Source organism: Xyrauchen texanus, chromosome 1, assembly GCF_025860055.1.
Source record: "Xyrauchen texanus isolate HMW12.3.18 chromosome 1, RBS_HiC_50CHRs, whole genome shotgun sequence".
NCBI classification, from domain to species: domain Eukaryota; kingdom Metazoa; phylum Chordata; class Actinopteri; order Cypriniformes; family Catostomidae; genus Xyrauchen; species Xyrauchen texanus.
This window is the reverse complement of record NC_068276.1, coordinates 11,202,803-11,346,981: the sequence shown is the minus strand read 5'-3', so window position 1 is coordinate 11,346,981 and position 144,179 is coordinate 11,202,803. Positions and strand designations below refer to the sequence as shown.

The following is a 144,179-nucleotide window of genomic DNA, read 5'->3' as shown; positions in this document are numbered from 1 at the left end:
TACAAGCACTTCCCCCCTTTGCTTGCACCTCTAGTGACCACCATGGGCATGTCAGCAGAAGTCCCATTAGTTCAGTCAGCTTTTGGAGCTGTCCAGGCAGGGAGTGTGCTGTCATTTCAGCTAAAACCACCAGAAATGCGGGACATCATCAACATCCCAGGCGCCTCTGCCCAACCTTCTATTCCCATCCAAAGCTATAGGCTTGAGCCAACCACATGCGCTTATGTGTTATCAGAGGAGGAACATGTATATATGAAATCGCTACAGGTGTCATTCGACATGGCCCACAGGGTTGAAGCTGCAACACGGGAGCAGAGCTCATGCCAGGAATGGCATCGACTGAGAAAGATGCGAGTCACATCTACACGCTTTCACGAGGCATGCCATGTTCGCTGTCATACATCTTCTGAAAATCTGACACACAGAATTTTGAGAGGGACTGTCATGACGAAGGACATGAGGAGAGGAATCGATATGGAGCAAGTTGCCGTGACAGATTATTGCAGTTTAAAAATGTGAATTATTCACCCTGCGGGTTCATTATACACCCTGAAGCTCCATGGCTGGGATGCTCTCCCGATGGAGTCCTTTTCGATCCTTCTGACAACCCACCATTTGGCCTGCTGGAAATAAAATGCCCCAACATCCAGAGTTATGTTGACTGTCCCTACCTCAAAATGTCAGATGGTTCTTTGCAGCTTAGGAGGCAGCACAAGTATTACTGGCAAGTGCAAGGTCAGATCCTCCTAACAGGTTTCGAGTGGTGTGATTTTGTTGTATGTGCGCAGGAGGACATGCTTGTTGAGCGTATATACAAAAATATTGATGTAATGCGCACCATTAGAGACCGAGCAGATCTGTTTTTTTTTACCACTACCTAATGAAGTGTTTGCGTGTTTAGGTCATTTTTAGATAACCAGTGAAGTATTTCTCAATTTCTACAATTGTACAAATGTTGCTTTATTTAATGACTGTGTGTTACAGTGTGGCCACATACCACTGGCGGTCCATTCAATTATAATATACAGCATTATATTTATTGTATTCTTATTTATTTACACTATAAACAATATTTACATATATACACAGAATACTCATATATATATATATATATATATTTTGTATTCCGTGTTATACAATATATATTGTATAAATATAGTATGTGTGTGTGTATATATATATATATATATATATATATATATATATATATATATATATATATATATATATACACACACACACATACTATATTTATACAATATAATATATATACACCTATCTATTATATTACATTAGACATGTATATGCACATATATATTTAGATTTGTATAGGCTAGTTAATAAATACATATGTTATGCATTATGAAATTATAATAAAAAATGCATAAGGAAACACTGTCTTAGTTTTGTCTGTTGATCAGAGTTATGAACAGAGTGTGAAATCCATAGTTTTTACAAAAGTATGTACAATATTTACATTTACCTTAGCACATTAACAAGGATGAGGGTTTTTAGACTCAGTGGCAAGGAAGAACTCGTCTATTGCAGAAAGTGCCCGAGTGTTTCCAGCCTCCTTGGTGACTTTGGAGTTGGTGACACGAATCATTCTGTGCGTTGCCGGTTCAATCAGTTCCAAGAAGGCCATCAGGTGGTTATAGGTTGCAAATCTGTCAAGAAATAAACGTACATTGGTTCTCACATGGCATAAAAGACTTACTTAGCTTTATAGTATAGTAATTTCCAGTTTAGGAAATAAGAATGCTGAACTAAAAGTAACTGTTACAACAATCTTGTAATACATCACGAGTCATGAAAATTATGGAATTCGGTTTGTATGATTAAACTAACTCTGATTGCTGTTGAAGACAACAGATGTTATTCATACTTATAATTATGTTAGCCTATGTTGTTGATATTATTTTGGTCGGTGTAGCCTACTTTTATGTGCAGCTAGCTTACACAGCTCAAATAATATTTAATAACAATGTGGACTAGTGTTTTCAAGACAAAGGCAATATAATTTTACCTTGTATAAAAGCGTATGTCCTCATCGGACCCAGCAAATCTCTGGAGACCAAACCGAAGTATGATCTTGGTCTGGTCCAACTGCTTCCGTAGATCTTATATCTCCCTCGTCAACTCCTCATTTTCATGTAATACCATGTCCACAACTGCAGCTTCGGGAACTGAACAATAATCGTGTCCAGTCCTCTCCACGTCAAAGTCCATATCTTGCTCTACGTCCGAGTCAGGATCAGGGGGCAGCGGTCTCTCTCGCCGTTCCCAAACACTCGACCGGAAACTGTTTGCCCAGTAGGGAGTGTAGTCGGAAACACGTCACAATCCCCGCTGCATAGAGCCTATTGTAGAGGGTGCCGATCGCTGACACAGATTTGACTGAAGTGGCCAATGCAGACCCTTTTAAAACACAGCATTTTGCAGTTTAGTGATCATTCAAGGCCATAATGTGATCTCAATCTTAATTCAAACCTTCAAGACCTTATTTAACTCTAAATTACACCCGTCATTTTCATACACAATAAGCACATTTTCTGTTTTCTTCACTTCAGTAAAAATATTCAATTCAGTAAATCGAAAGTGTCAAAAGATTACAATTTGTCATGCATTGGGGGTCTCTGCTGGAAAATAAAACAATTACATGAAATAACAACTATGTCCAGTAGATGGCTTCAGTGGTCTATGCATTGGCTGATCTCTATATGCCAACATTATAACAAAATTAATTTCTAGATATTATCACAAGTTACATTTTGGATTATTTGGATATTTAAACATTATGAAAAAAAAACTAGTATTTGTCAAATTGTAGCATTTTTTTCAAAAACCACATGTTGAAGTGTCAGATTTTGGAATGATGCTCCAATATGCTGTCAAATATGAAAATGCTGCCATAGTGAAATCTGATTGTATAACAACAAAAAAAAAGACAATGTTGTTCTTTTGTTCAAAACATCAAAATTCTAGCATAAACTTTGTCACACAGGGTTCAGACTTGAGTGGTATGTCTGGTCATCTACACCTGTGATGGCCAAATGTCTTCATCAGTCAAATAAAGCAATAAAATAAAAGCTTGTTGTGCACTTATTTGTGTGATTGTTAGGTTTATGGGTAGAGTTTCATTATTAGCCTGATTTGAAATTAATGGAAGCCAATGAGAGATCACTGTTATAATCAAACATACCTGTGTGTGTGTGTGTGTGTGTGTGTGTGTGTGTGTGTGTGTGTGTGTGTGTGTGTGTGTGTGTGTGTGTGTGTGTGTGTGTGTGTGTGAGCGTGTATTTATCACTTTGTGGGGACCAAATGTCCCCATAAGGATAGTAAAACCCGAAATTTTTGATCTTGTGGGGACATTTTGTCGGTCCCCATGAGGAAAACAGCTTATAAATCATACTAAATTATGTTTTTTGAAAATGTAAAAATGCAGAATGTTTTCTGTGAGGGTTAGGTTTAGGGGTAGGGTTAGGTTTAGGGGATAGAATATAAAGTTTGTACAGTATAAAAACCATTATGTCTATGGAAAGTCCCCATAAAACATGGAAACACAACGTGTGTGTGTGTGTGTGTGTGTGTGTGTGTGTGTGTGTGTGTGTGTGTGTGTGTGTGTGTGTGTGTGTGTGTGTGAGCATGTATTTATCACTTTGTGGGGACCACATGTCCCCATAAGGATAGTAAAACCCGAAATTTTTGACCTTGTGGGGACATTTTGTCAGTCCCCATGAGGAAAACAGCTTATAAATCATACTAAATTATGTTTTTTGAAAATGTAAAAATGCAGAAAGTTTTCTGTGAGGGTTAGGTTTAGGGGTAGGGTTAGGTTTAGGGGATAGAATATAAAGTTTGTACAGTATAAAAACCATTATGTCTATGGAAAGTCCCCATAAAACATGGAAACACAACTGTGTGTGTGTGTGTGTGTGTGTGTGTGTGTGTGTACGTGTGATTTTTGCATTGTGGATGTTTTCTAGTCTTACAACTTAATTTATGTGTGGTCGTCTTCTGCATTGTGTCTGATTTATTTATTTTTATTTGACAAATAAAAATAAAAGAAATCTCTGTATTTTAGTATTTCACATTCATTTCCTATGTCGCCTTTTTATGACCACTTGAATCAAGTCCAGATTTTTTTTTGTGTGTGTGTGTGTGTTTAGATGGCTAGTGGAGGATAAGTCACTAAGTCTTTTACCACTCAAATTAAGGATAACATTTTTAATAAAGAAACGTGTCAAAAATTACCCGAATACTACATGAGGGTTAACATGAATGGCAAGAAGCACCAGTGATGCATCCAAGGGAAGGTTGAATGATGCTTGTTTCTGTGAAAAGTGCTTCTCAAGAATGCATAGAACAGGTCATTGACTTTAAGATATTAACCCCTAATGAGATTTTAACACTATCCTCCCTCTTTTTATTTTTTTATGGATTTACATTGTGGCACATGGGTCACATTTTTAGGTCAGAAAAAAACTGAATTCTGTGTCATTCTTTATTATTATTATTTTCACATTTATGGATAATAGAAATCATCAAAACTATAGAAGAACAGAAATGGAACTATATGAATTGTCTTTTGACAAAAAAAAAATCCATGCTATATATTAGAATTTGCAGAAATGTACTTTTGACATTTTCTCAACCAGCTTCTAGAGGTATCAGCCTGGGATGCTTTTTAAACAGTATTGAAGGAGTTCCCATCAATGCTGGGCACTTATTAGCTGCTTTTCTTTATTATTCAGTCCAAGTTATCAATTTCAAAAACTTTAATTTTTTTTATAAAATTTTTGTTTTGTAATGAAATAAATTAATATGTTGGCACAATTTTTGTCTACAAAACTAATTTCAAACATTTAAGCATAAACCTTAACTCAAAAGGTTTTTAAGATCATGAGAAACATTTCAGTCAAGTGACTCCAAACTTTTGTATGACATTTAACAGTAGTGAGTTATATATCTCACTCAAGGAAATGCAGAATGCTCCATTGTTCAATATAACATGATTTAAATTTCTGCACACTGTTTTGTGCACCCTGGTAAATTCATGTTTTAGGGCATTATTGGACACAGAAAATTTAGCTCAGACAGACCAGCATTTCTTAACTCATGAATCCCTTAAACATTTGTGATCACGATTTGAAGCTCGATTACACTTCCTCGCACTTGACACATAGGTAGTCCTGTCTAGTTTATGGATATAAGCAGATATCTTAATCAAAATGTATTTTTCTGTTCTGCAGAAAAAGAAAGTTATATGAGTTTGAGATGGCATAAGGGTGAGTAAATTATGAGAGAATTATAATTTTTGGGTGAACTATTCCTTTAAGAGATTTCAATTGCTGTAAGAGAGGAAAAAACAGGATTATTTGGGAGTAAATAGTTTTACACAAGCTGCATTGAATTAATTAAACTGAATTAATGTTCATTTTTAGACTAATCAAATGTATAAAATCCTTTTACTTATTCTGGTTGAAATGTATTGCTGTGTTTGATGTTAACTCAATGTTCAACTCTCCTTAACTTGGCATACTGCATGCTCCTCAATGTAACCCATTCTACAGGATATTTATGAATCTGCAGACGGTCTCGTTATAGCACAGACTTGGCAAGGTGAGAGGAACCATCATCAATAATGCTCTTTGATCTCTGACAAGGCCGCACCAGCCATACTGCTCCATCACAGACAGCTAGACTAACTCTAGAGTTGGCCTGCAGAACTCAATGACCAGACTTTAGTGGGCCAAAAAATGTCCTAAAGTCCAAACTCAGCTAGTCTTTCAATGCTCAGTTAATGTGCCATTATTACAAAGCAATCACAGGAAGCTTACTCAGGGTCAGCCTAGTTCTCCAGGATTTCAGCCAGCATCAAGTAGTGAGGACTGTTTCAAATATGAAACCTAACTAACAGGAATTTAATATTAACATGAGAAAGGGACCTGCTGTTATTTGGAATTACAGGAGAGCTTGCTATTTTTGGAGCATATTATTCATAACATGGTCATGCAACCCTTTTTCGTGAATCAGACGTGAACCATGTAGGCTGAATCTTTACAATAAATAACCTACCAAAATTGTGGGCACACACAGAAATGTGAAATATTTTTTTTACATATTCGTGACTCCTCACTATGTGTTACCATTCAGCTCTCACTTCATTTGAATGTCTCTCAGAATGGATGTGTAAGTGGGTGCTGTTGGAAATGTGGAGATGACAAGATGAAAATGTAGTATCAAAGTACAAGGCAAAAGGCACTTTTTTTAGTTCGTTTAGACTGCCTCCTAGTGGTAGAACAGTGCATTAAATAAATGATACTTGCAATTAAACACAATATTGTCAGAACAATCTTTAGAAAACCTCTAGATCAGAGGATGAAAAAAGGTAAAAGGTTTGATAAGAATACAAGCCAAATCTTTGCTTGCTCCTTTAAAAGCATATGGATTTTTTTATTTTTTAAAGAGAATAAAAGATGATGAAAATAGACAAATAAATGAAAATATTGTTTATTTTGCTAGCTTTTAAAATGTGGTACACAATTATCCTTTTAGATAAATTCCACTGATTGCACTTAACTCTATCTTCAAAGGAGTATTTTGCTATTTAATTGTTTGCTTAAAACAGCAATCATACATTCCACTAAAGTCTACATTCTTCTAGTTTACAAAGATTCTTTGTGTCTGTCAAATATCAGACAGCTGCCTTTAGTTTCCCAATCATTCCCAAGACAACATAAACCATAATGAAGTTATACTACAAACTAGCAAATTCCCCGAAGTAAGAGGCTAAAACAATACTTCCTCAGAGTTAAACTTGAGTAAGGAGGCTAGACTTAGGGTAAACTACTGCCTTTTATGGACAGGCTGATGTTTAGAAACGTGCTATAATTTGAGGTCCTGGTAAGCGGAGTTTGGAAACCTGGTACTCTGATATAAAGGCCTCTTGTTTTGGGGGGTCTTAAGGTCTGACAGTCCCAGCCCCAAAGTAACTGGTGATGGGAGAGGCCATTTTGGAGGGTCAGAGGAAGGGGGTCAAAAGGAAGTCTATGGTTTAAATCCCCAGAGGCTTGCAGATCATGGAGACACAATCCAGAGGCTGCTGCAAACCAGCAATAAAGCTTTTATTATGAACCATGGGAGACGAGGTGAGGGAGGCTGGGAAAAGCCTTGCAGATTTTGTGGCTGGATGAACACCTTCAATCAAGAAAACAAATAAACAGATTGTAACAATCTTTGCATTTATCCTACTCTTTTCTTTTGCTAACATACATAACAAATCATTCATTTTGTCCATAGATTAAGAGTAAAAGTGTAGTCAAATTTAAAAACCCCATAAAAAACATGCTTACCTTATTTTGCATTTTAGGTCCAGTTATACAATTTATGAGCCCTGCAACTTCAAGAAATATACTATAGGATTACAATAAAAGGGTTTAACTGACTATCTGAAATATGCCTGTCTAACTTTGTTAATTATAACTTAACTATTCACACAATGGCAAGAAAATTAACAGAATGGAAATAAAGAAATTAACCGGCTGCCCAACAGGGTGGAAATAAAGACCTTAAATTTGCCTTTGTTAACTGTTAGTTTGCATCAGGGTGTCAACTTAAAGTTAATACTGATTAATGTTTTTGTTACCATCTTTTGAAATGTTGGTAAAATCAAACTCATTTAACGTGATTGAATGTTTTTAGAATGAGACATACAGTACAAAAAAAAAGATTTCACTTCTTGAGGATGACGAAAACAAAGTAATACTGTAAATTGACATTTTTTTTTCATGTTAGAAGTCAGTGCTACAGCCTTGGGGAAAAAATGACATTATATCGCCTGTGCCATTGAAGTGATGGTAAGTCTATCCCTCACAGCCACATTGTCATTCCCATTAAAAATCAAAGAAGGTGCTAGCGTGAATAATGTCTGTTAGGAACACCCGTACACCTACTTATTCATGCTATTATTTTATCCAATTGTGTAGCAGCAGTCCAATGCATAAAATCATACAGATATGGGTAAGGAACTTCAGTTAATATACACATCAACCATCAGAATGGGGAAAAATGTGATCTCTGTTATGTCGACCATCGCATGATTGTTGGTGCCAGACTGGCTGGTTTGAGTATTTCTGTTACTGCTAATCTCCTAGGATTTTCACGCACAACAGTCTTTAGAGTTTACTCAGAATGGTGCCAAAAACAACCAGTGAGTGGCAGTTCTGCAGATGGAAACGGCTTGTTAATTAGAGAGGTTAATGGAGAATGGCCAGACTGGTTCAAGTTGACAGAAAGGCTACGGTAACTCAAATAATCACTCTTTAAACTTTACATCAGTAGAGCAGCGGGCTGTGCAACATCCAATACCTTTGCCAGATTTTACAATCTCAGGGTTGAGTCGGTCTCGTCCCGTGTTTTGTCAGGTCCGAGCCGGTAGAACTCGGTAACGTGGCACAACCAACCAGGTGTTCCGCTTGCACACAGCGCCCTTCACCAAGTTGATCCAGTGTGCCTTCTATCCCAGGTTAGCCACTAAGCATCGCTCCCTGGATGTTCTTAGCCTTCTGGCCGGCGAATTCAGCAGAGCAAATTCCCCTGTCGGCGGACCATCGTTTCGCTTGGGCAGTCCCGCTGCCCCAGTCGCCATGCTTGTAGAGCCCCCCCTCATTAGGCTGGACCTACCACCGTGCCATTTCCCATGTACGGCTTCACAACCCTCATGGTGTATATGCCACATGTAACCTCCCACTTGACTGGGCAGGATGTGGCCTCCGCAGGGTCTTTTCCCCCTGAAAAAATAGGACCGGGAAAGACCGCCTTCCCCAACGCATTTCATAGCGTTATGATAGCCCCAGCTTAACGTCCTATGTGAGGGACATAGTGAGAGAGAAGGCCGCGGCTGCCGGGCTTGCTCCCATGCTAGTCATGTAGCACCTGTTCCCCCCCTCAGGGGTGTGGGGAACCTAAGATCTGTATTTGACATCTCTTTGTGGGCTTCGTGCAGCCGACACAGTTGCCTCTAGCACGCAGTAGCCTGCGTGCACCTGTCTCGACAGTTCACGTAACACGGTCAGTGCGTGCCGTTTTTATATGGGATACCTTGTGTCACTTCATTCGACACAATGTCTAGTCAGTGACAGAAGGGGAACGTCATAGTTACTGTTGTAACCTCCATTCCCCGAGGGAAGGAACGAGACATTGTGTCCCTCCTGCCACAGCACTAGACCTACCACTGTAAACGGCCGTACCTTATTTCCGGCTCATCAGTGCAAAATCCTGACTGGCACTCGCTTCCCCGCTTCCCTTTATACCCATATGTCCGGGGCGGGGCATGCAAATTCTGTCTTCCAACTTGACATTGGACTTTTCTCAGGTTCAGAAGTACGTTTGGCATCTCAGGAAGACCCCTTGTGTCACTTAATTCGACACAACGTCTCGTTCCTTCCCTCGGGGAACGGAGGTTACAACAGTAACCATGACATTTTAAATCCATTCCCCAATACCCATGTTAATACATAACATAGTCGATTATACAGTTAATGGAAAAAATATATATATATTGTATTAAATTATGTCTTAATTCGTATCATCAATGACTTTAAAACAAAAACATTCAAAAACATTGCTTTGTTAAAATAATCTTAACTGTGCCTTTCATTTTCTGTACAGTTTCTACTGTTTTGGGTTGGGGCACTCACATCAGGCATCACAGAACCCAGATTTTATATTTATATTGGGTACAGTATTTAAATTCCAGATTAGTGCTAATCCCCAGAAATTTTGAAGCATGTGAAAGAGCCTTGCCAGCTAGGAAAATAAGCCCCTATTTCAGAGTTACTAAATGTGCTCTCAGGGCACAGTCGGTTCCCTTTATCAAAGAATCCCTCAATCAAGAATCACATTCTATATGAACATCTGTAAGAAATTGATTAAATTAATTTTGCTGGTTAGGTGGCCAATGTGATTAACACACGTAAATTAACTATTTGCTGCTGTTTTATAAAACCCTATTTATTTTTAAGGCCCCTTCAAAAGGATGAACCTTCTGCTGAAGTAGATACAGAACTGACTCAAGGCTTGATATGAAAACAAAAGGGCTGAGGTTACTCATACACACGTGCTAGTCAAGCTTAATTTGCATATATCTGCTTGCACTTCATGGAAACATTTTATTTGCGTACAGATACTTGTACCTTCTGATTTTGTGGACAGGATTAGCATGTCAAGAGCAATGCAAATATTTGGGCAAAAATCTAAATTACATATTTGATGTAAAGCTGTGTTATCAATAAGAAGCAGATCAAAAGAGCCCAATATAATTTGCCTATTACACTTCCATCACAGCTCAAATGGATGTATCAAGGAATATAAAAAAAAAAAAATCCAATTCAAAGACATAGTGCAAAACACAATTTTGGGCCTTTGCGAATTCCAAGGTTAAAAAATTCTAAATTGCAGTCAGACAGTATGGCATGATTATGGCATGGTAAAGATTTTTCCTAACTGTGGAAAAGAATATGTAGCAATGTGGGAAATAATAAAAAAAATGGTTGTGGAACTGAATCAACAAATTATCTCTCAGCTTACTCCAATGTACACACACACACGCACATATAAAAATGAGTTCACGGGATGTTCACTTCTGCTTTCCTTTCATATGACAACCCTTTCATGTCTGTCTCCCAGCCTCCAGCTGCCTGCAGTCTCAGAACAGCAAAATGGGACAGATCTACACTTCATACTGAATGTGTACATGCAATATACAGGGCCGTAGCTAGTGGGGTGAAAGGTGATAATGATTCTAGGAGCGGCTCAGAACATCTCAAGTGGTCCAAAAATGTTAAAGTTGGTTGCCTGACCATTTTTAATTTTCCTATTTTATTTTTTTTTTTTGTGATTACCTCTGTGTATTTACATTTATTTTCATTTATGCATTTGGCAGACGCTTTTATCCAAAGCGACTTACAGTGCACTTATTACAGGGACAATCCCCCAGAGCAACCTGGAGTTGAGTGCCTTGCTCAAGGACACAATGGTGGTGGCTGTGGGGATCGAACCAGTGACCTTCTGATTAACAGTTGTGTGCATTAGCCCACTACGCCACCACCACTAATACGAGACGTATTTGTATTGCAAAACCACCACTTTTATTTTTATTTTAACTCTTGTTGTGCTATTTCACCTATGTTCATTATATGAGCATTTGTTGGGATGATCCACTACACTTCTCTGGGAAGCGAGAAATAGGGATCTGGGTGTTACCACGCTGTAGCAAGGCAACAAACACCATTGACTATCTTCACTTTACACTCATACTGGATTATATCATTGCGTCGCTCTCAAATAACCTTGTGGATTTATACTCATCTCATCACCATCATCAGTGAAACTCATCTAAAGACTGGACATTGACGATAAGTTTCATTCATTATATTGTCACATTCACACAGAGACAAAGACTTGTTTACGTATATTGTTTTTGTTACAAGGTTACGGATGTAACCTCCGTTCCCTGATGGAGGGAACGAGACGTTGTGTCGAAGAAGCGACACTAGGAGTCTCTCTTGAGAGCCTTTCGCCTCTCTGATCTATGAGAAAAGGCCATTGAGAAATTGGCAGACAGAATTTGCATCGTGCGGGAGAGAGAGATCGTTTACGGACATGTCCGTCATGTGTGTAAAGTGATCAATGGAAAGGAGTAGGCGAGAACCGGCTTGACGATATAAATAATGGTTTAATGATAAACTTAAAAGACAACATAAACACACACATGACGGACATGTCCGTACACAATCTCTCTCTCCCGCATGATTCCCCGCAGTCGACCTTTATCCCTCATGGTGGCTTAATTAGCCTAATACGGGACCAGGTGTGTAGGATCACGACACCAGCTTTTTACCAGCTCCGGAGCAAAGTCTTGGTCCCTGGGTCGTCCGTCTCAGGAACACTTGGGAGCCTTCCAGGTCCTCGAAGGGGTTCGTGAGACGGGGAGCGTGTGCCTCCTGCGGGTGCTCGACGATGGTGCTGAGAGCTGGGCCTGGGTTGAGGCGGAGCTGCACGTGTCTTGGGCACCGCAGGAGGATGCCCTCGGCGGGCAGACAGGAAATGGCCCGCGCTGGAGGTGCGACGGGGCTTGATGTAAGCTATTGCCTCCGTCTGCTTTTTCACCGCTGAGAACTGCTGGGAGAAGTCCTTGACAGTGTTGCCGAAAAGGCTGGGTGCGTTGAGGAAGCGTGCTTTGTCTGCTTTGCACATTTCGACCAGGTTCAGCCACAGATGTCGTTCCTGAACCACCAGATTGGCCAACGCCTGCCCGAGTGACTGCACAACCTTCGTGGCCCTGAGGGCGAGGTCGGTCGCTGAGCGCAGTTCCTGCAGCACGTCAGGATCAGGAATATCCAAGTGCAGATCTTTAAGTGCCTTGGCCTGGTGGACTTGCAGGAGGATAAGAGACGATAGGCAGGCTGGCCGTGAGACGAGCCGCTATTGCCTCGAGCCTGGACAGAAGTCAACGAGCGTGTCGGGGGGCAGGTGGTTCGTGGGGACATACTTGGCGAAACCGAGCCCGCTGCCAACCCAAAACGCCTCCATCGCCAGCCGGGTCGTCCTCAATCCTGTTGGAAGAGGGAGCGATGCGGGGGGGCAGCTGGAGTGGCGTTCCTTCTTAGGAAGGAAAGCCGCGACCGCAACGTTGCCATAATAAGATTCTCGCAGTGAGAACACGAACCATCCACAAACGCTGCCTCGGTGTGATCGCGGCCCAGACACACGAGGCAGCGCTTGTGACCGTCAGGAGCGGAGAGCACTCGACGGCATACAAGAACTACACAGGGGCGGAAAGGCATCTTTATAAAGACGCGTCCTGAAAAGGACATTCAACACCGCTGTGTATTGCTCTTTTAGCTCTTTTTCTCTTTTACTAGCGCTGTCGAAGCACCCAGGGACAAAGCTGCACTGCTGTGCAGAGAAGGAGAAAGCCGCTGATATGCGCCATAGATCCAAAAGCAATCGCTCAGAGATGGGAGGAAACAGACTGTGACTCTCAGCTCTCTGCATACACAACCGATCGGATCCAAAGAAAATTTCAGACGCATTTCCCTCCCTTTAAACCTGTATGTCTGGGGGGGGGATATGCAAATTCTGTCTGCCAATTTCTCATTGGCCTTTTCTCATAGATCAGAGATCCAAAAGGCTCTCAAGAGAGACCCCTAGTGTCGCTTCTTCAACACAACGTCGAAGTGAGCGACAGATGGGGAACTGAACTCTAGAGCACATTACAAGGTACATGTGCACATGCGGTTTGCGCATTCTTTTGAGACTTCTCTTAATTTTCTTTTTTTTTTTTATGGCGGTGAGAAAGTGCTTTTTTTTTTATTCCCCTCACTTTCAGGTTGCCTAGGGAGAACGACAGTGATCAAATCTGCTCTGTCAGTCATAACCCACTGCTTAAAGGTGACGTTATCAGAAAGTGAGTCATCTTTGTCTGCATTTTCAAGCATCTGCAGTAAGGCCTCTATACCTGGACACTGGTCACACTTGCGGTCATAACTGTTTATGTCACAGTCTAGAAGTTCCTGTAGGTCCCTGTAGTCCACTTTTAGCTTTATTTTCTGATGTTGTGTGCAGACACAGACAGTGTGAGTTCATGATGTTCCTTCCAGCACACACCATTTTGGCCTCAGTTCACAAAATTGTGATCTCCCTGTCTTTAACTCTGGGTGCTTATTTTAAACTCCACCTACAGTTCATTAACGTTACTTAGAACTAAACGCTTTAGTTAATGAACTTTTTGAAGATCTATCCCTTTGATAGATCATGCTTCACTGTTGCCAATATCAAAAGTAGTATAATTTTAGACCTAATTGACAAGCATAAACTATTGTATGTCAATCATAATCAAAATGACTGTAAAATACTGTTTGTAACAGGTTCAAGGAGGCCCTCACCTCCACACTGATCATTTTTATTATTTGTTATACTTATATTACATCTGTTAATTTCTCAAAATGCATTAATAAAGTAGGCTTTCCCCCCTGATTTCTACTAGCCCTAGCTCTGTAACTCAACAATTTTACAGCAGAATACTACTATATTTCTGTGAAAACTTCAGGTTCCTATCTGGTCCCCCACCAGAGATATTTAACCTGAAAGTGAGGGGAATTTTTTAAAATTGCACATTCTCACCCCCATAAAATAAAAATAGAGTAGTCTCAAACCTGAAATGTTCTGCATGCACACTATATTTAAGACTGAGACTCAAACTCTTCCCATTATAAATTTACCCTATATGTGGAACTCAGTGTGGCAATCTTGAGCATTACAAGAATGTGCAAAATGTTTATATGTGTACATGTACCTTGTAATGTGCTCTAGAGATCAGTTTTTCTTCTAAGGAGCTTGGACCATCCTGAGCCGAGACGTTTCCTTAACAGTTGTATAACCACAATTTGTCGTGTGCCATGACAAAAAGATGACCGTCGTGGTTAAACCAAGTAAATTACATAAAAAACTGGTGGTCTTGCAATACCAATACATAGAGGTTATCAAAAAAAAAAAAATGGGAAAATTCAAAATGATCAAGCAACCTGTATTGGACCACTTGGACCCGGGTCCAATGAGGCCCCACAACAACTGTATTTTTAATAGGAAAGGGACAACTTATACCTGGCTGATACCTCAATAACTACTACCTCAATAACTGCTATGTCCATAGAACACTATTTTGTTGTATGTTATGTTTACATTTGGCATTTTTAGAAAGTGTCATCTTTTTGCACTACTCAGATTACAAATGGGTACTGGTCTGCGCTGCACTGTCTCTTACTGTCTCTTACTTTGCCTATTGTCCTGTTCCTTTTAGTAATGTATTGTATTGTACTGTCCTGTACTTTTTTGCACACGTTTGCACGTACACTTTATGTAGAAATGTTATTTAGTCTGTGTAGTCTCATGTGGATCTGTGTTTGTCCTATGTTGTTTTTAAGTAGCACCATAGTCCTGGAGGAACGTTGTCTCATTTCGCTGTGTACTGCACTATCTGTGTATGGTTGAACGACAATAAAAACCACTTGACTTGACCCGGAGCAACATACAGTCAGGGGGCCCAGATTACCTCTGCATGTATACTGTTTATAACATTTATTAATGTTACAAAATAATCCTCATTTACCTCATCATCTGGCATTTCTGAAGATTAGTCCAATTTTATCTCCAATCTCATTAACTGGAAATAGAAATACACATAATGTTGTCTACACAGTTCAGTTAACCTGATTGCTAAAGTATTTCACTTATGTTATGTTAGTTTTCACTTTGCGGGAAATTAACCTATCAATGGCTTGCTATTACTGGCTCTGCTTATTAAGATGGAACAGGAGAAAATTACTAAAGTATATGAAAAACCATAAGAGTCACAAAGACATTATTTCCTAATTTTCTCTTAAAGTGCAGACATTGTTCACTTAATTTAATATGAATGTCTGTGAATAATTTAAGTATCAAATGTAACTAAGATAATATAACTGAAAAAATGCTTCCCCGTCTACTTTTCTGTCTTTATTGCTGCCCACTAGGTGTCAGCAAAGGTCTATGCAAACTCTGGTTGCGTTTTTCCAAGAGCAGTTGCACTCCATCTACAGGACATCTGGATGGCTAAATATACATTTTATAACCTCCCTTACACTGCTGAGTCAGATAAACTATTTATAGATCTTTACCTTTATTTCTCAAGCTCATAATGTGACCACTCATGCACTTAACTGGGTACCATGCATGAAGAACAGCATTGCTATGTTATGACATGACATGCAGCATTTAGCACCAACAGAAGAACTTTGGTAGAAAAAGAATTAGCCTACATTTCCATACTTAAGTAAAATTACAGATACCACACCAATTTATTAAATAAGTAAAAAGTCATCCATTAAGATACAAAAGTAAAATTAAAAAGTACCTGGTTTTAAAAATACTTAAAAGTAAAAGTAAATACTTCAAATTCAAATCCATTCATCTTATAAAATGCGACCCATTCATGTTGTTATTTTTAGTCATCAAATGGAACTAATCTAATATAAATGAAAAATGCTTTCCAGTTTACCTTTCTGTCTTTATTCCTGCCCACTAGATGTCAGCAAAGGTCTATGCAAACTGCACTTGCTGTCGAGGCGCACACATTCCCATGTTACTCATCCCTGCCGGGAAAGCAGGAATGGTAGACAAATGTGTTCTTTGAGTTTTTTTACACAATGTTATCACACAGTAGATAAAGCGCTGGCTGCATCTGCTTGCACTGCATGCTCGACACGCACGCACATTTACACACTGGTAACTTCCTCTCCTCACTGGGGTTTGCTGGGAGATCACATGTGTGTTGTTTCTGTGTGATGATTTTCTTACACAATAGAAAAAGCATTGGTTGCGTCTGCTCGCGCTGCATGTTCGACATGCATGCACATTTACATGCTGTTCACTTCCTCTCCTCGCTGGGGTTTGCTGGGAGATTGCATGTGTGTTGTTTCTGTGTGATGATTTTCTTACACAATGGAGAAAGCATTGGTTGTGTCTGCTCGCACTGCACATACTCGACATGCTCGCATTTCCATGCTGTTTACTTCCCCTCCTCGCCAGACTTCACCGGGAGATTGCATGTGTGATATTTCTGTGTGATGATTTTCACATAAACAATTTTGTCATACAATAGAGAAAGTGCTTGTTGCGTTTACTTGCGTTACACATGCAGAACACTCACACGTACATCTACATTATGTGTAAACGTACATCTATAGCTAAAACAAGTCACTTCTTTTTGCCATTTTCCTTTGCTGTAAACAACGCGTGCTTCTGCGTTCGTCACTTCTCACCGGAGCTTACGCTACGCCTACTTAATACGGTGGAACTCGACTCTCTTGTGAACGGATTGGATTAGCATCTCTGTATCTGAATAGTTATGCTGATTGGATTAGGACTGGTAACAATCTAGAGTCTAGGGTGGGTTTCCTATGCCTGTATACATCATTTGCATGCTTTAAAGTTATCACCTGGGTGCTTTGTGTCTATCTCTAAGCACTGCCCTCTAAATGCATGTATAAATTACAATGTAAAGTTCCCTTAGTTAGATGTTGGTCCCTGCAGCTGCTGACAGCACGAATTTCTCAATAAAGAATCCTGCTTGAAGATACAACCGAGTCTCCTGGTCTTACCTTCTGAGTTTCCCACTCTCTAGAAGGATAAAAAGTTTACAACAGTTTTGGTGCCGAGACCCGGATAGAGCTACTCACCTGAATCCAGATTGAAACTTCAAGCTCAACAAAGATCTGACTGCATTCCAGCCTGAATCTTTCTTACAACCAAAGTTTGATTAGTGCTACTCTATCCAAAAGAACCTTTAAGACCAGTACAAATCCTCTGCGCCGTCAGAGAAGGGTTAACAGACAGCTGTAGGTTTGGTTAACTAAGTTATCCTCTAAAATTGTCTTTTTAGAGAAGATTAGCATTACGTGTTAATATTGGTTACCCTCTGTTGTTTTCAGGCAGGGAAGATTAGAATAAAAGGCTAATATTTTGTTTATCCTCTGTATCTGCAGAGAAGAATATTTGTTACCCTCTGTTTTTAGACAGAGAAGATTAGCATAAAGTGCTAGTAATTTGTGTTATCCTTTGCTTGGGTCAAAGAAGGTTAACAATAGTTGAACTGTGTTAACAAGTGTACCCTCTGTTGATCAGAGACGTTTTAGTGTTTGTTTGTGTGATAACAGAACAAAGAAAATCCACAAAATGTTTAAGAAAAGTGCTAGACTAATCCCCACAACTGAAAAAGGTGGTCTTGCGACTCCTTTGTGGTCAGATAGTGAATTCAAAACACTGTTAGGAGAACAACTGAACCTAATTGTCACTGAGAATGTTAGACAAGAACTAACTAAGAAATATGAGATTCATCCAGACAAGACTTGGTCAGTAGATGAGTGTAAAAAGGTACTAGGAGCAAGTATTCGCAAGAACAATGTGAAAGGCATTATCTGCTGCCACAGAGAATTTTGTTTAGCACTTGCTACACAACATTCTAAGCATAACTAAGAGCTAGAGAAAGATAACAAAGAGCTCCGTGCTAGAGTATCCTCTTTAACCAAGAAATTGAACCACAACAAAGCTGCAGAAAAAAACTGTTGTAGAAGAAGTTAATCAGCCAGATAACATTTTCCCTGACTTACAAAATTTCTTTGAAACAGATGTAGCTCTCCAATCCGTAACTGCTGTGCCTGTAAATTCGGTCAATGCGTGTGGTGCTAGGAGACGATCTCAGGGAATTGAGGGAACTGAAAGTGTTTCTACCAACTCTTCTGTTGTCCAAATACAAACTGTTGCAAAAGCGCTTGGAACTAAAGATATAGAGAGACTATCCCAGAGCTTACCATCTGCACGCACACAGTTCTCTGAATTTAGAAGAGCATTGATCAGCAAAATGCGTCTATATGACATGTCGTTTACAGAAGTCACACAGTTAATGTCACAAATTTTGACTGAATCTGAATTCAACAGTTTTGAATCTGCAGTGACTTCTGAACTACAACATGCCAGTAGAAGCGATGTGAGAGACGGTGTTTTGAAAATCCTAAAGAATATCCTAGGACCCAAAATAGATTGGTCTAGAATTACTAGCTGTGTACAAAAGAAAGAAGAAACTGTGAGTGAATATACTGAGAGGTTTTGTCAGTCAGCCGTAACTTACAGTGGAATAGTGGATGATTCTGAAAGTGTGCTCGATGACAAAGGACCACTAATTCGTATCTGGTCAGATAGCCTTGTAGCCGAATAGAAAAGAGCTTTGCCATTCCTAGATCTAACTTGGTCTAACAGAACTATCAGAAGTAATTTAGACAGGTTGGCTGCATGGGAAAGAGATGCTGATGTTAAAGCCAAAGTGAGAGTAGCAGCAGCAGCTACATTTAGCACAGCAAAACAAGAAAACAGGTGGTCTAAAAAAGAAGGCAAATGCCACTACTGTGGAAAATTAGGACATTGGGAGAAAGAGTGTAGGAAGAAGTTGCAAGATACAAAAAGAAATGCTATGCATAATTCTGCTCCTCCTCAGCCTGTTTACAACCCTGAAGCAGTTCCGCAAGTGTCCACTGAAACTTTAGGACAGCTCGTTCAGGCTCTTCTAAGAGCACAAAAAGACCAGGAAAAAAACTAATTGTTGGGGCTGTGAGTAGCTACCTTTCCCCTGTGATCCACCATAATGACAAAATAATTGTTGTGAAGGGTGGCATACAAGAGAAAGAGATTGATTTTTTGCTTGATACAGGTGCAGAAATTACAGTAATTCCTACAAAATTGGCTAAAGGAATGGTGTTAGGACATACTGTAAAAGTAAGTTGCCCTCACGCAGTGTCCGCATTAATAAGTCAAGCAAAAGTCACTTCTGTCACTTCCTCTCGTTGGGGAAATTGGTTAGCAACTCTCACAGCCCCGAACATTGTTTTCAGCGTGCACCAGTCACGAACCCATCCTCATGTATGATGTCTGCAATGACTGAAGTTTTGTTAGAGGATGAAGGAGAAATGACACACGATTGTGTTAAGTGGCACGGACCACATCAAGTGATGTTGATTACAGCAGCTGCAGTATTGTGTCATGGAAAGAAAACCTGGACTCATGTGTCACACTGCAAAGTTGTTCCCCCACCTACAGGGATAGGATAGGACACAGACCAGTGAGGAGCCCAGGGAAGAACCGAATGCAATATGCATCGGGGGACAAACCCTGTGGTGAAGACTCCCTCATAGGCCTTCCCCATCCACTAGTCCATCCTTACCTCACTGTTCTTTAGGTGTCAAAGGAATTATGAAATAGGGAAAGAAGGAACAACATTAGCAGACTCAGAAAAGGACACAACCCGGGTGTTTGAACAAATACTGCTCTACTGTCTTTTGTTTTAGGACACAACCCTGGTGTTTGAACAAATACTGCTCTACTGTCTTTTGTTTTTCTTTCTACCCTCTTTGCAGATACCACTTGATGGCTGTCCCGAGACCCATGGGCATCGACCTCCTCACCTGTGTATGAGGCCACAACTTCCAGAAAACAACTAGACCCACTGCCAAGCCCAGTATCACAAGAAGAAAAAAAAAATGAAAAAAAAAAAATACACAACACAGAGACTCACATACGGAATCTTCAGTCATCCATCAACATGATCAAGATTGTCACATTTCGAACCATCATGGACATCGCACAAAGTGTGGACTCCAGAAACAACATATTCTTAGAGCTGATGAATATGTCAAGAAGTGCCTTGTTTGCAGGAAAGGACGTTTGCATGCCACACGCACCCTCAGTAGGAGCAGGAATCCCATGGGTGGCACACCCTATCTCCAAATGTGACACGTGTACCTTCTTTGATCATCATACCAGTGGATTATACAACAAGGATACATGTCACAATGTAACAATTCCTCCACCCTCTCCATGTTGCATTCCTGGATTACCATCCTGCAACCTAACTTCAGCTCCTCCCATTATGACAGATCTACTTTTGCCAATGACTTTTCCTTGGTGTATGGAAAATTATGCTCCAGCCTCGACTCCCTTGGGTGAAATTCCTCGTGAACTTTGCAGCTTTGTGGTCAAAGTGAGAACAAAATCCCATGTAGACATTACTCCATCAGCAGGAAAAGAGGACAAAGACTTAGAAGAGTGTCTCCACAGGACACCATCCCTTCCAAAACTCTTGGCAATAAATCAGTGGTGTATGATTCCTCCACTGACTGGCATTTTTTGGTTATGTGGAACTTCTGTCTACAATATTCTACCCAGTCGATTCAATGGCAGGTGCACCCTGGTTTATGTTTTACTGGCTATCAGAGAAAATACACACTCCACCCCAAGCTCTACACATTTACAAAATTCACCACCTTCCACAAACAAAGAAGATGACTGCATTCCAGGACTCACTTGTGCACAAACATGGTGGTTGAGAACTCTTGGAGCAATAATCCCGTCTTATGGTGTCATGCAGGCCCTTGATCAAGTCAGAAGCTTATCAAATTCTGTACAGAAATTGGCCAATGATACGGCTTTGGCCCTTGGTAACATCAAGGACATTCTCGCTTCGCACAAGATAATGATCTTACAGAACAGAGTGGCCTTGGATTACATTCTAGCAACGCAAGGGGGAGCCTGCACCATTATCGGCCCCGAGTGCTGCACCGGTTTAATGGATCCAACAGAGAACTTGAACAAAATCCAACAAGACATTCTTGATCTTGCAGCAAATTTACATCAGATGACTGAAAATAATTCTTCATGGTTTGGAAACTTGCTAGGTAAACCCTGGCTGTGGATAAAGGAAATAGCAATTCTGCTGTTCTTTTTCCTACTGGTGTACTATTTATGCGTCCACAGTATCAAGTGTTTCATTCAACAAATGACTCAAGCACCTCACAAGAAAATAACAGTTCCAACCAGAAAAGATTATTACCCATAAGAAATTCACGGACCCTAATTGCATGTTTGTTCTGTGTCAGCATGCAATCACAGAAAAAACAACACAGAGCAAGTGCTATGTGCCTGTAACGATCACAAGTTACAAGAATGAACTTTTAAGTGTCTAAATTTTTATTTTGTGAGAGTTATTAGAACTCTCAAAGGGGAATTGTTGTATTACAAATTTATAAAATGTTAAACACAATCATATATATAAACTGGGAAAGTAGAGTAGACTGCATTTAGCATTTAAGGTATAAATGATAAATATATCAGCTGTTAGAAAGAGTATTCCAGCAAGAGATTTCCTTCCAGTTCTGTTCTCTATTGTAAATTAAATTAGTCAGACTACTGACAATCTCATCCTCTGTCTTTTAATGGCTATTGGAGCCCCAGCCCCACTCTCTAGAAGGATAAAAGTTTACAACAGCATGGACGGCTTTTACCGGAAGCCAGTGATTATAGTTAATAAAGTTAATAATATGGATATTTGTCTTACAAAAATGCATCGCTTCGAATTCAGAAGGCCTTTATTAACCCCCTGGAGCCGTATGGATTACTTTTTTGATGGATGGATGAAATCTAAGGGACCATTCACTCCCATTATAAAGCTTTGAAGAGCCAGGATATTTTTTTTATATAACTCTGATTGTGTTAGGCTGAAAGAAGAATATACACCTAGGATGGCTTGAGGGTGAGTTTTTTTTTCTTCACATTTTTAGGTGAACTAACCCTTTAATAAAACGTACTCGCATATTAAGAAGTCATAGGAACAATTTATTAATTTGTGGCCACGATATAAATTTAATTTCCCCCACAAGTCATGTGTGGGGCTCCGTACTTCGAAACCTTTACGAATCATTTGTTTTCAACCAATGATTCGGAGTGCTATCAAACTAGCCAAGCCACATGATTTCAGCAAACCAGGCTTCGTTACATCATAATGTTTCAAAACAGTTTTGAAACGTTTCGAAATATTTCGTGGTTACGCTAGGGGGCGTTGATCCCACAGTGAATCCATGAATCAGTGTTAAATGTAGGCTGTAGCTGATCTCCAGTCAGTTCAGCAATAACTTACGTAGGTGTATAAAATCAGACAGATTCAAGAATTTGACACAGAATTATCCTGTCGATCACATTGAGTTGTGTTCCCAATATAAAAAAAAAATTAAAATGTTTGTGAGACAGAAGTTTAAGAAAAGAAGATATTTTGTAACATTTAAAGAGATTTGTTTGTTTTACAAAAGGTGAATCTGGAATTTCAAATTTTTTACATGATAACGAGTCCATAAAGTAAACATCTTTTTTTTTTTATTATTTAGTCTCCTTATTTAAATTCATCAGGTATGCTGCTTAGAATAATGGTTAATGCATTTGTCATATTATTTTAAGGACTTGATGTATGAATTCTAGTCTCATACTGACCGAGAAATGTAAGGTGTTTTTCTCAAATGTTTATTTCATCTGTGAAAGTATAAATATTTTAGGGAAAAAAAGAAAACAATATGTGTTGTTTTATAATATATATATATATATATATATATATATATATATATATATATATATATATATATATATATATATATATATATATATGTTGATATTTGAAATAATTTTAAAACAGTAATCATAAAAAGGACAACTTATTTAAGAGGGTATCTGCTTATTACAGGATATTGTAGACAACCAGGAAAAATATATGACAAGCAGAGGGCGTATGTATTATTTATTACTCTGCTTTTGACTCGAGTCCTCTCATTGCGTTTACACACCTGTGACCAGCAGATGTCCTCAGCGTACAGTGTGTCGAACTCTTCGACACTTCAACAGTGAATAATTTCCCGAAGCAATTGGTTCAATTATTTCGACAAGCTTTGTTTCTGCCATCAGCTGGCACTTCTATCCATTTCACAGTCAAGGCCATTATAAAATGCCATATACAATGAGGGGCACATTAACATTACTTGATGACTAATTCAATCACTCTAATAAATATTGCATAGATTCTATTCCGCCCTAATCTAACTTTTAAATTTAATAATTTGAGAAAATAAAGGTAAATAGGATTAATCTTTCCCACTTCCTGCTCATGGTTAATGCAACAGTTTTATATTTTTAATTGAAAACAAACAATTTTGAAACAAACAATGTTTAAGTCTGTACAGTCACAGCTTCAACATGTCAACTCCATCATTCCCATTATGAATTTCTGTTAGAATTGTGGGACAAATCTTGGCATTTTAGTCATTTCATCAACTCATCAACAGAATTTTAAGAATAGTATGAAAATGAAAAGGAAAAAAAATGCATAGAATGTACAGTATTTTGTCACTAAACTCCCATTAATGAACACCATTATTAGATAATTAAAGACTTTACACTCTTGTTGGATGGATCAAATTGAAATAGCATGCATTTAGTGTGTCTGACGGAGTTGACACTAATGAGAGTATGATGTAAGTTGTGAAGTGAATAAATGTAAATTTTCAGATTTTTTTTTTATAAAAACCTGTTCCCTTATATTGCTCTTTAGCTGAGAGCTTTGTCTACAGGTATATCCATTTCAAATGAATTTAGTAAAAAAAAACTCAGATTTTTATCTCCACACACACACACACACACACAACACATTCAGATACTTGGACACATGAACATACAGCCTTGGCCAAAAGCAATTGGCAGTGACATACATTTAGTGTTTTGCAAAGTTTGCTGCTTCAGTATTTGTAGAAACTTTTTTTACATGTTTCTATTGTATACTGGTAAACAATTTCATAAGTTTTAAAGGCTTTTACTGGTAAAAACATTCAATATATGCAAAGATTCAATGTTTACAGTGTTGACCCTTGTTCTTCATAACCTCTGCAAATCGCTCTGGCATGCATTTTTTTAAATAAAAACCTGTAAACTCAGATTTTTATCTCCACACACACACACACACACACACAACACATTCAGATACTTGGACACATGAACAAACAGCCTTGGCCAAAAGTATTGGCAGTGACATAAATTTAGTGTTTTGCAAAGTTTGCTGCTTCAGTATTTGTAGATTTTCATGTTTACAGTGTTGACCCTTGTTCTTCATAACCTCTGCAAATCGCTCTGGCATGCTGGATAACAGCTTCTGGGCCAAATCCTGACAGATGGTGATCCATTCTTGCCTTATTAGTGCTCGTAGCTGATCACACTTTGTGGGCTTCTGCTTGTCCACTTGCCTTTTGAGGATTGACCACAGGTTCTCTATGGGATTTGGTTCCGGGGAGTTGCGGGGAGAAATATCAATGTAATGATCTTTGAGCCACTTCATTATCACTCTTGCCTTGTGACATGGTGATCCACCATGCTGGATAATGCACGGATCATCACCAAATTGCTCCTGGATCATTGGGAGAAGTTGCTCTTGCAGAACGTTTTGATACCATTCTTTAGTCATGGCAGTGATTTTGGGCAGAATTGTGAGAGAGCCCACTCCCTTAGATAAAAAGCAACCCCACACACTACACTCACTTGTCACTACAATCAACACAATGTCGAGTGAGTGACAGAAGGGGAACTAAATCTACTTATCAGCTAACATAGCATACTGATACACACATACAGCTACATACTGCTGAACTATACCAGACAGTTTACTGTTGCACTGCAGTTATGTTGCACTATTGTATGTTTTGTATGTCATATGTTGAACTATGAATAAGAAACCAGCGTATTTGCTAATAATTATCCTGTATACCTGACTTTAAGTATAAAGAGAAGATCGTTGAAATTATTTGAAAGTTACGAAGCAAGGTAACTTGCAATTCATCAGCATTAGCAGGCAAGATCAGGTTAACTAAAATTACACAGAACAATCCTTATGGCACTATATTTCACATGCTTTGCAATTATGTAAGTTCACCTGTCCAATAAGAAGAACGCCAATTCATGGTAAGTTTTGATCCCCAAAACCGAACGAAGGTACCTCCAGGAATCAAATGCCCTGCTGATATTCACTCTAGTTTTCACTCTATCAATTTCCCGCTTAGCCAGACTGGATTCAATAGATACATTTTAAAAAAATTTGCACATTGATAATAAATAAGAAAAAGATAAAAGAACAAATCTCATCCCAGGGCCTAAAGATGGCCAAAGTCATACTACAAGACTCACAGACTCAGGAGACTACAGCCCCTTTTTCCCTAATCCTCACCCCATGGTCAAATGATGGTTGTTTGCTCTGAGGGCTTCCATTGTCGTCAGCAGCTCTGACATATACTGGGTCCACTGTTGGTGGAAGCAGAGAAACTTTGTTTTTTGAAATCTTTGCAAATTTAAAAAAAATAAAAAACGACAAAATCACATGTACGTATGTATTCATAGCCTTTGCTCAATACTTTGTTGAAGTACCTCTGGCACCAATTACAGCCTCAAGTCTTTTTGTATAGGATACTACAAGCTTGGCACACCTATTTTTGGGCAGTTTCTCCCATTCTTCTTTGCAGGACCTCTCAAGCTCCTTCAGGTTGGATGGGCAGTGTCAGTGCACAGCCATTTTCAGATCTCTCTAGAGATGTTCAATCGGGTTCAAGTCTGGGCTCTGGCGGGCCACTCAAGGACATTCACAGAGTTGTCCTGTAGCCACTCCTTTATTATCTTGGCTGTGTGCTTAGTGTCGTTGTCCTGTTGGAAGATGAACCTTCACCCCAGTCTGAGGTCCAGAGCGCTCTGGACCAGGTTTTCATCAAGGATGTCTCTGAACATTGCTGCATTCATCTTTTCCTCGATCCTGACTAGTCTCTGAGTTCCTGCCGCTGAAAAACATCCCCACAGCATGATGCTGCCACTACCATGCTTCACTGTAGGGATGGTATTGTCAAGGTGATGAGCAGTGCCTGGTTTCCTCCAGACATGATGCTTGCCATTCAGGCCAAAGAGTTCAATATTTGTTTCATCAGACCAGAGAATTTTGTTTCTCATGGTCTGAGAGTCCTTCAGGTGCCTTTTGGCAAATTCCAGGCATGCTGTCATGTGCCTTTTACTGAGGAGTGGCTTCCGTCTGGCCACTCTACCACACAGGCCTTATTGGTGGAGTGCTGCAGAGATGGTTGTTCTTCTGGAAGGTTCTCCTCTCTCCACAGAGAAACACTGGAGCTCTGTCAGAGTGACCATCGGGTTCTTGGTCACCTCGCTGACTAAAACCCTTCTCCCCCGATTGCTCAGTTTGGCCGGGTGGCCAGCTCTAGGAAGAGTCCTGGTTATTCCAAACTTCTTCCATTTGCGGATGATGGCCACTGTGCTCATTCACATGCTGCTTCAATGCTGCATACATTTTTCTGTACCCTTCCCCAGATCTGTGCCTCGATATAATCCTGTCTCGGAGGTCCACAGACAATTACTTGGACCTCATAGCTTGGTTTGTGCTCTGACATGCACTGTTAACTGTGGGACCTTATATAGACAGGTGTGTGCCTTTCCAAATCATATTTTTAATACATATGCAAAGATTTCAAACAAACTTTTTTCACGTTGTCATTATCGGGTATTGTTTGTAGAATTGTGAGAAAAATTATTAATTTAATCCATTTTGGAATAAGGCTGTAACATAACAAATTGTTCTCCAACAAAATACTTTCTGGATGCACTGTATGTCACGCCCCCATCAGTCTCCCAGTTCTCCACTATCATCCGGTCTCATTCATCAGCACTAATCCCATCATTGGCATCACATGTCACACACTAATCAAGGACTCTATTTATACTCACCACTTTCCTTCACAAGAGTCTCTGGAGGAGCGGCGTGCACTGCTGGAGGAAGAGTCTCTGGGGGAGCAGGTGGAGCTGTGGAAGACACTGTGGGCAGAGCCGTGGAAGACTCTGTGGGCGGAGACGGAGAGGCTCGAAAAAGGTCAGGCATAACCATGGAAGGCCATGGAAGGCAGAGCTATGGAAGGCGGAGCCATAGGAGGCTCGAGGGGTGAAGCCATGGAAGGTTTAGCCATGGGAGGCTCGAGGGGCGAAGCAATGGAAGGCTGAGACTTTAGAGGCTCGGGAGTAAGAGTCCTGGATGACTCTATTGGAAACAACCTTGTGGTCGTTAGCAAGGGCAGAGATTGGGAACGACCTCCTTGGTAGTGAACTCGAGGCTCGAAAAAAGTCAGGCACAGCCATGGAAGGCCATGGCAGGCGTGAGCATTGGCTCGTTGGCCGTGGCAGGCATGGGCGCTGGCTTGTTGGCTGTGGCAGGCGTGGGCATTGGCTCGTTGGCTGTAGCAGGCGTGGGCATTGGCTCGTTGGCAGTGGCAGGCGTGGGCGCTGGCTCGTTGACTGTGGAATGCTTGGACGAGGGAGGAGGAGATGCAGGTTTTGGCCCGAGGTTCCCACCATAATCCACTGTGTAAAGGGATTCCAGTTCCACAGCCATCTCCACATATGCAGAGCATCCAGTGAGGATCAGCCAGAGGCATCAGTTCCTTCAGTGCACTATTCAAACTGGTCCGAAAGAAAACCACCAGACAGCCATATGAATAGTGCACTAAATATGCTAGCTCTAAAACATCACAGACAAAATTCTGACAGCTGCTAGATACATTTTTGGTCAGTCATTCTGTGACAAGGAAGGCGAGGAATGGGGATCTAAATGCAGCTTTTAATGAAACAAAAGATAAACAAAGAACTCAGAATAGAATAAAACAAAACACAGGGAACCAGGCACAGTTTCTTTATGTTAGTAAAAAAGAATTGAATACATTTTCTTCCTCTTTGTTCTTTTATGGTAAAACTATCCTACTCAAATGCATGTGACATAAAATAAATAGAATTATGTTGAAAGTAAACAAAAAATTATCAGATTAGATCACCCCAAAAATTTAATCTACAAGATTGCGTTACTGATTAAATTTTTTGTCATGTAATTTGTAATCAGTACCGAATTACAATTCACAAGTAATCCGCACAGCACTCTTGTGTTGAATAAACTGCTTTTTGTGAGGACACAGTGTGCATACATGTGAAATTTACTATGATAAAATAGCTGTTTTATAAGAGAGGACATTGACAGTTTTGCAACAGGAAGTTTACAGTTTAGTACTCTACGATAAGCTTAATCAAATTATTGACAACAATGAATTGATTATCAATTATTCATTAACATCTCTAATTCCACAAAATAATACATATTTTATTTTAGTCTTATAGGGTTACCTTATTAACAGCTAATGTCTACTTTTAACATATCCCCTTGTCTGTCTCCTATACAAAGGCCTTGACTAAAATCTGAAACATTTCTGAAAAACTTTCCAACATGCTGCTTTTAAGGTGGAGTAATTTTATTACATCTTCCCTCTTGACATTTGATTGGGCTCTTGACACCTGCTGTGACCTTCTTCATCTTTGATTGGTTTAATTGTTACTCCATTGTTTATAAAGTTAAAAGTATTTACATAAAATTATCATATATGTAATTTCAATAATCTGTTTTATTGTTGTTTTATTTCTCTTCTTCCAGATTACTGGATTGTAAACCTTGGCTATGGAGGACCAAAACATTAACCACCCCTATAATCAAAGAGGGACGAAGAAATACAGAAATGAATTAAATATAAAATTTCAGTAAATAGAAGAATAAAAGAGAGAATTTTATAAATTGTATTTTTTTTTTTTTTAAATACACTAATAAATTATTGTAGATATGGAGAAATAAAGCATTACAAAAATATTTTTTTAATTGACTATTGTGAAAATTGAAAAATGAATATTGTTTCATTTTATTTTTCATATGTGATTGGGACATTCTCCTTTGGTTCATGTAGGCTCTGATCCCAGCATTCACCACAATCTTGAAGATTTTTGACCATGTATTGTATTGGCATTGTTTAATCCTCACCTTCACTTTGTAATCATCTCTTTTTGACAAGCGTTCTCTTTAACCTCTCATGGAACATTAAAATGCATAGACAGACCTTATCATATCTCTAATTTATTGTGCTTGTTCTAGCTGTGCACTACCAGATACAGTTGGACCTTGAGAACCTTGTACAGGATTTACAGAGGGACATGCAATTTCTGTTTTGCACTGACATTGGTTTTACAGTATTACAACTCCATAATAGAGTATGGGCAGGTTTAATAGTCTCTCAGACATATAATAATGGCTGAACCCACTCTTGTGGATAGCTAACCACTCTCACTCTCATCTACAATGGCATTTTCTGTGGGTCAATACAGTAATAGGTATGATGATACAGTAAAAGATTAGTATGAATATGACCTTGGACTTACCCTAAGGATGATTACTTATTCCTTCTACATAATTTACCTTTACGTTTTTGTTTTACATAATAGTGATCACAATTGCCAAACTTCATATACAGTTTAGAGTAATACAAGAAAACAGTAAAACTGTGAATGGTATTGCTATATTTGTCATATATTGTCATCAGAATGTATACAATTTTATTATTTCAGAAAAATATATTGTTTACTTTTTGGTGTGGTAACTGATATTATAATAAGACTGGAGTGATGACCGATGTTATGTTTTGGACGGAATCATTTTACATTTCTTTTTCACCAAAGCTCTAATGCAGTCAATAAGCCTCATTGATTTGTTTTTATTGGGTTAAATGTTAAATTGAAACAAAACCTCTGGGACAGTAGTCCGTTGTGTTTGAGGGCTCAAAATAGACACTCTATTGTGAAAATAAAACAAAACTCAAACTCATGTAGGCTCAATAAACATATGTAGTGCTAATGTTAGGCTTTAATAAAGCAATAAGCCGTAAGAGGCCATACATTTCATTGATTTTAGTCAAAGTGCCATACTTGCAGGTGTTAAAATCCTACAAGGTCTTTAGGACAGGATTTTATTCTGCTTCCTACTGTCAGAATTTAAGTGATGCAGGGAAATTGTTGAACCCAAATGCAGGGATATTTATTAACTGAAGATAAAAAAAATTAAATAAAAAAAAAAAACAGGAACAGAAGAAAACCAAAGAAGAGGTTTTTAGATTTTCAACGATAAGATTAGACAATGAAGAGGAGGAGTATATACAGCCTCCTGGTGATAAGATGACTGAGAACACGTGTTGCTAATGAGTGATGAGGCTCAGAAGACCGGAGAGTTCATGTGACAGCAGAGGAAGAAGAGACATTTGGGGGCATGACACCCCCCACCCCCCATTATCCAGATGTCCAGATCCTCTGACGCCGAGGTCAGACGCCGAGGTCAACCCCGTCCACGAGGAGCAGGATGGTCCGGGTGGTTCCGATAGAAGTCTTTGAGCAGACTTGGGTCATGGATGTCATCTCGAGGGACCCATGATTGCTCCTCTAGGTTGGACCCCTCCCAATCAACGAGGTACTCCAGCTTTCTTAGTAGACGGCGGAAATCGTAGCGGCAGAGGTGGAGCACGATCCTCATCAGTCTCTGAGGAAGAAAGAGAGGGCAGAAAAGCTTGAGTAAGGAAACATGATTTGTAGGTGTAATTCAGTACAGTGGGGGAAGTGACTTGCAGTAAGTGACTGGTTACTTTGTTGTGTAATGGTGAAGGGCCCAATATATTGTGGAAGATGAGTGTCCCTGGTGGAGAGCCACACCTTCTGGCCAGGTTTTTAAGCAGGTTGATCAGAACATCGAGTGTTAGCCTGCTGCTTTTGGCGACGAACTGCTCGCTGAAGATGTTTGTGAACAGCATTCTACATCCGCTCGCTAGTTCTGAACCAATGGTTGACCACGATGACTTCTGAGGTCTCTCCATACCAAGGAAGCAAAGAGGGTTGAAAACCAAGAATACACTAAAAGGAGTCCAGTAGAAGGATGGTGCAGAGTATTCTGTAAGTATTTCGCCCAGGGGAGAAAGCGACTCCACTCATCCTGGTTCTTACTACAGTAGGTTCTGAGGAACTAACCTATCGCCAGGATCTTAATCTCCATCAGACCATATGTCTGAGGGTGGTAACCTGGTGAGAGGCTGGTGGAGATTCCCAGGAGGCAGAAGAAAGCCTTCCATACTTGTGATGTAAACTCTGACCTCTGTCTGACCCTGTGTCCTCCGGGAGACCATATTTATGGAAGACATGTTAGAAAAGTGTCTCTACAGTGTCTAGTGCAGTGGCAGAGGAACCAGATGACAGGCCTTGGAGAATCGACCCACTTCCACTAGTATGGCCCTTGGACAGGAGACGGTCTGTGATAAAATCTACCCCCATGTGGTACCACGGTCTTCGGTGCACATGTAAGGGCTGAAGTTTCCAGGCTGGGAGATGGCAAGGCACCTTAGAATTTGCACAGTCTGGGAAAGCATGCACGTAGGCATTGACAACACGAATGAGATGGGGCCACCAATAATGGTACGGACTAGGGCAATAATGTGTGTTATGCCTGGGTGCCCTGACCTAGGTCAAGCCAGTCGAGAAGTTTGTGGTGTAGGGAGGCAGGAATATAGGTGCATCCTGGTGGGCAGGTGGCTGGAGAAGGCTCAGTGGCAGTAGCTTGGGCAATTTGCTGGCCAGATCCCATTGTATGGGACCAGGATTGAGGGAGGGAGGATGGATTCAGGTGATGAGGAGCTGTGATCTTGTGCATGGAGTCAGGAAAGGATGTCGGGTTTAAGGTTTTTGGTGCCAGGTCGATAGGTGACAGTGAACTGGAAATAGGGGAAGAACAGAGACCAACATGCTTGACAGGGGTTCAGACATTTAGCAGAATGTAGATATTCCAAGTTTTGATGGTCAGTAATAACCTGGAATGGGTATAGGTCTCCCTGTAGAGAGGCTCTGAATCAGGGAGCCCTATACCCAGGGAGCCCCATTAGGGAGCCCTATCTCATTCTTGTAGAAGACTGGAAGATGGAGGGGCCATCACCAGACCATACGGCATGACACAGTACTCATAGTGACCACTGGAGGAGATAAAGGCAGCCTTCCATTCATCACACTCACGAATGTGATTGTACCAGACCAGGTAGGTCCAGTTTCTAGAAGATGGTGGCACCACTCTGAAGTTCAAGTACAGATGGTACAAGGGGTAGAGGATATTTAAATTTCATAGCAATCTCGTTCAAAGACCAGTAGTCAATACATGTCGAAGTCCCCCATCCTTCTTATCTATGAAGAAGCAGGAGGCCACTGGTGAAGTGTACGGATGGATGTAACCCTGATTCAGAGCCTCTCTGATGTAATCCTTCATAGCTCGTTGTTCGGGAAGTGATAGAGGATACACTCGTCCATGAGGAAGTGGGGCACCAGGCAGCAACTCAATAATACAGTCCCAGTGCCTATGTGGTGGTAATTGGGATGCACTCTGGGGACTGAAAATGTTCATAAAATCCTTGTATTCAGGCAATATGGAGATGGACTGAACAATGTCAGGGCTCTCAATGGAGGTGGTATTACATGACAACTCACTGACCGGTTTATCAAGAGATACAGTACTGCGAGGACGGGAGAGACAGTCAGTAAAGCATCGTTCGCTCCAGGCACATACCTCTCCGCTAGACCAAGAGATGATGGGGTTGTGATGCACCAGCCAGGGTAATCCCAGGACAATGTCCACAGTAGAGTATTCAAGGATGTGTAGAGCCATTAATTTGGAGTGAAGGGTGTCAACTTGAAGAGAAATGGTTTCAGTCTGCTGGATGATGAATCCAGAGCCAGTGGGTTTTCCAACTATGGAGCCGATCAGGAGAGGTGCGGGGCATGGTTTTCCCTGGAGGTGGAGTTCTGGGAGGAGCAAACTAGCGACGAAGTTCTTGGCTTTATGACTTTAAGCAGGAGAGATTTATTGTATACAGTAGTACAAGCTTACAGATATATGAGGTGGGCAGGAGGATAGAAGGCGTTCCGCCACTCAACAATATAGACAGATTTGCTGTTCCTGTCTCTGCTTCCGTTCTACCGGTGACAGTCGAGTGGAGCTGAGCTGCACGGGTTCTTCATTAGTCAGAGCGGAGAGGGAAATAAATGAGCTGGAGGATGGCAACTCTCCTCGAGAGAATTGTTCGATCCGCATGAAATCATCTCTCTCTGCAAGCTGTAACTGGAGCGATCCATTCATCCCCTGGTGGTAAGATGTGATGAGTACTGGTTCGTTTTAGTTACTAATGTGTGGAATCTGAGTGCATAATCCACTACAGATAGATTGCCTTGTCGGAGATGAGTTGCTCGCTGGCGTGGGAGCCTCCTGCTGGATGTTCAAATACCTCTCTGAAATGTGACATGAAGTTGCTGAAGGATTGAATAACAGGTCCTCCATGATTCCAAATGGTAGATTCTTCCCAGACAGGAGAGAAATTATGTAAGCAACTTTAGATTTCTATGTGGGGAAACGATCTTGTTGCAACTCGAAGGCAAGCAAGTCCGGGGAGCCAGATTAGCTAGCTGGAGTAGCAAATGACCTGGATTGTAACAGAACAGGCGATGAGAGGGGCGGGGGAGCTGGAGTGGAAGCTGTTTGTGGTGTGGTGGCGGCACTTTCTCCATCGGACGAAGAGGCTATTGAAGCAGACAGTGCACATAACAGAGTATTCAATTATGTTTCAATCTGACGTAGTACATCTTTGTGTCGTTGACTAATTTGCCCCTGAGCCATGAGGGTGTGCTTGATGGAATAGGTTCATGTTATGGTCTAATCTAAATTGAAAAAGCACACAGAAGATCTATGAACCCAAATGCAGTGACATTTATTAACTAAAGTTTTAAAAAAATCACAGGAATGAAAAAACAATGGTAAATAGAACAGACAAAACTAGCACGTATGAAACTAAAGTCACGCAAAAAGGCTGGTGAGGTCTTTAGCTTGTCAACAATGAGACTAGACAATGAAGTGAGGAGTGGAGTAGTATATTTCGAGTCCTGGTAATGAGATGACCAGGTGTTGCTAATAAGTGATGAGGCTCAAAAGAACGGGAAGTAAGATCGTGTGACAGCAAAAGATAGAGAGACTGATGGGGCGGGACACCTGCTTTTTCCTTTACTGAATAAATGTGACTTCATGATTAACATTCATGGATGTGTTTAGATATGAAATGCCAGAGTGGAATCAATGTTAATACAGTGAATAAATATTAAGAACTATTTTGAAGTTACAAAAAACTCTTTCTTCAATCTGTTTGTATATTTCATTATCATTTATTGCAGTTAAAACACTTTTGATAAAACTCTTTGGTGTTCTATATGTGCAGAGTCCTTTTACCTGAAACAGATATTTTTCCTTAGATGTCCTATAAAAGAATATAAATTAGGGCAGGACAGTCAACATAACTTTAATGATGTAACTGAACTTAAAACAACATAAAACAATCATAAACACACACAGTGCAGCCATGTGTGTGTCTCTTTCCCAAACTGGCGTCTGATGCCTCTTTATCTCTCTCTCCCACTGATTAATTTAGTCTGTGCACCCTAACGGTGCTAATTCAACATCCTGAGGGGCGTGGCAAATTCAATTAAAATTCACAATCATAAATTTAAAGGAACCAATTCTTAAATTCTGTATTTTGATTCCTCTTGGTACAGAAGCCGTTATGTTGTTTCAGAGTGTTCCAGTACCCTACAATCCACCATATTATGCTGACTCAACATCAAGTGGCATTTCCGCATCGCTCCAGCGTATTTACCTTCAACTGTAGCATGACCGGAAGTGTGCTGCATCAGCAGCATGGAAGAATTGGTTTTGAATCCTGAGTTGAAACCAGGTAGTAATCATGATCGCATAAACGATAACAAGCACAATTGGGCGGTTGCATTTTTCCTTCTAAAATAACATTTTTACTCCACTGATGTTTGGTTTAGGTTTGGGGGGTACAGTTTATAAAATATGCATTCCATTTTAACTGTATTACAGCCTGTAGAGCTGAAAACAACTCGCTTCACAACTTGCATTTGGCGCTCCTCTATGGACATTAAACCCAGAAAATAGAGTTGCCCAACATTTTTGTTAAAGAAAAGTCAACCTACTATTTCAGACTCCACTGTGAGATCAGTCTGAATTTGTATTAGCCTCTTATTCTAACACGTTGCAGCTCTTGCTCTGTCCCTTTAAGAGGTCCGTTCAGCTGTCATTGGAGTGATAGTATGGGCTTAAACTCCCGTGGTGGAGGGGCTTAGCGCAGCACTCCAGTAAAGCATCCAATCAGGCAGGTAGCACTCCTCAGTCTTGGTCCACCCAGTGTCCCTTCAGCAACACTACCACAGATGAGATGTGCTCATTAAACTCTGCTGAAAGTTTTGCAGTTGAGATATGAGTATAATGGCAGAACCAGCAACAATAACCAGACCTCTGATATCTTCTAAGCGACACAAAAGCACAAGGAAGAATTCAAGAAGGATTTATTCCCCATACCAGGAGGATAATGGGTGAGTGTGCTCTTTTACCAACCCTGATAGCCTTTTGAACTAACTACTCTTAAGTTATATTGACTGATTTCACACCTGACACCCACAGACTATTGTATTCAGTCTCTTAGGTCATATTTTTGATATTTTTTATTATTTACATTTTTATTTGTAATATTTATGCTGTGCAGCATCCAGGTATTTGGGCTGCGAAACAGAATATTATTTGCCTGTTACTCTGTTTAAAGTAAAATAATCTTCCAAATTTAATTAAGATTAGGACCTTTTTTTTAATATATAAATTCTTCTGCATTCTTGTTATTTTAAGTCAGGATTCCATTAAGGAATTTGAAATATGCACACATACATGCTGTACATGCAATGGTCTTTTTTTGTATGTACTGTATGTTGATCAGTTGCTTTGCTTATGTAGTAATCATTACTCTTTTCTAATTATGCCTTAGGATTATTACCCATGTAGCTTATAACAAATTTGCAATCATTTATCATTTTTGTAGATTCATATAAATACATTATCAAATAAAGCTAAATGGTTGTAAAGCTATTTCATTATTTTCCACAGTGTGTCTGTATTTACATATTTAGAAACATCAAATGTTGTAATAGTTGATTGCAAGTAATAATATTTTTTCTACATCCTCTTGAATTTTGCCTTTTCTTATTTTCTTTTGATACCCTATGAAGTTGCATGATGGTTTGAGAAGTACTGTATAAATGAAAAGCCAACTAAGTTACTATAAAATAAAGCGATCATTGATCTCTTTGGTTGTGTTTCAGACTGTCTGATGATGAGGATAAGGATGGAGAGAGAGTAGACAGTACTGATCCAGAGGAGATGTTCCAGAACATTCAGCTACAGAAGGAAATAATTGCCAACATTCGAACCAAACCTTGGCCAATACGACGCAAGCTAAAAGTGCTTAAGTAAGACACCACCAATTATAATTCATAGCAATATCAACAGAATTCCTGAAATTATTAAGAAGGGAGTTGAATTGTTCTCTAGTGGGCCAGTGTGAATGGCGTATATAAAAAATAAGGATAAAGGATAAATACATTTTATAAAATATATACATTGTTTAAAATATCTGTAAGTTGAATGGTAAAAGAATGTAAAATTGCTACAGTAAAATTTTTTTTTTACCTTAACATATACAGTAAAAAATTATAATATATTTAACAAGACAATATATGACAATACATGTAATTTTACGGTATAATATTGTTTTAGAAAAAGTATTTTTAGAACTTAAATGTGGGATTTTATTGCATAATTAACAGTAAAAATTTATTTTTTGTTTAACAAGAGAATACGCTTTAAGGTAATCTATTGTTAAATTAAGGGGGAAAAACATACCAGTATGCCAGTACTTGACCCATCACATTTCATTATGTTTTATGGGAATAATTGTGTTTCTTCTTTTAGTGTTTTTAGTTTTGTACACTGGGGTGTTCAGGAAAACACACACACACACACACACACACACACACACACACACACACACACACAGACACACATAAATATATATATACTGTATATATGTATGTATATTCTGTCTATCTGTCTGTGTGTGTGTGTGTGTGTGTGTGTGTGTGTGTGTGTGTGTGTGTAGTGTGTGTGTGTGTGTGTGTAATATATGCAGATAATATAATTCATAAGGCCTATCACTGACATGTTATGCACCGTTTTCTTGAGCTTAAGCCAATTGGGATAGCAGCTATTTCATGATGCTACAAAGTATGTGATGTTTGTGAGAAAGATTTATTGTGTAAATAAGAAGAATTAAAAGATGCGGATGGCAATTTCATTCCATTATGGCCATTAGCCTACTTAAAAACAATATTACAATTTTTTGAAACTGATGATAATGGTGTAAAAAAAAACATCCATGCATTAAACCCACAAGGTAAATAACAATTAACTTTCAGTGCTTGAAAGCAGACACCATAGTTACTACACAATGCATCAACAAATTAAATTGGCTGAGTAATTGTTTAATTAGCCCGACCAGGACTTTCTCATTTTACTGGGTTATCATTTGTTGCAGCTTCGGGTCAGGGATGCACAAAATGATTAGGGTTATACGAAGAGCAGGTGTGGTTATTTTAGTGTGTAAACAAACATTGACTATTCATGCAAAGCACTGAGTGAACGCTGCACTTACACTACAATTAATGTCTGACTTAAATATTACATGTTGATTCATAATTGTTTGAATGCTTATTCATGAGAGAAAAGCACATAAGCTATCAGTATTATTTTATATCAAGGTTTCTTAATGTTTGCATTGACCCTAATATCCAAAGATGATAATGATCCAACTGATGCTTTTATTATCACATTTATCTATGCGATTAGTTACAATAACTGGCAGGTTTATGTCTTATGGTGCATGGAAGTAATGCATGCTAAATTTAATGAGTCTTCTAATCTTTGGGTGAGTGCCCATGCATAAGCCAATCTTCAAAAAAAGATACAAAATAACTAAATAATAATAATAATAACCCTGTATTTGAATTTTTGTTTGCTTTCCCTATTATCAAGTCAATTAATTTTATTAGTTTATATAAATTATGCCAAAAGCCTTATTTTTTTGCCTTTGATTAAATGTTTTATTATTTTAGAAACCTGGGAAGTGCCTGTTTAAATGGGTAAAGCATCTATTAAGAGCAAACGTTAATAAAAGTGTGCTAAGGCAGGGCCAGTCCTAGCATTTTTGGGGCCCTAAGCAGATTCTCAAAATAGGGCCCCCCTACCTTCAAGTACATCTATAAATTGTGCAAATAAAAGTTGATTTATTTAAAAGCGTAAAGCTTAAAAATGTAAAACTGTCGAGGCCTGGGTAGCTCAGCAATTATTGACGCTGACTACCACACCTGGAGTCACAAGTTCAAATCCAGGTCTTGCTGAGTGACTCCAGCCAGGATTCCTAAGCAACCAATTGGCCCAGTTGCTAGAGTGGGTAGAGTCACGTTGGGTTAACCTTCTCGTGGTCGCTATAATGTGGTTCTCACTCTGGGTGGGGCACGTGGTGAGTTGTGCATGGACGCCGTGGAGAATAGCATGAAGCCTCCACACGCTAGGTCTCCACGGTAATGCGCTCAACAATCTTGCTGTGAATAGTGGCCTTTGCCACTATGGTCTTTGCACCCTGGTGTATAATAAAACAGTATATCATCTGATAAGTAGGCAATTGTGACTGAACTTAACTATATTGCTGGTAGCGGGAAGAAACACCTGATGTATCAGTGTCACATAATGGTACCTCGTCACTGTTTTCTTCAAACGCCGAGAGCGTATTTAGAGAGAGCGGTTTCTTCAGTTTCAGGAAACGTGTTACCGTGACCCTCGTTCCGCTGGCCCATGAGATGCCGAGCCACTAAAATCCACACGTTTCATACCGTGTGTGCGTGTGCCTGTCCACCCCCTTCTCAGCACTGCCTAACCTTTAGCAATCACGACAAAAATGCAGGGTTTATTTTCAGTGATATCACAGTCCCCTCAGACACTTTATTTAGACCTTTTTTTTTTATTTCTGATGGCGTGTAGTGTATGTCTTTGCTAGCATAGATTGATACAAGGAAACTACTGAACTTGGCAAAAGGTGGTCTCAAACCCAGATCACCTACACAAATAACCAACTGTCTTACTAATGTTGCCACATCATATCTTAGGCTGAGAGAGGTCAAATTCACATACTTATCTCTCCATGTCTTCAAAGCGTATGCAATATTTTTAATAGTTTTGACTGGTTCCATTGGACTATTGGCATGCAAATAGCAAGTCTGTGTGCCCAGTGCTATTTCCACTTATTGAAAATAATTATATGGCTATACTAAACCAGTGGTAAGGGGGTCCCTGGGGGATGCGGGGTCCCTATGCAGTGGCATATGTCACTTATAAGGCAAGGCCGACTCTGAGATAAGGTTCACAGAACAGAAAAGCCTTCTATTAATGGCTTTATTATCTCCTACCTCTGCTGTATATTCTAAATAAATAAATAATAAATTGTGTGAATTATCCGAATTGCTAAAGCTCACAGTTTTTGTGTGTGTGTGTGTGTGTGTGTGTGTGTGTGTGTGTGTGTGTGTGTGTGTGTGTGTGTGTGTGTGTGTGTGTGTGTGTGTGTTTAGGCAGGCCAGAGAGATTGTTCTGCAGTATGAAGGCAGACTGACCAGGACACGTGGTTACCAGGCAGCTGGGGCAGATGTAAGTTTTATGCAACCTTATAGCAATTAACTTTTATTGGGTACTTTTTTGTTATATAAGTTCACCTTTTCAGCCTCAGACAAAATGTTTTTTACTTTGCAGCTCTCACGCAAACACGTTTTGCATGCATGTAGCTTGGAGCATTATTTATTGTGTTTGTTTAGGCAAGCACATACAGGAGTTTTTAAATGTTGTAACTTGCCCTGCATAATTTGTGCTATACATTAATGTAATTTCAAATCATTCCGCTTGTTGAGGGGTATGTAAGTAATTGGAGTTACAGTTTTTGCCTGCTAAATGATAAAATAGTTGGAAAAAATGTCATAGACTCACACTGAAGGAGGCACCCGAACCATATCAAAGGACCAGATTTCCATTGAGACTTGAGGGTGGTCTCTTTTGACTTGGGCCAATAAGCAACCACCCAGAACACCTTCGCAACCACCTAGAAATGAAAAATCAAGTTATTTTCAATATCATTCAAATTTAGCATTTAAATATGAACCCTCTCGAGACAAACTTCTTTCAACCACCTTTAAGAATTTTAATTTAAGGAAGTCTGTTATCTATGTAATGAGGCAATCTCTGATGTTACTCTACATTTGTTTTGTTTTTATTCAGTATATATATATTTAGCTTCTCTCCATTTCTCTTGAATTTTTCTGTCAGCACTGTGTTTATGAGATCTTCAGGTTCTGCATCTCTCTGCCTCAGCAGCAATCCTCATCTGCTCACAGACGCTGCACTAAAATTGATGGCCTGTTGTTATAGCCTGCTTTAATTAAAATGTCCAATGGCATTCGCCCAAGGCTGCCCAAGCTCCATAAAAATTAATTGACTTTTTAGCAAGTGGATTTGATGAATTATTAATTCTGATTATGGCTTTCATGGAAGATTAAAATCAAATACCCATGCATATTGATTTAACTAATGTATGCATTTATATTTTCTCGCTATCATCTTATAAATGCACAGGTCTAACAGATTCTTGAATTTTTGTATTTATTCATTCATTTAATTGTGAATCCTTCTAGTTGCATTTAAATGTCCTAATCAAACTTTTGCCTAGGTGAAAATGTTAGCTTCAGTTGTTGTCTTTAGCATGATGGTTTTGTTCTCTTGTGATCACACATTTTGTGTTACATTTACAGTTTCTAAAGAAGATTTCAAGAATCCTCTACAACATTGTTGTTCTGTTCATTCCGTGGGAAATGAGGATTAAAAAAATTGAAAGTTAGTAACACAACATACTATTATTTATTGCTATGTAAAAAAAACAACAAAAAAAGAAAATACGAAAAATGTAAATTTCATGTTGATAGGGTAAAGGAACATGAATGATTGTTTGTTTACAAATGTAAATAATGTAGACATACAGTGCTGTTCACAGCATATTATTATAATGATGCATTTCCAATTAAAAACAGGAAATGTAATAAGAAATCTTGTAAGGTGGAATTTGATAATTTGGGAATTTGTGAAAAGTGGTCATTACATACAAAAATGAGTGGCGAGTTATTACATTTTAACGAAATATTACAAATACAAAGTTATATACATATAGAGTTATTTGTTAGAACACATATAATAACATGATATGCTAAATCTGTTATTCATCTTACTGTATTAAATGCATATGTTATTTTTGAAGGTCACTTTGGTTCAGGAGTTGCCTCTTATTTCATATTTCTGCGATGGCTGTTTGGCATCAATATTGTCCTCACTCTTTTGACTGGAGCATTTATTGTATTGCCTGAGGTTAGTTTGCACTGCATTCTTTCTCAAAAGTAGTTAGTGTACTCTATATTCAAATCTGAATCTAATTAAAAATAGCTGAATCAAAGTCTCATGACATTTCTAACTATTTGAATGTACATTATCTAACGATTATACATAGCATTATGCTCCTTTAACAGAAGTTTTAATTATCTCTGTAAGAATGTACAGTTATGCACACATTTTTCCTAGCATCATTAGTTTATGACAGCATCTTTCATTAAACACATTTCTTAGTAAGGCCATTTCTTTCAGTAAGGCCATTTCTTAGACAGGTATTTTATCTGTAAAACACAAAGCAATTTCTGTGTTCAGGTATAATGTGTTGCCCTATATAATTCCCACTCTCTCTCCAATCGGTGTTGTCCAATCAGCTCCTGGCCGGCCCTCCATTTGGTACTACCCGCAGCAAAACCATTCCCAAGGAGCACCTTGCTTCCGCACAAGACTTGGACACCATCTGGTCGTTAGGGGCAAGGCTATTTCTCTCTTTTTATATTGCTTTTGCCAAAATTATGCAATTATGATATGTTTAACTTTGCTATTTTGCCACTTAGGGATTTGTCACTAATTTATTTTTGATATTCATCTGCCACTTTGTAGTCGAGTTTTGATTTTATGTCTGTTTTTCAGGGTTATCTACAATACTCTGTGTTGTTTTATGGCTACTACGGCAATGTGCGTAAAATCGGCAGCGCTGGTTACAGACTACCCTTGGCCTATTTTCTGGTTGGGATGGCTGTTTTTGCCTACAGTTTCATCACTTTGTTAAGAAAGTAATCACATATACAATATATATACTTTTATTGAAATCACTTATTTGTCTGCTGAAAAGAACAGCTTAGACAGTATGATTTGTATAAAAAAAAAATTAGGGTGGTTTTTGCTGGTTTGGTGCTGGTCCAGCTAGTAGACCTATTATTTGCTCACCTTCATGTAGTTCAAAATCCATATACTATTATACAAAATGAGAACTTTTGAAGAATCTTTATGCAGCTTTATGCAACTTTCAAAAATGATCCTTTTGTGTTTGGAATAAAAAACTATTAATGGGTTTGGAACATAACGGTGAGTAAAAAATGACAGATTTCATTAATTGGTGAACTATTTCTTTAATTGCTTCCCAGTGTTATCTTTATAATCATTCTTGCTCTTTCAATTGCTTATTTTGATCCACATGCACTTGACAGAGCTCCTTCCAGCATTTGATATTTTCTCTAGCATGCATTGTTAATTGTGCTTTATAAATTATTTTTATTAGAATGGCTAAAAACTCCCGCATGAGTTTAGCTGGCGCTTCTGATGAGAATTACACCTTCTGCTGGCGTATCTTCTGTGCATGGGACTACCTGATTGGGAACCCAGAGGCGGCCGAGAGTAAAGGGGCAGCCATCATCAATAGCATCAGAGTGAGCATCTGCAACATCCCATATTAAACCACCTATCCCTGACTCAATTCCCAACGATCGTCCAGTTTTAATTCAGTATGACATTGCCTACAAGGGAGGCTTATGTTCTACTATTAGTGCTAATTTCCCCAAGGAAAACATGCGATTTGAGTCTCATCAGTGTCATTCAATTAAAACACTGCCATTTGTACTTTTGGAATTTCGCTCAGAGTAAGACTAGTGGCCAACCTGCTCTCTTGATATATCAACTGCTAAAAATCCAAATGTCAGTTGACCACTAGTTTGAAGGCCATTTCATGGTAGTTTTGTTGTAGTAACAATATCTGTATTACCTATTTGTATCCCAGAAAGTGTTTTGGGAATTTGGATGTTAATAGTTTCTCTTTTTTGTGTGTGTTTTTAAGGAGGCCATTGTTGAAGAGCAAGAGAAGAAGAAAGACACCAGCCTGCAAGTTCCTCTTTATTTGTCTCCGATTAACACCTCAACATAACCCAAAAGTGCTGACACAGTCGTTTTTTATGAGCTCTTCCCTCACTTTCTCAGAAGTGCATGTTGAACAAAACTGAGGCCATTGCAGGCTTTTGAGGGAATAAATGCACAGTATCAGTAAGTGAATTACAGCGGTGTGTTGTTCCTATTTCTGGGGCTGTCACACGACCTGTAATGCTGGCCCAGAGTGCTCTGATTTATATATCCCCTCCCCATCCAATGCAATTGCAGCAGAACATGCTAAATGGAAAACAACCTGCTGTATATTATAAAAACTGCCTTTTACTAATGGTGGATGACTGCGCCTATATTGCATCAGACCTGCTCACACATTAAAGCAGATTAACATGTTTTGGGAAAATAATTTCATGAAAATAATGTCAAATAGGCTTAATTTTCTTTAAGAAAAATATAATTTATTATTATTATTATGATTATAGTGAGGTTGATTTATGACATGAACATGTTCATGACAGGTTTCATGAGACTCGCCAATATGTTGTAAATATATGCGTCTATGAGTCAAGGAGGAGGGCGTGGTCGGGCCGTGAGGATGCACACCTGGCGCTGAGATGCCTAATCAGTGGGAGAAAGAGATAAAGGAAGAGCTGGGGATGCCAAGGAGAGAGACCCATCCAGCCGCTCTGTGTGTGTTATGTTTCAGTTCCTTTGTACCATTAAAGTTTACGTTGACTGCTCAGCCGGTTCCCGCCCCCTCCTTGCCATCTTGCGAATGTGCGCATCAGTGGTGCGCTGGCCCCTGGATACGGCGCCAGATGTCCTTCCGGTGGCACTGGACACACTGGGCCATCCCCTTTGGCAGTACCACCAAGTTGATGACATCGTCGGCCCACTGCTGGCATGTGTCACGCAGCTGCTAAGCAAAGGCAAACAGGTGGCTGACCTCGCTCAGCATCAAGGAGCGGAAGAGCTGGCGGTGTTCTTCTGGAGTGTGGCAGACCTGATGCAGGGTGGACTTCAGCGTAACCTTTAATGGTACAAAGGAACTGAAATATAACAAAACACACAGAGTGGGTGCGTGCGTCTATCTCTCTTTCTCTATCCCTGGCTTTTCTTTTATCTCTCTCCCGCTGATTAGGCAACTCAGTGCCGGGTGTGCATCCTTGATGCTCGGCCCCGCCCTGCTCGCCACATTCACATTAGTCTAAAAGTAAAGCAGCTCATAATACAATATTGTTGTTTTATTGGTATTGATGTTAATTGAATACCCAAAAAACCCACAAGAGGTTCAGTGTATATGTATGTATATATATATATATATATATATATATATATATATATATATATATATATATATACACTCACCTAAAGGATTATTAGGAACACATACTAATACTGTGTTTGACCCCCTTTCGCCTACAGAACTGCCTTAATTCTATGTGGCATTGATTCAACAAGTTGCTGAAAGCATTCTTTAGAAATGTTGGCCCATATTGATAGGATAGCATCTTGCAGTTGATGGAGATTTGTGGGATGCTCATCCAGGGCACGAAGCTCCCGTTCCACCACATCCCAAAGATGCTCTATTGGGTTGAGATCTGGTGACTGTGGGGGCCATTTTAGTACAGTGAACTCATTGTCATGTTCAAGAAACCAATTTGAAATGATTCGAGCTTTGTGACATGGTGCATTATCCTGCTGGAAGTAGCCATCAGAGGATGGGTACATGGTGGCCATAAAGGGATGGACATGGTCAGAAACAATGCTCAGGTAGGCCGTGGCATTTAAACGATGCCCAATTGGCACTAAGGGGCCTAAAGTGTGCCAAGAAAACATCCCCCACAATATTACACCACCACCACCAGCCTGCACAGTGGTAACAAGGCATGATGGATCCATGTTCTCATTCTGTTTACACCAAATTCTGACTCTACCATCTGAATGTCTCAACAGAAATCGAGACTCATCAGACCAGGCAACATTTTTCCAGTCTTCAACTGTCCAATTTTGGTGAGCTCTTGCAAATTGTAGCCTCTTTTTCCTATTTGTAGTGGAGATGAGTGGTACCCGGTGGGGTCTTCTGCTGTTGTAGCCCATCCGCCTCAAGGTTGTGCGTGTTGTGGCTTCACAAATGCTTTGCTGCATACCTCGGTTGTAACGAGTGGTTATTTCAGGCAAAGTTGCTCTTCTATCAGCTTGAATCAGTCGGCCCATTCTCCTCTGACCTCTAGCATCAACAAGGCATTTTCAGCCCACAGGACTGCCGCATACTGGATGTTTTTCCCTTTTCACACCATTCTTTGTAAACCCTAGAAATGGTTGTGCGTGAAAATCCCAGTAACTGAGCAGATTGTGAAATACTCAGACCGGCCCGTCTGGCACCAACAACATGCCACGCTCAAAATTGCTTAAATCACCTTTCTTTCCCATTCTGACATTCAGTTTGGAGTTCAGGAGATTGTCTTGACCAGGACCACACCCCTAAATGCATTGAAGCAACTGCCATGTGATTGGTTGATTAGATAATTGTATTAATGAGAAATTGAACAGGTGTTCCTAATAATCCTTTAGGTGAGTGTATAATAGCAATGGCACTTGTTTAAAGGATTAATGATACTCCTAAATAAAAGCTACTATTAAAAATACTACTGTACAAAATCAGGTTTATCTAACCGTAATTTCATAAATTTCGGCTTCTGTCCCAATAGAGCCGTACTGATCAGTTTGCGAATTTTGGCCAACATTCTGGTCCTGCTGTCTCTAGCTGGCAGCATTTACATCATCTACTTTGTGGTGGATCGGTCTCAGAAACTGGAGCAAGAGAAACCAGAGCTAACACTCTGGGAGAAGAACGAGGTTTGGTCACAGTATTTTTTATTTTTTATGTATACTTTGTCTTGAACATCAGTACATCACAAAAAAATTTTCTTTAATTGTGTTTATCCATATTATGCATTGGGTTACCTCTTTAGGTGAGTGTGGTGGTGTCGCTCATCACGATGATTGCGCCTTCAGCTTTTGAGCTAGTGGCCCAGTTGGAGATGTACCACCCCAGGACAAGTCTCCGCTTCCAGCTTGCTAGGTCAGAAAATAACTGTTTTAAGTTACTGCTATTTGTATATTTGATTTGTTTTTGTTTATATTTAGTTTTTTTTAGACAAATATGCCTCTTTTTGTTCATTTGCATATTTAGAGTACTGGTGTTGTACCTTGGAAACCTCTACAGTTTGATTATTGCTCTCCTGGACAAGGTCGATAGTATGAGCTCTGCTGTAAGTGACCATTCTCTTCTTCCCCAAATTGTTATCCCACTAGTATATATAATGTAAGATTAAAAGCATCAAGAATTTTAAACCTAAGGGAAAATGTTTTGATCTGAGGTTCCCCTTTAATAGCTCTATATTAGAACTATATTTGGCACTACAGAGCACTCAGCACCAGCACAACCAGGCACAAGAACAGTTTTTACCCTCTGGCCATTTACCACATGAACAATTAAACTGCCTTCAGGACTCCCATTGTGCAATAATGCATAAATATGTCATATACATATGTAAATTCACTCATATTTAATTCAATAACTGTACATACCGCTACCACATGTACAGTATTACCACTTGCACAAGTACATACATCATTCTTTGTTATATGTCCTATGCTGTATGTCTATTTATCCTCTTACCTTGTTTTATAATCTGTGTCTCATTGTAATGTTCTTTGTGCACATGCTTGTTTCTTCTATCACCAAATAAATGTCCTTGTGTACTTGAGCACACTTGGCAATAATGCTCATTCTGATTCTGATTACAGATTATGACTTTATGGAGTCCTGATAGAGTAATGTTTCTTTAGTTATCAACTAAATGTTAATCTTAAAATTCCTTAAGAGAAATACAAATGAAAAACAAAATTGTAAACATACAGTAACACTGTAAAGCCACAAATTAATGTTGGAATTCATATTGAAATCTCTTACATTTGTTTGCAAATTTTTGTATCTTGGCAAATCTGAGCAGTTTTAGACATACTGATATATTCTGAATCTCTTAAGGAGATTACTGTGGTCTTTTCCTCAGAAGAAAAATCTGAGAAACAGGAGACTTCAGCAAAACTCCCCATTTGCTCTCCATTTTATCTTATTTCAGTCATGACAGCTCTATTGACAGGAAAGATTTAGCATGTTAATGTATGACATATTGATTGGATATTGGTCTTGGCAGACTAGATCTGCAACGCTGCTGCTGCTGCTCCGCAAGTATGGAGACTTGCTAATGCTAGAACATACACAGATATACTGAGCACAATTAGAAAAACACAAGACATGCTGCAGCACAATTAGACATAAATACAATCCCCATGTAGCAGATCTAAACCAGTGGAGCTGGCATGGAGGATGGTTTCAGTGAAAACTCGCGCAGCGCACTGCAGTGAAACTGGCTTACTTGCAAACTGAGCAAATTTAAACTATGCAAGTTGATTGGCTACCCAATTACATGTTAACAGACCTATCAGCTTACACCACGTAAGTCGATTAACTTGACATATCGCATGAGAGCTAGCTGATTAGCTAACAGATAAGTTCAAAAAGGCTATCAGCTTGCACCCTTCAGGGTTTAATGCATGAAATTAGTCTTGTTGTTTATGAAACACAACTAAAAACCTAACTGAATCAATGAAAACACTGCTCAGATATTCGCAACTCTTTATGTACACAAATACTGAATCTTTTCAAAACATATTGCATGTTTTTAATAATTCTCATTCATAATTTGCAAAAAACACTAGATTCCTGTTGGTCCAGGAAACCTATCAGATTCAACATCATACCTAGCAACGATCTCTCAACCCACTGAGGACAACCTATCCACCATCGTACCAGATATTCAGGAGAGACAGAACAGCACTCTGACCATGACTCTTCTGGACCTAAACAACAGTATGACCACTATCAAGAGCACCATATCATCTGGGCTACCAATGAGAATGCAAGCTATGCTAAACCAGACAGTCCTCTATGAGTACAATACCAGATCACAGCAAGACCCCTGCTGGGAAACATATGTCGGTCAGGTACTCATCATTGCTATCTGCTCCTACTTTCCTGGCACATGAGGCTGGTTGGAGGATATGAAAAAACCCTAGTAGCTTGATTTTAGGTTGCCATCTTTATTACTTAAGGCGTTGTCAACAGGGGCTTAGGAAAAGTGTTGGGGTGCCCTATAAATTTGTCATTCATAATGTACATAAGAAATTCACGAGGAGGAGGGCATCCACTGCTCTTCCCTTATCTCTCTCTTGCTGATTAGGCAACTCAGCTTTGGGCGTGCACCCTCACAGCCCGGCCATGCCCTCCTCTTTGTCACATGCATGCCTGGCGCTGAGGTGCCTAATCAGCGGAAGGGAGAAAAGGGAAGAACTTGGGACAACCTCCTACTCATCACAATTGGTAAAAAAAGGTGGAAGATTACTGCTTACTGCTTGTACCTTTGTTTAGTCTACTGTCCACTGACACTACCTGTTGACTGAGGCTTCTGCTTGTTCTCAAAGTGAACATGAAAACTACATTTACCCTTCTTACTTTCGTGATGCATGTCCTTGGATTTATTGTTCACAATTCATTGGTGCACATTATTGTGTCTCCAAGAATGATGTCTTCCTAATCTTTTACCAAAATTACCAATAACCTGCTCTGCCTCTGAAATGGATATTGTCATACTATACTGAGATATTATTCAGAAATAACAAAACAATTTTAGCAAGCAAACATCCTTACCAACTTTTAACAACTATAGCACATCATTACCTTTATGTTAGCTGATGGACCTCCAATTTCTATTGCAGGCTACATAGTTATGTATTTATCGAAGCTATTATTGTAACAAGCAAAATGAAAATGGGCTGTTATGACAGAAATGATTTTCATGGGGCAGTGGAGTATGGATTGGATACATAGATTTAAGTATGCAGCCCAGCATTTATCTAATGAAACTGCTGTCAGGGTAAGATGGGGCGTGCATGAGCTCTAAGATGGCTCTCTGAATTAATGGCCTGCTTGGAGATACTGATGGTCTGTATAGGGGCACAAGGTAACTAAATACGACTAATTTATTTTGTTTATGTAATTCACAGGAGATGTTAAAGCTCTCCATCATTGATATGATCTTTACGGTGGCAAGTATCCTGCTTATTGATTTCATCCGGGGATTGGTGGTTCGATACTTGAGTGACTGTTGCTGCTGGGACTTGGAGAGCAAGTTTGTAAGTGTGCTACTTTTGGTCCAAATTACACTTTCAGAGATTGTTTTCAAGCTACTTTATGACAGATAAGCCTGCATGGAACCTGTTTACACAGAATTTGCAGAAAACTCCCAAAGAATTCGATGTTCATTAAGTTCTACCAGACTGATCTCACAGTGAATTTGGCTAGAGTAGGTCGAAAGTTCTCAGCAAAACTCTGTCTGTCCTTACCAAAATTCATACACTGCCCCGGACGGTGGAAGTGGGAAGTGTTTTTGAACGTAAGCTCCACAGCCACCTGTTTGCTCCAGTTCCTGGGTAAAAATGTCCACAGAGATGTGCCAAAAGCCTGTTGAAAAGTATGTAAAACAGTGAAGAGGAATTCATTTGTATCAACTATACTATTTAAAGGAATGTCCAGGTTTAAAACAAGTTAACCTTTATCAACAGCATCCGTGAGGTAAATAATTTAGAGATGTACCTCTGTTTGTAAATGAGTAATTAAGAAATAAGGATGACAAAGATTTGAAAAGTAAGAAATCTTTCAAAAATCTTGTTTAAAACACTTTTAATCACTTTTTTGTCATGTTTTTATAAATGTAATATTTGTGTCCAATTTGGTTTCATAAATATTTTATAAACCTTTATAACATTTACTTCAAAATATATAAATATAATAATAATAATGTATTTAAAATGTAATTTAGTGTAACCATAAATTAAAAAATATTAAAATACTTTTGTTAATACATGATAGTATAAGCTTAACTTAAACAAACTTAAACATTCATTTCAAAAAAGTTTTCAAAAATTTTCAAGTAATATATATATATATATATATATATATATATATATATATATATATATATATATATATATATATATATATATCATAAATTTTTGAGAAAAAAATAAAAATCCAGGTACAACATATGACTTCAACAATATGTGCCTACATTTTGGTTATACCACATGACTTTGATTTGGTGGACAAAAGTATTTTTAAATATTAATTGTATTTCCCCTTCTGTCGCTCTCTCCATGTTGTGTCGGAGAAGCGACACTAGGGATCTCTCTTGAGCGCCGATATATGCCTCTGATCTATGAAAAAAGGCCAATGAGAAGTTGGCAGACGGTATTTGCATACCCCGCCCCCGGACATACGGGTATTTAAGCGGGCAAATACGGGAGTTCATTCAGAGAATTTCTTCGGAGCCGATGGTCGTGCATGCAGTCTGCTGCGAGTCACACAACAGTTCCTGTTTAATCCTCTGATGCTCTGCATGGTGTTGGATTCGACGGCGCATAACAGCGGCTTTCTCCTTCCTTGCACGGTTGTGCATTGTTGCCCCTGGGTGCTTCGACAGTGCAGACAACTCGAAAGAGTTATTCTAATTGCGTAATTTCCTCTAAAAAAGAGCAAAACACAGCTGCGTTGAACATCCTCTTCAGGACGCGTCTTTTTAAAGACATTTTGTCCGCCCCTGTGTAGTTTCTGGATGCGGTTGATTTCTCCCCACCTCTGACGGTCATAAAACCTGCCTCGTGTACCTGGGTTGCGATCACACACAGGCAGCGTTTTTATGAATGGTCTATGTTTTCAGTACGAGAACATAGCCATGACAGCATTGCGGTCGCAGCTTTCTCTTGTAGTGAGAGAAAGCCACTTCGGCCGCCCCCCGCGCCTCGCCTCCTTCCTACGGGATTGGGGCAGGTGCCGCGGGCGATGAAGACGATCTGGGGATAATGACGGGCTCCGTTTTGCCGGGTAAAATCCCCTCGAAACCCCCCGCCTCCCCTGCACGCTTGCTTGTTTCCGTCCAAGCTCGGGATGAGCATTCTCTCCAATGGGTTATGTTTCACGTCTCGATTCTGCCACGACACCAACCCTTCCTACGGTTCGCATTCGACGGCCAGAGGTATCAGTACAGGAGTTACACTCAGTCTCAATGTCAGCACGTCTCACCAACGAGCGTTAAAAGTCGGTGATGAAATCCCTTGCTTCTTTCAAGCCAGGCACTATAGTCCCTTTATAACTTTTCCAAAGGCTCGTGGGGTATATGACATCCTCCGCAGTGGTCGCGCCGCTGGGGTTGATGCATATGAGACCACTTCAGAACTGGCTTCAGACTCGAGTCCCGAGATGAGCATGGCGCACTGTATGATGATCACCACCGCCTGCCGCCAGACACTCAAACCCTGGACAGACCTCTGCTTCCTGCGGGCAGGAGTACCCTTGCAGCAGGTGTCCCGACACGTCCTGGTTACGACCGACACCTCCAGATCGGGTTGGGGCACTGTGTGCAATGGGTACACAGCCGCTGCGCTGGCATATCAACTGCCTAGAGTTGCTGACTGTTTTCTTTGCCCTGAGGAAGTTTCTTCCCCTAGTTCGGGACAAACATGTCCTGGTCAGGTCAGACAGCACCGCAGTGGTGGCGTACATAAATTGCCAAGGCGGAGTACACTTCCCAGGTTGGCAAGCATCACCGTGTTCCCCTCACTAGGATAACCAGAAGGATTCTGATGACTTTAATGGGGCATTGGGGAAGGGTACGTGCAGCCTGATACAGCTGGTCGCGTTTGCATGTAAGAATACCTGCCCGCTGATGTTTCAGCAGTTCACGTACACGGCCCAGTGCATGGCATGATTTAAGTGGGACCCCTAGTGTCGCTTCTCCGACACACCGTGGAGAGAGCGACAGAAGGGGAACGTCTAGGTTACGTATGTAACCTCTGTTCCCCGATGGAGGGAACGAGACGTTGTGTCTTCCTTGCCATGTCGCTGAGCCGAGCCACTGTTGTGTCTTCCCCGCCATGTCGCTGTCCGAGCCGGACCATTTCCGGCTCCTCAGAAAAATCCTGAATGAACTCCCGTATTTGCCCGCTTAAATACTCGTATGTCCGGGTGTCTGCCAACTTCTCATTGGCCTTTTTTCATAGATCAGAGGCATATATCGGCGCTCAAGAGAGACCCCTAGTTTCGCTTCTCCGACACAACGTCTCGTTCCCTCCATCGGGGAATGGAGGTTACATACGTAACCTAGACGTTTAAACACGAATGTTTCACTGATTCTTTTTTTTTATAAATAATAATAAAAGATTATTCTGTACTACTCATACCAACATAATTTTTTTCAAGAATTGCAGCTTTTGATGAGACTTAGACTTTTTTTTTATGTCTCTGGACGGTTACTCTGCATTACATTTTTCACAAAAAAAAAAAAATAGGTGTAAGTAATTGTTTGTGTGAATTGCATTTTTTTTTGTGTATTTTCAATCAGGAAGAATTGCAGACTTGAGTGAAATTGAAGATGACATTTATTTGATGAATATAAAACAGAAAAGTAATGTCTCTCTTTGGCGTAGGCCCCGTCTGGCGGTCCGAAGTTGTAGTAATTGGAACCATCATATCCTGCCGGAGATAGGAGGCAGGGGCGAGGAGCCTACCCCCGTGCAGGACGGGACTAGTGATATATAAAGCAATGGCTTACATGTGATTGGCTGGGAATTACCCAGCTAATGGTGCGATGGTGTACAGCTGTAGTCTTCCCACTAGAACTACGCTGCGCTTACATAGATCTGGACAAAACAAATTGCGTCACGTTATTGACCCAAAAACAAGCAACAATAACTTGCAGTAATGCATATACAATGGACAGAATTCTGCAGATTTCCCAGACAATCAGCACAAAATATAGATTCCTAGCGATGAGCTAAAAGGTCTCATGTTACAAGAAGTAAACCTTATCACATGATTGCATTTTTGAGTTCAGAGTTTTCTGTTTGTACTACATTTTTAAAGTAGCATATGGCTAAAAACTGCAGCTATTACGTTTGTATATTAATCAGTATATTCCCTTTCCAGCCTGAATATGGTGAATTTAAAATAGCTGAAAATGTTCTTCATCTGATATACAACCAGGGAATGATATGGTAAGTAGTAATTTATACATTTATCAATACTTTGTATAAGATATGATAATCATTATGAGAATAAATTGTATCATAATGATTAGTTTTATATTACTGTGACTGCTGTTAATCTGTAAAACACAATCATAATAAAAATATATTATTTTTCACTGTATATCATTAGGCTATACTGTATTTTACCAAACCTATCTTTATCTTCAATAAACTGTCCTATTCCCCTGGTGCTCTTTACATTAGAACTCAATGCTCCATTGCTCTACAGCTTTATAATCCCATAATAATGACTTGTCTGAAGCTAGGGGCACAAGACGAACTCCATTTAAGATGAGAAATCAATCTTTCACTGTGTCTTTTCTTACTCCCTGTAGGATGGGAGCGTTCTTTTCACCATGCCTGCCCGCCTTTAATGTCCTGAAGCTCATTGGTTTGATGTATTTGCGGAGCTGGGCCGTGCTGACCTGTAATGTTCCCCATCAGCAGGTCTTCAGAGCCTCGAGGTCAGTGAGGCAAAATGAGGTCATTAGAGGTTAGTCATTTACCACTGATCTCAGACCAGTGCTGCGCTGTTACAGAAGTGGTTGGTGTTTTGATTTGACTCTGAAAAGGTCACCACAGACTAGGCAATTTAGTCCAAAAGAGTAGCTGACCTTAATTGCAATATCACTGAAGCATGAGGACAAGATCTTTGTTTCATAATAGGTGCTGGGGCCAATTGAGCTAGTTGAAAAGTAATGCTTTTCATTTAAATTCATTTGAAATGTTATTGAAACATGTAAAATGCAACTGTAAAATGCAACAAAAAGACCTGTAATTCAATGTTTCTGTCAGTTACAAGAGGCCCTTAGTTTGGAAATATTTCCAGCCCATTTCAACATGTTTCCTTTGCCGAAGAACCACATTTGTGAAGATCTAAATGGATGTGTAAAATCTTCTGACAAGGACTGTGATGTGAAATACAAAGGATTTTATATGAGCTGTGAGATTAATTTAAAATCAGTGAGCATTCCGTGTGCGGATCAGAGACCCTCCACTTCACTGAATTCAAATCCCTTTCATTTTCCAGTGTGTTGAGTACTGAGATAACAATGAATGCTTCAATGTGACAAGCAACTGCATTGGTCAGTCTCTCTTTCAGATGTATTTAATTGCAGCTTTATTGTTCCCCTACTTGGGCTTTATCTGTAACTTGCAGATGTGAGGCGAAGCATTACTATGCAGTCTACACATTTTTCATCTTCAACAACACTGCAGTATTTCATACAATAAAAATAAATTGTCCCAATGCTGGAAGTTGATAACGTATCATCCGATAATATGGAAAAGCCAAATCAATGTAGTTACATCTTGTTACACAAAGTCAAATTCCACTTACATATTTGATAGGCTCAGTCTTGTACTGGGACTGTTTTAATTTTATTTTATTTTATTCCCCAGATCAAATAATTTCTATCTGGCGATGCTTCTCTTCATGCTATTTCTGTGTATGCTACCAACCATTTTTGCCATTGTGAGATACAGGCCATCTCGGTACTGTGGACCTTTCAGGTAAATAAAATTGTCCTCAACATATATGAATGGCTGACTCTTTAAATTGAAACTGTTTAGAGGTATAGTTCACCCAAAATTGAAAATGTTGTCCTTTACTCACCTTTCCCTATCTGTCACTCACTCGACGTTGTGTCGATGAGTTGACACTAGGGGTCGCTCCTGCGGAGCATAGACATCTCTGATCTTGAGAAAAGGCCAATGGAAATTGGTGTGTGGAATTTGCATGCCACTCCCCTGGACATAAGGGTATAAAAGGATTGACGCTGCAAACACACATCAGATATCTTCTTCGGAGCCGAGCGAGCAAGCTTACAGAGCTGAATTCCTCTGCCACCTCCATTCATCTCTCTACACTGTTGGATCTACGGCGCATTCCAGGGGTCCTCCCCCTCGCACACCACGGTTGTACTGAGCAAATACCCCTGGGTGCTTCAGGAGCAGAAATCTACGTAGTGAACAACTTCGTTTATATATATCTCTATTTATACCTACGTATACATACATATATACACATATATATATATATATATATATATATATATATATATATATATATATGAAAAAGTTTAATTTCCTCTAAAAGCGTGGCGCTAATGAAAAACGTCTTTTTCAAGATGCCTGGTTGCGATCGTTACCTCTCCACTTCCCACGGCAACTATCGCTGCCTCTCGTGTTGGGCACTGCCCACGCAGGGACAGCACTTGTGGATGGATCATGTTGTCACTGCGATTCTGGGCATGATTCTGGCAACATTGCAGTCGCGGCTTTCTCTCGTAACAGGGAAAGCCACCCCAGCAGCTCCCAGACTCTGTCCTTATACCCATGAGTATGAGGCAGGGTTGGTTAGCACTGGGGGTGATTTGGGGATTTCAATTGGAGCTTCTCTGCCGGTAAACCCCTCACGGATCTCCCATTCCCCAGCACGCTCATTTGCCCCAGCGAATCTGCGATGTGACCGTCTCAGGGCAAGTTCGCAGTCGTGGCTCGCGAAATGAATGAGCTTTCGATTATAGCATCAGAGAATGGGTTGGTTCAGTCTGTCGCCATGCGTAGCTGACGGCCATGCTTGCCCGGGCGGCTGCGAGCTGAACCCTCGCGGCCCACTGATTGGTCCCCGCACCCCGCCCCCATACCATTCTTCCCGTAAGTGCATGATGAGCTCACGCGATCACGGTGGACACCTTTTACTGCCCGGATGTGGTTCACGGGCTCATCCTCTCTCACTATCCTCGATGGTGGGGCTGCCAGGGGCTGCTCGGTGACTCCCCAGGTTGGTAAGGCGATCACGGTGCACTTGTGACCACAGAGCGCAGCCACCTGGCGGAGCCATCCGAGTCTCCCGTCCAGGGCCCGTGAGTTTACATCGTCACTCACGACTGAGCCTACAGTGCCACTGGACAGGCCGCCTCCGCCCTGCACGCCACGGCTCACCTGCGAGTGCACCAAGCCGTGGCGATCAAAGAACTGCACGAGGGTAGTTCTGACCTGAGATTTATGCAGGAGCTGCACTTAGTGACTGGTCTCACCCTCCAAGCGATGATGGTCACGCCGTGGTCTCTCGGGCAGGTGATGTCCACCTTAGTGGTCCAGGAGCGCCATCTTTGGCCCAACTTGGCGAACCAGTTTGGCCTATTCGGCGGCACCGTAGAGGATTTTGCCCAGCAATCCTCAGTGGTTAAAAGGCAGACGGGAACCAGTCAACACATCCTGCCCCGGCGCGACACAATGTCTTGCACCCCCGTCTGATGTTGCCAAGGGCGTCTCCCTGCGGCAGCAACACTGGCTCCGCCACAGCCCACCCCAGTAGGCTGGCCCCGGCGTCGAGCCACCCGCAGAAAGCAGACGCCACCCATCTCATGGCCGGTCGCCAAGAACCCAAGGCTTCAAAGCGTTCCCCGAGATGGGCAGTCCAGGAAGTAGGAGACCCACTGAACAGGAGCTAGTAAGAGCACCACTCCTTCCCCCGGTGGAGAGCCGGTTGGAGGTTCTTTATTTCCTTTTCTTACCTCACCGCATGCCCCAAGGGCCGCGGAACCCACATTCTAAGAAAAAAGCAGTCTTCTCATTTCCTGGGCCTTACAGTCGGTGTCCCCAGCCATCATTATCACGACTTCTGGGCACCGTTTCTCTCTCTGGCAGGTATGGTTCCTCGGAGGCGCGCCCAGCTGTGGCAAAAATCCGCCACTGATGTGATGGTCTCCATGGGCTACGAGGACAAAAATCTTCCTCCCCCGTCTCAGGCTGTTCCGGGAGCGGTCACAAGGAGCTAGGTAAGTACTTTGATGTGTCTGGACTCAGCACCTCGGGCTCCGCCCCGTTGGTTGATCTGGACCGTCTGATTAATCGCTCTGCGATTGAGTTCGCCTGGCCCCTGCCTAGGTTCAAAGGCGTCCACTCCACTGCGCCTTGCGCGCAGAGATCGCCCCATTCTACGAAAGGACGCGATAGAGCCTGAAAGTGTATGTAGCCGCTATATCGGCACATCACGATGCAGTGCATTAGGTTCCTGAGAGGCGCAAGGAGGTCAAACCCCCCCAAGCCATGCCTTGTTCCCTTGTGGGACCTCTCTGTGCTCCTTTCGGATCAGGTGGTGAACCTGCAAGCGCTGCCTCAGGAGGAGGCAGACCCAGCCTTGGCATTGCTGTGTCCGGTGTGCGTGCTTCGGATCTACTTGGATCGCATGCAGAGCTTTAGAAGCTCCGAGCAGCTCTTTGTCTGATTCAGTGGACAGCAGAAGGGAAGCGCTGACTCCAAACAGAGGATTGCCCACTGGGTCGTCGATGCCATCACTATGGCATACCACGGCCATCTCGTGCCACTCCCTGCTGGCCTACGAGCCCATTCTACCAGGGGTGCCAGTATGTTGGGGGTAGTTATGTGACGGCTTGCTGCGCTGACCAAGAGGCACACAGAGGTCTGCCCGTCTCGCACCGCCAGTCCGCGTAACTGTTCAGCTCTTGTTGCGTTTTACATTGGGAACCCTAGTGTCAACTCATCAACACAACGTCGAGTGAGTGACAGATAGGGAACGTCTCGGTTAATAACGTAACCTCCGTTCCCTGATGGAACCTACTTTCTCCGATTTCACTCCGAGATCAATCTGAAGGAAATGTTAGGCAGAATGTCCAAATTACTACTCCATATAAAGAAAGTGAACAGTGCCCATTGGCTTCCAAGCTCCAAAAAGAACAAAAAAGTACCATAAAATTGACTCCAGATGACTATTATCAAGTCCTCTGAAGCCATACAATAGCCTTGTGTGAGGAAGAGATCAAAAATGTGTACTTAATCAAAATTAGTTGTTAATTGCAGAAAATCTTGACCTTCACTGTACTCTTAAATCTAATTAATGCATGTGGCTCAGGTGGTAGAGCGGGTTGTCCACTAACCGCAGGGTTCGTGGATCGATTCCCGACCTACACTACTCCACATGCCGAAGTGTCCTTGGGCAAGATAATGAACCCCATGTTGCTCCCAATGGCAGGCTAACGCCTTGCATGGCAGCTCTGCCGTCATTGGTGTGTTAATGTGTGGACGTGTGTGAATGGGTGAATGAGACGAAGTGTAAAGCGATTTGAATACCGCTAAGGTTAAAAAGGCGCTATATAAGTGCACACCATTTACCATTTAATTTACCATGTGTACATTCAATCCTAGCATGTCGTGAGACAAAAGAGAAGCATGTCATTGGGGTGAGTAATTTATTTTCAGTATTTGGCTTAAATATCCCTTCAAGCATACAGTACTTCCACAATATGTATCACTCCCCTACATGGCAGCATACTATTCAAGGTGCCATTCTATGGTGACATCAAGTCTCAACAACAAAAATAATAAAAACAATTCCCCTTGTCGCGTGGAAATAAATGAAAGATTCCATTAAGAAAGATTCAGAAGGCTGCAAATTAATGAAGGCCAACCTATGAAACAACCTGTAATCATATATTGTGCAATAATAATAGCATAATACAAAAATAAGGGATAATGTACAGTCAGTTGCATTACATGAAGAGGAGTGGTCTTATATAGTTTTGAAGGTGTTTACTTTAAGAAAATAAAAATAAAAAGTTTGGCTGACTCTAGATTGTTCCAATTATATGATTAATTATTTGATGGCTACCTACAAACAATAAATAAATACAAGGACATTTAATATTGATTTACATTAGAAGAAAGAGACCGCAGAGTGATACAGGTGTTATGAAATAAGCACAGCTATGTTGGAAATTGGTTTCCTGGGACAATGTTCAATTATACAGTTTAATGATAACAATGCAAAATATTTGACCACAGAATCTGATTGAACAATCAGAATTTAAGATTCCAAAGTGCTGTGCAAAAAGTCTTTATAATTTAGTTAAAAATATATAGTTAATGGCTGTCTGCTTTTCTTTACATCTCCTCCACCACTCTGTAGTGGTCAGGAGAAAATTTACGACATCATCTCCGAGACCATTGCAAACGACTTCCCGCTGTGGTTCAGTAAAGTGATGAATTACATCACCAGTCCTGTGGTGGTGTTGCCTGCATTGCTTCTACTGTTGTAAGTGCTATACTTCTACATCTAGACTGGCCTTAATTATCACAGAGAAAATAATTTTATCAGGCAAATGTTCAAATCCTTTATTTTAGTTCAGTTTCTCACGTTCTCTTTCAGTATGCTGATCTACTACCTACAGTCCATCGCTAGATCACTCAAAGTCACCAACAGCCAGCTGAGATTGCAGCTGCAGACCGTGAGTTACTATAAATGGAATATCATTTTGATTATGTGGCAATAATTTAAATGAGGAACCCAAATGGAACAGGATTAGGACATAATAGGCGGTATAACTAAATTCTTATTATCATGGTATGAGTAATTTTTAGAGGTCGACCGATATGGGTTTTTTTCAGATGCCAATATATGGGTCGACCGATATGGGTTTTTTCCGATGCCAATCTTTTGAAATCCGGGTCGGCCGATGGCCGATTAATGCTGCCGATTTATTTTGGCCGATATGTGCTTGTTTTTAACCTCTTATTTGAACATTTTATTTGAAAGTATGAATGTAACACAAATAATTACTTAAGATAGACAAAATTTCTCAACAAATACATTTATTGAACACTTGACCAATCTGCACTTGTACACTTAAAAATGTATAATGTAAAAACATATTGTATAAATAATGTATAACAAATATATTAAATAAATAAAGCAGGTGTTAAGAACTGCTCCGAGACACGAAGGTTGAGATCCAAATGCAGCTTTAATTAAGGGGCAATCCAGACACATAATCCAATATTCAGAGCATCCAAGAGAAGCACAGGCATAACTAGGGATGGGTATTGTTAAGGTTTTAATGGTATTACTACTCTTACCGATTCTGCTTATTGATCCGGTACTTTAACGGTATTCTTAATGGTTATTTTTGTTATATATATATATATATATATATATATATTATTAAACAAAGATAAACAAAAGATAAACAATTACACAAAGATAAATGTTATATAGGCACAGTGATTTAATTTCAGGAAGGTCTACTAACATTACTGTTCAGGTGTGGTCTAAAAAGAAATCTAATAAAGTAATCAATTGTAAAATAACACTGCATAGTTTATCATAGATAGATTAATGCTTATTAATGCAGAAGTTATTCATTCAAGAGCTGCAAGTGATTTTCTCTTTGCCTTTTGTTGTTTGATTCGCAGTAATGGCTCAATCGTCAGCATGTTCATTAGACTGCTTCCCCTATAAGACCGAGTCTAATAGGCTCCTGATGCACCAAATTTTCTCCCAACTATTTCCATAACTACATCAATTTAAGACATAAACTGTGTTTAAATAAGTCTCCAAGCCGGTCGTTTTGACATATTTTTGTGTATAGTTGATCGTTTAGATGCGCACATGAAACGCAAAGTAGCCTATACTTTGCTTGTCTCGTTGCGGTCTGTTTCAGAGCGTGCACCACCTTTGTAACAGTATTTCTTGCACTCTGTTTATTATTAAACACGTCCCGCAATTTAGCAACAGTAGCTAGACTGCATTTTACAACAATCACCGATCGTGCTGATTCTGATGTTGAGTTTTAGGGAGAAATGTCAGTGCACCGCTGTGAAGGGAAGGAAGTTGTGCTAGACAGAATGCGGCTTATGTATAAATATTCTTTATATAATCTTTGGAAGGCGAAATCTAAAATAAAATCAGACTAATATCACAGATCTAAGTGTAACCAGGCTACGTTTGAATGTTTAGTTCTGTCACTCATTAAGCAGGGCTAGTGTTGTGCTCGCTGTGGCACCACGTGAGAGAGATCTCTCTCTCTCTCTCTCTCTCTGACTGCGAATAGCTAAATTGCATCACAGACAAATGGTTTCATATTATATTATACATAGAAATGGCTTTCTCTTTATAGCAATAATAAATGTATTTTCTTAATTTCTCCAGTACCGACAGCAGAACCGATAACGTCCGAGCTTACCAAAGCCAGTCCTTCAATAGCCTATAGTGCGTTGGTATCTTTTTTATTACTTATTTCTCTGCATTGAGTGACAACATCAGTTGAATTATGTATTAATAGTACAATATGCTATTTTTAAATTCCACTAAGGCATTAAGACAAATAAACCCCCTTAATAACAGTTTTTTCCTCATGTCTTACTTGTAAATAAATTTAAGCCGTCCTGCCCACTGATAGCAGCACAAATATACACTGATCAGCCACAGCATTTAAACCACTTGCCTAATATTGTGTAAGTCCCCCTTGTGCCGCCAAAGCAGCGCACACCCGCATCTCAGGAGAGATTCTGAGATGCTATTCTTCTCACCACAGTTGTACAGAGTGGTAATCTGAGTTACTGTAGGCTTAGTCAGTTAAATCATATTTTTTCCTCGTTCTGATGGTTGATGTGAATAATTTTATGCACTGCACTGCTGCCATACGATTGGCTGATTAGATAACCACATGGATGATTGTTGGTACCAGATGGGCTAGTTTGAGTATTTCTGTAACTGCTGATCTCATGGGATTTTCACGCACAACAGTGTCTAGAATTTACTCAGAATGGTGCCAAATACAAACATCAAGTGAGCAGCAGTTCTGTGGACAGAAATGCCTTGTTGATGAGAGAGGTCACTAGAGAATGGCCAGACTGGTTCGAACTGACAAAGTCTACGGTAACCGCTCTGCACAATTGTGGTGATAAGAATATTCTGAGATGGGGTTGGCGCTGCTTTAGCGGCAGGAGGGGGACCTAACTGATTAGGCAGGTGGTTTTAATGTTGTGGCTTATCGGTGTATTTAACACAGTTTAAACAGTATAGTACATTTCACACTGTATGTAACGTCATACCGCACTGTCCTAGAACATCAACATTTCATATAATCTCCTGCCTCCAGCAGTTTTTTTTTACAATAGTAATTACATTTATTCTTGTTTCAGGAGCGGACAGATGACAAGAAGAAAGTATTTAAGTTAGCTGCAGGTACATTATGTATAAACAATCTTCATTATAAATACAAGACTGTTGAGTCAAAAGGCAGTATCAGCTTGCCAAGATGCCTAAACATTTTGGTGTGTAAATGTGTTATTCACAGTGCGTCAACAAGCACCTGAGGGCGATGATAAAAAGCCGGAACAAGAAAGTGACATAACCAGTATGGAGTCCTCTGCCCGCTCTGCCTCCCCTCCACGACGCAATGGCAATGTCACTAACTTCGAATCTCCTGTCCGCCATGGCAACGGCATTCGGACCATAACCCAGTCAGCTTCACGTCCTGATGTCCCAAGAGCTGCCGGTGCGTCACGGAGTCCAGCAGTCCCTGTGCGACAGAAACACAAAGCAGAACACATACCCAATAGGTTTGTGATTCTCCTTGGTATAAAAAAAAAAAAAGATCTATAAAAAATATATATATATATATATATATATATATATATATATATATATATATATATATATATATATATATATATATATATATCCATTCATTGCTGCTTAGTTCCATACATCTGCAGTTCACAAAGCTTCACTGCCCTCATTTTTGCCTGTGTAGTGCTTTCAGAATGTACAGCAGCCCTTCAGTTCCACAAAGACAAGTACGGCTAGTGGAGTACATACCAATCAGGTTTGATATTCTCATTGAATTTGATCATGCAACAGCAGTAAATCTTGAAAGTTATTTAATCCTAATACTACAATTATATTTTCTACCTATGACTGCAGTGGAAATTTCTCTTAAAAGAAGACTGTACTTAGAAGATATAGATACTCTTGTGGGTTTTTCAATGAACATCAATACCAATGAAACAACAATATTGTATTATAAGCTGCTTTACTTTTAGACTAATGTGAATATATATATATATATATATATATATATATATATATATATATATATATATATATATATATATATATAATACATAGATGCTGGTTTCGAATTTGCTTTAAAGTCAACATAATTTGACTTGAAACATCATTTCCAACCCATTTTTACTTTAATTTAAAAATATGAATTTAATTATAACATGAAGGGCAGGACCTGATTTTATCCACTGAGAATTAAAAAGTAAGCGTACAAGAATGAATCGGTTGGTTAGAGGTGAGGGATTAGAGAAGGTGGTGAAACATATTGCATTTTAATGAAATATTACAAAGACAAACATTTGTTTTATTCAGAATAATGATTACAGATTAATCACGTGGGATTCATAAGACCACAAACATATATTAAGAAAATCTATTTGGGTCCATTTTTATTTAATGTTGACTTTAAACATTTTAATACATTTTAAGACATTTACTGTTAGTGTTCATGTTATGCCATCATTTCAGATCATTGGGATAGGGGAAGACATTGCTTGCATTTTGAAAGTAAATTTCCGACTTCATCTCAACCATTTGCACATAGCTTAAAGGAATAGTTCACCAAAAAAATGTGGCCATAATTTACTACATTCATGTCGTTCATGACATTTTTTCTTATGCAGAAATGTTTTAATGAATATCGCAGGCCAGATTGTTTCTCATCAAAACCTACTTTTGTGATTCTTTTGGGTCCTTTTTTTAAAGGAATAGTTCACCTAAAAACTTTAATTCTCTCATTATTCACTAACCCTGATGCCATCCCAGATGTTCAGGACTGTCTTTCTTCAGCAAAACACATTTGAAGATAAACTGAAAAAAAAGCTCTGTAGGTCCTTATAATGTAATGTAATGTAAACATGTGCCATCAGTCTGCTGGCTATTTGATGGTCCAAAAGGCATATTTCAGCAGCATAAAAGCAATCCATATGACTCCAGTCGATCAATTAATGTCTTCTGAAGGACCTACAGAGAATCAACATTTTTCTTAAAATCTTAATTCGTGTTCTGCTGAAAAAAGACAGTCATACACATCTGGGCTGGCATCGGAGTAAGTGAATAATGAGATAATTTTTATTTTTGGGTGAACTATCCCTTTAAGCTTTAAAATGAAAAAAACTGTCACTGTCATTGTATTGAAAAAAATAGACCATGATATTCATTAAAACATCTAATATTTTGTGTTCATTATAAGATAAAAAGACAAACTGGATTATGACTGAAGTTTAATTTTTGATTGAACTATTCCTTTAAACAAAATAATTTAACATCTGCATAATATAGTATAGGGGAAATGTCTTTGTTTCTGTGAATACAGATATGTACAAACATTACGTTCTCTGATATGCAGGCATGCTGGGTACTTGAGTAGTGGTTCATACCACTCCAAATCCTACCATCACATGGCCTACAAACCCTGTACACGGTACACCGAGAACATAACCTCTGATCCACTGTATCGCAAGACCAACCGCCCCAAGCACACCGAGCCCAGCATAACCACAGCTCAGAGCTATGTGGGCCTCCGGGCCCATACAACACGCTACGTAATCGTCAACGAGCATGAAGCTCGCAAGAAGTTAATGCGCTCCACAACACGTGTGCCAAGGCATTATCGCCTAGCGAATGAACCAACAGAGATAGTAGAGCTGTATCCTCGTAACGTAAAGTGTTGCATACCTCGAACCCCTCACCGAGGCCATCAGCCACACCTCAGTGAGGAAGAGGAGGAAGAGGAAGACCCTAAGAGCAGCACAAGGAGGGGATCATTCAGACAGACTCACCATCCAAAATCTCAGTCAGATCTCCACCCGCCCGCAAGGTTCTACATTGGCGATACAATTAATAGTCAATTGTCTATGGAGCAGGGTTTATATGGTGAGGAAGAGGAGGAAGACCAGGAAGAAGACTGGGTGAATGATGGCTCTCACCCCTACTCTCAAACAAACATCCAAGGCCCGGAGTCGACTTACAGGTATGGAGTGCCACATGTCAAGCCCAAGACCAGGCACAAAGTGGAGCCCTCGCTGACCGAGTCAGATTCTGCATCACTGGCGTCCAGCAGTGACCAACAAAACAGCAGCACAGACCAGTACATCCAGGTCATTCACAATAAGGAAAAGTACCTGAAGCCCAGTGCGAAGCTGACCAAAAAGAAATCCAAGAACAGCGTTAAACTGAATGTGTCTGGCTCTAATGATCTTCTTTGCTCAAATGTTTAACATATTTATATCTAAAATAGAGATTATAATTCAAAAAGCTACAATATCTAAATCTTTATCATGTTAAAGTTACTGTTTTGTCCTGTGAAAGCACAAAGATTATCAAACTGTAAGTGTATTTTGCATGTATCCATTAAATCTGATTACGCAAGTAATATGAAAGTATTTTCATATTTGTAGACCCAGTGATCCAATTACATAGTGTATCTTCAAATTCAGAATTAAGGATGGGGAGACTAATAATGAAGTGCCAAACTGTGAAAACCCCATTTTGGCCAACCACGTTCCCCCCACAATGTTTATGATGGTTACTTGATCCAACTACCTAGGCCAACAGTTGAAAAGGTTATTTAAGAGTTCCTTATAAAGACTGATGATTAACTCAGCACACTTTTGGAGTTCATGGAGCAGGACTATAACCACAATAGACACTGAGGGGGACACTTTCCTGCAACAATATTAAAATTTTGTCAATTTCAATGTCATTGAACATTTAGTCCCCCTAATCCATGTCATGGGTCATTCTACAATACAGGTGTCATCTGAGTCCATCTGTGTTAATTAAGTCATTGTCTAAAAACATTAACAAAATCCAGACATTTTGTTTTTATCGTTCTAAAAACAAATGTTCATGAGGAAAAAGCTTGTAATGTTAAGTTAAACTTTACAATTGTCAAAGTTAGTTTAGTTTACATGGTGGTGTAAGAAAGCTGATGGTTTTAATTCAGTTGTTACTGTATATAAGCAACCAAATTTGTGTAACAGAATCTAGGAAGACTTTAAAATGTGTAAGCCCTGCTAGTATTAAATGTTTAATGAAAAAGCAAAAGTAAGCCATAAAGGGAAAGTTTACCCCAAAATTTTAAATCTCTCATTATTTACTCACCATCATGATTTCATGATATGATATTAATGTTTTCGGTAAGCTTCACAAGAGGGTGGAGATCACACAGTCTCTCGTGTGATCGCCACCTTCCGTTGGTCCGTTGCCAAGATACAGACGTAATCTCACATTCTCCACTCGTTTGAGACATCCAGGATGAGCACACAAAAGCACAGTTGTGAGTAAAGAACCAGATAAATACAGATCTAAGCCAAAACCAACAAAGCTTCTGTTCAGCGTTCCTCCTCACATGTAAACAGTGTTGCTCTACCAGCTGTGTAACACGTGTCTTGGTTCTGTTGTCGCACACGCGCATGCCGTTGCTGACCGGAAGTGATAATTTAGAGTTCAAAAGGAACTTAAATATTTATCTTTTTCACACCAAAACTGATTGTGTTGCTTTAGAAGACATTAATTGAACAGCTGGAGTCATATGGATTACGTTTATGCTGACTATCTGTTCTTTTTGGAGCTTCAAAAGTCATATCACCATCCACTTGCATTTTTTTTTCTCCCCTTTTCTCCCCAATTTGGCATGCCCAATTCCCAATGTGCTCTAAGTCCTCGTGGTGGCATAGTGGCTCGCCTCAATCCGGGTGTCGGAGTACTAAAATCAGTTGACTCCACGTTTGAGACAGTCAATCCGCGCATCTTATCACATGGCTTGTTGAGCGTGTTACCACGGAGACCTAGCGCGTGTGGAGGCTCACGCTATTTTCCGCGGCATCCACACACAACTCACCACGTGCCCCACCCAGATTGAGAACCACGTTGTAGCGACCTCGAGGAGGGTATCCCAATGTGACGCTACCCACACTAGCAACAGGGCCAATTGGTTGCCTGACTGGATTTGCTTTGCACTCGAACTTGCGACTCCAGGTGTGGTAGTCAGCGTCTTTACTTGCTGAGCTACCCAGGCCCCTCATCCACTTGCATTTTAAGGACCTACTGAGCTAAGATATATTTTATTTTTTCTTCAAATGTGTCTGGTGAAGAAAGAAAGTCTGGGATATCATGAGAGTGAGTAAATGAAGATAGAATTTTCATTTTTGGGAAAATTCAACTATCCTTTTGATAACGCATGATCTTAATTCGGTTTATAATTCAAAAGTACATACTGTATAGGCCAAATTAGCCATGTAAGACATTGCTTATGTTTTTCATTGTAACAATTACTACTAAGTTTTCCACATTTTTCTTCTGTCTATTGGGAAAAGATGACCAAATCTGCTAAGCTTCCTGTAAAGCAGATTCCACACTAGCTGATTTTACAGTGATTGTCAGGTGTGAGCTTCATTAGCATAATCGGCGGCCAGTCGGAGGCAGGTGAGCGGAGATTAGTGTCTGTCAGCGCGAGGTCATTAATCACTTAACCTTTGGGACTATATGTTGAGTTAATGGCTTTGAAATTTAAAAAACACATCTGGCTAGCTTGAAAAAAATCTTTCTTTCACAGAGGCAGGGACTTGTGTTTTATGACAAGTGACCAGTGAGCTTCTTTTATTAAAGAACTGACAAGACATCAAGCTAATTTAAACCTTTTCACCACTTAATTGCCAATCATCACAAACGCTGATTGTAATTCATAGAGATTCTGTCACCAAGAGTTTTTCCTTTTTTCTGAAATCAGAAAGTGGAGACACAACAGTCTGTTTTTATTGAACGTAATTTGTTTACTCATGCACTGAAAGCTGCATATGGGCACACGCATTCTACGACAATCCTCGATGGAATAAATACACAATCATGCACTTTCACAAGGTAAAATTACTCCTTTGAATCGCTTCCTGGGGTCAAAATATATTCATTTAGATTGAGATGAGACAATGCATTTATTAACACATAGTCTGATATAATATTTAAAATCTTACAAAAATGTAAAATAAAAAAAATCTTTAAAAGTCACCGTATCAAACTGGAAAAGCTCCAGTTTTACAGAATGACCCTGTTAACACATGGCAACCCACATTTGCGCTAACGTTGCCGGAAACTACATTTCCCAGAATGCATTATTCCCATACAGAGCAAGGAAATGGCTTTTACTGTAAATTATGGAATTCTATTTGTAGCATAAGACGAGTTATTATCCATTTTTAAAAACCACGTTCAATCCATCTTGATCGCGCATGCATAATCGACGAGTTCCTTTCATATCTGTACAACTGTATCGATAATTATCTGTCGTCGCCGGTCGGTCACGATGACAGTCACTGTGACCATATTTAACTAATGAATGAACTGCAAACATTTGTATTGTTGCACTAGAAGCTGACGGATTTAACAGTGGTTGTAGTGTTAGTTTATGGAAATTGGACGTGCTTGCTCAATGATCGCGTGACAATCGACGGTCGACGGTTTTAATTTGAGAATATTTGTAGGTTGCAGCCATTCGCGCATGATACAAAGATCTAAATGCATGTGGTGTTAAGGAACAATTAATACAATTATAAAGGCTAGTTTGGATTATATAGTCATGGATTATATAGATACGGCCAGATCAGTTGAAGATCGTCTTGCGAGCTACAGAAAAGACGAATCCGGATGGAAAATATGCAAGAAAACTGTAAGTAGTAAACATATCTGTTTTTGTGATCTGTTGCAGATGTTAAAGATCTACCCAGTACAATAGATCAGTCTATGAACAAACATTGTTTTTGTTTTTTTTTGTATTTTCTAGAATGACGTCGTGGTGTATTGGCGACCCTCTAGTGAATTCCCGGGGAATGTGTAAGCATACATTTGTAAATGCATGTCGATCTGCCATTGTCCCTGCACTCACTCCTGAAGTATCATATCCTAAATATACAATATAAGATTTAAACAGGTTTAAACTTCTCCACAGAGTCCATCCAGCAAGTCAGAATATATATATATGTACAAGTGCAAACTGTATATTTATTTATTTGTTTGTTTGTGCTATGATTGCCCTACATTTGCTTTACATTTATTTGGCACAACAGATAATATATGAATTAAGCATTTTTTTAAGTTTATTTATTAAGTAGTTTTACAAAATATTTATGTGAACCTTATTTAGCATTTTTGTATTCTTGTGTATAATTCCCGTTGGCCTTTTTTGTCAATTGTTCTAGTTTTAAGGGGAATCCTATTATGATAAATATGATGCACTCATAGAAATGAACTTGAAGTCAGTGTGATTGAGATCAATACATTGAACTCTATTCTCAGCATACTCATGTATTATATAGTAATATGCATAATCAATATTATTTTAGGCCAGTCGTATGCACTATATTAATGTTATATTATTTATATAACATTAATATGTAATCTGTACAAGTTTTACAATTATATTCGAATTATATAAATATTTTTTTACAGTAACATTATATACTTTATGTTTGTATATTTCTTTTTTCCTAGCATTAACACACTGTAGACAGTGCAAACAAAATGACAGCAAGGACATTAACCTTTGTCCAGTATGCACGAGTAGTGATAGTGTTTCTCTTTGTTTTACAGGTATAAGGGGGAGGGGATTGTCAGTGGCAGTCCAGAGAAAGTATGGGATTGCTTGAAACCTGAAATCAATGGACTTCGTGTGAAATGGGACGCAAATATAAAAAAGTTTGAGCTACTTGAGCAGGTGTCTGGGGTAAGATAAACACTAATACACACCCATAAGAAAGGTTCATTGTTGGGTGCTCATGACCTGACCAGTTTACCAGTGTAAGGAACACTATTTTACTATTTATATATGACTATTCTTACTTTAGATAAGTAGGATATTCTCAATAATTATTTTTTCCAATAGCCACTGAGAGGTTTTTGATGCACTTTGACATTGCAGCGATACAACCATGGATTCACACTAACTTATGTTATACTAAATATTTCTCTTTTTCCCTTTTTCATTTCCTAGGATGTTATGGTCTGTCGAACTGCAACTCCATCAGCAGCTATGGGTATTATATCGCCTCGAGACTTTGTCGATGTAATTTCCATCAAGCACGATGAGGACGGCACAGTGTCATCAAATGGTGTGCTGGGTTATGACCTTCTTTCTTTATTTTAACTTGAATCTGCAGCTGTTCTCACATAGCCTATACTTTAAGAAATATATTTTCAGAAAGTTCAGAATAGGGCTGAAACAATTAGTCGATGTTATCGACAACCTCGACAATAAAAAATTGTCAACAAATATTTTCATTGTCGAATAGTCGTTTGATCTTATTTAACATAACATGATGCAAGAGAAGCAGCACTGTAGTTCCCACAAGACTAATGAGAGGAAGACTTACACAGATCACAGTCCAGATGCACTGTAAATTTTCCAAACATCTTCAGCGTATGTAGATCGCAAAACACAAGGGAATTATTCAAAAATACCAAATAAGTAAATACAGAAGCACTCTCGTTGTGGAATAAGTGGAGTCAGCGCCTCTTTTATGAGTTGTGTGAATGTCCCAATCTGAAGGGGAGAGATTGAAACTACATCCGGCTGATGCACACTCTGCCGCGGGGACGCTCATCCCTTGAGCGTGCATTTGCTGCAGCTAGATTATAACGTGATTCTTGCGACTTATTGAATCATAATATCTGTCTCTGTGCATTTCTTATCATGAAGAAAATTGGTAATATGCATCTTTATTAATAAGAGGGAGTTTTTTTGTGAGTTAAAGATGGATTGAAGTGAACACAAATGTGAGGGAGGTAGACTTCACCCCATTATACACGGCAACAAAATACGTTTATGATTTGTTTTGGCTTGTTTTCCAATAAAAATATCTAAAACTAATTTAAAACAATGTACATTTACTTTAGGAACTATACTGCAGAAGAAAAAAAAATGATCTGAGAATGTTGAATATAATATTAAAAATTAAAATATTTTAAAATATCTAAAAATCCTTTAAAAAAAGATGCATTCACCTGAGAAGCAGCTTAGAAGATATTTAGACTTGCGTTTAGAGAATAGATCTTGAAGATAAGTATATTTTAATATACTTATAAAGCAGTCTTTACTGCACTCGCAGAAGTATAACCAAGTAAAAAAAATACACTTATATTTAAGATACATTCTCTTAAAGCAGACAAGATAAGAGACGCAACACCCCCAGTCTGAGATTTATACTTGCGCAAATTGGAAATATTCCGCCTAATGTTATACTTGTTTTGTGCAAACCTAGCGATCTGTAGTGCAATATTCTGCTCAAGGAAAAGTGTTATACGGCTACTCTGTGTCCATTCTTGAGGCTGCTTGTGATGTTTGGTTCTACTTTGCAGGTAAACCTTCTCAGTGATTAAATTAAATATAAAAGTCTCAGCATCATTGACTTGCGAGCAAAAGCAAGCCAGAGACGAATATTTATATGTATTATTTATTTGTGCAATTTAGAAATGTTAGAGTCCCTTTAAAAGACCTGTATGTTAATCTAACTCTTGCAGTAACATCATGAATATCATTGTCATACATCCTGTATTATTCTGTTATTTTAGAAGTAAACTCACCCGCTTTGCAACAAACATTAAAAGTTCTATAAATAAAAAAAAAACTGTTTTTATTAAATCAGACCCATGATGAAGAGATTGTTAAATTGAATAATACATTTATAAGCTCAGCCTTTATTTCGTTTTTTAATGCCTGATAGAAAAGTATCTACCTTTGTTGAGCAATACAATACTTTGGGCAATTGCAGAATAGTCTCACTAGTCACAGATACACTTCAGATAATTGAGTACACAACTATTTCTGGGCTTAAAAGATTCAAAAACCAAATCAATGCAGAACATTTTATCTCAAAAGGAATACAATATGGCCCCTTATGCACTACTTAATAGGCCCAATGTGGCCCCTTTACCAAAATAGTTGCCCACCCCGGTCTTAAAGCAAGTCTAAATATCTTATATGTTGCTTCTCAATTAAATGTATCTTGTTTAAGAATGTTTAGACAATTTTAAATGGAAAACAAGACAAAAACACTTGATAACAATTTTTTACTGAATTAAACTTAATAAAAAGTATTTTTTCCCTTTAATTCAGTGAATATCTTGTATTTTTTCCTGTTTATTGTTAGTAAGCATGTTAAATACAACCTTTTAAAGTCGGGCACAAGCTGAATAATGGGTTAAGAGCTAATGATTAATCGTTGCAACAATCGCCGAATAATCGTTCTAATAATCGTTAGATTAATCGATTATCAAAGTAATCGTTAGTTGCAGCCCTAGTTCAGAAATGCAATGCTGGATCAGTATGAATAAGATCATTATGGATAAAAGGGAAATCTGCCCCCAGATCTGATTAACACCCATTTTTATTATTTGATAGCTACCAATGTATGCCATCCAAACTGTCCTCCGCAACCAAGGTACGTCAGAGGCTTCAATCATCCGTGTGGCTGTACCTGTGTTCCAATTCCTGGGTAAGTCTCTCATAAATATCAGAAACCTGTTTGTAAGTCAATGAAAATGTATTTGGTTGATGTCATTCAAATATAAGACAGCAGACAGAGACAAAATTTTACATTTCAAATGTTGTTGTCAGACAACATAGTGTTTCCATTTGTAATAGCAGTATTTCATCAATCAATAGCATAAAATCTGTTTGTATGTATTCCTCTTTAGGGAGCCAGGAAAAACGCAGCTGTTCAGCTTTTTTCAGACCGATCTTGGAGGTTTGCTTCCCCGCTCAGTTGTTGATTCGTTTTTCCCCACAAGTATGGTGGAGTTTTACAACAACCTGGCCAAAGCAGTGAAATCGCTAAAATAGCACTAATGACACTTTCTAGAGAATATACACCTTTAATCTTAAATCAGAACATTTTGATGAATATGATGCTCCCAGCATTTAATCATGCTTTAGTGGAAAGTGAAATTGACTTCAAATGTATTCTTGATTCTTCTAGTAGTCCACTTGTGCCCTAATACACAGACACCATTTTATCAGGAGTACTGTTTTGTTTACCACTAAACTCATATTCTGATAGCTAGAGATTTAAATGAAACTACTGCACAAATATTGATTCATTTGCACTGGGTCTGCAATTCTCACACATTCCGTTTCTGCCATAGTTCATGGGTGAGAACCAGTAATATAGCAACTGAAATATATTTTATTCAATTATGGCATTTTGTACTTTTCAATATGGAGACCCATATGTTGACTTTATATTTTAGACATCAACTTTTAGAATTTAAGTCTTATTATTGAGATTTATTAACTTACTTTGAAAATTCCAGTTTTAATTGATTAATTGACCTCTTGTTAGATGCTCAATCTTGACTATATAGGTACATCACAACCATTGCTATATTTAAATAGTGATATTAATAGATCATTAAGGCTTCGGCAAATTAATGTTTCCTGGCAGACTAGTATATCTAGAAATATTTGAAGAATTCCATTTGCTGCTCTACTTTGTTTACATATGTGATTTTATGTACTGTATGTTCAAGACTGACAAAAAGGCTAGAACAATCATGACAGTTATGTGATTGAGCACTGTTAAGAAAAGATGATTTAAAAAGAACAGATATAACAGATATATAGGATGTTTGCCATTAAGAATTTAATTGAGAATGCCTTGTAAATTTCAATTCAATTCCAGATTTTTCAATTGAATAGGTAGCAAACATGATGCAGAATTGCACATCGAATTTGAATTTTAGGAATTGGAATTAAAATGGAATGAAATTCAAAAGAAATTCACAAAACTGCCCTAAGTGTTTTTAATAATACATTCCATTTTACAGGATTAATTACCCATAAACCTGTAACATATAATATTTGGGCGATGTCCATTAACATAATACTAAGATCATATTAATTATAATTTAATAATCAACTGTTTGAAATGTGATACATAAATATATATATGTGTGTGTGTGTGTGTGTGTGTGTGTGTGTGTGTGTGTGTGTGTGTGTGTGTGTGTGTGTGTGTGTGTGTGTGTGTATGTATTTCATTTATATGTAATTGTTCATTACATTTAATAAATAGACCTTTCTCTCGGAATGCTCTAATTTACCCAGAAGTCTTCAAATAGAGCAAAACAACATAATGCAGGCTTGCAAAATGAAACCTTAAAGGAATATTCTGGGTTCAATAAAAGTTAAGCTCAATCGACAGCATTTGTGGCATAATATTGATTACCACCAAAATTAATTTCAACTCATCCCTCCTTTTCTTAAAAAAAATATAAAAAAATAATACAAATAAAATCTGGGTTTCAGTGAGGCACTTACAATGGAAGTGAATGGGGGCCAATTTTTTAACATTAAAATACTCACTTTTTCAAAAGTATAGCCACAAGGCATAAACAAAGTGCATGTAAACAATTTGATTGTGATAAAATCACTTACTAACCTTTTCTATGTAAACTTATAGCCAGTTTTACAACTTTGTTGCCATGATGATGCAATGTCAACAAACCCTAAAATGTCTGTAAAAACAACATTCAACTTTACTGCTCAAATAATACACAAGTTTTAACAAAAGTGCATTAATGTAAGTGTTTTTATAAAATTATAAGCCTCAACTTTCTGCTTTTAAACCCTCCAAAAATGTTCCCATTCACTTCCATTGTAGTGCCTCACTGTAACACTATTTCTGCTGCTTTTTTTTTTTTAAGAAAATGAGGGACAAGTCAAAATACATTTTTGTGGTTATCAACATTATGCCACAAATGCTTAACCTTTTTGAACCCAGAATATTCCTTTAAACAGTTTTTCCAATAACAGTCTTCCTCTCAATCCAATTCTAATTCCTATTCAACGTCCTTTTTGGGCATGGCCAATTTGTTTCCGATTCCAACTTGTGACTTGAATGGTATCCCAATCTTAAATTCTGAATTGTGCCCAACCTTGGTATGGGGTGCATTTAAAGCATTCCAAAAACCAAAAAGCTTGGATAAAGTGAAATTAGTAGAAATCAATCCCATAGTAGGAAAAATGTATCCCATTTTAGCATTGCCTCTCTGCTTCAGTCTTGTCTTCAGTCTTAATCACACATGTACAAAAGGGACTGTGTTATACTGTGAGTTTAAAAGACTTGACTGACCTCAGCAAATACAGTGTGTTGTCTGTGCAATTGCTAATGTGATCTTTATATTACTGTTTGCCTGTTTTGGGGTCCAGTAGCATGACTGTACATATATATGTTTTAAAGCTGAATTGTGTCATTTCTGCACCACTCACATCACAAAATGAAATTACATTAATAATCACTGTTTTCAAACGGATTCCAACAAGCTCTCGTTTTTCTGTTGGTTTTTGAAACAGATAGTCTCACCCCAAACTCACACCATTTGTCACTGTGTCAGGCTGGACATGCTTTAAACAAACAGAGGAATGTTTTAATAGCACCACAAAGCCACAGTGTTGTACGTTGAGGTGAAATGAACCTATAAATTGCATATTTATACTTGACTCTGCATATTAAGCTGAAATATAGAAAATAATTATTACATTGAAAAATTACACACATCAGCTTTAACCTTTTTTAATGTATCTTTTCCCTTTATGATGTCAGTGAAATTAGTGTGAACACATGCCCATGGCCTGGAGATGTGTTCTGGGTTTTATTATTATTGTTTGTAGCACTTTACAGTAAGGTTTCATTTGTTAAAATTAGTTAACTACATTATTACATTAACTACAAATTAACTAAATATTGATAGTACTTTTACAGCATTTATTAATATTAGTTAATGATAATTTTGACACTTATACTAATATTTTTTTAAATTATTATTAAAAGTAGTATAGGTAAACATTAGTTAATACATTATGAACGAACAATGAACAATTAATAAAAAAAAAAATATTAAAATAAATAACATTAACCAAGATTAAGAAATGCTGTAAAAATATATTGTTCATTGTTATTTCACAAATCTATGTATGAACTAATGGTAATGAATGGAAACTTAGTGTGTAGTGTTACAATTATTTTTATAAAAATGAGCCATATGCTGTAATGCAAGAATTTTTTGATATTCAGGATCTAGTTTTTATGTTAATTTTGCAAGAAGTGTTTGCTTGCCTTTGGTAGTATTGTTGTATAAAGCATCCTAAGTACTTGTTAGCTAGGCCATTCTCTATTTGACAAAACCACATTTTATTAATTTATTAATTAAGTTACAAATGAGAATGAGAATATGTAGTAAGTCAATGTGTCAAATTAGGATTTTGTTCAATTAAATAATGTACCATTTAATCATGCACAATAATACCAGGAACGTGTAATGAATTAAATAGGGTTAATTCAGATTTCAAGTTAAACTTTAAACAAGTTTTTGTCTGCTCTTTGTCCAATGCAGTTTGCGCTGTCTACCTGGCATTGATTGCAACTATGGGTCAATGTACTGTTTTGTTAAGCGAAAATAAAAAAAAAACAATGCACTTTGTAAAACCTGTTGGATCCTGTTGTTCCTCCTTTTAGATACTTTCTTTCTTTCTTTTTTTTTGGCTATTAAAGGGTTAGTTAACCCAAAAACGAAAATTCTCTCATCATTCACTCACCCTCATGCCATCCCAGATATATGTGTCTTTCTATCTTCTGCAGAACACAAATGAAAATTTAGAAGAATATCTCAGCTCTGTAGGCTCATACAATGCAGGTGAATTCTGGCCAGATGTTTGAAGCAAAAAAAAATCTGATTAAGGCAGCATAAACATAATCCATCAAAGTCCAGTGGTTAAATCAATGTCTTCCGAAGTGGTCCAGTTGGTTTTGGGTGAGAACAGACAAAAATGTAATTCCTTTTTATTGTACATCTTGACAGCAGTCTCCTAGGTGATCATGGTTTTAAGCTTTATGACACTTTATGACCTATAGTGCCATCTAGCACTCTGCGCATGTGTCAAGCACTAGGAAGTGTAATCCAGCATGAAATCATGTTCGTGCCTAGAGACCGCAATGCTGGTGACACTGAACCGATGTCTGTTAGCGGCAAGATGGTGCCTTTATGTGAGGCATGCCGTCAGCTACCTGGCTTGTTCCTGAGTCTGTTTGTTTAAAATAGGTTTATTTTCTGTCAATGTGCTGTACCTTTTTTGGTGTATGATCGACAAACACTTCTGAACATTCGATTGCCGACCGAAGGACTATTAAAGCAGGCTCAGAAATGCTGACAGTATGCTCCCCCTCCTCTATTGGCATTTGTACCTGCATGTCTGCGCCACTTGTCTTGCTCTCTTCCTGGAAGGAAGCGCCGTAGAAGGCGGGGAAGTCTGGGAGGTATAGCTGTCAAGGTCAAAGTTTTTTGGTGACCAAAAGGACTCTCTTTGCCTTTTTTGCCGACTTGAAGGCATGGATGTCTCTTAACTTCTTAAATTGAAATGAAAGCAAGACTGAGATTATATTGTTTGGGTCTGGGGAAGCCCTAAAAATCTTAAGTTAAATTTCAGCTCTCTAGTCCTGTATGTTAAATCTTGTGTAACAAATTTGGGTGTGTTCTTTGACTGTGAGCTCAACTATGTTGTTAAATCTAGTTTCTTTCATCTATGATCATTGGCCAAAGTCGTTTCTTTCTTTTAAGAATTTTGAAAAGGCAATTCATGCACTTATTACATCAAGGCTTGACTACTGTAATTCACTATATATGGGAGTCAGTCAATCAACTCTTTCCCAGTTACAAACATTACAAAATACAGCTGCTAGGCTTCTGACAGGTGTAAGAAAACGTAAACACATCACCCCAGTTTTAGTCTCACTGCACTGGTTGCCAGTCTGCCATAGAATTGATTTTAGAGTCCTGAATTTTATATGGCTTATCACCATTTTATCTTTCTGAACTCTTATCATGGCATAAACCCAGGAGGTCTCTAAGATCAACAAACCAGATGTTACTATCACTAATCAAGATGAGACCATGCGTTTGTTGTAGCAGCACCTAAAGCTTTGGAATAGTCTGCTTGTTTGTATCAGAACTGCAAAAACTATCCATGTTTTTAAATCAAAGCTTAAAAGTTATCTGTTTTCTATAGCTTTTAATCAATGAAGGTTTCTTGATGCATGTTATACTTTATGTGATGTATTTTTTGGATCATGTTGTATGTTATTTTTACAATGTTATGTACAGCACATTGGTCAGCAGGGGTTGTTTTTAAATTGTGCTCTATAAATAAAATTGACATTGACATATATTTCTGACACTAGCTATGCTTAATGTAAAACTAGAGTCCTGTACTGCTAGGGGGAGTTTTTGACAAAAACAAAAAAATTATAATTTACATTCTGCTTTGGTGAAATGGTTTACAAATAGATTTATTTACAGGGTTGTGCAAATATTAGCATCAAAACAGGCAGACTTGACAAGAATCATGTTTTTAGCAATCCCTGATTGTGACAGCAACACAGTACCATAAAATTCTGCACATAAAGTATGTTTTTCAGATCATGTAGTAACTCATGCACATTGTACATTATGTTAAAGAGTCATACAACTGTCAAAATGTGTAAAAGGGATAGTTCACCCAAAAATGAATATTATCTTTGTATGACTTTTTTTAAAACAAGCAAGAAATCACCATCCACTTGCATTTTTAGGACCTACTGAGCTAAGACATTTTTCTATTTTTCTTCAAATGTGTTCTGGTGACAAAAGATACACCTGGGATATAATGAGGGTGAGTAAATAATGAGAGAATTTTCATTTTTGGGTGAACTTTCCCTTTAATGGCAAAATTAAGCAAATACAGTCCAAGACAACTAAATGACTCAAGAAAAACCTTTAAAATTATGATTTCTAGATAAAACACTTTACAATAAGGAATGCATTAACATTACTTACAATTGTTATTGAACATGGACAAACAATGAAAAACACTTTTAGAGCATTTATTTATTCATTTTAATTTCTAAATATATTTTTTATACTAATTAATGCATTATTAATTATCCAAGATGAATAAATGCTATAAAAAATGTTGTTCATTAATGTATGCTTACAATACACAATGCAGTAAATTATTTTAATATAATTTATTCTTGTTAGCTCTAAAATAAATCTCTTGATTTCTCAAAAAACAAAAACAAAAAAAAAAAAAACAATTAAGATCCCTGCAATATCTATTTTTCTTTTTTCCAGTAACAATTAATTAATTGGTCAAAAAGTGTGGGAACCCTTCTCCAAAGGAGATTTCAATGTGCACTGTGTACAGACATTTTAGCAAGTGCTAATCTTTTCTTTTTAAGGCTTGAAATGATAAGTTTTGCATAATTCGAAGTTAACTGGAATATCCCACTTCTTCTGGTGTGATGTGGGGGTTTACTAGTGCTTTTAAGCAGAATTTAGCACTGCTCACATCTTTTTTGCTTAATGACAACAGTAAACGGACCATCGTTGAGACCTTTGATGAGCGTCCAGGCCTCGAAACGTGTAAGACCCTGCAGAGACGAGTCTTGAATCTGCAGTACCTCATCACCAGACTTAAGACCCTTTTGCTCAGCATCACTCCCTGACAGAAAAATACACCGTATATTATTCATACAAAATACTGAATTGAAAACCCCCAAAGAACAGAACCTTCCCTTGTGTGTTAGTTTAAATATTTGGCCATTTTGATTATGCTTTCAGCTAATAAGAGTGTATACTTTTAGCATAGCTTAGCACATTTTACTATTTTTACATTAATTAAATCAGTGCAGAATATGTGAAAAGTCTGCAAGTTCCACCCTGGCCTGCTGACATGTAATGCTTCATGATTACAAGCTATCAGAGCAGGCTTAGTCAAACTACCACAGATGTTACAAGAAAGTTTTGGGTTAAGGTTCTCTCACCTGTAAATATTCTGTTGATGGTCAATGGTCTGTCTCCATTAATGGAGCCTTTTCCTCCCTCAAGACTGAATCCGACTCCACCTGCGTTCTTCTCCAGCTCGATAGTTACAACTTCACCTTCATCATCACCTGGGAGATACATTTTTGAGTAATTGTATATGTGAATACTTGGTGAGAAAGGCCCACAAATCAAGACAATTCAATATAAATAATGCATAATAATTCAAAACACACACATTTTTAAATATATTGTCAGTCAATGTACATATGCATCAGATGGATGCATTTTGGAGCATCTCACTGGGCTTCAGCGTCATAATGGCATGTTTTTTAAGACACTGTATCAAATAAAAAATTATTGAAACTTTGAAATTTGAGTTATAATATCCCTGCATTGTATTGTGCCTTATCCAGCTGTCAAGACTGCATCCTGCTTCTCAATCTGTGGTTACACTGCTTGTAAGGTTGAGGTGCACTGACTGCCCACTGCTGACGTGGTTCATAAAAACAGGAAGATACATGATCAAGTTTTATTTGCTTGGATGGTAGGAAAATACTTTCATCACGGAAATAACATACGGGTCAGGAGACATGATTACTTCCGATATTTGTATAAATTTCACATGTAACGAGTTTTGCAAACTCTTCCTTGTCACCAAAGGTTTGCTGCAGGTTCACCACTACCGGTGAAGAGCTGCAAACTTCTTTTTGCAGCTCTTTATATAAACCATATAGAAAGGGTTTGTGGTTAAATTAACAAAATGACTTGTTGCACCGTTAAAGGGATATTTCTACAATAACCCAACTGAAGTACAATAGAAAAATATTTTAGCTAAGTAGGTCCTTAAAATGCAAGTTGTGATTTCATATTTTAAGCTCCAAAAAGAACAGGCTGACTCCCTAAACATCATCCAAAAGACTCCAGCGGATCGGTTTTGGTGCAAAAATGATAAATATTTAAGAACTACCTAAGCGAAGATATTTTTCACACTTTCTTCAAATGTGTTCTGCTGAAGAAAGAATGTTATAAACACCTGGGATATCATGAGGGTGATGAAATGATGAGAAAATTGAGTGAACTAACACTTTAAGTCCTATATTTTCTATTGCATGATGTGTATTGTAGCTCTTGAAACATTTATAAATTCCTGTTGTGCTCTATTAAACAACGAAATATCAACATTATGTCAAAAATGTCTTGGCTACTGTCATAACCTCCATTCCCTGATGGAGGAAACAAGACATTGTGTCGATGTAGTGACACAAGGTGTCGCTGAACGAGAACATGAACCATCCACAAACGCTGCCTCAGTGTGATCGCTGCCCAGACACGTGAGGCAGCAGCCGTGGCCGTAGGAAGCAGAGAGATAACAACTGCATACAGGAATCACACAAAGACGGAAAGGCATCTTTATAAAGACGGGTCTTCAAAAAGACGTTCGACATCAATGTGTGTGCTCTAATTGAGAAAATATATTCGTTAACAGGAATATACACTCTTTTAGCGCTGTCGAAACGCCCAGGGGCGAAATCTGCAATCGACGTGCAGAAGGAGAGTAAGCCGCTGGAAATGCGCCATATATCCAACAGCTTCTTAAGAGGTGAATGGAACAGCAGCAGTATTCATCTCGCTGATAGTACAACCGCTCGGCTCTCATTGGCCTTTTCTCAAAGAATGGGAGTTGTTAGGGGCTCTAAAGAGCGACCCCTAGTGTCACTACATTGACACAACATCAAGTGAATGACAGATAGGTAAAATCTAGAGTTCTGGCAAACTTACTGCAAATTTGCCATTCATTATTTTCACATGCAAATGAGCTTGCGATTTGCCACAGATGTTTGCCAGAGGTTTGTAGCTCTTCACCAGTAGTGGTGAACCTGCAGCAAACCTTTGGTGACAAGGAAGAGTTTGCAAAACTCATTGCATGTGAAAATAATGAGTGGCGAATTTGCTGCAGGTTTGCAACAACTATAGATTTTTTTGTAATGGAAATTACTATGGTAATATTCATAATGTTGTCCCACCTGTGATGGTGCTCTCTGCTCCACTGCTGCAGCTAGCGTCATTAATGTTAGCACTTCCTTTCCCTTCTACATCTTTATTCTTGCTTACCACCACCACCGCCTGCTTCATGGTGCGAGCTTGCCTGAGTATAGCTGTGGCATCACTGTGAGTGACATTTTTTAGTGTTTGCCCATTAATGGACAACACCTCATCTCCTCTCTCTATTGTGCCCTCCTGAGCAGCCAGGCCATTGGGAAAAACCCTGTGAACCTGAAGGTAGATTAATAATTACGTTAATGGAATGAACTGCAATGAATTAAATACGATTGATAAAGTAAAGTGGGTCTTACTCTAAAACTGGCTAATTCCAGAGACATTGTGTTGCTAGCAATGTGCTGCATTCAAGGCCTTCCGAAAATGTTCTACTTATGAGTTTGATTGATATGATTTAATTCAAGTGATTTTTTGCTCAAAGTTTCCCACTGGTAATTACAGCATTCATGTGTGCTCATCTTGTGAATACAATCATTCTGACATGACTTGAAGGCAGCAATATACTCTTACTACAGACAGTGGCGGCCTTATGCACTCGGGGGCCCGTTTCAATAACTAATATGGGGCCCTACCCATATAAAACATAAACATAATAGAGCAGAAAAAGCAAGGATTCCTGTTGGTTTGCATCAATGGTATATTATTTTATTACATGCACTTTCAGCTTCATGAACAGGCAGCTCAACATAGAAATCATCCAACCTTATTTGATTAAAACTATATACAATTTATACAGCGTTTTGGAATAAGCCTCGTTCTTTCACGGACGGCAACTTCTCTGCTTAATTGATTAGCGCAGTATATTTCCAGCTGTCTGGGCTGACATAAAATAAACAGCACAAACATCCCCTCAACTTAAATTATTACCAAAAGCAAAGAAGAAAACGTGTCTGACTGACAATGAACCGAACTTATCATAAATACAATGATGAGCGCGTTATTTCAGCACCGTGGACACCTTGCGGCGGGCGAAGATTTCACCGTAGCCCTTTTCAGAAATCCACCCTTCTGTGTTTGAGTGCTGAGAATGCCCTGATAAGTTCATCTTTGTCCAGCGATTTTGTCACCTCGTGCTCAATTGAAATCTGAGCCAGAGCTGACAGCCGCTCCTGGAGCATTGTTGACCTCTGGTGTGTTTTTATTAGCTTCAAGCGAGAGAAACTCCTCTCTCCGATTGCTACAGTCACAAACAATGTTTGGTCATCATTATTGCCAGCAGTTTGAGTAGAAGACGGATAATCTGAATGTTGGCTAACATCCTGTGACGGGGTTCGCCACTGCTGTCGCCGGTAGGGTTACAGATGCTGGACCAAAGAAAGAGGTCACTTTTGGTAGACTGAATAAAGCTTTTCTTTTGTTGTCCGATATCTTACGTTTTTCAGCACCACTGGCATATGTACGTTTCATTTTTTTCCTGCTCAAAATAACATTTGAACTTAACGGCAAAAAGGCAAAGGTATAAATAAATAAACTACCGGTATTATACCTGATCACTAAGCCGTTCGTGGGGCCGGTAAACTTCGCCATAGTAACCGCGAGTTCGACCAATCAGAGACGTCAGTGTTATGCTTAGGATTGTGGGTCTGGGTAGTGTAGTATTTCTCCAGAAGATCGCAAATAAAACACGTTTATCTTAAAACAAGTTTGTTTTCATACTGACTTGTGATTTTTATAGGAGCAGAAACTTTCGTTTCACAACTGAAATGGGGGCCCCTTGGAGGGCGGGGCCCGTTTCAATTGAAACGGGTGAAACATAGGTAAGGCCGCCACTGACTACAGACATTTTGGATTTACAGCTAATGTGCTATGCAAACACTACACTGATACAAAGTAAACACTAGGTGTTTTTATCTACCTACTATAAGATATATTTAGTTAGACATACATAATTAATGCATTTATGAACATGAGTAATTTTCAGCATCATTTTCTAAAACACCATTTTCTAAAAAGCTATTTTTCCACTTGAAAGATGCAATAGGTGTGTTGTAGGGGGTTTATTGAGATCAGCCATCACTTACTGTAGTTGCTTTGTTCTCCAGATCAATACCTCCAGCAATGCTGAAACCCAAGCCAGCTCCTTCATCTTTATGTAGAATCACAACATGGATGTCTTCCAGTTGCTATTGGATGTTAAGAACACAAATTTAGTCCTGTTTCTCAAGTATTTTGTTGTTGGTACATTTGAAAACCCTTTACATCTGTGAATATAGATTGTAAACAGAATGTCCATACTCTAATCCATTTAGCATAGCAGTTATTCTAAAACATTCTGCATTTGAGAACACAGGTTTATTGCTATTTAAAGTCCAGCTGCATCATTAATAATTTCCAGATGTGCTTTTATCAGTGTGTGCTCTGTTAGCATGCTGCTGCTTAACAGGGCCAGATCATTGTTCCTCTGGGCCTCTAGACCCCTCCCATTCCATTCCCCCACCTGATCAGTGGCAGACCCCTTATCCTATTTTAAACTAGGTGAGCTGACTAAAGAATTAGGAAAATATTTTTTGACTAAAAATAGTAGCCTATACAAAGCTGTCAAATGTGGGTTCTTGCTGTTATATTTTGAGAATGTAAATAGTATTCAAACATCAAAGTATACAGCTATGGGCTTTGTATTTGCCAGGAGTGTTTTTGGAGGCCCTTAGCCATCGTAGGCATTAGCCCAGCTGACAAATGCATACTCAAGCACTGCTTAAGTCAAATTCAACTATTCACTTAGATTCTTTCCTCATTTTATATTAACCTGAAATGCTTTCACGGCATTTCTGCAAAATATCGACACTTCTTCTTTATCTGCATATAACTCTGACACTAAAAAAGCACATTAAATGCACATTATGTCTAATAGAGGGTATTGCTTCATTAACCCAGAAAAATGTAGGTAAGGCATTGCTTGGTTGAAGACAGAGAATTTGGCAGAGGAACATTGATCAGGGAAATCATTGCAAATGCAAAGTGGTTCAGAAAATGCACCCCAGAGAGACGTAGCACTACCTAGCAATGCTATGGATAGGAAGACACAGTTTCATGTTTTTATTATATTTTATTTACCTTGATTACAAGAGAGCCTCAGAATATAGCAGCATGGTTTGCACACAAAAGAAAGTTTGCTGACCTTTTAGAACAATTTCAATATGCTGCTAATTTTGGAGAGTTTATTGTTTATTTGTCACATCTCATACATATTCAAGAGTTTGCAAAGCAGATATGGAAGTAATCAACAGCAGACAATAGCCAACAGCATGAACTTATTGATGTATCTAAACCAGAGAGCCAAACTCACCCTTAGCGTGTCTTCATCCAGATCCTTGACTTCCTGAATCATCTGCTGGATCTCCTGTGGAGGCAGGGCTGAGATCACAGATTGGGCACAGACTGCAGAGGCTGAAGTGAGGGGTCGTTCAGGTTTACGTTCTTCCTTCTCGCACTCCTCTCCTCTCTCAATAGTGCGCTCTCTCAGTTCAGCCAAGCTGTAGTCCAGTTAAAAATAAGTGTGTTGTTTGAAATGGCCTTATATGTAACCACTAAACTCAATTTGAGTCACTGCCAAGAAGATGCTGGTTCAAGAGCATAAAACATTTACAAAAGATTTAGACTTCCTAGAACTACAAGCTGATTTTGTGTTTCACTTACACATGTTGCAACCAATTTGCTAACATTTATATCATGACTACTTTGGGGGAAAGTGGTGATTCTGTAGGTTTTTATTTTGTATTAAACATTATTGTAAGAATATCAGCTCACAAAATTGTAGTAAGGAAGTGTTCATGACTAAAACAACCATGCTACATTTCCTCCTCTTGTCTAGTTTCAAATATAAATTATTCAAAACTTTGCTAGACCATTATTATACAGCCAGTTGTTTGTATGACTGTTAGCCTCAACATGAAAGAAGTTTGTTGGCTCTGTTCCCTGCAAGTGATCTTATCCCATATCATCGACCAAACTCTTAGTGCTTTTTCAGGCCAACACACATTTGCACAGAGTGTAATTATCTCCAAAAGCTTTAATCTTGCAAGTCTGTTTGTTTTATGTCATTTTCAGTGATAATATACTCTGAGAAGGTGCATACCTTACAGAGAAACCCTTCTCATTGTTCTCCAGCCCAGGAGAAGGTGGGGGCTTCTCGGTAGAGGAGTCTTCCTCTACTGGGTTATGAAGAGGTGATCCTGGTGGGGCACTCCAGGGGTTTCCAAACCTCACGCAAGGGGACTGAGGCAGGGACTGCATGGACCGCATCAAAGCATTGGACACCTGGTTGCTGAAAGACAAGATGATGCTCAGGCTCTCCCCTTCCAAGCCGCATTGATTGGGGGCATCAGAAGAGGGACTAAGAGGTAGGCTTCGGGTTCTCAAGCTCACTGCATGAGTGTCAGCACCTTCAGATGAACTTGGCTTTTCTGAGGGACCCTCTTTTGAGCTGCTTGATCTCCGTGGGACATGGCTTGTTGGGGGAGAATGCTCTTGAGAAGATATGGGTTCCTGCTCAGTCTCAGCAGCAGGTGGAAGTTCTTTTGGGATGGCTGTGGAGTCATGAGTGGGTTCTTCAACAGGGATTGGCTTGCCAGGCTCTGAAATTACATTTGAACCAAGAGAAGTTGATTGTTTTTCTTCCTGTGGACAATGGTGCTCTGAAATTATATTTGAACTGAGGGAAGCTGATTTCTTTTCTTCCTCTGAAGACTGGGTGGTTGCTGAATCTGTTGATAGAGACTGGCAGTTATCATTATTTTGTAATGTGGTCATGATAACCTTGGTTCCCCCTGCATTGCTGTTGTCTGCAGATTGTGTTTTAGCTGTCTTCTCCATTAGAGGAAGAGATGAAGTTGGGGCCAGACGCCTGCTTGGTCTTTCTGCTTCCTCTGCACTTGAAAATGTTTCAAATGAGCTGATCTTTTGCCTGATTGACAAATTGGCTCCTGATGAAGCAGCCCTCAGACTAATCCCAAAGGTTCTTCTAGTATCCTGGCTCCGGTTATGCGGATGTTTCAAAGCCTCTGTTACTGGTTTCCCAGACTTGATGTTCTTCAGGCTTTGGCGCACCCATGCAGTCTTTGGAGCCACTGGGGGCCCTTTTTTAACATCGGGAGGTTGGTCAGATTTAGGGTCTGAGGTGATGATCGTGGTTTCAGAGGCTGTGCCATTAACTTCATTATCCCCACTATGGTCACTCATGGTTTTTGAACAGTAGGACTGGTTTTCTGGACTGTCAATGAGCTTCACCCAGGGGTCAATTTGCTGACCTGTGCTGACCTCCACACAAGTCTGACGTCTCAGACCAACCTGTTTATTTGGACTACACACGTGGAAAGGGAACTCTGGACCTGTAAAATAATAGAATATTGTTCATATGTATTTCCCTTTGATGGGAAGCCGAACACAGAACTTCAAAGTAAAAATCTTTGTAAGAACTACTTTACAAACTTATATAAACTGTAACAGACTTCATAACATAGAGTAACTGTTCTATTTTTATGTTGAATATGGAACAATTATAAAATATTTAGAAAAAAGCTACTTAAAAAAACATTGTCATTAGGATATTGCAATTTACTGTTGTCAGCTGAGTCAGGAAATGTAATGTTTCAGCATAGGAAGTAGGTTTCTTTTTGTTTCTTCAACTAGAAAAGCATTGTAAATGTCTAAATCCAAGTTATGCAATGTACATAACATACATTGCTCATTTGTTAAGAAAAGAAAGGCAATGACTATTGACCATTAATATCAGTATTTATGCTTGACGTACCTCTGTGCTCTCTTCCCCCTCTATGTGTTGTGTCACTTGCAGGCTTAGGCTCAGAGATACAGACAGAAACTTTAGTTCCGACTTCTAAGCTTTCACCAACTTCCTGTCACAAAAACAGGAAATGGTTGCCTGAGTTTGTCTTACAAATACTTTGAAAAGGTGTAGAAATGCATCCGGTATTTCACCATGCATCACTGATGCATATAGAGATACAGGCATACTCTAACCACACATGCTCCATGCAAGGTACTCAAGCATATTCAAAAAGACATAAACAGAAATACCAGGATCACACATCTGACAAAAAAAAATAAAAAATGTGCAAAAATAATTGAAGTGCCATCACAAAACACTAACATTAACCAGTTCAGAAAGAGGAAGCATGAATTTCTACGTACATTCTTAAACAGAAGCCTTGAGATCGTTCTCAAAGCCCTATATAGACTGCAGAAAAACTAAATACATGTGGAGAGACCAAAGACAGTTGCATGAGGCATTAAAAGATTCAAGTGGTTTAAATAATGACAGTCACTATAAATGCACCATTGCAGCTATAACACTTAACAAATGATAGTGTGGAAAATCACAAACATTTGTAGCATCCGGAATTAAAGATTTTTTACAAAGAGCCTTACAAAAAGGTATGAAAAGGTCACAGTTAGACCAATCATACCTTCACATATTTGACTACCATTTATGGGCAATGCAACAGTCTCAACCTACAAACCTCCTACTTGTATATTGGGCACATTGCCAGAGAAAAATTGCAACTGTATAATATGAAAAACTTACTTGATAAAACTATTGTGGATAACCTAGCTTATATCATATTTACTGGTCCCATTTTATATTAGGTGTCTTTAACTACTTTGTACTAACACATTAATAACTGACAGTGAGCAAGCATTAAGCATTTGAAACAGTGTATTACTGTGTGCTTAGATGTCATTCTGCAAAACTACCAAAAGATTTGCATTAGTTGCTACTGAAGTTGGGAGATGGGTAGGGTTTGGTTAGAGTTTGGGTTAGGTTTAGGGGTAGGGGTTAAGACCAACATTGTGATTATTGATGTAATTGCATCCCGGTACTTTAAATGTAAGTAAAATGAAACAACATCAAATTATATAAATGCTAAATCTTTTAATGTAAGTGCATATTTGTAATTTGTAAGTACTTTATCTAAAAATGTATACAAGGCAGAGCAAACAAAGAAAAAACATTGTTATTCAACAACAACAGCAAGAAATACAATGTATTTTACTAGAAACAAAAAGTACATTTCATTAATGTGACTATATCACCCTACCTGGCAGTTGCTTTGAGAAGACAGAAGATCTTCCACTTTCAATGGTGAACCTTGACTCGAGCTGCTTGAATCAGTCAGTGTTTCTTGTACGGTGACTTCCTGTCGTCTGCAGTACCTCTGTGGCTGGGTTGCTGGTCCTTGCCTAGGACTCCTCACCACACATGTAGCCACATCTAATGGTTGTTGTCCAATGCAACTCTCTGAACTTTTATAGGGAATTTTATAGCTGTCATCAGTGTATGAGGCTGGGGACAATCTGCTATTAAGTGAAGCTTCACTGTTGAATGTGAAAGAGGCATCCATGCTCTGTACTCTGGACACATGCTCAGGTTGTAGGGAGGATTGAGTAGTGGCACTGGTTGGTATACAGCGTTGGCTATAAGCACCCTCGCTGCAGGATCGTATCATGGGTTTCTGTGCTCGTCTACAAGTCAGCTGGCTCGTGCTCCGTTCTAGACAGCGGACACACTTTTGTCTGCTGTGGGAACAGGCATCTGATCTCCTTAGACCTGAGATTAGAAACACAGATGTATAATCCAAATGCCTAATTTTCTTTCTTGACACCAGGTGCATGGTCATTAGTCTGACTTAGTGTAAAGTGCCATCCAAGTCAACTTTCAGGTCTTTGGAGATCAAGTTTATGTCAAGTTGCAAGTCTTTTGTCATGAGTTCAAGTCAAATCTCAAACCCCTTTTGTTTGTTTTCTTTATGTTACATGTGTGAGTTCAAAGTGAGCCAGTACACACCCAAATACGTGTGGAAATCAAACTCTTGTCACAGTACCGGCAGCAATTATTGCGAAATGGAAGAACTTCTGTGATGCCATTAATGTTGCCCAGACAGAGAAATGCTCAAGGGCGCTGTAAAGGTATTCAATACCTGCAGTCAGCCTTTAACCCTCACGTAGGCATAATTAGCCTAATACTGGACCGGGTGTGTAGGATCACGACCCGGCCCCGCCCTCCGCCCTGCCAAATTCCTCCCTTGTTCTCTCAGGCTGGGGAGCCCCCGGCCTGACGTACAACCCCTCCCCCTTTCCCTGGGGGAGGGCGCGCCTTCTGCGCTGTCTGCCGGCAGGTCATCCCCGTCTACCTGGATGAGGGAGGGGACAAGGGGAGGGAAACAGAGGTAATTAAAATGGGGGTACTTCCTGTAACAGTGTAGTACCCCCCCAAAAAACTGTAAAATTTAAAAGAGGGAAAAGGCCAACGCAGAGTGACAGTGAGAGAGAGAGAGGAGAGAGAGATGAAAAAATCTCCCGCCCCTGGCAGCGGTTCTCTTGCTCCAGGCGGTCGGCGGTCTTAAACCCTGCTGCATTTCAGCGGCTGGTAGGCGACTCCTACGCCCCTGGCAGCGGCCCTGACCGCTCCATGCGGTCGGCTAGGAGCCCCTTCTCCCCTCGCAGTCGGCGGCCATCGTCCTCGTTCAGGCGGCTGGGCTCCTCGTCCCCCGGCAGATGGCCGCGGCTGCTCCGTTGGGGTGGACAGTAGTGGCGAGAACTCTACTACGGCGTATCCCTCCTCCTTCCCGGGCTTCGGCACCAGTGTAAAGGTATTCAATGGAAAGGAGGAGGCGAGATATAATATAAATAAAAGTTTAATAGTAAACTTAAAAGAAGACACAAACACACACATGACGGACATGTCCGTAAACGATCTCTCTCTCCCGCACGAACCCCTGCAGTCAGCCTTTAACCCTCACTGAGGCATAATTAGCCTAACACGGGACCGGGTGTGTAGGATCACGACCCGCCCTCCGCCCTGCCACAGGCTCCTTACCCACCATCAAGAAGAAACTCCCCTTTACGGATGGAGTAATTCTCAGGGAGGACCCTGTCACCATCCCATGGAGGGACAGAGGAAATATTGGCGAAGAAGTAACGGAGGCGATTTTGTTACACTTCAAGCACTGGCTACAAGTTAGTTTTCTAATATTTTCCCTTTCTCAGGACATTTAATTTGATATTTTGAATATTTAAATATATATATACTGTATATTTTGACTAGGGATTTACTTGTTTGTCAAGTTTAACTGAACTAAAATTGGTTATACTTGAAAAAAAATATTATTTTATCTTTAATACAATGCATTTCAAAGCGAATAGTTTATTAATTATCCACTATAGTCAAAACATGTTTGTGAAGCAGTCAATGGAAAGAGGAGGCGAGAACCGGCTTGACGATACAAATAATATATTTTTAATGATAAACTTAAAAGACACAAACACACACATGATGGACATGTCCGTAAACGATCTCTCTCTCCCGCACAATCCTCCGCAGTCGGCCTTTATCCCTCTTGGAGGCTTGATTAGCCTGATAAGGGACCGGGTGTGTATGATCACGACCTGGCCCCACCCTCCACCCTGCCACAATGTTTAACCATGTTTTTGTCTTTTTGTAAATGCCCACCAATAGGACATCACTCATTCCGGAAGACCAGAATCACACATTTGACAAAACATAAAATAATTATTTTTGCATTTATTATGAGGAAAGTTTCGCATATGGACAAAACAGGTGGAATTCTTGTCAAGTGCCAGTTATCAATTCAATTTGCAAAATTGGCATTGTGTGCTGCTCTAGTCTGAGCAAATGGCTGCACATTCACACAGGGAAAAAAGAGTGACAGACTGCATGAGAGACTCTCTTTTATCTAAACAGTGCTTTCATATTCAAAACAAATACAGCATTTCTTATACTGTATTTCTAGTAAAGCTTCTGACTTGAGTTCTTCATGAGTCTAATTTGGAGTAAATTCCATTTCAAGTAAATTGAAATGAGTGTCACATAAACAACTTGATTTCAGAAACAAACAAAAGCTTGATAACTTACTGCTATTACATCCATCCATACTCCACTGACTCATTTCTCTTCTCAGTTTGCTGTGCTCCACCGCCTGAGCAATAGCCTCATTTAACTGCTGTACAGAAACCTCCACACACACACACACACACACACACAAATACAATTTATACAAACTTTAAACACTTTTACTTTTACCATAAACATAATGAAGTGGAAATAGTTTTAGCATTTGTCAGTCCATCAACACAGCTTGTGCTGGCATGTGCTCTTATGTTATACTACTGAAGGAATGTAGACCTACTTTTGGGTCAGGGTGCCGACTGATAATGATCTGAACCGGGCCTGGGCTGCACTGACTAAGAACTGTGTAAACATCGTTTAGTGTCATGTTGCAAACCACCGTGTCATTAATCTCCATGATCTCATCCCCACATCTGACACACAGCAAGAGAGCACAAATACTGCTTATTAGCATTTAGCAATACAATGTAAAAATGGTTTCTTAATCAGCATTTGTTTCTTCTTTTCCAGTAAGAAAAAAACAATTTGCTATGTTATAAAAAGTTATATACATATATATGTTATATATTTTTTTTGAGCATGAACCTCACTAAAATAAGTTAGATTTTTCTGAAAACAAGAGTGATATCATTTTGCTTCTCAAGTAAGTTTTATATACAAATCATTTTACTGGAAAACCAGCTCCATACCTTAAACGTCCATCCATGTGGGCCACTGAACCTGGTGACAGGGTGTGTATGTAGATTCCAGGGAAGCCCCCAGCAAAAGGGACGCAGCACAAGCCAATACCTAAACCTACACCAAACTCTGATCAAAAGCAGAATACACACATTAATCAATGCTCCCAAAGAAATTCTTCTCACAGTTTTGTAGTCATGGTAATCTGTGGCTTAAAAAATGGGATTTCAAACACAATATCTGATGTATATAAACTAGTAGGTCAAAGCTATCGTATGACTTTAAAGACTCGTGACAATGACAATGACTATATTTTAATATTGTATGGTACCTTTTTGTCCTTATTTGATCTTGACAGCATGAATCCATATATCTTGTGTGTGAAAAGAGCAGTTTGGGCATTTTGTACGTAATACATTTTCTTTGTTATTCTCTTTTTAAAATAAATTATACAGGTTTGAAAGGACATGAGAGTAAGCAAATGGTGAGAATTTTTATTTTCAGTTGATTATTTCTTCAACCCTTAAATGCATGAGTATGTCACCATATATTATTACATACTCGGGTCTTTAGAGACCCGGAACATACTGTATATCTGTCACAAATTGATCTACAAAAGGCACAGATAGTGTCAAATTTTCAGAGTATTTTCAAGACAATTAGATATAGTAGAATAGAATTAATAGAATAAAATATATTCTTAAAAATGTTAGTGGTTTATAAATCATATATCAAAGAAATTATGTGACACTCAGGACAAATCCAGAACAGGATTCCTTGCTCTCACAATGAAATTTCATGAGAGCTGTCAAACACATATTAAGCTACATACTGTATAACAAAAGCTACACATAAGCTGCAAATATGTATTTTCTCAGGTACTAGTATAAATAGACGTACAATTTACAGAATATCAGTAGTTCACCAGTGTGTGTGTGTGTGTGTGTGTGATACATTATGGTTAACGAAAACTAAAGAGGTATGGGCACAACTCCAAAAAATGGAAGAGACAATTGTGAGTTGGCTATTTCGTATGATTTTGTATGAGTGTTTTAGTATAAATTTGTATGATTTCATCACGTGTAAATGCCTGGATGTCTAATGCAGAAGTAACAGTGAGTTTCGCCCACAAGGCATTAAGGATATGCAAACCGATCATAAGAGTGTGTAAACATGATAGGAAGCTGTTGTGTGTGACAGAACAAGTAATTGTCACATATGAGATGGAAACGATGTCAGCGACATCATTGGCTGTAGTGAAAGTCATACGAATTAATACGAGTGCAGTCGTTCTATATCATACAAATTAGCCAAATTTTGACAATTTTTAGGAAATCCTTACGATTTCGCTGTAAGACTATGTAGGAAGAGGTACAGGGCACCCCCTGTGAGGCTTCATGAGGCTTCAGGTCACAGACACATGGTATGCATTTAAGGGTTAAGACAACAGGAAACTAAAGGTGTGACAACATGTATTTGAATTTGTTGTTGTACAGCTACACAAAAAAGGCATGCTTTAGCTCTAGAGACTTTTATGTGCATAGCTAAAAGCTAAAGCATTTGATTGATGTGTGTCATGAAACATCAGCAACAGCTTGTCGTGTCTCAGCAGTGTTTATCACACCTTAAACAGTGTTACATTTTGACTGGGTGTTGTGAGCTTTGAGGTTGCTAGGCAGTTTTTGTGAAACAGTGAGATAAAGAACAGAAATAGAATTTGTTTTTGATTAAAAATGTAATTTACAAATATTCCATTCAGTATTTATCATCATAAAATCCATGAAAGGCATTAAGACATATTTTGCAAATCTGCATTTTCAGCTGGGTGCTACAATTACAAAAACTGTTCCAGAACCTTGTGAGTTCCTTTGCTCTCTACTGATGCCTTCTAAAGTAGCATCCTAAATTAAATGGAACCTCATAGGTGAAAGATTTGTAACACTCTAAACATGCAGCATCTCTGCATATCCCACAAATTGCACTCCTCATCTGAAATGCATAGAAGACCAACTCACAAATAGCGTTTGCCATTAGCATGTTGCTAAGCTAAGATCATGATAGACCTACTATTTTTTTACTATTTTTCACTGATACTGACCATTTCTGATCTTTATGTTTTTATTTTAATTAAATCAGAATAGACAAACAGCCATTGCGCCAATGTATGGACTCTGTGACGAATATTAAAGGAATAGTGTATGAAACATAAAAATTCTGTCCTTATTTTTACTCATGTTGTACCTCATATGACTTTGCATGCATGTTTACATGAGAACTTTCACAGTGAACAAGCTTCTCTCATATTGCTTCTGAATAAACAATGGATGTCAAGACTTTCACTAAAAAATTACTTACATTTCTTGTTGTTTTCCACTAATTGTATGCCTTCACAAGACTTGAAACATTACACATGAGAAGCATGGACTACTTTAAGCTTTAAAATGAGTCATTATCAACTGCCATTGTATTAAAAAAAACAGACTTTTTATGTTTCGCATAAGAATGAATGTCATACAGGGTTGGAATGACCTGATGCTGAGTCAGTTTTAATAGAATTTTAATTTTTAGATGAAATATTCTTTTAAGATTTGGATACTAACCCTTCTGCAAATTAATCTCCATCATGACTCTGTCCTGGGGCTTTGTTGGGTTGTTGAGGCAGTTATAGTCACCCAGGTCAGCACTGGCTCGGCTTATACTGGTGCTGGAGCTCAGAGATCTGGATCGGCATAACTGAGACACCTGACCTTGGCTGCCAGGCAAGGCGCCCACCCTCAAACTAGTCCTCACCACCAGCGTTAACAAACCCTTCTTCACTTGCTGCAGACAGAGTATATATTATATATATATATATATATATATATATATATATATATATATATATATATATGTATATTTATTTTTACTGGTACACATTACTGATATTTACAATGTGTAAGAATGCTCACGTTAACAATATAACTATAAACTACTTATAGTGCTATTTTCCGATTATCGCAGTGAACGATATCTTTGGACATTTGGCTTGCTGGCTGTACAGGAGGTTCTTGAGCAGTTGACTCAACAAATCATCTGAAACATGCAACTATAGAGGTAACATTACTCACTTTAAACTTGTGTAAGGCATCTTCATGTGTCAAGCCATGCAGAGATTCACCGTTCAATTCCAATATCTCGTCTCCTGTAAAGGAGAAACACTAATACAGTTACCTAATATTAGTTTTCTATCCACTTCCGGCTAATGCAGCTGCAAGAGTTGATGGGAATGCATCATTTCGAGGTTAGTGCCGGGATAGGTCTGGATAGATATACTTATCCATTACCAATTACAGTATGAAATTTAACTAATGAGTCCACCTTCCTGTAGACGTCCATCACTGGCCGCTGCTCCTCCAGGAAAGATGGTCTTGACATAAATCCCCATCGGACCATTCATGCTGTCTCTACCTCCTACTATACTGAATCCCAGGCCCTGAAATACAATGAGCAATTTATATATTGGATTCAATGCATACATATGTATAATATGAATGAAGGGACAGATAGAATTTTCAGACTTTTTTTTTATTTTGGCATTTCCTGCACTGACTTTGGGGGGAAATCTGTTAAATTAATTAAAATATGGAAAAATGTGAGGGCCTACAATCCTGTGTGTAGCTGAAAACATAATCAAAGTAGCCAAAATATTTAATAAAAGGAACACAGGAGGGTGTAGGATGTGTAGAAGTGTGAATGATGGACTTTACAATTCCTTGTTTTAATTTATTTACAAAACAAATATTTTAATTAAGAAATATTTTGAAATTAATGAACTGGACTGCATAGTGATGGAAAAGCAGCCAACGATTATTGTTGACCAGTATTTATGCGAACTTAAACACTTTTTAAAAAGCATCCCAGTTGTCACCCCATGAAGTTGGTTGAGAGAATGAGAGTGTGTGTGGAGCTATAATCTAGTCAAAGGGTGACTACTTTCAAGAAGCTAATATAAAAGATTATTTTGAAATATTATTATTTTGGTCTCTATATAATGCAATTTTTTTTGTTTGTGTTTTTCATAGTTTTGATGACTTAAAATATGAAAAATAGTAATTATAGAGAATGAGTTGGTGCATCATAATTTTTGACTGATAGTGTATGACATAATGCATGTATATGTGTTTGGTTACCTTGCCGTGGCCCTTCATGAGGACGATGTTGGAAATGATGAAGGCCTGTACACTACTACAGGAGTGGACCAAGTGTGCAGAACTTAGAGAGCGAGATGGTCTAACCACAGCCTTTGGAGACAGACGACAAATAAACTGAATAACTAAATCATCTGGTAAGCAGGTCAACTGCAAGCAGAATTTTTTTTTTAAGTGGTGTACGGGCCAAAAAGTTAAAATGGGATGTTTTTATTTCATAGAATTCTGCTAAACAGATCAGGGGTGAACAATTTGTGTTACAGTATGCAGTTCCCAAGGCATTCAATAAAAATAGCCCCTTTGCCGATGTGGAAAGGGAAAGCACTTTGGAGAGAACACTTTTAGAGAAATACAGAATCCTTGCCTTGAGTGTATATTTGTTAATCTTGGAGCACTTACTGTAACATCTATTTATTTAATTTTCCAGTCTAATAATGCCATTATCAAATAAAGTGAAACAGCTGAAAGGCAATTCACTCTCATTCAGATCGGTTCGGTTAAAAGTCCTGGACTGGCAGTCAAGACAGAATCTACAGTTATGTATACTTAGTCCTATCAGTATATTTTACATCATTTAATATAAATATATTTTTATAGAATTAATTACATGATTTGCGGATTAATCACGATCAATCGCATAAATTAATATTTGCAGAGAAAGGCACCCAAAAAAAATGTATATACTGTATATAAAATGCAATATATAATGAATAAAAGTATATATGTTCTGTATTTATATATATATATCTATATTATAATTCAGATAATTTAAATAAATTACATTATTGTGGTAGTCAGGTAAACCATTGATAAGACAAATCAAAAAGTGGTTTTAGAAGGCAATATATTGTTTATTTACATATTATTGAACATAAGACCATCATTGGCCTACAGCAATCCATTTTGGAATCGAATTCATCAATCTGTCTGAGGTAAACTTATTATAAGTGTATTCTAAGGACACTTGTCTATGAACACATGCAACGGATATCAAATTCTTTGCAGCACGAGATAAGGAGTGTGGGTGGAGGGGCTATTGCTGCATACAATTGATTCCTCACTGCCCCACCCATATATCTACAGCTTCACCGGCTGGCATTGGTCAAGCAGTGGAGCAGAAAATCCAGTAAATGGAGAAGGTGGGGGAGACTGCCCGAATTGATGACACCCTGGATCACATTGCTGGCCCCAGTTGGTTTAGCTACTTTGACCTTCGAAGCAGTTATTGGCAGGTGGAACTAGCATAGGATGCCTAGCCCAAGACTGCCTTTACCACAAGGGCTTTATAAGTTCCGGGTGATGCCGCTCAGACTTTTCAATGGCCCTACTACCTTCAAATGCTGAATAAAGTGGGTACTAGTAGACTTCCCTCAAAACTGCTGTATATGGATTATCTACTAGTACATGCTCCAGACTTTGGAATGGCCGGCAACACCTCCAGGAAGTCTTTGCTGCCATCTGCTAAGCCAGAATTTGCCTCAACCTCAAGAAAAGCCACCAAATGCACTGAGAAACAATCTTCTTGGAGCAATTTGTGAGCGCTGAAGGAGTGGTCATGGACCCGGAAAAGGTGACAGTGGTGCAATACTGGCCTGTGGCAAAGGACGTTACTGAATTATGCAGTTCTTTTGGGCTGGCAGAGTACTACCCCTGGTTCACGCCAGACTTCTCCACCATCGCAAGTCCATTGCACCGGTTGATGGAGAAAGGCCAACTGTTCCTCTGGAACGCTATGTTTGAGGAAGCATTCTGCCAGCTGCATGAAGCACTGTCTAGTGCCCCCGTGTTGAACCTGAAAACCCTTTTATAATATACACCAATGTAAGCAACGTGTGGTTCGAGCAGTGTTATCTCAGGCAGCTGACGACAGGGAGCTAGTTGTTGCCTATTACAGACATGTATTGAATAGAGCTTAAAGGAACAACTGTGTCACCCATCAGGAACAGTTGGTGGTGGTGGTGCAGGCGCTCCACCACTTCCGACCACATCTCTAGGGGAAAAGTTTCCAGCTGTGCACTGACCATGCCTCACATACTTGGCTTCTGAGTTTCAGAAAAATTACCTATGGCACTGAAACCACAGTTGAAAGTCTACTACTCCCAGTGGAAAACTGTCATCCTCCATGATGGTCTGCTGTACCTTTGAGTGGACAGGCTAGTTACTGTACCTGCAGTTGCTGGTGCCCCACTCCCTGAGACCCCACGTCCTGCAGATGTTCCATGGCTCAGTGGGGAATGGCCAGCGGAATTGACGTGTCAGTGCTACTGCGCAGGATGCAGTGAAGATTTGGAGCTCCAAGCAGCAGTGGCATGCCCTGCTGCAGCAAAACTTTAGTTTATGTGCCTATAGGGAGGATGGGGGCCCACATCCTTGTCCCCTTTTTTGTCTTGGAGGCTAGGAAACGCTAAGTCTTAGTCGCCATGGACTACTTCATAAAGTGGCCTGAGGCTATGCAGTTCCTGATCAAAGTTTAGCAATGATGCCAGGGAAGTTGGTGGAAGAAATGTTCTGGGACTAGGTTTGTAGTAATATTGATGTTCGGGAGGTGTTGTGCACAATAGAGTAAAGGACCCCGGTACGGCTATCTGTTAGAAGGGGCAGTGTAGCGTCCCATCATTACTGTTGTGGCCATTGTTCTGATCGGCTGTTCATGTTGCAAATGATTATGGTTAACCCTTGTTTTATGTTACCATCCAGCAAAAGTTTAGTGGTTTTGGAAGAGTCATTTTGTGAGAGCATTTAAATAATAAATAAATCTCTGTTAGAAACACAAGGATGAATATGGGGAAAAAGACACCCTCATAAAGAAAGATGATCAAAAACAGCAAAAGTTTCTATATTGCCGCTCATGAGTTAAAAAAAATTGCCTTTAATAACATATTGTAAAAAAATCATCGTTAAAGTCACATATTGCACATATGTTAAAGAGGGACACTAAAGGCACCAATTTCCCACAAAATGATTACAAAACTATATTTAGGCAAATTATGCAAATAATTATGTTAAGTATTTAAGAAAATAACTTAATAGCGATGTCAATTTTAAAGCGAGGTAAAAAAGTATTTATAACATTATGCACAAATCTAATTACGTTAAAATGATGAGTGACACTACGGTCACATTTCAGCACTTCACAAAGTGTGTCCTTGCGCATTCATGTTAAGTGCTGTTTTGGGAAACGCGCTTAAATAAAAAATAACAAATGTTATCATCATGACCATGACATTTTTCAAAAGACTAATTTTTAAATATTTTCAATAATGTTTGGAGTTGACATGGGAGGGAGCTTTGTGATGTTAACATTAACATTGTAGCATGCCTATGTACACAGTAAAACGTTGTAGCCTGCAACTGGCTATTTACATTACAAGATCTATATACTATAAAATATACTACAAGAACCCTTAAAAGTAGTTTTGATGGTGTAACCTAATTTATTCAGGAAATTTATATTTTGATATGAATAAAACAAGTAAATTTTGATGTTTCTATATGAAGCACATTTTGTAGGTTAACATTTTTTTTTTCAGTTTACAGTATACTTTTATTTTTTGAAATATTAAATAAAATGTTGTTTTCCATTATATTTTCCTTTAAATAAACTGCATAGCATGTACAATAACTATATTTCACTATTCCGTCATTCTTAGTTATGCTTAATTATGTCTTATATCTCTACGCAGTATTCCAGAGTTCACAATCCTGTAACTCCCTCTCACCTGTGGAATGCTGTGAGGGAACTCCAGCTGCTGGGAGAGAGACTTCCTATTGCCGTAAAAGCCTGCGGTGGTGTGGGCGTGACACGGGAACAGCTCTGGCGTCTTCATAATGATGGTATCCAAGTCTCCGATCCAGTACGGGTGAACGCCTAAAACCATGTGGATTCGTGAAGTTACATAAGACAGTGTCCTCTAGATGTTGGATAATGGAAACAGCTGGACAATGTAAAAATAGCATGAACATGGGAGAAGGTTTCAATATACTGTTGTGAAGCAAGAGTAGGATATCATCTGTTTAATTTCAGGAGGACAAAAACATGTGTTTGCATCTTTCGGGGAAAATCCTCATGAGCTTTTGAAGTTATGTAAGTGGCCTTCTGCATTGCCTTGTTGCATGTTTGTAATTTTTGAGGGATTGGGGGTGGGGGTGCTTGTGCTCACCAAGTATCCTAGGTGATATCTGACATGATTCCCCCTTCATATGATAAAATGCAATCAATCATAAAGTCTAATATGCGTACAATTGTTTAATTATGCATTAAATTAAATAAATCACTAGTAAAGTTGAAAAAAGCTGGTCTAGTAGTGGTATGACTTTGAGGAAAAAAGTGGCCTGTGTTTGAACTGCAAATCAGCATATAAGTCAAAATCAAATAAAACATTTATTTACTTTCTTAATACACATTCTTGGTATTTTTCATCAAAAGGTAATAACTTTTGTTTTTAACAACTTTCGTTTTTGGCAGATATAATCAATTCCTGATGGATAAAATCAAGTCACACTTTTTCGGATTGAATATTCTGTTGCACTCAGAGATACATCACATTACAGAAGTACTGTAAAATGGTTGGGAATTATAAATGTCTTCACTTCCATTGGTATTTGTCGCTTTGTGATGCTTCTGAACTTTGCTGCAACGTTCACTGTCATTTATGTCCCTGGAAATTGTCAACTCTAATTGAAAATGAATAGCTTTGACTTTTTCACTGCTAATCACGGTCAGCGTGAACTCCCATTCATGTTGGGTCTCAACAGCCATTGTGTATATAGTGCATTCATGAAGGCTTCTCTTACTGGTGGAGTTGGAGCGAGATCTCTTGCAGGAGGTCTCTTGACAGTTTGGGTCCTCGCTCTCATTTTTAGAGTTCTTGCTGTCATCTTCTGACACCTGAATAATTGGCATCTACAAATAAGAACAAATGGTCTGAACTTTTTGTCATGTTTGTAGATTTGTGTGTCAATCAGTGGGCAGGGCAGATTTATATTATTTAAATGTGAGCGTGACAAAGGAACATGGAGTCATGCAAAAATAAATAAAGGTTGATGCGTACCAAGGAGATATTGACAATTATTGACAGTTGCTTTTCAATGTTGCAATTTGCCACATTAATACAGAATTCAAATTTTGATAAAAGTTTCATTAAACTATAATATACAGTATAATTATATCTTCATATACAGTATGCATATACTGTATATACCCTTGCTTTCAAATACAATGATTCTTACTGTGATATGAGATTTTGGGCACCCCCTACATTGAAGCAAATCATATGACCCTAATCTGGCTAACAACATAAATCAGAAATCTCTCTGAACTTGAGGAACAAATGAAGTGTTCAACAAATATAATTTCCCCCCCACCTTCAAGTTATTGTTGTTTCCAATCGTCTCCTTTTCTCCACAACTGTAGCCAAGCTCATCTGATTCATTGATATTTGTGAACAGAGCTCTGTTTTCATGAGGAAAGAACTCCTACAGAAAAAAAAAAAACAAACTTTGTGGAAGAGTACAATTAGATCATTGACTTACTGTAAGATTCTGTGTCTCTTTTTCACCCTGGATTAAAATACTTCCTACTGCGTCTGTTCAATGTCTTTCCTTACTGAATGGATTCTGTGTTGTGTTACGCAGTTAAGACTGCTCATTGGTTAAGCTCTGCTCGAGAAGGTGTGGAACAACGTTTTGCATTTGAACAAACCCTTAACCTTAAGCATTAAACTTTGGCACATCCTGTCTGTGCTACTCAAATCATGTGGCTTTGTTCAGGAGAGGTGCACTATTATTTTTCTAAGCAATCAGACTTATTATATTTGATGGTAAAACAGGCAACATATATTCATATACTTACATTAAAGGAGGCAGCTGAGCCATATCTAGGGACCAGGATATCATTACAAATTTGGGATGAGCTCATTTCACTTGGGCTAGCAACCACCCAGAACACCCTTACAACAGTCTAGCAGCACCTTACCAACCACTTAACAAGTTTTTTGCAGAACTCCAAAGCAAAATCATAACTTTTTCTAAAAATAAATAACTGTAAGTTTAAAATGTTTTCCATTCAAATGAGTTCTTTACTTTTTACAAGGCAATCAGTTTCCTGATATTTTTAATGATTAACTGAATAAAATGGCTGACTAGAACCATTCTAAACTTTTCTAATATTCAATACAACACTCTAAGGCATTCCTATTTTGGGGATTTTTTGAATCAAAAAGGAACAGTAGGCATTTTGTTCAGATATATCACTGCCTGATTTACACAGCAATGTACGCCTTCTGTCAGAGACATAGCAGAGAGCATAGGAGTGAAGTTATTTGGGGAATTTTGCTGGTTGTATGACATTTACAGGATGCTTAGAATAATTGCCCTTTGGGCTGAACTAGAATCAGCCATCTTGAGCAATTATATAATAAACCACAAAATATGCTCTCAGATTAGTGCTCAGAGTAATGTTTTGATGTTTCAAGTGGACATGCAACTGATAATGTCTTCAGTATGGATATTTCACAGAATAAGACTAGTATTTAAGAGAGCTGAACAGGGTAATTGTTAGGGTAAGTTCAAGGTTTTTACATCAAGCTAAGGACATAACAATTATCATAGAGTGCTTGTCAAATCTTCACATTGTGTTTACGTTTTGCATTATAACAAGCTTTCGAACTAGTCCATTTCATAAGTAGACGCAGTATATATTGCCTGTTTAGCACAGTGAGTGAATTTTCTGTATGCATACATTTAGAGATGGCCTAAATGTGCATGTGGCATGGGGGGCGTGACCCTTAAGTCTCCCTCCGCCAACACTATAACGAGAGACAGGTGTTAAAGATCATTGTGAACCAGGTGAACAGACTTAACACTCTCTCTCCACAGACTGACACATGACCACGCCCCCCATGCCACAGTGCAGCATACAACGAGAGCACTCTGCACGGGATAGTGTATCCCATGCACTACCAGTAAATTTAGCTGCGATTTTCAAATTCTCTTTCTTGACTCGTTATTTAATTGTACAGTGAAATTGGATTAAAATGCTAAATTATTGTTTTTATTTTTGAACTGAATTAAACATGCAACATAGTGAAACATTTCCAAAACGCAGGATGGCAGGGGAAGAGTTATTTATTCATTAGGAAAGCAATGCCTGAAATAACTGAAAGATTCAGTAATATTCACCAGGAAAGCGCTACCTGATTAGTCAGAGAAACTATAAGCCAACCCTAACCCAACCCCTAAACCTAACCCAAATAAATCAGTTAGTGCTTTACTTATAAATATGAATCTTGCCCCACCATCCTAAATTTCACAAATCCTCCTCCAGGCAGCACATTTCTGTTATGCAAGTTCAGCTCCTATCTACTTGAATGGAGAAAGAACAAAATCTCATGTTCAAATAACACATTTCAAATCAGCAAAAAATTATCTTGTAATGGAATCAAACATTTAGCTTTTTTCACAAAGTGTTTGCAACAATGTAGCAACTTCTGTAGCATAATGTCTTACTTCAGTACTGGTAGTATGGATGGTCTTCAGGGTGCATTTTCTCTCTGCATGAGATTCCAGTTTTGTGTGATCGTTTATAACTAGTCCATTAAATGGGGCAAGCTTGTCACCAAAGTAGATATAAGTGTCCCTAGAGACAGAAAACAAGACATTTTGTGCATTGTATGCTTTGTGTACGTGCATGTTTCTGTGTACATGCTTCATGGGAACATGTGAAGACCACATTTGTTAGGACAACATACAAACTAGTAAAAATTAGGTGATTACTACCTGTGTAAATCTTGAGCAACAGCACCACCATTGTTGCCAGACTGGAGTTTATTATCACCTCCTTGTAGGCCCTCCTCCCGTGTGGCTACACACATTCTCCAGAAACTGCTTTCCTGTTTTAGTGAAACCCCCAGAACAGTCAAACAAGGGCACTACTATTCCACCATATAAAAAGAGCCGTTAACAATCAAAACTCCTGAGTTAAAGGTTTGACAGCTGAAGAAAATGTGAACATAATAACCATGATCTATTAGACCATGAACTACATAAGTGACATTTACAGGGCTCTGCAATAAAGAACTTCAATGTTTCAATGAATCAGATTAGATAAGTATTTAAGAGAGCCAGAGAGGCTAATTTTACTATGGTAAGTTCATATCAAGTTCTTAGGAAACAAAAATTGCCATAATTTGTAAAATTATTTTATAGACATTTTGGGTTATAACAAACTTTGCAGAACAGTCCCTATTCTCAGCAGTAGATGCAGACTGGTTATACTCGGAACGACATGTTTTACCATACTGCATATACTATTTATGCAATATGCTGTGTGTTAGCAATATTGTTCACAGAATGTATAGTTTCAATGAGCAGTATACAACTAGTGCACACTGTATCCCTGAACACACTGAATCCAATGCCTTCAACGTGACCCTTCATTTCCAGTGTGACAAATGAACTGGAAGTAATATTAGCTTGTCTCATTATTTGACCACACAGCCAAGAATTATTTGCACAAAATAAATAAAAAATGCAAAATACCATTATTTTCAAGATAGAACGTCAATCACTCAAATGAACAAAGAAGTAATATTGTGAATGTGACAATAGAGCAGCAACTGTTCCAAATGTTTATCATTGAAAGCTGATATAGAATAATACAATTTAATTATGACAAATAAGTGAAGACTGATAATAGCTCAAATAAAATATTGAACACAATATTTACCGGTACACAAAATAAAAAAATTTTTAATTAAAGACTAAAGATATTTATTATCAGTTAATGTTAGGTTTTGCATGTGATACAGGAAGAAATCATTTTGTTAATTACCTGCATGATTACTGGCCAAAGCCAATAATCTCAAGTTATAAATGTAAGTGTAAACGTAGTTCTAACAGGAAGATCTCAAGATATATTCATCAGGAATCATATCCAGTCACAATACAGCCTCCGCTTCATAAGCCTTCCAGCTGCCTCTCATTGTTCACATACCCCCCACCCCATCTCCACCAGTTTATGTCCTGTCCTGAGTGGGAGCAAGCTCCACTCCGCTCCCCTGTCGCCATCGCCTTGCAGGATCTGACAGTTCAAGCAGCATTGGAGCACTGAACCGTAGGACGGGGCTTGTGTCAAATTATATAAATATCTTTTAATTTGTGTTATTCCAATAATCTTAAGAATTACTGATAGAAATAGAGTACATGATATATTATATACTATAGAGATGTATGCAGTACACTACCATTCCATTCCAAATTTCTTATTCATAAAGTCACAGCAGTGTCATTACAAATTAAATGTTGTTATAATAGTTTTTCAAATGTGCAAAGGTCATGGTGGTGTTTTATTAGCGTGTCATGCTCTGGGACTTTGCCTGTGCCCCAGGGTGGTCCAGGTGGCATTACAAGAAAGTACTATGTGACCTGTATGAGTTCTCCATTCTATGTCTTTCTGTTTCACAACAAGCCCTCTTTTGTGCAGGAGTAATGAGCTGGGCAAAACCACAAATTCTCCCATCATAACGGCCACGTGAATATGATTTATTTTGCAGAGACAACCCAGACAATTGAGCATCAGCATTGAAAAACAGACATTCTTTAAATACTTTAAAGAATCACACAAGTCTCAATTTCAGCATTAGACAATTTCCAAAAAGTTTATAGGTGAAACTGGACTGAAAGATTTTATATTCTTATTGCATACAATATCTTGATTACACTTTTTTCAATAAGGTTGTATTGGTTAACACTAGTTGACTGTATTAGTAAACATTAACTAAGAATTAACAATACAGAATTTATTAATCTTAATCTTATTATCATACTAATATTTAAATTAAAAGTATAGGTTAACATTAGTTAATGCATAGTGAACTAACATAAACTAACAATAGAGTGGAATAGACTTCTGCAACTTCAGCTTCCTGCAGTTTTAAATGCGCTTCCAGAACATGACACACTAAAAAATCTAAAATCTGAAAACAGTCAGCAAAAAGCTATTTCTACCTGTAAAACTCACAGAGTTGTACTACTGTACATTAATGTCATCTGACGTAAGAAAAGAAGAATCCCTGCTGCTGTGGTTATACATACCTTGATGGAGAAGGACCTCCTCATTGGTCTTTTGGGTCCCTGCTGAGATGCTTGCAAAGGGGCCTGTGCACTGATGCTCCTTGTGATATATTTTTCAGAATTTCCAAGAGACCCTTCTAATGGCTCTTTGTAGTATCCCTCATCAGGACCACCATCCCAGGCCTCACAGTACCTCTCCTCCGGGCTAGACCCGTCCTCATTGGTACTGGAGCTGCAGATGATGAGCGACCGAGACAGAATGGACATTTTTTTGGAGCGCAGTCCAGGTTTCCCCTTCTCCATCCTCTTGGTTCTCCTTCTGTGATGCAGTTGCTGGTGGTGGGTATTTCTCAAAGGCATGATGGCCACAGAGGGAGTTTCTCTCCCAGGAAGCATCACTGCTAATGGAGGGGGCCGCTCTGCAGAAGAGAGCAATTAGAAAATTCAGTTAGGAGTTCGTCCTGCCAAGTGTTTTCAGAAATCACAGAGGCTACAGCCACAGATAGAGAGCTTTTCTTCTCTGCTCAATGGTTGGAGAAAAAAATGAAAAACATTGCCATATCATATGACTGTGATCTTGGCAGGGAATCTGTTACCTTCCAAACCATTATATAATATATACTGTATACTGTATATACGTTTATTTTGCTTTTGTTTTTCTCATTAGAAAGTTATAAGTTGACCATCTTACCTTAAAAGATACTCCTCAAGCATATATATATATATATACACTGATCAGTAACATGTACAAAGGGTACGAAGCCTAATGTTTTTGATCTTTCTTTACAGATGGAGTATGGAGTATGCAGTAAAGGGATCGAGTTGTCATGCATTATAAATGACTGGCTGCACATACAGTACCAAGACATGTGAGATGAGCTAATATCCATTTTGACATGTGGGAATATACTATGACGGCTAGTGCCTAACATGAATGTACTTTCTGGACAATACATTAGGGTAGAATGATGTCATGGTCAACTGGTGGTGAGAATAGGTATTACAGTAACACAAAGAGAATATTGCATGTGTAATACAGCATGTCCTCTCATATGTGCATTAAAAGTCAAGTCCCTTTGTATTTTTTTCCCAATCAATTCAAATGTTTAAATGAACTTGTGATAATATAAATTAAGCAATATCACATTCACATAGCAGGAATGCTGCTGTACTGAATATAAGCACAGCTGTGATTCGGTCATAGGAACAATGCTGTGCAAACATGCTGATATTCAGACCAACGGCACAATTAAAAACCAAAGTTTTCTTTGTGTGTAGACAAGCAATGCATGGACTAGAATTCAGTTTTCAGTCAGTGAATTCGGCCAACAGTAATTTCTAGCTTTCATGATACTTTTATGGTGTGTGTGTTTTTTTTTTATTGATTTATGTAATTATTGACAACCATGGCCACTATGAACTGTAGTTGAATGGAAAATATGTGCATAAATATTATAATATTCTCTCTATAAATTTATTTGAAAAAAAAAAAATTACAGAATACAGGTTAGAAAATATTTTTCATTTTGGGGTAACCTATTCATCAATCTCTATTCTAGGACCCATTTTTTACCTCATCTATTTACCTAAACACATTTATTTGGCATTAAATATATATTTACATGGTGGCCAAAGTTTGGAATAAGGTACAGATTTTGATCTTATGCAAAGAAATTGGTACTTTTATTCACCAAAGTGGCATTCAACTGATCACAATATATAGTCAGGACATTAATAACATGAAAAACAACTTTTTTTCAGAACTTCTTAAACTACTTCAAAGAGTTCTCATCAAAAAAATCCTCCACATGCAGCAATGACAGCTTTGCAGATCCTTGGCATTCTAGCTGTCAGTTTGCCCAGATACTCATGTGATTTATTTATGTTTATTCTTGTTTATGAAGCTGTCAGCTGAGGACATGTGAGGCATCTATTTCTCAAACCAGAGACTCTGATGTACTTATCCTCTTGTTTTGTTGTACATCTGGGCCTTCCACATCTCATTCTGTCTTTGTTACAGCCAGTTGTCCTTTGTCTTTGAAGACTGTAGTGAACACCTTTGTATGAAATCTTCAGTGTTTTGGCAATTCCAAGCATTGTATAGCCTTCATTCCTCAAAACAATATTTGACCGACGAGTTTCTAGAGAAAGCTGTTTCTTTTTTGCCATTTTTTACCTAATATTGACCTTAATACATGCCAGTCTATTGCATATTGTGGCAACTCAAACACAAAGACAATGTTAAGCTTCATTTAACAAACCAAATAGCATTCAACTGTGTTTGATATAATGGCAAGGGATTTTCTAGTACCAAATTAGCAAGTTGGCATGATTATGAAGGATCAGGTGTTGGTTGACTGCTGCTGGAAATGGGGCCTGTCTAGATTTGATCAAAAATTACTTTTTTCAAATAGTGAAGGTGCTATTTTTTACATCAATAATGTCCTGACTATACTTTGTGATCAGTTGAATGCCACATTGGTGAATTAAAGTACCAATTTCCACATTCCTTCCATGTGTACAGGTATATGTCCTTTTACATGGAAAGACAAAACACTTAATCTTGTTTAGATTGTTTATATGACAATTAAAATGTATTCTCCCCTATTTAAGTCTACAAATATTATGTCCTCCTCAAAATAAATTTTATCAGGCCAGCTTCCACTCTTGGCTTTTGATCACTGCATTACCTAGTGCCTGCATAGTTTAATCTGTCAATGGATGCTGCAAAAAGCCTTTTAAATCATCATAAGTGCACTCCTGATGTGAAGGAAGCAGTTTTATGTTACCTTCTGACTAAAATCTAATGAAGCATTGTATGTATCCATTGTGGAGAAGGCAGTCACAGAATACAGAAAATATCCATTCAAGATGGCAGGCTAAGCTAGAGACATTTTGATTATAAACATATTTCATTCAGTACCGAAAATATAGATAATATGGTTCTATCTAATATTTTTGTGTGCTATGTATTTTTACATTTTATATTAGAGTATTATGCTATCCAAACTCTATTGAAATATACGGTCAGTCACTTATGAGGTTCCATTTTCATTTGTATGCTCCCATAGAAGGCAGCTGCCTGTGTAGGCAGTAGACAGTAATGGAGCTCTGTATGTTTTACCATGTTTGTGGGTTCCTGCCCGAGGCAACTGGCCATCGGGAGAACCGGGATGCCGAAGGTGGCTACGATATGCATTGCAACAGCTTTCCCCAAACCTCTACCAGTCCACACAAGTCCTTTAAGATTGTTGCTTGTCAGACGGAGGAGCATTTTGTTTTTCTGAATGTCAGGACATCAGCATTTCTGTTGCTCCAATACCACCCCATCACGAGCATAGGCTAACATATAAAAAGAAAGATGTTTTTTGTCAAATAGGTCTATAGTAAGACAGCCTGATCACAAACACCAAAATTACAGATGGAAATAAAAACTGAAAAATGACAAACATCTGCATTCACATAGGGAAAACAATAAAGGTGGGTTATAGTACGTCTTTCTCTTTTTAGATTACTAACCTATAGGCCATGCAAAAAAATTTAAATTCATAAAGGCTGATAATATTTATATTTCCCTATGGATAATGCACAAACATGACATCGATTTCTCTAATTGTATCCAATTGTAGCTGATTTGGATTGAAACATCACAAAAATATCAATTTAAATTGTTCAAACTAGTAAAACTGTAATTAAAATAAAGCTGTACACAAAATGCATGATAAATGTAAAGAAAAAACGTGTTAAGAAAATGCAACAATGTATTTTTTTTATTTTTTTTAATTTAATTATCTAATTCTGTATTTAAATCAGGGAATAATGCTTTTGTATTGCTGAAGTTTTACACAAGTATTTTCTGCTTAGACTATTTATTTATTAAAACGTTTTATTTAAAATGAAAAGAACACTGAAAGAGCTTAAGTAGAACGATAACTTGGCACAATGTTGCTATGGTGCATACGCGGAGCAGATTTATTTCCAGGTGAACTGGGGTGCGAGAGAGGAGCGGACTCTCTCATCTGGCCTTCATAATAGCAGTCACACTATACGGCTGCGATGCTAAACTTCTGACACTGCCAAATCTTTGTTGGAGGATAAAGATCATCCAAAAGGCTATTATTATGCTGTCGGTGAACATTGGAAGATTGACAATTTTGCCCTATGACAACAAATTTGTCTCAGATGGCAGAATCGTGTCCAAAATCATGCAGTGTGCACCGGGCTCAATCTAACTTTGAGTTTCTTAAAGTGATAGTTTCCCCAAAAAAAAAATCTCTCATGATTTACTCACCCTCCTGGCATCCCAGATGTGTAAGACTTTCTTTCTTCTGCAGAACACAGTTTAAGATTTTTTAAATAATATTTCAGGTATGTAGGTCCTCACAATGGAAGTGAATGAGTGCCAAAAAAGTCTAGTCTAGTGCTTTAAGTCTATTCTGCCGGCAGGTCATCCCCATCTACCTGGACGAGGGAGGGGACAAGGGGAGGGAAACAGAAATAATTTAAATGGGGGGGTACTTCCTGTAACAGTGTAGTACCCCCCCAAAAAACTGTAAAATTTAAAAGAGGGAAAAAGCCAACACAGAGCGACAGTGAGAGAGAGAGAGAGAGAGAGAGAGAGAGAGAGAGAGAGATGAAGAAAAAAAAAAACTCTTACTCGGCAGTTCTCCGATATGCCGCAGCTTGTTCTTCGGCCACTCCTCCACCCTCTATCGGACGACAGCTGCGCCTTTCCGGGCTTATCAGAGGCAGTCTTCCAGCCCCTGGCGGACGGAATGCCCCGCCGTGTTCTCGGGGAACAGAAGGGGTCTCCCCCACCCCTGGCAGCAGCCCTGACCGCTCCAGGTGGTCGGTTAGGAGCCCCTTCTCCCCTCGCGGTCAGCGGCTGCTCCGTTGGGGTGGACGGTAGTGGCGAGAACTCTACTATGGCGTGTCCCTCTTCCTTCCCGGGCTTCGGCACCAGTGTAAAGGTATTCAATGGAAAGGAGGTATCGAGAACCGGCGTTTCAATATAAATAATAGATAATGATAAACTTAAAAGAAGACACAAACACACACATGACGGACATGTCCATAAACAATCTCTCTCTCTCCCGCACGATCCTCTGCAGTCGACCTTTATCCCTCGGAGGCTTAATTAGCCTAATACGGGACCTGGTGTGTAGGATCACGACCCGGCTCCGCCCTCCGCCCTGCCACAGGAGCATAAAAGTAATCCATATAACTTCAGTGGTTAAACCTGTGTGTTCAGACACTATATGATAGGTGTGTGTGAGAAACAGATCAATATTTAAGTTATTTTTATCATAAATTCTCCTCTCTTCCCATTAGGAGCGAAATGTATTAAGATCGTGAATCGCCAAAACGATTCACGATCTTATCGTCCACTGAAGTGGAGATTGTCTGAGCAGGGAAGAGAATTCATAGTAAAAAAAAACAAAAAAAGGACTTAATATTGATCTGTTCTCACCCACACTTTTTGAGTGAACTATTCCTTTAACTCAAAAACAGTACTGCATGAATCATGTACTGGGTCATTCATGATGAAATATCAGTTCTTGTGCTTGCCTGTTTTATGATAGAACAAAAGTAGCTTATCTGCCAACATGTGTTGCAAGGACTGAAATCAGCTCTCTAGCTGATTGTCGTAGCACTTTGCCTCAGATATCTGGGACTCTTTTTAAGTTTTGTTGACATTTTAGACTACATGAAATTTTGTGGCTTTTTATTTTTTGTGTTTTTGATTTGAAGTCATCTACGTATGTGCTGTTGTATTACTGAGCATTGTCAAAATTGACTTTTAGCACATATAAATATTTAGAACTTGCAGTCTTTCTCTTCTGTGAAGACAAACCAAAAATCCAGATGAATGATTTTGCACTAGAGGTCTGCATTTCCGTGGAAATCCCGCAGGACCCGATTAGTTCCATTTCGAAGAAACTTCGATGTTGCGTAATGACACAATCGTGACTACGTCAGTGGTCTCACATGGTAACATATAGCAACTCCGGCCAGAGTTATTGACATTGTGGGTTTGGCCTCTCACCAGGGCTCTCTTTTGAATGATGCCTGCTGTGGTTGATACCATATTAAATGCCAAGGCTCCATCAACGAAAAGGCTATATACGTTTAAATGGCATGTTTTCGCTTATTGGTGCGCAGCACAGAGTTTAGATCCAGTCCACTGCCTAGTTGATTCAGTACTGGTTTTTGCAGGAGCATTTTTGGGCCGGGGTTACCGCTGTAACATATTTACGCATTTTTAAGTTTACGCAGCCATTATAGTGTCTTAGCACGCACTGGTGATTGGAGTTTCTATTGGAAAACATTTTCTTGTCTCTTGTTTTATGTGTGGAGCACGCAGGCTTAGACGTTTTTGTCCCTTCTGTGTCCCTTTATGGGATATTACTATGATGTTATTGCACTTTTCCATTGCACGTTACAGTTCGACTCATCTCAACTCTACTCGCTTGCTTTTACACTGCAGTTTAGTGTCCCTCAACGTGGGTGGGATTATAGGATGATTGTCATAGTTGTGGCACCTCTATTGCTGTGACATCATCTTAAACATGACACAAACTGACCATAACAATAACACGACCGCTAGCTGTTAGCTACTAGCTCATTGTGCTGCATAAAGCAGTTGCTGCATGGTGATTTTACACAAGTGTAAAAATTGGCTTGGTTGTTTTAGAAGCAAGCTTAAGTTAACATAACAAAACATACCATCCTCCATCGTGGATCAACATCAGTCCAGGGCACTCTCCCTCCCATTGCTCACTGGTTTAGATAGTGTCCATTTGCTCGAACCACTTCCACTTTTCCTTGAAAGTTCTGTAGTCACTTTTAAGTTTTTCTAACTTTTCCCTACACTGTTGGTGAGTCCGGTGGTAGCCATTTGTGGGCAACAGCTGAGACACTTCCTGAGAGACTTTTTCATTTCGCTTATCGCTAACGAGTGGACCGTCTGCACCTCGTTTATTGACCACGGTGTGGTTTTTCTATTTTCACAATTCGAAAGTTACGTGAACAAATGATACTGCTATTGCTGTTGCTGACTTTAAAACTAGCAGGTTGATGTCACGTGTCGGAAATCCAGTGACGCTGGTAGTGACGATTCTCCCTGACCAATCAGTGATCTGCAGGATTTTGACATTTAGTATTGGCTCGGCTCCCTTGGAACCTCGACCGAGGTGTAATAAAAAAAAGTATCATGTACCAGGTACTATCTACAGTGTAAAACCCCAAAGTAAAGCAAGCTGAGTCGAGATGAGTTGAGCTGAACCGTGCAGTGGAAAAGCCCCTTTAGGCACATAGTCTTTTCTGGGTTTCACAGTGGTTTTTGAAAGACCCGGACCAAACCCAGACATAAATTGTCAACTGACAGTGCTTGCAAATCACTGACCTGTATTACTGAGATTAAATCCAGCTGTAATGTGGTCTTAAGAGAAAGGACACACAATTCAACATAGTCCAGAGGCTCTAAGGGAGGCCTCACAAGCACTTTTAGGACCAAAGTTAGGTCCCAAGTCGGGAGATGTGCCGCTACGGCCGGGCAAGAGAGATTTAGCTGCCCCGCCCCCTTAAGGAATTATTATTAAATCATGTTTGCTGGCTTCAGGTGTGAGATACGCAGATATAGTCGCCACATTAACTTTGAGCATTGACGGAGTAAGCCCTGCATCCAGTCACTCTTAAAGAAATGTACGAATTTCAGGTATGGGGCAGTTCACTGTGTCTTTGTCATGTGAAAAGCTCCAATTAGTGAACGCATTCCATTTCAGTGTGTAAATCTTGTAGATTGTGCTCTAGCCTGTAAAATGGTGTTCATAACCGTCTGAGCCAATTTTAGCTCGTCCGCTGTGCTCTGTTCAAAGGCCACACATGTAGGCTTCACAGCTCTATGGGTTTTTTAAGCCCGGTGCTGGCCCGAGACAGAGCGGGAGCGAGCCAGTTGTAATGAAGTACTGCTCAGTTTTGGAGCAAATGTCTCGTAGCATGTGAGTATTGCTGAGTTGTGATGTAGCGAGAAGCAAATCTATCCACAGAGCTGCCGAAAATGCTGGCTGGAGACACTGGAGCATCGAGCAGCTTTTTCCATGTCATTTATTTCTGTGAGGGTCAGCCAGATGTGACAATCCAAAACCCCCAGGTTGCTCATTGACTTGTCAATGGCCTGTGCAGTGACTTTTGCAGCTTGCAGTGCTAAGTTCGTAGCAGTGCGGAGCTCTTTTAACATCTCTGGATTGTAGCCTTGCTCATCCATTAGCTTGAGGAGCTTAGCTTGTAAAGCATGGAGTTCTGAACCTGCTTGGCCCGCCACTGAGTATGCTTCCCCAACCAGTGCAGATATCAGTCGACACGGCTTGGAAGGATGCAGAGATGTGCCGCTACGGCCTCTTCTGCAGGGGGTAATTTGGCATAACATTTGTCTTCCCTGTGGTCCACTTTAGTGAGGAGAGTGGAATCACTGTGCGAGCAAGGTGAATAGGGCGCGCGCCAGGATTTTGTCAGTTCGTTATGAACATCCGGGAAGAAAGGGGCAGATCTGCGGAATGCAGTCGCTTGACGACATCCTGACTGCAAGAACCATTCATCAAGGTGAGATTTGTCAGGTTCCTCTGGGAAGACCACTCAAGACCGAGCTCTTTGACCATCCTTGAAAGGACAATCATCTCCTTGTCAGTGGCACATGCAAGCTCTTTGCTCTCGCTGGGGGAAGGCCCAGCAACTTCCTCCATTGATCACTCACCAGATGCAGAGTTAGACATAACATCATTATCACCAGCATCAGAACTGCCGAAAGTGACAAGGATGTGTGCTCCTGCTGAGAGCCGATGTTAATCACGTATATACTGTATCGGCATAGACGCAGTATATGGAGATTGAGGGGCTCGCAGATCGCATGTGAGCACGAAACCAACTTCGTGGCCCCACCGAGCCTCCTCGTGTGATCCCTCGTGATTCACAAAATGTGTCCCTCACATAATGAACACTTATGGAATGACATCTTTAAAAAGAAGTGAACATGTAAGCGGCTCTTTTATAGATATACGTATATACAAACAACATCACAATAGCTTATAAGGATACAAAACTCCTGCCGAAGCGCTGCAGGGAATCAGGATGCTGAAGTGGCCCATTCAACTAGCAAAGCATAAAGCAGCGAGGAGGAGTAAATGGTTGCCGGAACACTGAAGGGGAGAGCAGAGTCTTCTCATTGCCGTGAAGATCCCGCCCGCTGATATGCGTATGTTGATGGCAAAGTAGAAGGCTTCTAGGCAAGAGATGAATTGCTGTCTTGAAGGAAGAAAATTTTGAGGAATGGTGTTTGCGTGCCCGCTTTTATACCGGACAGCTTTGTGCCTAAAAGGGCGGGGCTTAAACACCATAGCAATTTTAGAATTGCAGTTATTTTAGAAAGGTTTCAACTAGGTCGTATAGAAGTACCCTCCCCATAGCATCAGCTTAGTGATGCAATGTCAAGTGTACTGAGTCATAAGGGAACTATGGTTTATTAAAGGGGTTTCTTGCAACCAGGCCCTGTTCCCAAGATACTTTATCACTTGGGTCCCTCCTTTAATGTATGTTTATGGAAAAATGGATTGCGTATAAAAGTTGCACAACTCTCCTCAACAAAATGCACAATTTGATGAGGTAGGCTGAATTAGGGTTGCCACTCGTCCCGTAAAATACGGAATCGTCCCGTATTTGAGAATAAATTAGCGGGGTTTGTCCCGTATTTTCGGAGTTGTATTCAATGCAGCATCTCATGCAAATCATCCCACCGGCATTCTGTGAAGACTCGTCCTATTCTGCCCCTGATTGGGTAATACTCGCTGCCATCGTTGGATTGATTGGTTTGTTTCAGGTTCGCGGCCAATCAGAGTCAGAGGAGGGCGGGTCTCTTGGCAGAGAGTCGATTTGAAAGAATGGCGGAGGCTGCTCCAGATACCCCCGCGTCCAGCTGAAACGAAGCGGATGCAAAAGTACCGGCGAGTGGGAGGAATCAAATACTTGGCTGGAAAGTGTCAGCGGAAATGAGTATCAAGCCAATTGCACAATTTGTCGGCGAGTGTTCTCTGTTGCACACGGTGGCTTGTCAGATGTGCGACAGCATGCCTCGGGAGAACAACATTCCCGCAATGCTAGAGGTCACAGAAATCAAAGCACCGTCTCACAGTTCTTCATACCTCAATCATCTCCTTAGGCAGATAGACAGTTTTTTAATCACCTCAATAATTTTCTGATTGATTACATTAGATTTCATAGGCTGCCTATTTGTTAAGAAATAATGTTAAAAATGTTAATGAATCATGTTATGGTTATGGTATTCAATACAGAATTTGTTCTGTATTGAAGGTGGCAACCCTAGCTGACATTCATACATATAGCACAAACAGAACTAACAAAATACAGATTTTAGGTTAAGTTAGGTGTATTTTCTTCAAAATGTGTAAAGATCTTATTCACCTTTCAACTTTTCCAGAAGTGCAAGTAAACTTTTGTCTTAGTTAATATGAGGTTGTGAAAACAACAAGTATAATATTAATATATAATATACGTATCATAAAATGACAATTTCATGTCAATTACTCACATACCTATGTGTAAATATTTATTTAAAAAAATCTATGAAAACAAAGTTTGACAGAATATGTAAAAATATAAACAAATATAAATATTTTTCAAAAATGTTATTATAATAATAATTCCTCTTAATAAACATTCCTCCTAAATTGTAGATCTTTGCAGGTATTTTGCAGATTGCTCATATTTTCACTCTATGTGAGTTTGTTGCATCTTTATATCGGCAGTGTTTTAATTCCTTCCCCAGATTATTCTTGAGAAAAAGTGAAAAGCCCTATGCTTTGACAAGCACTGTTCTGCTATAATTTAAACAAAGTAAGCCTCAAAGACTCAAATAGCCACAAAGTAAAATTTTTCATGACTTATTTTCTGAATTTTTATCAGGTGAGAGCATTATTCAGTAAGCCGCACCTCAGCTCCCATTAATGATTTGCGGTTTGAATACATTATGCAAATGTTTATGTACTGCTCATAGCTTTACTGTTTGCCGATTTTTTAAACTGCTGTTATTGTATTTGTTGTAACTTGCAGTTATTTGTCATTTTGTGATTAGTCAGAGCTCATTTTATCCTTAATATATTGTTTTTGGTTGTCACCATTATTGTGATCTGTATGTTAATTAATGAATCCCATGCGAGTTACAGATAAAATTAATAAATTCAGAGACCATGCCACTGTGAAAGTGATTTCAAAATAAAATTAATTATCTGATTTCAAAATAAAAGCCTTTGTATTGTTTTGACTTTATAAAGTTTATTTAATTCTTGCTCTGTTATGGATTCTGCACAGCCATGTTGAAACCCAGGGTGGCACCTACATCACCTGTAGGACGGGCCAGTCCTTGCACAGCAGTCGGCCAGCCGGCCCAAATTACCCAGTAACCACCAGGAAAATGCCCGGTGCGCCCAATAGCCAGTCCGGCCCGTTTCCATTGATGCATTGTGGAGACTGCATGATTTAGCTGAGAGCACGTTGATGGTTCTGTATCCATCTGATCTAATTAAGGACATTTGCATCTGGAATTCAGTGCATGAGCAGGCACACAATCAAATAGACAAGCTTTGGGAAACGCAACAGTTTTGTGGCTATGGCTGCCTCATGCAATGTTTGCATGCAATTCAATTCTCTCTGCATGTGTTTGCTTGATGTCAGTCAACCTGTGTGTGCCAAATTATCCAAAGGCTTGGAGTCTGTTCCCTGTATAACAAGATAGTTCACCCAAAAATGAAAGTTGTGTTTCATGTTGTTCCAAACCTGCATGGCTTTTCTTTTCTCTGTCAAACACAAAAATAAATGCTTAGGCAGAATATTGACCTCAGTCACCATTCACATTTATTTTATATCCTTTCAGTGAATGTAAATGCTGAATATGGCTGTTAGTTCCTAACATTTATTTTGTGTTCAACAGAAGAAAGAATGTCATAGGAGCTTGGAATAACATAAGGATGACTAAATGATGACAGAATTTTCATTTTTGGATGAACTGTCCCTTTAACATTTGTTTTTTAGCTCTGATTCAGGTGTGGCTGAACATTGCGTTTTAGTTTCCTACTCCATTTCAGAGAAATTAGATAAACACTCACCGAAGCTGATCATATTGCCTTCTTGCAGCACCCACAAGGAGCCTTATCCCAAAGATTATCACTGTCTTGCAAGTCTCGTTCTACTAGCAGTTGTAGGGTATTCCAAAGGGAAGACACTGGTCAGTTCAGCATGTTAGAGGTCTGCTGCTGAACAAGTTCTCCTTCTGAGCTCAGAAATGTTCTGTCCTCCTCTTTCTCTCCTGTTCCCTCTCTCTCTCTCTCTTTCATTTAGAGTAGTGCCAGAGGCTGTCAGAGAGTTTCAAAGAGGAGCAATTGTAAATGACGCCCACCCTCCCTTTCCAGCGGCCAGCTGAACACAAGCGTTGTCTCATAGAGCGAGCCACCAAATCACAGCCCTCATTCTGTCTGACATTTGAGAGAGAGAGAGAGAGAGAGGCTATTATTAATATGTAAGTGACCTTACACATAGTCAACTCTCTGGCCTGGATGGTGACTTAAGTCAAAACTCTTTACTTGGTTTAAAAACTTCTGTTTTTAAAGACCCCATGAAATGGCTTGACAAGCAAAGTTTTCTTTCCTATGTGTGCACAGTACCAATTGTAACATGAAGTTGGGAATGATAAATGGCAGGACAAATCAAAGGGCTTGTGTAGAGCAGAGGAGGGCGGGGCCGGGCTGGAACAACGCACGCCCGGTCCCCAATCAGCCTGATGGGGGTGCGCGAGGGATAAAGGGGGCCGGTGACAACAGTTCAAGTGAGTGAGAGAATTACAGGCAGCTGCTCTGTGTATTTATGTTTGTGTGTTTTTCGTTCAGTTTGTTATTAAAACTATTATTTATATTGTCAAGCCGGTTCTTGTCTCCTCCTTTCCATTGAACTGCTTTACAGCTTGTAATAGCCTTTAGTTTTTGTCTCAGCCATGTGAGCTATGATTTGCTTGCTATTGCTTGAAGGTTGCAGGTGGTATTAGGGGGAGTCATTCTAGACAGCATTTTATTGGAGAATAACTTTGATATGCTTGTGAGTGCAGGATGAATCATGAAATTTTAAATGTGATTTCTACTAACTGTTTATTTGGTCAACTTTTAGGTGTGCTCTAGCATATACACTTACCGAGCACTTTATTAGGGATAGTATGGTCCTAATAAAGTGCCCAACATGGTCTTCTGCTGTTGTAGCCCATCTGCCTCAAGGTTCAAATTCTTGTGCATTCTGAGATGCTATTCTGCTCATTAAAATTGTACAGAGTGATTTTCTGAGTTACCATTGACTTTATGTCAGCTCGAACAAGTCTGGCCATTGCATTGACCTCTCTCATCAACAAGGCATTTCCGTTCACAGAACTGCCGCTCACTGGATGTTTTTTGTTTTGTTTTTGGCACCATTATGAGTAAACAGTAGAGACTGTGGTGCATGAAAATCTCAAGAGATCAACAGTTATAAAAAAAAAAATACTCAACCCAGCCCCATCTGGCACCAGAAATAATGTTACGGAGGAAATCACTGAGATCACAATTTTCCCCATTCTTATGGTGATTGTTGCTGCCATATGATTGGCTGATTAGATAATTGCACAAATAAGTAGCTGTACAGGTGTACCTAATGAAGTGCTCAATGACTGTAGATGGCCTCAAAGCTTACAGACGTGAAGTGCCGAAAAGTACTCAACACAAGTATGTGAATGTAAGCGTGTCTTGTAAAGTTCAGTTTCACACGTCATTCCATTCTGAAATGGGTCTGACCGCAGTTCATTACACAACGCAAATATGCGTTGCATTCTCAAAGCTGCCGCAAGGGGCTACATAGCAAGATTAATGTGAGCTACCTGCTTGTAGAGTGATTTTTCTCTTTAAACTTAACTACTGTCATGGCGGAGGAAAAGTATGAAGAGAATATTGCTTTAAGTAAATTAAAGTCAGTATATGTATAGCAAATAACCTGAATAATAGCGCATCCAGTTTAATGTCACAGATGTTTGAAGGTAACTCTATCGGCCCCTAGAATACTGAGGTTTTTTCTTGCGTTACTGTGGCGGGTAATGCAAGAACGCACATTAAGCATGTTCAACCAGACCTTGCGTTGGCAATGTGGTGGCCTAGTGCTTGCATCTGCATTCATATCAGGAACATTTCTGAGCAAATGGGGGTGCTTAGCAAAATCCTACTTGGAGGCCCCCTGCAATCAACCCCCAACAGATTATTACATTCTTCATTCCCTCTCAGGCTACAAGGGTCTAATTGAGTCTAACTGAGCCATAATAAATGCCTGAGTCTTACTTGCAGCTTTTAGCATATATTAAAAAAAAAACATAACTTGCTTTGTAGGGCCCCCTGGTGGCTCGGGGGCCCTAAGAGTCTGCTTACACCACTTGTAGCTAGAAACGGCCCTAGAACACATACTTATAAAACATTAAGAATGAATTGTGCCATATAAAAGGGCTTTTTGTTTGCACATACTTTCCGTGCTGGTTTTGGAGGATAAATTACTACTGTCATGATCAATAAAAATGTTCACAAACGTCTCTTATAAACAAAATTCTGTTTACCACCTGAGAGCGATGTTAATTTTGTGAAGAAATCCTAATCTATAATGAGCCTAATTTACATATAAAGGAGGCAGTTTGGTGAATTTGCCATGAAACGTGACCAAATGGGCCGCTGTGTTATGCAGAACGGGCCACAAAATGGCAACGTGATATGCTGAAGGGGACAGCAATATGCAGAAAAGAACAGCGACCCAACAACTTTTGGGCCAGATTTATGAAAAATCCCAACCCGATTTATATTCCCAGTCTGCCTCTGCCCCTAAGGGTAGGCCTCAATCAGCTCCCTTGTTCTGTAATCGGGGCAATGGCACAGAGTTGGCTAAAATGTTTGCTCACAAATTCCCAGAATGCACCGTAAAACTTTGTGAACATTAATGCCAGGGGCCACTAGGGGTGGGCTTACTGTGCTTAAGCCCTGAATGTTTTAGGAAAAGCCACATATGTTTATTATCTTGTACAAATCACACCGTTTTCATATACGTAGTAAAATAAAATCCTTTTGAACTGTAATTCTGCTCTCTGCACATCAAACAGTGTCTTCTTTTATGTTTGTTCACTCCTGACAAGTACTGGCCTGCTCAGATAAGAAGTACTGACCGACATGTAAATTGGCCAGTCTTCGATAAGAAGTTACTGTACATATGATCCAGCCTAAGAGATTGGAACTTTTGGATGTAATTACCTCGATGGCTTTAGAATAGCAGGTGTGAACTTGTCTTGGTGAGGAGATTTATTTGAATATTTAAATGGACATTTCAAAATGTTTGAAGAAAGAAAAATCTTAAAACAGCCTCAGCACTACAACGACAATATGCAGCACCTTGAACACTTTGTTTCCTTGATATCCACATTCGTTTTTGCATAGCTTAGCGCTTTGTGTGTGTGTGTGTGTGTGTGTGTGTGTGTGTGTGTGTGTGTGTGTGTGTGTGTGTGTGTGTGTTATGTAGGGTTGCCACCCGTCCCGTAAAATACAGGTTCGTCCCGTATTTAAACATAAAATGATGCATCCTGTATCAAATCAATACGATTTGTCCTGTTTTTAACCTGGTCAGGTGGCGTTTTGGTTAAATCGCTCCAGATCTCTAATTTAACATTGATATAAGTTGGAAATTGTGCCTATGGTGGGTAAAGGACCATCCAAAATGTCCAAAAATGGTGCTAAAAAAAAATTCTGAGCCATAAAGACAAGTACAGGTCAAGAAAGAAAGAAAATACGGAACAACCAAAATGAATACATAAATAAGATAAAGGAGACAAATGATCAAAAATATAAAAATACATATATTTTTAATATAGAAAAGATGTTTTTTTTAATGTCAGCATATAAGAAAGGGTATACAATTTGTATTAATAATGCATATTAACTCAACGCATTTATTGCTAAAACTGTGAAGGATGTGGTTAGGGGTCCATTCTTTCTTCTGTGCAATATACTGATTCATGAAAAAGGGAACTAGGGAGTGAGATAATCTATCCATCCATCCATTCATCCACTGGTATTGTGTTTTTACAACACTGTGACTCTGGATCCAGTATCTGGGTTTTAACTTGTAGTTCCTTTAAGTCACAAATCTGAAAGTTGGACACTGTGTAGGTACTCTACATGCATGAAGGAGGTCTCTGTCTTCAACAGACTGCGTGTGTGTGAGTGAATGCATCTTTCCTGGGCATACTGGTTTGGCGTTAAATGAACTGCAGAGGTAATTTATCCATAATTAACCCCAGTCGTCAGAGCACAGAGAACCTCTTAGTGTGTACTTACACACACCCATACACAAACACTTACAGTCATATTCATACACACACACACACAAGCCTGCTCTGAATAGAGAGTCTGTGTTCAGGCATATTTTTAACTGGATAAACAGGAATCCCTGTGCAAACACACAATCATGTCAGGACTCCACAATTACTTTGAGCAAGTAAAACATGTATGTGTTAAATATTTATTCATATATATTTATAATATACATATATTATTAACTGTGTTATTAATATAGTTATGAAGACCTAGCAGGTCATTTGAATAATAAGCATTTCAATATTGTCAATTTCAGCGATGGCCCTGTACAGCAGTATAAGCAGTGCAATAATAACAAATGTATAAAAAAATAAAAGCCCATCCATCATTACACAGTGATATAGGCAAACTCATTACCGTTATATATATACTACATACTGTGTATATATACAGTATGCTGTACATTATTTGCTTAACAGTGCTCTACAGTGGCGCCCTCACTTGGCAGGCAGCATAATTATCTATAGTAACAGCTTAAGATCACAGGATGTGATGAATTTAAAGCCTGTTAATGCCATCTAGTGACCGTCAACTATAATACTCCACTTTTCTGAAACACACACATTGACTCAGAAAAGCATTCTGACACAGTTTCTGCAGTATATAGAATTCATGCTGTGATATTAAATTATGAAATATTTGAATATGCATGGAATGCCCGCATGACACAAGGAGGTCTAATATTCCTGAAGAGAGCTATTCGTTAGAATTTCCAGGCACATTTTTAAGCCAATAAACTGAGCTGTACATTTCTTAATATCATATATTATTAAATTATATATTTGTATTTATTTAATTATATTATACTGATACTTTTGAATTGTGGTCAAAGGAGAAACGATGCTTTTTGCCTGCATAATGGTTGTAGTTATGGTATCTACCAGCAGGGGCTAACTGCCATAACCAGCCTAACCTTGATCCCCTGCGATGAGCTTCTACATTTACTTTTGTCTTCATTTCGAACAGTATGTCTACTGTTTATTAGTTACAACATAAAAAAAAAAAATGATTTTGTGAAATTTCACACTTTTCTTGACCTGAACACATTCATCCCTATTATATATTTTGACTATTTCACAATTCACGTTGAACAGGAAGTGACATTGTTCTAATTTCCTGAATGCCATGGGAAGACAAAATGTAAGTCCTTTAATTTATTTATTTATTTATTTTCAGCGATATTGTGATCTCTAGGAACACTTTTATCTAAATTATAGATGAAAGGAATTTGTTAATCACAAATAAATATATTTTATGTGAATCTGTAGAAATCCTCAGTGTCCACATGGCATTAACATAGATAATCACATTTGGTCCATATGTTTTATTATTTTACTATTTTAATAAACAAAATGCTATACATATTAGGAAATAATTGGGACAATAAATGGCTTGTGGGACCTGTAAATAGAGAAAATTGTTTTATTGAAGTGAAATACAAATCACATGAATACTTTCATTATTTTTTAAAGGAGACCTATTATGCCCCTTTTTACAAGATGTAATGTAAGTCACAGGTGTCCACAGAATGTGTCTGTGAAGCTTCAGCTCAAAATACCCCATGGATCATTTATTATACCATGTTATAAATGCCTCTTTTTGGGTGGAATCAAAAACACGCTGATTTAGTGTGTGTCTCTTTAAAGAGCAACATGCAGGTTGGACACCCCTATATAGCATAGTGTATGTTGATGATAAAACAACTAGATTTTCTGAACTGGAGTAATATATATTTAGCCATTAACGATATTTTGAGATAAATTGTGATAAAATAACTTCCGCGTCTATAAAGCACTAACCGGAAGTGATGATGGCCGAGGGAGTCTGGTCAAGCTCAAGCTCAAGCTCAGGTTACAATGGATGCGAATGAAGAAACCGAGTTCTCCGGTGTGGACGAACATGCCTATGATGGCCCACAGGCCTATAATAAGGCCTATAATTTGGTCCTTGAAATTTACTGGAGAGCATAACATTAGCCTACGGGGATACAAAATCAGATGGGAGGGCGGCGGGAGAACAGTTTGAATTGAAATGCGGGGGAAACGGGGGAGTTGGGCTAGCTTCCTGCCAATAGCTATAGCATTGTGCAAACTACTAAATTCATTTCAGAAGGCAGACAATTACGTTACGACAACCTGTCTTAAAGCTCAGTCTCTCTCCCTCTCTCTGTATTATTATACTAAATAAATATTAAATATTTAATATTATAAAAATATATTATATAAAAATATTATACTATTATTATTACGAAATTACACAAATTAAGAGTTCAAATAATTAAAAGTAAGACTTACTCTGCTAAGTGCTCGTTTTCGTTGCACAGAATGTCTGCTAATGTTAGCACTTGGTCCTTCAGTCTAGCCCGCGCCAAACTCCGGTGTAAACTTTGACGGTGGACTTGATTCCATCGAGTGCACCGAGGGAACAGCATCAGTAATCAGCCTCACGTGGGCCTTACTCCGAAATCCCATCCGAGACTCCAACAAATCTCCAGGTCGATAATTCTCCGGAGTGAAATGTGCGCCACAAACGACAGTGTGTGTGGTAACAGACGCGGCAGTGAAGTCTGCTCTCTTCACCTGCACAAAACGCACCCAAGACCGAAAAGCCTTGTTTTTCCTAGAAGGAAAATGATGGACACGATGTCCTGACAGGCTGGAATTCGTGCAACCAGCACAAACACAATAATTTACCATTATGGCTTCTCTAAAACTCGATCTAAAACTTTCTGTCTCTCACTACTGCTCTAAATACATCAACACCCAACAATGAGAGAGCTGACCGCGAGCTCTTTTATTTGCCTCGCCCTACGTCATATGACACGTTGCTATAGCGGGAAAGGCGTATTCCAGAGCCTAGCACATTTTCATCAAAATCTCTACATCAAATGAGATTTCATTAGTAATTTCTACATATGTGTTTTTAAAAGACCTCTGCAGACAATATAAAGTATTAATTCAGTTATAAATTCAACCTGCATGTTGCTCTTTAAATGCAAACGTGCTGCTGCTTCCCGCCCCCTTTCCAGAAGAGGGCTGTGCCTTTACAGCTTGTGCTTCGGTTACTACAGCAACAACAAATCAGAATGACTGACAGTGTAAATACCGGAGTTCAGCCAGGGCTGGACTGGGAAGAGAAATCGGCCTGGGATTTAACATTGCAACTGGCCAAATATTTGAGCGGGGAGGTGTTTGCTGTCCTTTTCTGCATATCGATGCTGCGTTTTGTGGTCCATTCTTCATAACGCGGTGGCTCATTTTAGCTTAACGCGGACCATTCGGCCTGTTTCGCAGCCGACCCACCGGCCCGCTCGGTTCTCCCAATGGCCAGTCTACCCCGATCAGCCCCAAAGTGCATAGGCCCACCGGGAAAATTCCCGGTATTTCAGATTACCAGTCCAGATTGGCCACTGCATCTTCAGTGGTGCTGATGACTCTTATGTTCACTTTTACAGCCAACAACAGAACACTTATGATGCTTATGAAGCTGAGACATTATTCTTCTCACTGTATCTGCTCCAGCGCATAAAAAATATGTCGGACTGTGTGTAGATCACTCAGGGGAGGAGGATGGAGTCTGTCACCAGAGGTGGGAGAGGCCTGCTCTAAAGTAAGTCACTTTAGAGCAGAATTGAAAACCGTTAATTTTGACACACTGTTTTTGATTGGGTGGACTTTTAAAATTGTAGGGTGGTTGTGTACACACACTGCCGACTCACACGTATGTACAAACACCATGTAAAAGTGAATTTTGCATAATAGGGCCCCTTTTACAAATATGAATAATTTATGATAAAATGATCATAAATGATAAAATGCTTTAAATATTTTTTTTTTCCACATCAGTCTACACTCCATACCCCATAATGTCAAAGCAAAAACCAGATTTTTGATAACTGTGCAAATAATAAAAAAATAAAAAATGAAATATCACATTTACATAAGTATTCAGACCCTTTGCTCTGACACTTGAAATTTAGCTCAGGTGCATTCCATTTCTCTGGATCATCTTTGAGATGTTTTTACAGTTTGATTGGAGTCCACCTGTGGCAAATTCAATTGATTTGGACATATTTTGGAAAGGCACACACCTGTCTATATAAGGTCTCACAGCTGAAAATGCATATCAGAGCAAAAACCAAGCCATGAGGTCAAAGGAACTGCCTGCAGAGCTCAGAGACAGGATTGTGTCAAGGCAGAGATCTGGGGAAGGCTGCAAAAACATTTCGGCTGCATTGAAGGTTCCCAAGAGGACATTAGCCCCCATAATACTTAAATGGAAGTTTGGAACTACCTGGACTCTTCCTAGAGCTGGCCGCCCGGCCAAACTGAGCAATTGGGGAAGAAGGGCCTTGGTAGAGATGTGACCAAGAACCCGATTGTAACTCTGGTTGAGATCGACCGAAAAATTTTTTTTAACTGATATGATAATGATTATTTGTATGTTTACATATCCGATAACTGATATGCAGAACCGATTATATCAACTGATTTTTTATTTCATCTTTATTGTACAGTTCAACAGAGAAAAAATTTGCAAAAATGTTATATTACAATAATAATCACATACCAAGTTTTTTATATAATTACAACAACAACAACAATAGGCTAAATAAATTGACAATGTCTGATTTCAAACAGTGAACGAAAATACGACAAGGGAGTCATTGCATGAATGTAATCTGTTTTAAACTAGGCCTACAATTTAGAGGTGTAGGTGTTTTTAACCTTTTAAAGGCAAATGGTTTACTGGAATAAATATATATTCTCAGCAAAGTGAAAACAATAAATACAACAAGTCAAGTGGTTTTTATTGTCTTATCAACCATATACAGTTAGTACAGTACACAGCGAAAAGAGACAACGTTCCTCCAGGACCATGGTGCTACATAAAAACAACATAGGACAAACACAGGACCACATGAGACTATACAACTAAATAAAATAACTATATAAAATACCTATATATATATATATATACCTATATAAAGTGCACATGCAAACCGTCAATGACAATGACAATGAACAGGACAATAGGCACAGTGAGAGACAGTGCAGCGCCGACCAGTACACAGTAGTGCAAAAAGATGACAGTTTCTAAAAACGTAAACATAACATAATATACTATGAGATAGTGTTCTAGGTCCTTATAGGACAAAAATGTCCACGTCACAAACTGCCATAATATTATATATTAATATTATTTTCCACTTTCAATTAGTTAATTTGTTTTATCAACATCAGTCCTGATCATAATTACCAAATATTCATTCATTTTCAGGATTTTAGCCCTTTAAATGCCAGTTTGTTTATATAATGCCACTGTTGTTTTTTATGGAGAAAAAAAAAAAATTATTATTTTCCATATATTAAATGCTAAGGGGAATTAGCAACCGTAGCATTATGTAAACAAACTGGCATTTAAAGGGTTAAAAATCATTAATTTTCAAGTTATTTGGTAGTTATGATCAGGACTGATGTTGGTAAAAAAATCAGTGAAAGTGGAAAATAATATGAATATTTAATATTATTATGGCAGTTTTTTGACGCAGACATTTTTGTCCTCTATGGACCTCTGAGTAACCTTTTTAAACTGACGTACAAGGGTTAAATTAACCATAATATTTCCAGCATGCACTCATCCAAAGCTCTTCGAGTTGATTAATGTGAAGTAATGTTATGTCTTTGGGACTTTACAGGATTTGTCTTCACTTGAGTTCATCTCCGTTTCTTAGCGCTTAAACTACACATCAAGCTTTTAAGTAATACATCTCACTACAGCATGAATGGCTGTTACATTTAATAAAATGTATTAATTCAAGCAATACATTGCAAAAGCAAGTTATATTACCTGTGGACAACACCCAACACTGTTTCCTCTCACACACACTGCTGCAATGGTTGTCTTGCATGCAATTTCAGAAACTCCTGCAAGATGTCCTCCTCATAAAATTCACAAGGGAAGGTGTCCTTTTCCATTCCTATTCTTTCAGTGGGAAAAGTCCCTGCGGAGGCCACACCCTGCCCTTCTCCTCCCCTGAATTCTTGAGTCAGAATGCTAGGAGGAAGAGCGTCCATGGTTCACAAGTCCAAGCGTCCAAAACTGTCATTCTCTGTGTGGTCAGAGCTGCTGGCAAATGTCGGTCCCACTGAAATATTTTCAGAGGCTCCTGGGGCATATGGCATCCTCAGCGGCGTGGCTATAACGCCCACTGCGGGCTGCCTTTTCAGCCCTTGGACCGAGCTTACGTTCTTGCAGGTAGGAGTTCCCATATAGCAAGTGTCCAGGCTCATCGTAGTTACGACGGATGCCTCCAAGACCGGCTGGGGTGCTGTGTGCAATGGGCTCCTGGACAGGATCTCACCTGCATTGGCACATCAACTTCCTCGAGTTGCTGGCAGTACTTCTATGTGTGCCATGGCATCATGCATGAATCAGGACTCGGGTCTGGAGCCAGTGCGGTAGCGGTCTCATATGCATCAACCCGAGTGGCATGACTGCCGCTGAGGATGCCATATGCCCCAGGAGCCTCTGAAGATATTTCAGTGGGACCGACATTTGCCAGCTGGATAAGTTCAGGCAGTTCAGCACCACTGTGCATGCTCGTTCGTAAGGCGCAATCATTGACACCGAGTCTAACTCCATGCCGAGAAAAGAGATGCTCTGAACTGGGGAGAGCTTGCTCTTTTCCCAGTTGACCTGAAGCCCTAAACGGCTGAGATGCATGAGCACCAGGTCCCTATGTGCACACAGTAACTCTCGAGTGTGTGCTAGAATCAGCCAGTCATTGAGGTAGTTCAGAATGCAGATGCCCACTTCCCTTAACGGGGAAGGTCTGCCTCTGCGTTCTTCATGAAGACGCGAGGGGACAGGGACAAGCCAAAGGGGAGGACCCTGTACTGATATGCCAGGCCGTCGAACGCGAACCATAGGAAGGGTCTTTGTCGAGGCAAAATCGAGACGTGGAAGTAAAGTACGTGTCCTCCACCACAAATCAATCTTGATGCTGGATGTACGTCAAAATTTGCTTCTGCGTCAGCATCTTGAATGGGAGTCTGTTCAAGGCCCTGTTTAGAACTCGCAGGACCAAGATTGGCTGCAGCCCACTGCTCTTCTTGGGAACGATGAAATAAGGGCTGTAAAACCCTTGTCTCATCTCGGCTGGAGGGACAGGCTCTATCACGTCCTTCTGAAGGAGGACCGCAATCTCTGCCTGGAGGACGGTGGTGCTCTCGTCCTTCACTAACATGGAAGAGAACGCCACGGAACCGGGGCTTACCCCTATTGAATTGGAACACATAGCCGAGTCGGATGGTTCTGGCCAACCAGTGTGATGGGTTGGAGAGCGATAACCATGCGTCCAAGCTCCGGGCAAGGGGCACTAGGGGGAGGATCACATCCGATGTTCCTGAGGGATGGGCCTCGCAGCGGGGGGAGCAGAGGGTGTTTTGTCGGGGAGCGAAGCTCAGACACGAAATGGCCGTGCTGAGGGGACCCTCAAAGCACTTATCTTGCTCCAAGCGTCCGCCTCGAGATTTGTCACCAGCGGCTGGCCGGGGGTGTGGTGCAGTGAGACACGTGAAGGTGATGGGCAGTTTTCAGTTCAGTTTCAGTTTTTATTGAATAAAACTACATTAAAAAGCCCAGACTTTGTCAACTAATAAATGCAAATAGGATACGGTTGACTAAATATGATAAAAACTAAAAAGGACATTTGGCACAGGATTAAGACTAAATTTAAAAACAGCTGACAAAATGAACACTAGTATTCAGTTACCAGGTCATTAGTAGTGTATTAACACAAAGCCAACGTTTACGTGTTTTTAATGTCACTTAGCGTCAGGGGGACGCCCTCGGCAAACAGACGGGTCCGCAATCTTGAGCCGCGCCAGGGCAAGATGTGCTGGATTGCCTCCGTCTGCTGTTTCACCACCGAGAACTCACGAGCTCCAGAAGAGCAAGGCTAGCGATGAGGCAAGCCTGCGTTATGAGCGTACCGGGGAGTGGGCGGTCCGTGGCGATTTACCCGGCAGAACCGTACCCACAGAAGCCCCCAAATCACCGTCAGCATCAGCCAAAATGGTCTCGTACCCGTAGGTAGGAGGAGCCGCTAGGGGAACAGCCAAAGTGGCTTTCACTCGGAAGAAGGAAAGCCGCGACCGTAACATTGCCATGGTCGCTGTTCTTCCAGTGAGAACCAGAACCATCCACGAACACTTCCTCAATGTGCTTATGGCCCAGGCACGTAAGGCAGTGATCATGACTATCAGAGGCAGAGAGGTAACGACCGCATCCAGGAACGGCACAGAGACGGAAAGGCATCTTTAAAAAGACGCATCTTTAAAAAGAATTTCAACGTCACTGTGCCTGCTCTAATAGAGGAAACACACTCTTTTAGAGGAAAAGCTCTTTAAAGTGCTGTCGAAGTGCCTAGGGGTGTAGTCTGCAGTGGAGTGCAGAGTGTAGAGAGAACTGCTGGAATGTGCCGTATATCCAACTGCTATGCTTGTAGAGTTTTGTGAATGGAACGGCAGTGGTATTCAGCTTGCTGTCAACACAACCACTTGGCTCTGAAGAAAATGTCTGAATGAATCTGCATACTGGTCTCCCTTTTATACCCATATGTCAGGGGTAGTGGCATGCAAATTCAAATCGCCAATTTCTCATTGACCTTTTCTCAAAGATCTGAAGGTGAATAGGGCTCCCAAGATCGACCCCTAGAGTCACTACATCGACACAACGTCGACTGAGTGACAGAAGGGGAATAGTCTGTTTTTAATTAGGTTGACCAATTTGTTAGTGCTATTTTCAGTAATCTATTAAATGAACTATATTTATTATCAAAATTTAAGTTGAGTTAATTGAAAAGCATTATAGGATTGCCTTTTCTGTAAAGGATATACAGTATACAGTACATTGCTTCCTTAGAAATTGGCCAAAAGAAGGCTGCATAATAATGCTGTCTACCATATGGAACAGCCTTGGAGTGTGCCAATGATGCCTTAAAATGGTACCTATGTTGGCAGCCTGCTAGGTATTGGAACACAGCTACCGACTGTGTGTGTGTCAAAGGAAATGAGCCCCACCTTAAACAGGAGGAGGAAGGGAAAGAGAGACAGAGCCAAGAGAAAGACAGTGCACTTTGGCTGCCCTGTTAAAGAAACACCCCTCCCTCTCACTGCCCTCCTGCTCGGGACACAATTTCCAGCATGTAGTATTTTTAAACAATAAAGGCAAACACACCCACTAGTGCTGCAAAAGCTACTGTACTGTTGCTTCTAGAAGTCATCTTTCGATGTTCCCAACACGTGAAGCACACTTTAAAATAAATAAATAAATAACTGCAAGTTACCGTGTAAAAAACATTATTAAATTCTACCAGACAATGATTTTGTCAGTAAAAAAAGTAGAAGTTGCCTTATAATTTACAGTGAAAACAGTCAAAATAATTCCCAGAAGTCCCAGTGCCTTATGATTGCTTTCTGTGAGGAACAGACCCAAATGTAAATGTTTATTCAATGATCTTCGTCTCCATCTGCCATGGTGGCCATAACAGTCAAATCCCACTTTCAGTTAAACATTGAATCGTTTCCACCTCAAGAAGTGACACGGTTTTTACCTCAGATATTATTTTATTTAAACTAGTATACTGTACATTTCTCTGCCTGTTGTATTCTTTAATTAATCATGTGGCATTCTATTTTACCACCTGCATTACTATGGTATGGTAACAGTGCCATTCATATGGCATTTCTTTACCTGTAAAAAAAAAAAAAAAGTTTTTTTGTTTGTTTTTTCCTGCCTCTTTTGGAAAAATGAATGCCGGTCCTGACAACAGCATGGCATTTTCAAATCATTTAAAATTTTCCAAGCGTCCTGGTTGTCTACAGTATGCAGTATAAGCATGAAAATGCACGGAGAAAGGTGAAAACCTTTGCCGACAGTAAATCATTTTGAGTGTGATATTCTGACCTCAGAGGCTTTGGGATTGGGCTAAATACTCTACACTCACACCTACACTTGCACCTGCCATAAAACTCTCAGCTATACAGTATGTGTGTGTGCAAGGGCTTAGATTACATCTAAGATTTGATATAATAATCAAGACAAGCAAGTACAACCCCCCCAATATTTCTGCCATGATCATTGGAAACATGTAAATGCTACACGCTGCAACCCCCCAAATGTTCAAGCCAAATCTACGCCATTGTGTGTGTGTATGTGTATGTGTGTGAATGCATGACCCATCCAGGAATACTGCAGCATGTGTGAGTGTGTGTGTGGTTGGGGGGGCATCTTCAAACCAAACTAGAATAATGTCTTTCCTGTGTATTGCTCAATTCAGCACTGTGTGAGTAAACACATTATTTGTTTGATTTGCTCCCAGTCGGGGAGGGATGATGTCATTCTCTGGGAATGTTCTTATAGGATAGTAGTTGTGCTGGTTCATATTAGTAGCCTAGCAAGTGGGAAGGTACAAAGATGAATTACAAAACAGATACAGCCAAGGCTATTTTGTCTTCATTCCTTCATCCATTAAATGTTTTTCTTTGAAATAGAAAGATGCTGCTGTTATGTTTTACCTTTGTCTTTTAATTTTTAGTTGGTACAACAGATATCAAAATGCAGCAAAACAATTTAATATATTTACTAGATATTTTATTTCATGATGAGGGTGTTGTGTGCGCAAGTACTGGCACTGCTATGTGTTTGCTAAGGTGTTCTGAATGAATTTAGCATATTGCTGTGTGGTTGCTGCATTCTTGGCCGTGTCAAAAAAACAACAACCCCAAATCTTTATAATATTCTCAGCCTGATCTCATGAACATTTTTTGCCAAAATTATATTACATGGTTCCTTACATATATCACAGAAGCACATTTTTCTCAATCAGATGGGGTTTTTAAGGTTAATGCTCTATGGAGTTTTAAATCAACAAAACCTTCCTCCCTACCCTTAACTTTAAACCTAAACCTAAACGATAGTGTGGTAAAAAGCAAACATAACATGAGAAATACAACTGCTGAAGTACCGACATCATTTTGTGGTGCTTTTATGACATTTCCGGCTTACATGTCTACTCGCCTGCTCTGCGGGACTTGTATCCTGGGGCTTTTGCATCGCAAGTGCAATTATATTTCAGTTGAGCTGTGCAATTTGATCAGGCTCAAACAAGCTTTAAATGTATTTGGTTTTATGTAAATGTTAAAATGTATTATTACCTTACAAGTCATGTGCTATAGTCAAATTGTTTTGATGTCATAATATATCATTGAGTGAGGTGTTTATGAGTAAGTATTTATAAACTGATAATCTGCCGTTTTACTTGTGATTGTATCGCCTCTTGTGTTCATTTCACCAGGAAACTGCTGTGATGACTATAAAAAGCCACGCAAACATTATTTAGCAAAAATGTAGGCATAGTAACGTGATTCTATGAGACCAGGTTGGATAATCTGATCCCAATATATATTTGGAATTTTTTCATCTGTTTTATCATCATTTAAAATCTTAAATACACTCACTTGCAAAAGTAAAATCACTAAATCAAATCCAAAAAACAAAAGCAAAAAACAATCTAGACGCAGCGCAATCTGATGCAGCGTGATGAATGACACAGATGAAGGTGTCTCGACATGAGGTTTAGAGACCTGAAGTTATTAATTAACTTGACACAGTGTCTAAAAATGTGTCGGTGAGACACTGAAAAAACAGCGAAAAGTACAGCAGTTATGGACGTTCGTCCAGCAAGAATGTAACAGGGCGGAGGGCGGTGCTGGATCTTGATTATACACACCCGGTCCCTTTTCAGGCTAATAAAGCCTCCGAGATTGATTAAGGCCGATTGCGGAAGCTGGTGCGAGGAGCGAGAGATCGTTTACAGTGAGCTGAACATCATGTGTGTGTATGTGTCTTTTGTTTAAGTTTCTCATTAAAGTATTATTTATATTGCCAAGCCGGTTCTCGGATATGCCGTAGCTTGGTCCTCGGCCACTCCTCCACCCTCTAATGGATGACAAACGCACCTCCCCAGGCGGATCGGAGGCAGTACTCCAGCCCCTGGTGAATGGAACGCCCGCCGCGTTCTCGGGGAACAGAAAGGGTCTCCCCCACCCCTGGCAGCGGTTCTCCCGCTCCAGGCGTTCGGCAGCGAGCCCCTCCCCACTCGCTGTTGGCGGTCTCAGACCCCGGCGCATTTCAGTGGCTGGTAGGGGACTCCTCCGTCCCTGGCAGCAGCCCTGACCACTCCAGGTGGTCAGTTAGGAGCCCCTTCTCCCCTTGCAGTCAGCGGCCGTTCCTCCGCTTCCAGGCAGCCGGGCTCCTCCGTCCCCCGGCAGATGGCAGCGGCTGCTTCGTTGGGGTGGATGATAGTGGCGAAAACCGATTGGATCACTTCAGAAAACACTGATTAAACTACTGGAGTCGTATGGATTACTGAAAGAGCTGAAATATTCTTCTAAAAATCTCTGTTTGTGTTCAGCAGAATAAAGTCATACACATTTTACATATCTGGGATGGCATGAAGGTGAGTAAACAATGGAAGAATTTTCATTTTTGGGTGAACTATCCAATAAGACCAATGGTCTGTCAAATACGTCAGAGCCAACCAAGCTCAAGTTGCTGACAAAAGCTTGTAATATTACAATGCTTCAGAGCACTTTTGTATCCCTCCAATTCCTCAAATCATCTGAAAAGCAAACACACCTCATCATGCATCTACATTTGGCAGCTTGTAGTCTGCCTAGCCCCTAGCAGGGAAAATACATTGTTCCCAGGCTTCATTAGACAAAGGCACCATACAGACAATGTCAGGAAAGCTTTCTCTGCGGTCATCTTCCCAGGTGGTGCAGCTTTATTTTAGGACAATAGCTCTTGATCTGCAGCAGCACCCCACCTAACCTTTGGTCCTCCAGGAAACCAGGAGTGACAATCGCAAACCTTGGGCATGGTTTACTTGGCTGTGTATGCTTTTGGAGGGAACCGGATTTTAGGAATGATTGGAAAATGTTTTGCTGCTCTGTTACACTGAGCATTCTGTGAAAACAAAGACCTGCAGGGCTTTTGAGAAAGCCGTACAAAGGAGCTACTGTGCAACATGAGCCGAAGAAATATAATGCAGAGAAATAAAGCAATATGTGGACAAATGCAGATTGTGGCGTGTATGAGAGGACAGTGTGAAAAATTACAGGTCCAAGGTCAGCCAAAGGGGAAGGATGAGGAATTTCAACTCCTTTTGAAATTCGGCCTGCTCTCTGTGCCTCTTAAGACTCCCAGGAATCCACGGCGATTTATGCTGAACATTAAGGGCAGATGTCAAAGCTAAAAACAGGCACAGGACTCTGTATCCTCTCCCCACATTTTGAATCAGTGTCAGAGAATGCAACAGATTCATTTCCAACACTACATTTTAAATGGAAATGAATCTTCTTTCAAATGCCATCACTGTGCTTAAAATTGTGAATGTACAACAGGCTATAAACATTGGTCATGTACGTTTTGTCAATTATTAACAAATACAGTGACCATGAAGTTAAAAGTTAAAAATGAAGGAATGTCATGGCTTAAATAACAAAATTTTAAATCAAGTGTCATCTGCAAACAAATAATGCCACACCTTTTTTTTATGTGACGTTTTCTTAGGCTGAGACATTTTTTTAATTAATTTTAACCAACCTGTGTCAAGGTGATTTTTGTGGATGTAATTAATAATTGTATTTATATACCACCTTTTAGCGAGTAAGCACAAAATGCTTCACAAAATATAAAATCAAAAACACAGAAAATCCCAACATATTCTCATAGTAATATAGCCTAAGCAGACACATGCAGTGAAAATTCAGCAGATCTAATGGCCAAGGGCAGGCTGTTCCATATTATTGGGGCCTTCACTACAAACACTCTATCACCTTTTGTTTTGCATCTGGATCTTGAAACAGTGAACTGTCCCAGCAGAGTAAACACAGGTGTAGTCCATCACATTAACTATGTACAAGTTCCAGACTTACAGTAACTTTTTACAACCAGAATTGTTCCAAATAGAGTCTTAATGTTGAGCTGTAGGCCTGCTATATATCACTGATTCTTGAGATAAGGGACAAAACATGTCATACATAAAAAAAAAAAGTCCTCTTGATGTAAAAAAACATCAAGAAATTCCTAATAAAAAAATACTGAAAAAGTTAAATCTAAAGGAAATGTGTATACTTCATTACTAGAGTTGTAAAAAGTACTGGTACTTCGGTAGCAAGTCGAAACTTAAATAAAAAAAAAGATGTAACAATACCCATGTTTCTGCTTTACCGGTAGTACCGAGCACCGACTCAATCTGGTACCGCACACTGTCTGACACACAACCGCTTTCAAATCTGAGAATGTGCTCTGTTACTCCCTTTACACTAAAATGCACACTTAATAAAATTAAAATCTTAATATGTCCTCGTGTGATTATTAAACTGCAAAAGGCTGACTAAAATCTTAGTCTGTATTCAAACTGCATGCTTTAAAGGATTGTGTGAAGTAGACTGCTCATACACTAGAAACTCCACAGACATTGAGAAACATCAACATTTTTTGAGATGACAGAGAAGAGCACTAACCCACTGTGAAGCGTGCAGCCCATGTAAACAATGTATTTATATACATTAACTAAATTTATATGTACATAATTATAATCGCAGCAGCTGCACTTTAATTATTTAATGATCACACTAGGCCATGTAACAAACATTTTATAAAAAGTAGTAAAACTTTCGTCAAAAACACATCAAAATAAAAGCATGATTCAAAATAAAAGATAGATGCTTGAAATGGAAGAAATTGCAACAGAAATATATTACAACTGTATACTTATATATAATATTCACTGTAGTAATATTAATAATAATAAAGAATGACTAATAAATAATAATAATAATAAATAAGCACTATATCACAATAAAGAGTGCTGTTGTACTGAATAAAAGTTTATTTGTAAAAAGTAATGATATTTTGAAAAAGTAAAGTACTTTTTTCTTTTTTACTTGTTAAAATGTTTTAAAAGTAATTGTTCTATTTTCACTTGTTAAAAGTTTTAAGAATTAATTTGATTATAAAACATGAAGAAAATTAAACAATATTTGGAAAAACTTTAAGATTAAAGATTTCAGTAGGGCCCTACTTAAAAACACTTAAGCAATGCATTCGTCATTGAGAAACACTTGAAGGAAACATGCATATCTTTTGATTTATTATTTACATTGAATTTTAACTTGAAATAGGCTAAAGGAGTGTGTTGAGCATATTTTTGCTGTGGTATCGACATTGGTATCAAGAACCATACAATTTCACTGGTATCGGTACAGACTACATACATTTTGTAATCACTATCACTATTCATTACTTACAATTTTAAAATAATTTAATTATATATGACACAACGATATCACATAACGTAACTTAATTTGTCCTCACCACTCTTGGTGAATGCAACAGTAGCACACATTGTCTTGTAATTTTGATATTTTTAAACAATGTTGAAGTCTCAGCGGTCAAAGCTTCAACATGGCAACTCCGTTATTCCCATTATGATCTGTTATAACTGAGGGACACATTTTGACATGTTATGGAGCTTTTCCACTGCATTGTACAACTCGACTCGACTCGACTCTGCTCGCTTTTTGGGGGTTTTCCACTGTGCCTAGTACCTGGTACTTTTTTTAGTACCACCTCGGTCAAGGTTCCAAGTGAGCCGAGCCGATACTAAATGTGATGTCAAAACCCTGCAGATCACTGATTGGTCAGAGAGAATCGCCACTACCAGCGCCACTGGATTTCTGACACGCGATATCAATCAGCTAGTTTTCAAGTTAGCAACAGCGATAGCAGTATCATTTGTTCATGTGACTTTCAAATTGTAAAAAGAAATGGCTGTGCGCAAAACCATGCCGTGGTCAATAAACGAGGTGCAGGTGTTCCTCTCGACGCGAAACGACGCAAAATGAAAAAGTCTTTCAGGAAGAGTCTGAGCTGTTGGCCGCACACGTCTACCACCAAACCTACCAAAAGTGTAGGGAAAACAAAAAAAAATTAAAAGTGACTACAGAACCATCAAGGAAAGGTGGAATTGTTTTGACCAAATGGACGCTATCTAGACTGGCGAGTCTGTTTTGTTATGTTAACTCTATACTATGCTTGAATAATTCACTTTATTTAGTTGACCAGCTACTGGAAAGCTTGCTTCTAAAACAACCAGGCCAATTTAACTGTAACACTTGTGTAAAATCATCATGCAACAATTGCTTTATGCAGCACAATGAGCTAGTAGCTAACAGCTAGCAGTCGTTTTTTTGTTTTGTGTCATGTTTAATATGATGTCACGGCAGTAGAGGTGGTGCAACTATGATGATCAGATATATACAGTTAATTTTATCACTTAACTCCTTTACTGAACACCATAATTAGACAATGAAAGACTTTACACTCTTGTTGGATGATCAAATTAAACTAGCATGCTTTCTAGTGTGTCTGATGGAGTTGACACATATGACAGTAAGATGTAAGTTGTGAAGTGAATAAATGTCAATTTTCAAAAAGTGTTTTTAGAAAGAATTCATAAGGTTTAAAACCTGTTTTGTCCCTTATCTTAAGAATCAGTTATAGCTGTTGCTTTACCATTTGAAACAAAAAAGGACTTCTTTCTGTGAAATGCTTTGCTTGAAAAGTAAAAATTTTCTTTAAAATAAATGCTATATGATTTGATTATATTCAGGATGCACAAGAAATTGTACCATTTGGAAATTAATAAATATAAGAAGGCATTGTCTACTACTATTTGTCACCCTTATCTACTAAACCACAACTTAACTATTCAGGGAAATGAGCCAGAACCTTTAGAATCAAGATTTGGCAACTGTGAGTTGCAAGCATAACTTTTCTATATTTAACAACTGCAATGCAGAGTTGGTGAATGGCTAAAAATAAAACTTGTCCTGCATGTAGGCAAACATTAGTACAATGATCTGGGTGTGTCTATTATGTGAGCAGAGGGAAATGTGTTACAATGGGTATCAAATCACATAAGACTGACATTTTGCATTGGTTACCAAGAGACATAACAGCTTTTGTTTGACACTTATATAGAGGGTCTATATGAGTTCTATTCGATTTCGATTATCATACTTCATAAAGTAATATATATATATATATATATATATATATATATATACTTAGAGAGAGAGAGAGAGAGAGAGAGAGAGAGAGAGAGCCTTGTTACATTGGCAGATTTAAGCAGAATATTGTACGCTGACTTTTAGCCCTGGAAACGTCATGGTTACTGTTATAACCTCCGTTCCCTGATGGAGGGAATGAGACATTGTGTCGAATGTAGTGACACAAGGGGTCTTTCTTAAGAGCCTCACATAGGCCTACCTCTGAACTTGAGAAAAGGCCAATGAGAAATTGGCAGACAGAATTTGCATGTCCCGCCGCCGGACATACGGGTATAAAGGGAAGTGGGCGTGCATCTGTCAGTCAGGAGCCGAGAATAAGGTACGGCCATTTACAGTGGTAGGTCTAGTGTTGTGGCAAGGGGGATACAACGTCTTGTTCCCTCAATCAGGGAACGGAGGTTACAACAGTAACCATGACATTCCCCTTCTGTCACTCATTCGACGTTGTGTCGAATGTAGTGACACAAGGTCTCCCATTTAAAAGCGGCATGCACTAGACCGTGTTACATGAACTGCTGACACAGGTGCAAGCAACCAAGCTACTGCGTGCTAGAAGCAACTGTATCGGCCGCACGTAACCCTCCCCAGCTCCCCCAGAAAAGGTGTCATATACAGACCTTAGGTTCTCAGCACCCCTAAGGGAGGATCAGGCGACATGATTAAAAGGCCGCGGCCTTTTCTCTCTCTATGCTTCTCGTCATAGAGCATAAAGTGGCTAGGGCTATCATAATGTTATGAAATGTGTCAGGGAAGGCGATCTTTTCCGTTCCTATTCTTTCAGGGGGAAAAGACCCTGTGGAGACCACATCCTGCCCAGACTGGGGGAAGGTGACATGTGGCCAATACATCACATCCTCACGTGGAAGTGGCTAGGTGGTAGGTCCTACTTGATGAGGGAGGAGCTCTACAAACACAGCGACCAGGGGCAGAGGGACTGCCCAAGGGAGATGCGGGTCCACCAACAGGGGGACCGTAACACGGTAAATACATCACAGGGAGTTGCCTGAAGAGGAAATTAGGCCTGTGGAGCCCTACCACAGTAAAGAGCACTTGCGGCTCGTAGTGGGTCTGGTTGCAAATTCCTCCACTGAATTTGCAGGCCAGAAGGCTAGGGAGAAAGAACATCCAGGAAGAAATAGCTTAATGGATAACCTGGGAGAGAGAGCGCACTGGATAACTTTTTTGGTGAAGGGTGCTAGGAGCAAGCGGAACACCCGGTCGGCTGTTCCATATTACCGAGTTCTACCAGCTCGGACCTGACAAAACACAGGACGAGACCGACTCAACCCTGAGATTGTAGAATCTCACAAAGATATTGGGTCTTTCCCAGACTGCTGCACTGCAGATGTCTGCTAGGGAGGTGCCGTTTGCCAGTACCCACGAGGATGCCACACTTCTCGTCGAGTGTGCTCAAACCCACAAGGGGGCTTGAAGGGTGGGTCTCTGAAGGCCCGAGAGGACCACTGAGAGATCAAAGGAGGGGAACAGGCTTGTCCGGGAGGATTCAGCCTTCGGGCACCTCTAAGAAACCTGATAATCAAGTCGTGCTTACCCAAGGACTAACCGTCCACTGCATCGTGGTGGACCGCGATAGCGACTACATACACCTTCAAGGTGGGCAAGGGCAGCCTTTGCGGCCTTCTTGAAGATGCGAGGGGACAGGGACAGGCCAAAGGGGAGGACCTTGTACTGATACGCCTGGCCGTCGAACGCGAACTATAGGAAGGGCCGGGTCAAGGCAAGACGGAGACGTGGAAATAAGCATCATTCAAGTCTACCGCCACGAACCAATCTTGATGCCGAACGCAGGTTAAAATCTGTTTCTGCGTGAGCATTTTGAACGGGAGTTTGTGTAAAGCCCGGTTGAGAACTTGCAAGTCACCTAATTTTTTGGGTACGATGAAGTAAGGGCTGTAGAAACCCTTCTTCATCTCGGCTGGAAGGACGGGCTCTATTGTGTCCATGAGTTGCAGAGTTGTAATCTCTGCCCGTCTAAACTCGTCAGCACTGGCCTGCCGGGGATGGGCAGTCGCGTGTCTGGAGGCGAGGTAACTGTGTCCGGGGAACCGGGACTGTAGGACTTTGATGCCGGGCACCATGAGAACAGCACGCACCGGCTTTCTTCCCTGCCCTGCACCAGGGGATGAAGTGGTCCTGATACCAGCTCCGAAGCTAACATCTGACTGCCTGGGTCTTCCATCTCAGGAGCGCTTAGAAGCTTTCCGGGTCCTAGAAGGGGCCCTGAAGATGGGGGCGCTCGACGCTGTGGCTGAGAGCTGGGCCCAGATTGAGGCAGAGCTGCCTGTAGCTTGGACGCAGGGGAAAGCCCTCAGCATGCAGACGGGGTGCGGGCTGCACTGGGTCGGCGCCGTGGCATGATATGTGAGATAGCTTCTGTCTGCCTCTTTACTGCCAAAAAATGCTGGCTGAAGTCATCGACGGTGTCGCAGAAGAGGACAAGCTGGGAGACGGGGGGATGAGAAAGCGGGTCTTGTCAACATCAGCACATCGGAGCCGGGATTACCCAGGTGCTGTTCTTTAAGTGCCTTGGCTTGGTGGACCTGCAGGAGAGCCATGACATGCAGGGCGGAGGCGGCCTGTCCAGTGGCGCTGTAGGCTTTTGAGGTCAGCAACAGCATCATCCTACAGGCCTTGGAGGGGAGTACCGGGTGATCCCGCCAGGTGGCAGCATGGTGGAAACCATTCTGTCCACCTGGGGGACCTCCGTGTACCCTTGGGCCGCCCCACCGTCAAGGGTAGTGAGAGCGGACGAGTGAGGAGGTCGGTTCCGTGCAGTGAATGGTGCCCTCCATGACCTTGTCAGCTCGCCATGCACTTCCGGGGAAAAAGATACCTGGGAGCGGCGCCCTGACCCGAGGTTCCAATCGTCAAGCCGTGAAGGATGTGGGGAGAATGGAGGGTTCCAGTCCAAGCCAGACTGAGCGGGCTGACCCGAAGGTGGCAGCCCAGTCGAGTCCTCTGCGTCAGATGCCTGAATGCTCTCCGATGCAGCGGTGACATCATCA

General features: G+C 39.5%; 3 protein-coding genes across 4 annotated transcripts; 2 read left to right on the top strand and 1 right to left on the bottom strand.

Moving 5' to 3' along the window:
- Nucleotides 1-35,701: 35,701 nt before the first annotated feature.
- LOC127646280 (transmembrane channel-like protein 3) lies at nucleotides 35,702-66,043 on the top strand. Its single transcript, XM_052129801.1, has 22 exons — nucleotides 35,702-35,817; nucleotides 36,595-36,741; nucleotides 39,952-40,027; nucleotides 41,179-41,260; nucleotides 41,679-41,785; nucleotides 42,178-42,276; nucleotides 42,437-42,579; nucleotides 43,065-43,212; nucleotides 43,617-43,660; nucleotides 46,372-46,519; nucleotides 46,636-46,745; nucleotides 46,857-46,935; nucleotides 48,449-48,733; nucleotides 49,793-49,921; nucleotides 53,769-53,836; nucleotides 54,205-54,333; nucleotides 55,271-55,381; nucleotides 59,802-59,927; nucleotides 60,042-60,120; nucleotides 62,816-62,858; nucleotides 62,971-63,235; nucleotides 65,092-66,043. The coding sequence occupies exons 1-22, from the start codon at nucleotides 35,702-35,704 to the stop codon at nucleotides 65,960-65,962; spliced, it is 3,405 nt and encodes a 1,134-aa protein (XP_051985761.1). The 3' UTR covers nucleotides 65,963-66,043.
- A 2,824-nt stretch (nucleotides 66,044-68,867) lies between these two features.
- Nucleotides 68,868-77,198, top strand: stard5 (StAR-related lipid transfer (START) domain containing 5). Its single transcript, XM_052129446.1, has 6 exons — nucleotides 68,868-69,408; nucleotides 69,523-69,572; nucleotides 70,329-70,461; nucleotides 70,729-70,846; nucleotides 73,135-73,228; nucleotides 73,431-77,198. The coding sequence occupies exons 1-6, from the start codon at nucleotides 69,319-69,321 to the stop codon at nucleotides 73,573-73,575; spliced, it is 630 nt and encodes a 209-aa protein (XP_051985406.1). The 5' UTR covers nucleotides 68,868-69,318; the 3' UTR covers nucleotides 73,576-77,198.
- A 1,825-nt stretch (nucleotides 77,199-79,023) lies between these two features.
- il16 (interleukin 16) lies at nucleotides 79,024-119,846 on the bottom strand. 2 transcript variants are annotated; one of them, XM_052134533.1, is made up of 22 exons: nucleotides 119,639-119,846; nucleotides 107,487-107,884; nucleotides 105,171-105,283; nucleotides 104,901-105,030; nucleotides 102,759-102,869; nucleotides 102,189-102,297; nucleotides 101,114-101,262; nucleotides 97,377-97,487; nucleotides 96,565-96,679; nucleotides 96,315-96,388; nucleotides 95,808-96,027; nucleotides 93,219-93,336; nucleotides 92,810-92,942; nucleotides 92,536-92,635; nucleotides 89,702-90,210; nucleotides 88,396-88,498; nucleotides 86,722-87,973; nucleotides 85,933-86,119; nucleotides 84,668-84,769; nucleotides 82,613-82,862; nucleotides 80,588-80,716; nucleotides 79,024-80,265 (listed from the first exon to the last, which is right to left on the bottom strand). In XM_052134533.1, the coding sequence occupies exons 1-22, from the start codon at nucleotides 119,649-119,651 to the stop codon at nucleotides 80,099-80,101; spliced, it is 4,593 nt and encodes a 1,530-aa protein (XP_051990493.1). In that variant the 5' UTR covers nucleotides 119,652-119,846; the 3' UTR covers nucleotides 79,024-80,098. The 2 variants fall into 2 exon arrangements, with proteins under 2 accessions (XP_051990493.1, XP_051990501.1); XM_052134541.1 differs by lacking the exon at nucleotides 119,639-119,846 and adding an exon at nucleotides 110,590-110,728.
- Nucleotides 119,847-144,179: the final 24,333 nt, after the last annotated feature.

Bases quoted from the DNA above. Each gene is read 5' to 3' on its own strand.
- LOC127646280 (XM_052129801.1), top strand. From the start codon at position 35,702: ATGAGTATAATGGCAGAACCAGCAACAATAACCAGACCTCTGATATCT. The intron at 59,928-60,041 runs GTAAGTGCTATA...GTTCTCTTTCAG, and splicing joins CCTGCATTGCTTCTACTGTT to TATGCTGATCTACTACCTAC. The intron at 62,859-62,970 runs GTACATTATGTA...TGTTATTCACAG, and splicing joins AGTATTTAAGTTAGCTGCAG to TGCGTCAACAAGCACCTGAG.
- stard5 (XM_052129446.1), top strand. From the start codon at position 69,319: ATGGATTATATAGATACGGCCAGATCAGTTGAAGATCGTCTTGCGAGC. The intron at 70,462-70,728 runs GTAAGATAAACA...TTCATTTCCTAG, and splicing joins TACTTGAGCAGGTGTCTGGG to GATGTTATGGTCTGTCGAAC. The intron at 70,847-73,134 runs GTGTGCTGGGTT...ATTATTTGATAG, and splicing joins CGGCACAGTGTCATCAAATG to CTACCAATGTATGCCATCCA.
- il16 (XM_052134533.1), bottom strand. The intron at 105,284-107,486 runs GTATGTATAACC...TCACTAAAACAG, and splicing joins GGAGGTCCTTCTCCATCAAG to GAAAGCAGTTTCTGGAGAAT. The intron at 105,031-105,170 runs GTAGTAATCACC...TTCTGTCTCTAG, and splicing joins GTTGCTCAAGATTTACACAG to GGACACTTATATCTACTTTG.